Source organism: Colletotrichum graminicola, assembly GCF_000149035.1.
Source record: "Colletotrichum graminicola M1.001 genomic scaffold supercont1.32, whole genome shotgun sequence".
NCBI lineage: Eukaryota > Fungi > Ascomycota > Sordariomycetes > Glomerellales > Glomerellaceae > Colletotrichum > Colletotrichum graminicola.
The window spans coordinates 47,587-180,228 of record NW_007361036.1 but is presented as its reverse complement, the minus strand read 5'-3'; the positions used below and the strand labels follow the sequence as shown (position 1 = coordinate 180,228).

The 132,642-nt window shown below is 54.6% G+C and overlaps 41 protein-coding genes and 2 non-coding genes across 43 annotated transcripts; 19 read left to right on the top strand and 24 right to left on the bottom strand.

Moving 5' to 3' along the window:
* Nucleotides 1-4,468: 4,468 nt before the first annotated feature.
* GLRG_07715 (SET domain-containing protein) lies at nt 4,469-6,220 on the top strand (the record flags this gene model as incomplete). The annotated part of the gene is made up of 1 exon (XM_008098274.1): nt 4,469-6,220. The coding sequence occupies one exon, from the start codon at nt 4,469-4,471 to the stop codon at nt 6,218-6,220; it is 1,752 nt and encodes a 583-aa protein (XP_008096465.1).
* A 4,748-nt stretch (nt 6,221-10,968) lies between these two features.
* GLRG_07714 (uncharacterized protein) lies at nt 10,969-11,497 on the top strand (the record flags this gene model as incomplete). Its single annotated transcript, XM_008098273.1, has 3 exons — nt 10,969-11,048; nt 11,141-11,163; nt 11,268-11,497. The coding sequence occupies 3 exons, from the start codon at nt 10,969-10,971 to the stop codon at nt 11,495-11,497; spliced, it is 333 nt and encodes a 110-aa protein (XP_008096464.1).
* A 1,452-nt stretch (nt 11,498-12,949) lies between these two features.
* Nucleotides 12,950-15,773, top strand: GLRG_07713 (PA domain-containing protein; the record flags this gene model as incomplete). The annotated part of the gene is made up of 2 exons (XM_008098272.1): nt 12,950-15,493; nt 15,570-15,773. 2 exons carry the CDS (start codon nt 12,950-12,952, stop codon nt 15,771-15,773), a joined length of 2,748 nt encoding a protein of 915 aa, XP_008096463.1.
* A 1,626-nt stretch (nt 15,774-17,399) lies between these two features.
* On the bottom strand, nt 17,400-20,295 carry GLRG_07712 (vacuolar protein sorting-associated protein 35; the record flags this gene model as incomplete). The annotated part of the gene is made up of 4 exons (XM_008098271.1): nt 17,400-17,564; nt 17,622-17,768; nt 17,828-20,045; nt 20,159-20,295. 4 exons carry the CDS (start codon nt 20,293-20,295, stop codon nt 17,400-17,402), a joined length of 2,667 nt encoding a protein of 888 aa, XP_008096462.1.
* A 1,024-nt stretch (nt 20,296-21,319) lies between these two features.
* GLRG_07711 (uncharacterized protein) lies at nt 21,320-22,120 on the bottom strand (the record flags this gene model as incomplete). The annotated part of the gene is made up of 1 exon (XM_008098270.1): nt 21,320-22,120. The coding sequence occupies one exon, from the start codon at nt 22,118-22,120 to the stop codon at nt 21,320-21,322; it is 801 nt and encodes a 266-aa protein (XP_008096461.1).
* Nucleotides 22,121-23,360: 1,240 nt separating this feature from the next.
* GLRG_13194 lies at nt 23,361-23,442 on the top strand. Its single transcript has one exon. It is a non-coding gene; the product is annotated as a tRNA-Thr (tRNA).
* A 2,359-nt stretch (nt 23,443-25,801) lies between these two features.
* GLRG_07710 (uncharacterized protein) lies at nt 25,802-26,917 on the top strand (the record flags this gene model as incomplete). Its single annotated transcript, XM_008098269.1, has 1 exon — nt 25,802-26,917. One exon carries the CDS (start codon nt 25,802-25,804, stop codon nt 26,915-26,917), a length of 1,116 nt encoding a protein of 371 aa, XP_008096460.1.
* Nucleotides 26,918-27,233: 316 nt separating this feature from the next.
* GLRG_07709 (uncharacterized protein) lies at nt 27,234-28,068 on the top strand (the record flags this gene model as incomplete). The annotated part of the gene is made up of 2 exons (XM_008098268.1): nt 27,234-27,641; nt 28,036-28,068. The coding sequence occupies 2 exons, from the start codon at nt 27,234-27,236 to the stop codon at nt 28,066-28,068; spliced, it is 441 nt and encodes a 146-aa protein (XP_008096459.1).
* Nucleotides 28,069-28,175: 107 nt separating this feature from the next.
* Nucleotides 28,176-28,868, bottom strand: GLRG_07708 (uncharacterized protein; the record flags this gene model as incomplete). The annotated part of the gene is made up of 1 exon (XM_008098267.1): nt 28,176-28,868. The coding sequence occupies one exon, from the start codon at nt 28,866-28,868 to the stop codon at nt 28,176-28,178; it is 693 nt and encodes a 230-aa protein (XP_008096458.1).
* Nucleotides 28,869-29,637: 769 nt separating this feature from the next.
* On the bottom strand, nt 29,638-30,608 carry GLRG_07707 (uncharacterized protein; the record flags this gene model as incomplete). Its single annotated transcript, XM_008098266.1, has 2 exons — nt 29,638-30,354; nt 30,411-30,608. 2 exons carry the CDS (start codon nt 30,606-30,608, stop codon nt 29,638-29,640), a joined length of 915 nt encoding a protein of 304 aa, XP_008096457.1.
* A 632-nt stretch (nt 30,609-31,240) lies between these two features.
* GLRG_07706 (glutathione-dependent formaldehyde-activating enzyme) lies at nt 31,241-31,815 on the bottom strand (the record flags this gene model as incomplete). Its single annotated transcript, XM_008098265.1, has 3 exons — nt 31,241-31,272; nt 31,341-31,575; nt 31,669-31,815. The coding sequence occupies 3 exons, from the start codon at nt 31,813-31,815 to the stop codon at nt 31,241-31,243; spliced, it is 414 nt and encodes a 137-aa protein (XP_008096456.1).
* A 1,480-nt stretch (nt 31,816-33,295) lies between these two features.
* On the bottom strand, nt 33,296-34,210 carry GLRG_07705 (metallo-beta-lactamase superfamily protein; the record flags this gene model as incomplete). The annotated part of the gene is made up of 1 exon (XM_008098264.1): nt 33,296-34,210. One exon carries the CDS (start codon nt 34,208-34,210, stop codon nt 33,296-33,298), a length of 915 nt encoding a protein of 304 aa, XP_008096455.1.
* Nucleotides 34,211-34,904: 694 nt separating this feature from the next.
* On the bottom strand, nt 34,905-35,903 carry GLRG_07704 (GDSL-like Lipase/Acylhydrolase; the record flags this gene model as incomplete). The annotated part of the gene is made up of 3 exons (XM_008098263.1): nt 34,905-35,208; nt 35,273-35,437; nt 35,497-35,903. The coding sequence occupies 3 exons, from the start codon at nt 35,901-35,903 to the stop codon at nt 34,905-34,907; spliced, it is 876 nt and encodes a 291-aa protein (XP_008096454.1).
* A 2,030-nt stretch (nt 35,904-37,933) lies between these two features.
* GLRG_07703 (uncharacterized protein) lies at nt 37,934-38,475 on the bottom strand (the record flags this gene model as incomplete). The annotated part of the gene is made up of 2 exons (XM_008098262.1): nt 37,934-38,358; nt 38,463-38,475. The coding sequence occupies 2 exons, from the start codon at nt 38,473-38,475 to the stop codon at nt 37,934-37,936; spliced, it is 438 nt and encodes a 145-aa protein (XP_008096453.1).
* Nucleotides 38,476-39,196: 721 nt separating this feature from the next.
* On the bottom strand, nt 39,197-40,405 carry GLRG_07702 (WW domain-containing oxidoreductase; the record flags this gene model as incomplete). The annotated part of the gene is made up of 4 exons (XM_008098261.1): nt 39,197-39,339; nt 39,435-39,548; nt 39,624-39,804; nt 39,866-40,405. The coding sequence occupies 4 exons, from the start codon at nt 40,403-40,405 to the stop codon at nt 39,197-39,199; spliced, it is 978 nt and encodes a 325-aa protein (XP_008096452.1).
* Nucleotides 40,406-41,160: 755 nt separating this feature from the next.
* Nucleotides 41,161-43,038, bottom strand: GLRG_07701 (copper amine oxidase; the record flags this gene model as incomplete). Its single annotated transcript, XM_008098260.1, has 6 exons — nt 41,161-41,533; nt 41,595-41,761; nt 41,880-41,988; nt 42,028-42,596; nt 42,733-42,919; nt 43,019-43,038. 6 exons carry the CDS (start codon nt 43,036-43,038, stop codon nt 41,161-41,163), a joined length of 1,425 nt encoding a protein of 474 aa, XP_008096451.1.
* Nucleotides 43,039-43,971: 933 nt separating this feature from the next.
* GLRG_07700 (monocarboxylate transporter) lies at nt 43,972-44,650 on the bottom strand (the record flags this gene model as incomplete). Its single annotated transcript, XM_008098259.1, has 3 exons — nt 43,972-44,162; nt 44,229-44,276; nt 44,329-44,650. The coding sequence occupies 3 exons, from the start codon at nt 44,648-44,650 to the stop codon at nt 43,972-43,974; spliced, it is 561 nt and encodes a 186-aa protein (XP_008096450.1).
* A 179-nt stretch (nt 44,651-44,829) lies between these two features.
* GLRG_07699 (uncharacterized protein) lies at nt 44,830-45,435 on the bottom strand (the record flags this gene model as incomplete). Its single annotated transcript, XM_008098258.1, has 2 exons — nt 44,830-45,248; nt 45,306-45,435. 2 exons carry the CDS (start codon nt 45,433-45,435, stop codon nt 44,830-44,832), a joined length of 549 nt encoding a protein of 182 aa, XP_008096449.1.
* A 726-nt stretch (nt 45,436-46,161) lies between these two features.
* GLRG_07698 (peptidase family M28) lies at nt 46,162-47,572 on the bottom strand (the record flags this gene model as incomplete). Its single annotated transcript, XM_008098257.1, has 6 exons — nt 46,162-46,245; nt 46,304-46,368; nt 46,437-46,862; nt 46,922-47,094; nt 47,150-47,313; nt 47,369-47,572. 6 exons carry the CDS (start codon nt 47,570-47,572, stop codon nt 46,162-46,164), a joined length of 1,116 nt encoding a protein of 371 aa, XP_008096448.1.
* Nucleotides 47,573-48,763: 1,191 nt separating this feature from the next.
* Nucleotides 48,764-50,532, bottom strand: GLRG_07697 (oxalate decarboxylase family bicupin; the record flags this gene model as incomplete). The annotated part of the gene is made up of 5 exons (XM_008098256.1): nt 48,764-49,378; nt 49,451-49,663; nt 49,716-50,044; nt 50,115-50,395; nt 50,450-50,532. The coding sequence occupies 5 exons, from the start codon at nt 50,530-50,532 to the stop codon at nt 48,764-48,766; spliced, it is 1,521 nt and encodes a 506-aa protein (XP_008096447.1).
* Nucleotides 50,533-52,780: 2,248 nt separating this feature from the next.
* GLRG_07696 (heterokaryon incompatibility protein) lies at nt 52,781-55,057 on the top strand (the record flags this gene model as incomplete). Its single annotated transcript, XM_008098255.1, has 1 exon — nt 52,781-55,057. The coding sequence occupies one exon, from the start codon at nt 52,781-52,783 to the stop codon at nt 55,055-55,057; it is 2,277 nt and encodes a 758-aa protein (XP_008096446.1).
* A 70-nt stretch (nt 55,058-55,127) lies between these two features.
* Nucleotides 55,128-55,568, bottom strand: GLRG_07695 (uncharacterized protein; the record flags this gene model as incomplete). Its single annotated transcript, XM_008098254.1, has 1 exon — nt 55,128-55,568. One exon carries the CDS (start codon nt 55,566-55,568, stop codon nt 55,128-55,130), a length of 441 nt encoding a protein of 146 aa, XP_008096445.1.
* A 9,111-nt stretch (nt 55,569-64,679) lies between these two features.
* GLRG_07694 (uncharacterized protein) lies at nt 64,680-67,622 on the top strand (the record flags this gene model as incomplete). The annotated part of the gene is made up of 1 exon (XM_008098253.1): nt 64,680-67,622. One exon carries the CDS (start codon nt 64,680-64,682, stop codon nt 67,620-67,622), a length of 2,943 nt encoding a protein of 980 aa, XP_008096444.1.
* A 4,548-nt stretch (nt 67,623-72,170) lies between these two features.
* On the bottom strand, nt 72,171-73,785 carry GLRG_07693 (major facilitator superfamily transporter; the record flags this gene model as incomplete). Its single annotated transcript, XM_008098252.1, has 2 exons — nt 72,171-73,155; nt 73,226-73,785. 2 exons carry the CDS (start codon nt 73,783-73,785, stop codon nt 72,171-72,173), a joined length of 1,545 nt encoding a protein of 514 aa, XP_008096443.1.
* Nucleotides 73,786-80,758: 6,973 nt separating this feature from the next.
* GLRG_07692 (uncharacterized protein) lies at nt 80,759-80,980 on the top strand (the record flags this gene model as incomplete). The annotated part of the gene is made up of 1 exon (XM_008098251.1): nt 80,759-80,980. One exon carries the CDS (start codon nt 80,759-80,761, stop codon nt 80,978-80,980), a length of 222 nt encoding a protein of 73 aa, XP_008096442.1.
* Nucleotides 80,981-81,259: 279 nt separating this feature from the next.
* On the top strand, nt 81,260-82,444 carry GLRG_07691 (uncharacterized protein; the record flags this gene model as incomplete). The annotated part of the gene is made up of 1 exon (XM_008098250.1): nt 81,260-82,444. One exon carries the CDS (start codon nt 81,260-81,262, stop codon nt 82,442-82,444), a length of 1,185 nt encoding a protein of 394 aa, XP_008096441.1.
* Nucleotides 82,445-83,197: 753 nt separating this feature from the next.
* Nucleotides 83,198-83,279, top strand: GLRG_13193. Its single transcript has one exon. It is a non-coding gene; the product is annotated as a tRNA-Thr (tRNA).
* Nucleotides 83,280-84,798: 1,519 nt separating this feature from the next.
* On the top strand, nt 84,799-86,216 carry GLRG_07690 (cellulase; the record flags this gene model as incomplete). The annotated part of the gene is made up of 3 exons (XM_008098249.1): nt 84,799-84,978; nt 85,088-85,417; nt 85,506-86,216. The coding sequence occupies 3 exons, from the start codon at nt 84,799-84,801 to the stop codon at nt 86,214-86,216; spliced, it is 1,221 nt and encodes a 406-aa protein (XP_008096440.1).
* Nucleotides 86,217-86,405: 189 nt separating this feature from the next.
* GLRG_07689 (uncharacterized protein) lies at nt 86,406-87,894 on the bottom strand (the record flags this gene model as incomplete). Its single annotated transcript, XM_008098248.1, has 6 exons — nt 86,406-86,816; nt 86,880-87,029; nt 87,091-87,216; nt 87,287-87,539; nt 87,607-87,754; nt 87,819-87,894. 6 exons carry the CDS (start codon nt 87,892-87,894, stop codon nt 86,406-86,408), a joined length of 1,164 nt encoding a protein of 387 aa, XP_008096439.1.
* Nucleotides 87,895-88,144: 250 nt separating this feature from the next.
* On the bottom strand, nt 88,145-90,785 carry GLRG_07688 (uncharacterized protein; the record flags this gene model as incomplete). The annotated part of the gene is made up of 6 exons (XM_008098247.1): nt 88,145-88,545; nt 88,603-88,704; nt 88,953-89,697; nt 89,750-89,932; nt 90,037-90,621; nt 90,726-90,785. 6 exons carry the CDS (start codon nt 90,783-90,785, stop codon nt 88,145-88,147), a joined length of 2,076 nt encoding a protein of 691 aa, XP_008096438.1.
* Nucleotides 90,786-93,067: 2,282 nt separating this feature from the next.
* Nucleotides 93,068-94,259, top strand: GLRG_07687 (fatty acid hydroxylase superfamily protein; the record flags this gene model as incomplete). Its single annotated transcript, XM_008098246.1, has 3 exons — nt 93,068-93,644; nt 93,760-93,826; nt 93,923-94,259. 3 exons carry the CDS (start codon nt 93,068-93,070, stop codon nt 94,257-94,259), a joined length of 981 nt encoding a protein of 326 aa, XP_008096437.1.
* A 1,268-nt stretch (nt 94,260-95,527) lies between these two features.
* Nucleotides 95,528-96,577, top strand: GLRG_07686 (acetyltransferase; the record flags this gene model as incomplete). The annotated part of the gene is made up of 4 exons (XM_008098245.1): nt 95,528-95,589; nt 95,665-95,716; nt 95,888-96,127; nt 96,236-96,577. The coding sequence occupies 4 exons, from the start codon at nt 95,528-95,530 to the stop codon at nt 96,575-96,577; spliced, it is 696 nt and encodes a 231-aa protein (XP_008096436.1).
* A 2,262-nt stretch (nt 96,578-98,839) lies between these two features.
* Nucleotides 98,840-99,765, bottom strand: GLRG_07685 (uncharacterized protein; the record flags this gene model as incomplete). Its single annotated transcript, XM_008098244.1, has 3 exons — nt 98,840-99,190; nt 99,223-99,358; nt 99,614-99,765. The coding sequence occupies 3 exons, from the start codon at nt 99,763-99,765 to the stop codon at nt 98,840-98,842; spliced, it is 639 nt and encodes a 212-aa protein (XP_008096435.1).
* Nucleotides 99,766-101,539: 1,774 nt separating this feature from the next.
* On the bottom strand, nt 101,540-103,234 carry GLRG_07684 (FAD binding domain-containing protein; the record flags this gene model as incomplete). The annotated part of the gene is made up of 1 exon (XM_008098243.1): nt 101,540-103,234. One exon carries the CDS (start codon nt 103,232-103,234, stop codon nt 101,540-101,542), a length of 1,695 nt encoding a protein of 564 aa, XP_008096434.1.
* A 3,602-nt stretch (nt 103,235-106,836) lies between these two features.
* GLRG_07683 (cellulosome enzyme) lies at nt 106,837-108,538 on the bottom strand (the record flags this gene model as incomplete). The annotated part of the gene is made up of 3 exons (XM_008098242.1): nt 106,837-107,683; nt 107,788-107,934; nt 108,099-108,538. The coding sequence occupies 3 exons, from the start codon at nt 108,536-108,538 to the stop codon at nt 106,837-106,839; spliced, it is 1,434 nt and encodes a 477-aa protein (XP_008096433.1).
* A 1,907-nt stretch (nt 108,539-110,445) lies between these two features.
* GLRG_07682 (glycosyl hydrolase family 62) lies at nt 110,446-111,420 on the top strand (the record flags this gene model as incomplete). The annotated part of the gene is made up of 1 exon (XM_008098241.1): nt 110,446-111,420. One exon carries the CDS (start codon nt 110,446-110,448, stop codon nt 111,418-111,420), a length of 975 nt encoding a protein of 324 aa, XP_008096432.1.
* Nucleotides 111,421-113,183: 1,763 nt separating this feature from the next.
* Nucleotides 113,184-113,969, top strand: GLRG_07681 (scytalone dehydratase; the record flags this gene model as incomplete). The annotated part of the gene is made up of 3 exons (XM_008098240.1): nt 113,184-113,217; nt 113,298-113,395; nt 113,535-113,969. The coding sequence occupies 3 exons, from the start codon at nt 113,184-113,186 to the stop codon at nt 113,967-113,969; spliced, it is 567 nt and encodes a 188-aa protein (XP_008096431.1).
* Nucleotides 113,970-114,395: 426 nt separating this feature from the next.
* On the bottom strand, nt 114,396-114,815 carry GLRG_07680 (uncharacterized protein; the record flags this gene model as incomplete). Its single annotated transcript, XM_008098239.1, has 1 exon — nt 114,396-114,815. One exon carries the CDS (start codon nt 114,813-114,815, stop codon nt 114,396-114,398), a length of 420 nt encoding a protein of 139 aa, XP_008096430.1.
* A 1,355-nt stretch (nt 114,816-116,170) lies between these two features.
* GLRG_07679 (cytochrome b5-like Heme/Steroid binding domain-containing protein) lies at nt 116,171-116,817 on the top strand (the record flags this gene model as incomplete). Its single annotated transcript, XM_008098238.1, has 2 exons — nt 116,171-116,229; nt 116,352-116,817. The coding sequence occupies 2 exons, from the start codon at nt 116,171-116,173 to the stop codon at nt 116,815-116,817; spliced, it is 525 nt and encodes a 174-aa protein (XP_008096429.1).
* A 2,164-nt stretch (nt 116,818-118,981) lies between these two features.
* Nucleotides 118,982-120,494, top strand: GLRG_07678 (uncharacterized protein; the record flags this gene model as incomplete). The annotated part of the gene is made up of 2 exons (XM_008098237.1): nt 118,982-119,636; nt 120,079-120,494. 2 exons carry the CDS (start codon nt 118,982-118,984, stop codon nt 120,492-120,494), a joined length of 1,071 nt encoding a protein of 356 aa, XP_008096428.1.
* Nucleotides 120,495-121,002: 508 nt separating this feature from the next.
* Nucleotides 121,003-121,365, bottom strand: GLRG_07677 (uncharacterized protein; the record flags this gene model as incomplete). The annotated part of the gene is made up of 1 exon (XM_008098236.1): nt 121,003-121,365. The coding sequence occupies one exon, from the start codon at nt 121,363-121,365 to the stop codon at nt 121,003-121,005; it is 363 nt and encodes a 120-aa protein (XP_008096427.1).
* Nucleotides 121,366-122,655: 1,290 nt separating this feature from the next.
* GLRG_07676 (uncharacterized protein) lies at nt 122,656-125,240 on the bottom strand (the record flags this gene model as incomplete). The annotated part of the gene is made up of 5 exons (XM_008098235.1): nt 122,656-123,759; nt 123,815-124,044; nt 124,124-124,460; nt 124,539-124,679; nt 124,758-125,240. 5 exons carry the CDS (start codon nt 125,238-125,240, stop codon nt 122,656-122,658), a joined length of 2,295 nt encoding a protein of 764 aa, XP_008096426.1.
* Nucleotides 125,241-129,778: 4,538 nt separating this feature from the next.
* Nucleotides 129,779-130,171, top strand: GLRG_07675 (uncharacterized protein; the record flags this gene model as incomplete). Its single annotated transcript, XM_008098234.1, has 1 exon — nt 129,779-130,171. The coding sequence occupies one exon, from the start codon at nt 129,779-129,781 to the stop codon at nt 130,169-130,171; it is 393 nt and encodes a 130-aa protein (XP_008096425.1).
* Between the last annotated feature and the right edge of the window lie 2,471 nt (nt 130,172-132,642).

The following is a 132,642-nucleotide window of genomic DNA, read 5'->3' as shown; positions in this document are numbered from 1 at the left end:
GCCGTTGGGTGTCAACAAGAGTAAATTGACGCGATCTAATCAGAAGTATCCCATATGTGGAGATGTTGGCTGTTACGTCGTCAATGATGAGTGGTGTGGGTTTCACGGATGTTTGTGAAGGCTGAGCCTGGTACACGTTATCGTCGATGTGGAAGCATGACGGCGTTTTCCCCGATCGTGGCACGGAGGAAACGGCGCAGCGTTTGCCCCAATAATGGTATCCTAAACTTCATGCTCAGTCAAAGCTTGAGTGAGTGCGGACCAGTCAGTGCGCGTGTAGTTTTCAGCCCTGAGGACATGACCAGCTGAACTGTCAAATGCTGTTCAACACCATGAACTCACTTGGTCGTGGAAGAGGCATTTAGAATGAGTGAATTCTACGTCGGGCACCATGTGGTTTATACAAACCACTCCTGGTAAATTGTGTGAGACTCGAGAGATCAAAGGTCGTCGTATCTTTCGAATAGTGACTTGGCCGTCATCTACAAGCATTTCCATCTCAACTGCTGGGGCAGCTGCTTGATAAAGGGGTCATTCCCGTTACGACCATCGAGAACACATCGTACCTAGCCACAGACCCCTAGCACCACGCATTGCGCTTCTCCGTGCAGCAATCAAGGTGTCACACTGCACTGGGCTCAGTCACAATACTTGGCAACGTAGATTCCTCCCCAGTCAATTACGTTGGCCCATGTCTAGTTGAACCTACACTATCTGCCCTATAAGAAAGATGGCCTGAATTGTATGTTCGCACTACCCAGCTTTAACTTCAGGCGTTGATCTACGATCCGTTCCGAGATCTACCCGGGGCTTGCCTGTTATATCATGGGTGACAGTTACAGGTCAGAATGACTATACATAGTGAATATAGAGATAAGGGGAAATAAGGAAGTGGTCACAGATATTCCAAATCTAGTGACATGAGATAATGAAGTTGCTCATTTCGTCCCTCAGTATGGACATGGGATAAGCTTTTAACACCTTGTTTGTTTGTTTGTTTATAGGTTAATCGCCGCAACCGCTTTGCGAGACAAAAGGTTCTCACGAATGTACTTGAGTTTCGACGAATATGATTATTCACGGACTCGACTTCATGTTTTATTGCTAGAGCCGGATATTATGGCGGCCGAGATCACCAAGGATTGATAAGGCATGTCACTTAAGGAAAAGCTACCGAGCTTGGAGGACCAGCCAGTCGCTGAGGAGTATAATTATGACTCGGATGCTCTTAGCCTAACGAGTACAAGATCATCGTTAGCAGCCCACCATGAGGTATAGTCAGCCAATAGCCTGCGAGCCTGAGTCGTAATTTACGTAGCCCTCAACGCGCGTTCCGACAATCGTCACGCGACTGGGGTTTCGGCCTCACCGACAGCATCGTCTGAGTGCGGATCTGTATGCCTGACATGCGTCGCTGCAGATGGTGTCGGGTCATGAATACTCTGTCCACGAAATGCATGCCGCAAGAAGTATCTGTAGGGGGCCAACTTGGCGTATAGCGAGAATTCCCGGCGCAGGTCTGCTATCCTGTCCACCCTGAGGGTTTATGGGCTCCTGATAAACTTCTGGGGAATTGCAAATTGGAGTTGACTTGATCAGGAGGTGCTGGAGTTGGATGAGTTTGGATGACAGGGCACTCTGATTTGCAATCCTCTGCCCACTCGGCTCTTCTGTCTGAGCACTTGAGCACTGGTGCACGCTAAACTCATCTTCGGGGGCCGGGCACCCGGGTTAGGTAGTAGCTCATGCCACGCACCGCTGGTTGGCTCTGTGCGTTGGATAACTAAAGATGAATTGTCAATAAGCTGAGTTTCTAGGAACGTGCCAGATGTATCATATCGTGACACCGGGCGAAAAGGTCTCGCCCAAGCCCATTATCTCGTAACCTTTTTAGGAATCCAAGTCGACCGCTGAACGACGTTGAACTTTTCGGGCCCTGGCGCGGTCTGCTTATATACCTTATCCCATTGAGTGCCAAGTGACCTCACATAACCTCGGACCAATAAGACTTCAGCAATCCAGGCTGACTGTCCAATAGCTGTCAGTAATTGTTTACAGAGACCCCCTTTTGGGTTATGTGAGGTCATTTGGCACTCAATGGGATAGTAGTTGATACTATAATGACTTGTAATTATGCCCTTTCTAGGGCAACAAGCGATGGTTAGTGCGTAAGCTAGGCACAGGAGCTGTTTAAACAGGAAAATCAAAGTTGGTCAACCGAGCGTTGATGGGCTTGCGGGACTATCCCTGCAAGTTTTCTGTTAGCTTTGTACGACCTCGGTAACGAGCAGTGAGATTGTCGAACGACTCAGCGCCAACGATGAAGTTGACTAGTCTTGTATGGTACTATCACCTTGTAGCAACCAGACACATGGGCCTGTGAAACTTTCTTAGCGGCACATCTCGGCGCGATCCGATTAAACGTAGGTAGGGCTTTTATTGTATACGCCCAGATGTTTATTGAATAAAGGCAGCCAAAACCGTCGGTGGGGTTGCTGAAATAGGAAGACATAGTTTATATGATTACCAAGGTTGAGCCTGGTTTCTTGAGATGCTTCCGCCCCAAAAGATACACCTGAAACCACAATTGCCCGAAAAAGAACTTGAGGTGAGGCCGACTAAGCGTGAATGATGGAGAGGTCCAGTAGCTTCATTCACAGTGACCACGGTCAGGATTTCGCCGAAAACCTGAATCAGGCGACATCCTTCAAGGCCACCGGAAGAGTCCTCCGTCATCTTGGTTTATACTAACCATTAGGTCAAGAAAAAGGTTCCCGGGCAGAATGCCGTGATGAATTCGTTGGAAGCCAGCACTTGATAAAGAAAGAGATTTGTGGCTGGGCTAGAACCTGGTTAATACAGGTATCGTTCTTGGGCAGAGAATGACGTCGGCTAGCAGAAGCCGCGCAAACTCTATTTGTATGACGTCGTATGTTTTTTTCCCCTTTCCAATTCATTGTTCCGAGTCTTGAGCCGAGTCTTGTGCCCTGAATGATATGTACGTCCAGCAATGAATTGGTGTTGCCGTCACTGACAAAAGGCTGGCATGAGGAACGAGTGTAATGGATTCGTTGGAGCACGATGACTCTGGCTTGCGGCAACACCGGAGTTGCAAACCTCGAACCTTTTTTTTTTTTTTTTCTCTTCTAAACTGACTTTCGACCAAGAAGACGGGAGGAGCCACCACTTCGCCCTTCTATCGAGCCCGTTCGCAAATGTGGCTGTGATCACGTTGCAGCTAACAAGGGAACCATTAAACTGTATGATGCCGAGACGCACCGTCTGCCCAGTCCCAGCCCCTGCCGGCTTGGAAATTCTGCCCACGCAGCAAATGGCCGTGTCTGCCCATCGACTATCCCTGCTGGACCAAGTTAGGCCGGCGTTTGAAGGGCTAGACTCTGGCGTCTTGCCCTCCTCCTCGCTCTGCGTCCTGCCGCTACTCGCTCGCTCGGATGATGCCCCTCGCACCACACCCACCGAGCCACGGTGCACACCACCCAGATACCTACAGGTACTCGGCCATAATACACACGGTAAACACCCATAGACCAAGACATGTCTGGCTGATCCATTTGGCACAAGTCGACCCCACCCCCGAAGCAAGACGGGGAGGTAGGTGGACCCTGAATATCTATCTCTTACATACTATTATCCTGTTCTCTTCTCCGCCATTAAAACGGTGCCGGCCTCCCACACTAGACCGTTGAAAGCCAGTGCCTGGTGCTGCCACGAAAAGCAGGCCCAAGTCATGATACCCAGTGTTTGACGGGTTGACCACGAACGAGACGAGCTCTGGCCCGTCTCTTCTTAGACAGTTTCTTTTACACGTTTCCCTCCGCTGTCGGCATCGTTTTCAGCCCTTTGGTTTTCCGCGGACAACCGCCCTGATTGTCAGAATTCGGCAAGTTAGGCTCTATAGTGCGAAAGGGACCTGCTTTTATCCTTCATCTTTATTCTACTTTTTACCCGTCAACTATCTTCCCTCGGCCAGCTCCAACCGCCAGCACCGGACCATGGCATCACCTGAGGAGCAAATGGACTCTCTGCGTGAAAGCTTTGCTACCTGCAAAATACCATCCGTGCCCGCTCGCTACGGGATTATTCCTCGGGTAACCTGGTGAACCCAGTGCTCCGGTTTGAAGCATTCATCCAGGATGGCGAGCCCGGGAACCAGGGGAACTCACCCCGCTCTCCCGTTGTTTCGGTAAGCCTTCGTCTTCTTTCTGTTTGTTATTGAGGGCCGAACCGCGCTGGCGCCAAGGTGCGGTGTCCGCCCCCCCCTCCTCAAACTGATGGACTCCGTTGCACGGTAGCATAACACAAAGTCATCGGCCAATACCTACACAAAAAAGCGATTACCATGCAACTAATTATTGTTCATGGGCTTTTTGTTTTCCTATTGTCAAGCGCGGATAGTGATTGCTCGAAACGGGTTTCGGCTAATAATATGTAACCAAACCCTCAGAAAATGGTAGATCTGTCTGGCATTATATCACAAAATGCAGCAAACAGCCCGAATACGAGCAACCTCGGAAGAGAGACTATCGAGAACAAGACTCCTCCTACCTTTAGCACACAGACGACGATAGCAGAAGGCCCGTCAAGCAGCAGCCAGTATAACACACTTGTACTAGCACAGAGGGCGCCGTCACAAGGGCCGGAACTACAACCGCAGCCCGAAAGACCCGATCCGGCCTCGCAACGAAGAGGAACGGGAGCCCTACGGCCTCTCCAGGGAACCGGCCGGGTGATGGAGGATGAACCAGAGAGCCAGCGGCGGATGCAGGTCGCGAGCAACTTCCCCAAGCGCACAAAGACCGTGGCGTCGGACCCCGTCTTCATCCCGCAGCAGTCCTCCATTGAGAAGTTCGTCATCAGCATCTGGGAGCAGATCCACGGCGGCATCAGCCTGGACCCCCAGAGCCTGCTCGAACAGTGGCAGCTGACGGCCACGGCCGCGACGGCGACCATCAACAACGCCGGCAAGATCCACGTGCCCGAACAGCTCGAGCTCGGGCTGCTCCAGGCGCCGGCGGCGAATGGGACGATGGCCGACATCGACATGGAGGGGACCTTCAACCGCAGCAACATCTTCTGCCGGAAGGTCACGCAGGCCAGCCGCGCATGCCGCTCGATCGAGGTCATTGTCCAAGCGCGGTGGATCGAGCACTTTGACTCGTACGTCGAGCTGCTCGCCATCACGAACCCGGGCATGTCCCCGACCAAACGGCGCAAGGCGGCGCTCATCGAGGCGTGCAACGACTTTGGGTGGTCGGAGAAGGAGCTGCGGAACAAGATGGCCATCTGGCGCGGCTACAAAGAGATCAAGGACGCCGGCGGGTGGGCGGCGTTGGTCTTCGCCGGCATGGGTCTCTACCGCTTCTGCAAGTACCGCGTCGGCTTCAACTCGGACAGCATGCAGCGGCTCCGGTGTCTGCGGCCGCGGATCGAGGTCGCCGCGGACACCCTGCACCCCACATGGCGGCAGCTGCTCATGATCGTCGGGGAGCCGGCCCAGCGGCGCTTCAGCGGACACCCTCACGACTGGGTGGTCCGGCAGGACGGATCGGATCCCGTGCCGCTCCGGTCGACATATCTAGAATACGATCCCTACTTCAGCTTCGAGCAGCTGGAACACTCCGTCATGGACATGAGCGCGTGGGGGACCGAAGACCCGCGATGGGTGCCGCCCATGAACGCGGTGGCGTGCGTCCAGGGGAAGCACACATGTCACCTGTGCGGACAGGAGCAGTCCGAAGACCCCAAGATCAACTCCTGCTACTGTTTCCCGACGCTCTTCGGGTCCGGCGGCCGCAGCCCGTGTCCCGTGCAGGTGTTCCGCACGCTAAACGGGTGCAACAATGGGCTGATGGCGCTTTGCCCCTTCGACCGCGGGGCGGCGATAGGAGAGTTCGTCGGCCTCATCACCAAGGGTCTTCAGAACATGGACGTCATGGACAGCTCGGCCGGCATGCGGGCTTATCAGATCTGGCAGGGCCGGCAGGGCAACTTCACCAGGTTCGTCAATCACAGCTGCAAGTCCAACGCGCAGTTCCAGCGGTTTGTTTGGATGAGCACGCAGCGCATCGTCCTGGTGAGCAAGGGTATCGAGGCCGGGCACGAGATCACGGTGGACTACTCTGGGAGCTACTGGCGCGGCCTAGACAAAAACTGCCTCTGCGGGGAGTCGTGCTGCCGGTACAGAACTGCGCCACGGTGACGATGCTACCCCAGGCGCGAGGACGAAAAGGATCATGACTAAAATGGCCAACGTTCTGCGGTGCGGGCTTGGGATTAGTCTTTGGGGCGATTAGGAAGTGGACTAACGCCACGAGATACCTCATTTCCGGTAGTTGATCGATCCGAAGCCTTTACCGCTTCCCAAACCAGTTCGTGGTACACCAGAATCATCTGAAGTAAACCATCTACCTGGGCACCGTCCTCCCCCGTCTGCCCACATCCCGAAGGACCCCAGTTGTGTTTTGCTTTGGGGGGGGGGGGGGGGGGGGGGGGGTGGGGTTGTAAACAGTGTCAGGATTTGAATCTCGCCTGTCCGGCAGCCTCTTCTGCATAAGGAAAACTTTGCTGGCCTTACAATGTCCACCAGTCGTTGTCCGGATCGGTCAATTTGCTGGTGTTTGTGTCAGGCTAGCGGGTTCCAGATCTTGTTAACGCTAAAGTAAAGTGGTCAGGACATTTTACATCCCTCCACACCTCTTGAATCGCGCTGCTCCAACTAAAATTGCTCGGGTCGCTCATTTTACGACCTCTTCCTTATCCTCTGAGGCTTTTCTATCGCTTTATAGTTATGTGTACGGAGTAGAATGAGCCTTAAAGCAAACATACCCGGTGGGCTGGCCCTTCACCTCCCTAGCTCCTCGGCCTGTGCCGACTTATGGGATCGATTCATGGCGGTCCTGGTGTCGTGCGGTTTCTGCTCTGGTGTCGCCGTGGAGTCGTCCGGGGTCTGAAAGCCCTACCTAAAAGTCCGCGAACGACCTTGGCAGAGACGGAGATGAGGTGTGGCATGGGTCTCCATCTCATTCCCGTCGTACCATCGATAAGCTTCAGTGTGCGATTGCGAAAAACGGTAAATACCGACGAAATGAAGCGTTCAACCGCTTTGAGGCGAACGTACCGAGTATCTCAGCTGTCAAGGAATCCTGCAGGGCAATTCCCCCTTTTGGTCTCCAATCAGAACCGAGCCCGGGGCTTTTACCGAGAGAGCCTTGGTCTCAAGCGAGAGCTTAGGCGTGGGATGGAGGTGGGACATAGCACACTTGATCGACTAGTCCATCATGATCCGGTCTTCTGTTCGTGCTTGTTGCTGCTGCTGCTGCTGCTGCTGCTGCCGCCGCCCTTGGCTGCATGTCATCTTCCTCTCGGGGCTTGGTAATTCGCCGGAACGATCAAGATAGAATATGGCTTCGTATATGGCCATGACCGCCGCCAACTGACGATGCCTCTTCTCCATTTGCGTGTTGTGATTGAACAAATATTCCCATCATCCCAAAAGCTCGGGGGTGTGCCGATCAGGGGAGCCAACTGAGTAGGCCCCCCATGGACGACCAAGAGGAGCAGCGGGACAGTCGCGCAGCCGTGGATATCGATGACCCGTGCTTGCATACATACCTCCTCAGAGTATCAAGGTCTGTCGTCCGAAGGCCAAGGAAAGGATGTGAGCATCTTGGGCATTTCTTCGAGGCTGTGCACCACCCCACACCCCCCCTCCCCTCCCTCCCTAGACCGTAACGGTTCGTCTGGCGCTGCGTCAGCGCTCTGATCCATCCCGCACTTGACACATGGCAAATCATCATAGCAAATCCCGCTGTGTATATGCACAGTTGTCCCCACATCCTCGATGCTACCTGGCTTCGAACCAGTCAACGAGATTCACAAGGTCTTGTGGCAGTCTCGTCTCATGCTACTGCAGGGCGAACTGGGTAGAAGCTTTCGGCACCCTCTTGGGCAGCTCTAACCGGACTAGGTCTGCTCCGCTGACTTGTGTTGACCGTGTTGCAGCTACACCGTCCTAGCCAGCTTCGTCCCATCGTTGAGCTATTCAAGCTTGTCACTTCTCTCATGCGCCCCTCGATTCGCAGAAGACGGTACTACACGGTCTGAATCCACTTTCAGCCTTGGCTGGGGGGGCCCCTGAAGGGAGTCGTCAAGACTAGTTTCTCTTTGATGTTTTGGATGATTTCCAAGGAAGTTTCTGTGACCCCGGGGACTGAGAAAAGTCGTCGAGCTGCGAGTGCGTCTGGTAGGTAAGCCTACGTGACTCCTGTAATAGCTGATGTGATGCCGAGGATGCCGCCTGCGAAGGTAGTTATGCGGAGACACCGTCAGGCACCGAAGCAACAGGAAGCTTCTTTAGTGCGAAATAAACTCCTTTAACTACTGGCGATGCTTACGTCGGTCTGACTCTCGTACTTTCGTGGCTTGGCACCACATTGTCCAAGCATACTCTGTTATTTATCAACATGTAGCACGGCTCCGTATTCATTCCCCTCTGGAAAGATCCTTTTTCATCGGGAGCTTGTAATGGGGCGTTGTTGGGGCGCATGAGCCATCTACTTTGTCAACCCTGTTTGTTCGTCGAGCCATTGCCTGAATTGCAGCTGACCTCCGTCCTTCCAGAGTGCCATGCCCTTGCCATCACCCACGCGCAACGAGCACTAGCCGAACCAATCTTCTGTAATCATCCATCGAACGGCCTACTCGCGTGTAACCTTTTTTCACAGTCGTTACCGTGCCGTAGCCGTATACATGACAGCCAAGGTCGTGGTCCGTGTCGAGGCAAAATCTGCAAGCCGACATCCTGGGTCTGGACATGCAGAAACGACCCGGTGGCAACGAAGAACGAGAGGTCAGAAGACAGACCGAATGGCATGCTCTTCTTTTCGGTGTTTGACTGTTCGTTACTGCTGGCGTTGGCGTAACGTAGACTGAAAATAGGTGCGTCAGTAAACTCTTCTCAGCAACACACAACGGCGTGTCCATGCTAACATTCAGGCAGTGCTACAGAGAGTATAGTAACGGAAACCGAAGAATATGATTCCTATCCATCGGTATTTGCACATACAGCGTACGCGAAACGCATGATTGCACGGCAGCTCACTAGAAGGAGCAGTGCCGCTGCTAGTGGGAGTTCCGCTATTGCCATTACTGCCTGCCTTGTGGTTCCAGGGATATCAAGATAGGTAATACTGGTTTGGGAGTTTCTAGAGACGCTGTCTCATTGGGAGGGATTTTGTAGCCCAACTCAACGGCAGACGTGTTGGACGAAGTCGAGTTCTTTCCTTCTGATGACAGAAAGGACAGCAAGAAGAGCGAATCGGCAATGAATCAAGTTACTGCAACATACAATGCATTCAGACACATGCAGCTAAGAGTGTCGGATAAAACTACCGCCTGGAAAGACGAATACATTGATGGAGGTCGTGCGATCAGCTGCAAGGGAGTGATTAAGGAACCGGCAAGTTAATCTCGGGAGCCATTTGCGAAGAAGTTCCCAATCAAATCTAAGATGGTTGCTAACATGATGTGCTAGCAGGTTTGTTCTCGGTGTAAACGCCGACAAACAACGGCTCTCGGGTCACCGGCGCAGTAATGCCGACTCTGGCGTCGAAGAAACAAAAACTGCCAGAGGCCACACTGCGATCTACCAGATTCTCCACGCCGTTCAATAAGGGGTCTGGCGACGACCAAATGTCGATGGGCAAGCTTGCTTCTGTTCCGCAAGTCCACCTGTGTTGCGTACGCAAGTGTAGGGACAAAAAGGCAGAATGCAACGAGCACGCAGCTAACGACCTGATAGTCTGTAGGCATTGCGTCAGGGCCAAGAGACAATCACATGGCGCCTTTGGACTACGAGAATATAAACAGTTGGATCACTTTGAACGCCGACATTCGAGCCCCCGAATCCGATTCTATGCGCGATCGCTAACAGAAACACGTCTCGGTGGACGCGAATTGCCCTTGACGACGGTGCGGGCTTATGGGGATGACATCCATCACGACAGCCTTACAAGGCTCTGGAACAACTATATATTCGGCTCAATCGGTTACGGGAAAGGAAAAACGCTGCAAAAACGGGCCAATAACGATCTCGGAAGACTATATAAACGAATCAGGAGCCGTCCCGGGAGCCCGGATCCTAGCTGCTTGGGCCTCCTTTCCCCGCTGGCATGGGGACTTGATCGGACGGCTGACAAGCCCTTCCAGTCCGGTAAAGTTGTACTGAGTAGTGCGATTCGTCACACGCGGAGAAGTGTCTATAGAAACCCCCCCCCCCCCCCCCTTTTGCCGATGAATGTCTCGGAAGGGAGAGGAGAAAAACGAAGCACATATCCTCGCCGAGCCCGTGGAGGGTTTCCTCAACGACTCTGAGCGACACTGTATTCGAAGGGCCGTTTCCCCTTTCCGTACTGCGTACTAAGCTGATGCAACATCCGCCCAGTGGGCTAGCTATGGCGGTTTCGTCCCACAACGAGCCGCGGGTAAGAAACAATGCAGCTCAACAATGCTATCTCGCGAAACAACGGATCGACCATGATACTACCGGAAGTTTACAATGATCTGTCGATGTTGCATGCGGGCTGAGCAAGTAAACGGGGTCGAGCAGTTAAGAGGGCTGAGTCTGATAATAGGGAAAACAATGTGCTCTTTTTCCCGATTAGGAAATTACCTGCTCAAACGCGCGCACGCCCAACGCTCGGTACTGCGCGACAGTGTAACAGGGCAGTACAAAACCACAACGAGTACTTCTTGATGATAGTTCCTCGGGGGTTTTCTTTCTGTGATTAAGAAATCTTCTGCAAGCCGGAAAATTGTGTCTGCCATCTCAAAAACGTGGTCCTCCCAAGTACAAATCACCAAAACGAGCCAAAGAAAGAGAGAGGAAAGAACGATAAAGAAAGAAGAAGATCAAAAGAAGAGAAGAAAAATACGAGGTGAAACGACAAGATGCGAGGCAGAGGACAGAGCAACTGCAGCGGCTCGAGCCGATCAAGCGCCTCGGTCGCGGCGACGGGCGGTGAACAAGCGTGAGCGAACCCAGGGGGCCGCATTCCCGTTGAGATGGAATAGAGAGCGAGCATATGCTGACGTCTAGCCCTTTTTTTTTACGCTTTTACAGGAGACACTTCATCTTTGACAGAGGTTCGTGGAATCCAGGACGCAGCATAAGGGCGCAGCTGGGCCATCTTGGCTGGTGCGCGCGCGCGCGCATTACATACCGGACTAACACATCTGCCCATGTCCAGACTGGTACCCGGACCTCCCGCTGGTGATCCAGGCGAACCAGCTCATCATCGGACGCCTGTCGCTGGGCCACCCGATGGCGGAGCTCGTCGAGGAGTCGGCCAGGAACGAAGCGGGCTGCATCCCGGGCACGATGGCGGCATACTTCCATCACGCAATCACGCTGGAGCTGGCATGCCTGATGAGCAACGACACGGTCCAGATGGCGATCGTCAAGGGTGTGAGGGTATGAACCGTCGTCGGTCTGGGCTTCTTTGGGGGTTTGGCGTCTGTCTCGCCGTCGTGTGGGAAATGGGTTGGCTTATGCCGGGGCGCATGGGATGGGACCCGTGCCGTGCTTGCTGGACGAGTACGGGGTGTACAACATGGGCAATGACGGACTATCACGGGAGTTTCTTTAGGTCCAAGGGAATCACATTGGAGGGATGGCGACTTGGGCGCTTGTGATTCTGATGACTTGGTTAATGAATTGGACATGATGACCATATGTCGTACACTCTCGCTCATCAGTTGATCAACAAGCCGGAATGGTTGGGATAATATGTAGGATGCTAACTGAGTGCACTGGTATTAGTCGTAGCGCGTAGTTTCCGAGAACACTCGAAGTGACGAGCCACCACACATGCAGATTGACCATATATAACCAGTCTTGAGACCCTGCAGACCTCTGCGACCCTCGCCCAATATTGGACGGCATGTCGCCCGAATGACATACATTGCCTTACAACTCTGGCATGGAATCGCCGGGCGAGCAACGGACGAGTGCAGCGGCCCGGAGCGTGGAGCGACTGTTAGTGTACCTAAATGTGTCGGCGGGCCAAGCGTGGCGGTGCCGATGACATAATCAGCCACAATGTCCCTTTTAGGATACACTTAGGTAATCACACAGCCACCTTCCCCTGTCAGCATGTACAAATATGGCAATGCACACACTGTACGGATACGCGGCTCGGAGACGATACATGGCGTCTCTAATTGGCCCGTCTTGTCAAAGGAAAAAGGGACCTACTTAGTAACTGCACTCAATACCGCAAGGTAGATGGGTACCTTGGTAGATACCTAGATAGGTAGATGGGTACTTACCTTGGGTACTTGCGGATGCCTGGGGAGGTAGGTACCTACATCTCTACCTACCTGTATCTGTATCTGTAGGTGAGGAACTCACTGACGCTGCCTGCTGCACGGAGGCCGGCGGCACGGCTGTACACACTGCGCGGCACCACCTCCTCCAGGTTTAGTGCCCATCCATGACAGATGATGAACTTTCATGTTTCGACATCATCACCACCACCACTATTTTTTCCTACCTCATCCTGACTATCCAGCCTGCTCGTCGCTTGCGGTTATGACATCGTCGACACGCACCCTTCTTTAGCTGTCCATAGTCTCGCCCACCTCGTCAATGTCTGCTTGCTCAAAAGCGGCATCCATGGGCACCCCTTCTCTTCCGTCATAGTACATTTCGACTGCGTTGCTTTGCTTTGCATTGCGTTGCGGCAGCTTTCCACCATTCATTCCTTTCCAGCATCTCCGCCTGCGTCTGGCCGACTCCGATATCACTCGTTACTCCTTCCCACACTGCGACGGGTGTCCATAGACGCCTCTCCCCCTCGAGTACCTGTTCAACCCACCCTGCATTCCGCCGCTGCCCGTAACCGCACCGGCGGCGACGACAACTGCGACGATGCCTTCCGATCGCGACCAACGGTACGAATCCGTACCGCCCATCCCCAGTTACGATGAAGCCCTTGCGACCGGCGGCCCTGCCGACCCAAACGAATGGCAGATACCACGCTCGCCGATGGACGGTCGCTCCCAGAACGAGACCGAGTCGCAGTCTCTACTCAACAGAAATGGCGTCGCGACATCCTCGCGCCGCCCCAACGGTTACCGCCCGCCAACAGTCGAGTCCGAAGACGAAGAAAGCTCATGGAGCAGCGACGGCGAGGGCGACGAGACCGCCTACGTGCGCAGAGAGATGCAGGAGCTGGAAATGGGCCATCCCGACGACAGATCGCGCCCCTCACTATGGGGCAAGAGGATACCCTTCTCCCTCTCCCTGCCACAATGGCCGTCTTGGCGATGGCGACTGCCAAGGCTGCGCCCGACTATCCGACTACCATCCGGCCCGAACGAGAGCTCCAACGATACCAACGATGCAAACGCGAGGACGACGACGACGACGACGACGACAACGACGAGACTGCGCATCACATTGCCGCAGTGGGACAAGGATAAGACGCGGACAGCCATCATCATCTTCGCCCGCGTCTTCGCCGTCGTCTTTGTCATGGGCATTCTCTACGCACTTTTCATGAGCGATCTTTTTACCACCATGGCCAGGCGCATGAACGGCGGATTGCGCTTCAACCCCGAGGACGTGCGCATGTATATTCAGAACAACGTCGAGGACCGCAGGATGAAGGCCTCGGTGGCCCATTATACCAAGTACGCCCACATGGCAGGAACCGAGGGCGACTACGCTTTGGCCATGGACGTCGAGTCCATGTTCACTAGGGCCGGGCTGGATTACGTCAACATCGACGAGTACTACGTATACCTGAACTACCCCAAGGCCGGAGGACGGGCGGTGGAGATACTGGGCGACGACGGCAAGGCCAAGTGGGCCGCGAAGCTCGAAGAGGAGGAGGTTGGGGGCGAGGCCGCCGGCCATCAGACCTTTGTGTTCCACGGCCACTCCAAGTCGGCCGACGTCAACGGGCCCCTCATTTACGTCAACTACGGCTCGAGGTCCGACTTCAAGAAGCTAGCCGACAGCGGCATCGACACCAAGGGCGCCATCGCCCTCGTCCGCTACTACGGCTCGCAGGAGAGCCCTGCGCTCAAGGTCAAGGCGGCCGAGGAGGCGGGATTTGCCGGGTGCATCGTCTACAGCGACCCGGCAGATGACGGCTTCCGCCTCGGCGACGTCGCGCCCAACGGCCGCTTCATGCCCGCCGACGGCGTCCAGAGAGGCTCCGTCGCGCTGTCGAACTGGGTCCTCGGCGACCCCTTGACCCCGGGATGGGAGAGCAAGAAGAACCTGCCGCGCATGAAGCCCGAGGAGACCAAGGGCCTTGTCAAGATCCCGAGCCTGCCCCTGTCCTGGCGCGACGCGCAGGTCCTGCTGCAGCACCTCAAGGGCCACGGCGAGCAGGTGCCCAAGGAGTGGGCGGGAGGTGTTCCCGACGTCGGCGAATGGTGGACGGGCAACCTGTCGTCGCCAATCGTGCGTCTGAAGAACGACAACGACGTCGTCCAGGAGAAGGGCATCTGGAATGTCTACGGCAAGATCGAGGGCATCGAGCAGGACCAAAAGTCCATCATCATCGGCAACCACCGCGACGCCTGGTCCTTCGGCGCCACCGAACCCCACTCGGGCACGGCCATCATGATCGAGATGGCGCGCATCTTTGGCTCCCTCGTGGCCAAGGGCTGGCGCCCGCTCCGGAGCATCGAGTTCATGTCGTGGGACGCCGCCGAGTACAACATGATTGGCTCGACCGAGTTCGTGGAGCGCAACGAGGACCTCCTGAGGCAGAACGCCTTTGCCTACATCAACCTGGACTCGGCCGTCGCCGGCACCGAGTTCCACGCCGCCGGGTCGCCCGTCTTCAGGCAGACCGTCTACCGCGTCATCGACCGCGTCTTTGATGCGAACCTCAACGCCACGCTGCGCGGCCTCTGGGACCAGCACGGGTCGGACCTGGAGGACCTCGGCATGGGCGGCGACTACGTGCCGTTCCAGAACATTGTCGGCACCAGCGCCCTCGACGTCGGTTTCCGGGGCGCGCGCTTCCCGGCCCAGTCCAGCTACGACAACTACGAGTGGGTCAACCGCATCGGCGACCCGGATTTCGCGTACCACGTCATGATGGGCCAGGTCGTCGGCCTCCTCATCCTCGAGCTCGCCGACAGGCCCATCCTGCCGTTCGACATGTTGGCGTACGGCAACCGCATCGAGCGCTACGTCAACGACCTGTCCAACTTTTGCGAGCACAGGGGCGCGAGCGCGCAGAGCAAGTTCTCGCTGGAGCCTCTCAAGAATATTGTCAACAATGCCAAGGACAACCTCAAGGCCTTCGCCCTGTGGGAGATGGCGTGGGAGAGCACCGTCATGGGCGGCGGCGGCTACGAGACGGGCGAGATGGGCGACAAGCGTCTCCAGTTCAACAACCACATGGCCGACTTTGAGACAGCCTTGCTCGACCTGGAACAAGGCGGCGGCGTAAGTTGGCTGCAGCCGGCCCCCTCCCCTCTTCCCCCGATATCGACACACCATGCTGACTCTTTTTCGCATCTAGATGCCCGACCGCCCGCAGTTCAAGCACGTCATATTCGGGCCCCAGGCTTGGTCCGGCAACAAGCCCGTCACCTTTGCCGGCATCCGCGATGCCGTCGAGGCTGGCGACTGGGAGCTTGCTAACAAGATGGTTGAGAAGACGGCGCGCATCATCAGGAACGCGACGAACATGCTGCAGGAGTGGAAGAAGAGCGTCGAGAGCTGAACACAGCCAGCATCCATGTTTTGAGCCTCTTTTCTTTTTGCTATTTTGCTTTCTTTCTTCTTCTTTTTTATGCGGGGAGGGGGGAGCTTTTCTTCTCTTTTTCGCACTTCCGCATTTGTATTTCTATATCGAGACCCCGCGGGGGATTCGTTTCCTCCCTCGTTCTCCCTCTCCGACCAACTGCATCGGAGCACCAATCGTTCCCTCCCTCGTTCCCCCCCTTGGCCACAACCACATGAGCTGGGGGGGATGCGGTTTGGGGGGACAATAAGACAAACGGCCGCGGCATCCCGCCGTCGTCTCACGACGTACCCAAAAGATTTCCTCTCTGTGTATCCCGCCTTTTTTTTTCGTCCAAGGACACACACACCACCTACTCGGGGGGGGTGCAGCACCCGCCGGCCTCCTCCCTGTCAATTCCCATGTTATTTCTGTTGCACGGCATTGCAAGGAGTTTAAGGTTCTCTTTTTTTTTTCTTTTTTTTCGACTTCCGTTGTCAAACTGCAAGTTTCTTGTTCCAAATCTTATCCAATTCCTCACACACACACTCTCTGTCTCTCTCTCTCTCTCTCTCTCTCTCTCTCCCCGGTTCGTTGATAGATGTCGGCGCGGTGGCAGGTCAAGGAACGTGGGCTCGCGTTGATGTCACTTAACCAGATGACTAGGAAAATAAAATAAAATATGAAAAAAATAAAGTAGAAGAACATTGCAACGTCGATCGCTCCCCTTTCGCTTGGCCCCTTCCCCCTCCCTTCGAGAGCTATGGAAGCAGAGGAGACGGAAAATGAAAACGGGAAAAAGAAAGACTTGAAACCCCCTGAAAAATGTACTTGATATGCGGGGTACCTGGCGCGGTTCTGAAGTCGCCGTATGAATCCTGACTGGTCTCGATGACACGAGAGGGAGTGAGACACACACACACACACACACACACACACACACACGCACGCACAGAGAGAGAGAGAGAGAGAGAGAGAGGAAACGTATACATACTCATTGAGGGGGGGACTGATAGACCATATGACCATATGCACATGTAAGAGCGGACGTTACACGGTCAAACGCAGCGGAAATGCCAACCGCCTAAAAGCGTATTTCATCGGATCGATCCACAGCGAGCGACGTGTTTTGGACGTAGAATAAAAAAAAACCCCCATCGCTTTCAAATGGGTGACGTGAAGAAAAAGACGTGTACAGCATATGTACAATTAAGAAAAGGCTACTACACAGCCTTTCACCATGCAAAATGAAGATAAAATAAAAGGTTCTTTTCTCCCCCTTTGCTCTCTCTCTCTCTCTCTCTCTCTCTCTCTCCGTCGTCAACATTGCTCTCATCCCCGGACACCAGCGTCTCTCTCCTCCTCCTGGTTCGTTGCATGCATGCGCCTATCGTATGAACACTTCTTTCCCTTCCCTGTCCTGCGTCTTCCGGCATCGACGGGCCCTTTGCCTACTCCCCCTCCCCCTTGGCCCTCCGCCGCTAATTAAGAAAAACAACAACAACAACAACAACAACGGCTTCTAGTCATGGCTTTCGTTTGCATTCTCCCCTGCTCACTATCTTGTAGCATGTCATAAACTGATCAAAATGAGTGGACCCTCGATCAATGACCCCTTTGCCTCCCTCATTTCGGGTCGAGGACGATGCCCTCGTACTGCCGGCCCTTGATGCTTTCGAGAATATGGTAAAAGTGGCGCTTGCTGTTCTCGACCGAGGCCGAGTCCTGCTGGTTGCCTGCGAGGTTGGAGTGGATGAGCTCGATGAGACCGTTGAGGTACTTGGTCGTGACCTGGCGTTGGGGTTAGAAAACTGCGACATGGTCAAACGGGGGCATAGCGAGGCTTACCGCTGCGTTTTGCTGCTCAAAGTAGTAGACGTATCGGTCCAGGATCTCGACAAAGAGCTCAATCGACGTCGCCGTCTCCATGCACGAGTCGGCGACGCGCAGCGCTCTCTGGAGACATTCGAGCACCCTCTTGCCGTCGCGGTACAGCTGCGACGAGTCAGTATTGAGCATGGCATCCCGAAATGTGCTGTGCACCCAGGACTTACCCCGGTCTCGTCCGTCTCTCCGTTGAAAGCCATCGGCGTGGCCCACCAGAGGTGGCTCGCGAGGTAGACGGCGCGGCACTGGTCCGGCTTCCGCAGGAGTTTGCTGCCGTGCTGGGCGCACTTGGTGATGAGAGTGTCGTAGTTCTCCTTGCCAAAGTTCCTCGTCTGGTGCAGCGCCGACGCGATGACGCAGACGGCCTGAAACTGTGCCTTGGAGTCCGAAATCGCTTCTTCGTAGACGGTGAATGCTTGAGCGAAGAACTCGTAGGCCACCTCCTCGAAGCCCGTCATGTCGGCCGTCTGCCCGGACGCGCAGAAGAGGCGCAACGCCAGCTCGGCCGCGCCCGCACCGTTAACGCGGGTGTACAACGTGCTCAGGGCCGAGTGCATGAACTTGAACAGCGCGTTGCTCTGGGTTTCCCAGTTGTCGTCGTAGTGCTCGCGCGCCTTGAAGCGTCTGGCCAGCTTCATGCAGGCCGTGATGAGCGGCGGCGTCGTCGTGCGGATTCTCTCGTTGCCTTCCGAGTAGGCCTTGCGAGTCATCTGCAACAGGCGGAACTGCGTGTCATTATCTTCGCCGTTGATGAGGTGGACGATTCTGGCCAGCCAGCCCTGCTCCTCCATCGTCTCGTCCGTCTCGACGGCGCGGCGCTGTGCGACGCCGGGGTAGTTGGAGGGCGCCTGGGAGCCCTCCTTAATGAGCACCTTGAGCACCTCCAGAACATTCTCCAGCTGGTTAGGGGTCGAGATCCGCGTCTGGTCACGGAGGAGGGTGCGGGCCACCTCGCCGGCGACGGCGCGGCGTGTCGGGTACGACTGGGACTGGAAGAGGGGGACGTAGGTGGGGAGAGAAAGGGCGGTGAAGATGGAGAGATATCGGTCGAGGGGCGCTTGGAGCAGAGCCAAAAGACTCTGCTGAGCAGGGGGCGAGTGCAGATCGGCATTGTTTGCGTTTTCTCTGACTTTGACGGTCGCGTATTCCAGGATCTGGTTGACAAAGTCGAGCCGTTCGGGGTAGATGTTGAGGGCCAGGTTTGTCAACGAGCACAGCAATGCTATCGTGTCCTGGATGGGCAGGTGCTGCGCCTCGACGAGGTTCTTGACTTGGCTGAAGAAGATCTCGTACAGCTGGACGTTCTCGGGGATGGCCTTCTCTGACGCGCCCCCTTCGCCATTTACGGCAGTGGCCTCGGTGTCTGCAATGGACGGCGTCGGCTCCTCTGGGGGCGGGAGGTCCTCTGCTGCGCGTGCTTCGTTCTCGCTGGGCTGGTTGGCGCCGTTGGTACCGAATTCGACGGGTTTGCTGGGGTCGTGCATGTCCGCGTGGCCGCCGGCCGAGTCTTGGCCGTCCTTCTTCAGGCTGGTCTTTTCCAGCAAGGCTGCCAGCGCCTCCTCCTCCAACTTGGCTCGGTCACCCGCCGCGTCGTCCTTGGACTCGCGCTCTGCGTAGTCCGAGAGGCGATCCATCAAGCCAATGACAATAGCCTTGACGTTGACGTGTGGGTTCAGTCGAGAGACTGCGCCGAGGAACTGGTCCAAGGTGTGGAGGTGGAAGTCGTCCGGGAACACCTGGGTAATGACCTCCAAGAGATACTCCTGAGCCAGAACGTCGCGACATTGTACGACCTGCTCCAGCAGAGGGGCGAGGATGCCCGACTTGTATGTCTCCAGGTCCACCAGCTGGCTGAGCCGCACAATGTTGCTTCCGACCAGAAGCTGCAGCTCCTTTCTTTCTCTCGTTCTCTGTTCGCGCTCGCGGGAGTGGCCCTGGTGCTGCAGACGGACCCAGAGCTTGTTCATTTCGACAAAGTTGGTGAGGATGAAGTTGATCGAGTCGGACAGGTTACCCTCGGGGCCGTCGCCGTCGCCCGTGGGCAGGTAGTCTCTGGCCTGGCCCGATAGGTAGTATCGGAGGAACAGCCCGCGGATGGGATGCTGTACACCTCTGCTCATGTCCATCATGTCCTTCATGAGTTCCTTGACGGGCGCGTCGGGAATCGACATGTAGGCAGTGCCGACGGTGATCATAAGGTATAGGCGCGGGACGATGTTGCCGGCATATTGGACGAGCTCGTAGAGATCGGCGAGGTGGTTCACGGGATGATTTTCTCGAAGGTGGACGGACAGGTAGCGCAAAGCGTCGAAGACGGCCATGTAGAGCTCGTAGTACTGCTTCGGGCCGAGACTGCTCGTGCGCAATTCGGAAACCAGGGTAGAGCTACGCGCAAAGGGACAAAAGGGTTAGTATGGGCCATTGAGGCTTATCACGACGATGGGCGAGGTCTCTCTCTCGAAGAGGCTCTGCGGATCCGGCGGCAGAGGATGACGTACCAACACTTGAGGGCATCCATGAGCTTACTCGGCGTATCGAGGCATTTCCGCATGAGTGCAGTTTGTTGGCGCACAGCGACTAGGGCATCCTCCAAGAGGCGCGCCTGGTCTTCAGGCGGCACCGGAGTCGCAGACATGTCGAGGTAGAACCGGCGGGGTAGCTATCGATCGAGGCGATGTAGAGGGGGGGGGGGGGGGGGGAGGGACGGGCTTTTTTAGTAGAAGCTCATGGAGGGAAGAAGAAACGACTGCTAGGCGCGGTAGAGGGGTGTGTGTAATGGAGCAATTGCGCAATGAAGCAGGGACACACAGTTTCGACTTGTGTCGTCGGCGCGGGCGAGGAGAAACAGAAGTCGGGAGGAGTGAGGTCGAGTTGGATGTGTTGACAGAGTCAGGCTGGCTGGCTGGCTGGCTGGCTGGCTGGCTGGCTGTGGCTCCAGGCAGGTTGCTGCTTGGTGAGGTAAGGTCGGGACGGCGGAGCTCGGTGCACTGGCTATCAGTGGCTGGAGAAGGCCACCCTGTAACGGTGTGGCTGGAGCTTGCGACAGTTGTCGCCAGTGGCAGGCTGGAGAATCGGGCTGCCTGGATGAGAGATTACCTAATACACTTGGGACCGCTAACCGAGCCGCTTACGTCAGAAAGCTCTCAGAAGTTGGAGTAGATTATCACGTGATACACACACGGACAGGGCGGGCAGGGGCCACCGTCCGGAAGCGGTTCCGGTTCCCGGCGCAGCTGCAGCAAGCAACTCAGACTGGGAGCAGAGCGGTGTTGCATGGGCTGTCTTGTCTTGTTTGTCTCGCGTCGCAGTCCAACAAAGTCAAGGCTCATGAAATAAGATCAAATCTGAAAAAGACGGCAGTTGTACCGTGCGCCGACGGAGATCTGTGCAGCTCGAAGCAAAGCCCGCAGTACCTAGGTGCCTAGGTAGTTTACCTACATTTGGAATACCAACAAACTCCTGTCGTTCTCGCTCATGTTCGTCTGGAACCGACTCCTAACAATGCCAACCAAATCCGTTCTTTTCTCCGTCTTACCTGCATACCTCCAGTTCGTCCTCTCTCCCCACCTATGCTGAACCCCCCCATGCAACAAACAGTGTGTTCAACTATGCCACACCCCCCCTTGCGAGGCGTTCCCAGGCGCCCCTCCCCCAATTATTCAGGCCGATGAAGCAACCGCCGCCGGGAGTCCGCAGTCTGTCCGTAGAAACTCGACCAGCGCCGTGCCAATGGAAGCCGAGAAGGCCGCGAACAAGATGGTCGAAGTCGTGCCCGGCGGGCGGAGACGGCGCATGTGGGGTATAATCTCGAGCTGCTGGATGCCCTCGACCCGCTGCAGCTCGGCGATCCATTCCATGCTGTCGTGCTTGATGAGGGCTAGGAGGCGGAGGTCCGACACCCCCAGCTGCTGGGGCCCCTCCCACGCCGCCGCCGGCTCGCCCCCCTCGACGACGATCCTTACCTTGGGCACCATCTTGTCGAGCCCCCGCAGGTACTTGCACATATTGGCCCAGTCCTGCCGGTCGCTCTCGCAGTTGTACAGCGGCCCTTCCTTGCGGACCGTTATCTCTCGGATCATGGCCCGCGACTGGGGCGTCAGATCCTGGAGGAAAGGGACGACGGCCTCGACGTCGCTGCCGAAGTCGAAGCCGTGGAGGCCGTACAGCATGTGGCTCGTCTCGCGGTGCATCTGGCGGTTGACGGCCATGACGGCGGGGTGCATCCTCGTCTTGGACGCCAGGTGGTACGTCGTCTCGAAGCACTGGCGGTGGAAGGACCTCTCGACGATCCGATACCGCGAGCGGCGATACGTCTTGAGGATGCTGCCAGTGGGCAGCTGGTGCATCGCCTTGTTGCGGACTGCGAGTCTGCCTTCTCCCCCGTCGTCGAGGAGGTGCTCATAAATCATCATACGGATTTCGGCGGGGATCCGCATCAGAGGCGACTTGTCTTTGTCCATTTCGTGGGGTAGAGAGAGGGGGGGCGGGGGTCGAAAACCTGGAGCGGCAGAGCAGGGACAGGAAAACGTTTCTTCGAATCACTTGTGATGTTGATATCTGATCACAGCACAGCTGCGATGACAGGAAGGAAATACCAGACGCGCGGCGAGATAAGCAAATGTAACGAGAACGCCCTCCGGAACTACAGAGGTGCGCCGTCGACTGGTCTTTATGAGCACCCTTTTTCCCTACGCCAACCCCATACCGAATTGGTACAAATACGCGCAGGTGGTCCGAATAGGATCGGATCCATCAAGGTGCTGACATGGACGTCGTCTCCGACTCCCTGCAATCACCTTCCGCCTCTTACTGCTTACTTCTTGCATGGGTGGTGTAGAGTACACTAACCAGCCCAGCTGCTAGCATCAAGTGTGGACACTGCACTCAGTCAGCTTCAATGTACAAATGCAGAGGTCCAGTCACCTCGACCCCCACTTCTGTCCGACTCCCACGATCCGGCCAGGCTCGGCCGGCCATCAGCCTCCAAATGGCTGGGTGCTATTCTCCCATGCAGGCGACAGTTGATCAGTCACCACATCCTGCTCGGTCTAGCTTGAACTATTCCGAGAGCCGAAGATCTACATCACATCTGACGCCTCCCGCTTATCGGTTTTCATAACGTACTGGGCCCTTGGGTCGCATGCAGGGCCACTTTGCCAATAACCGGCACACGGTCTAAGTGGTCAGCCTCAGCTGACTGTCTCGTCACAACTTGGCTTTCGGTAGCTTCTGCTGACGAGAGATCCGAAGAGGTGGGGGGGGGCGAGGGTGTTGTTGGCTCTTCATCATGAGCATCTTGGGATTGACGGCCAGACATACATTATACGAAAGCCCTTCTGATCCATCACGGCCAATATCTAAGCTTTGAGCCTTAGCTAATGGACCTGAACTAAACAGTTTGCAACACTTTCCGAGGTCCAAATCATCGGCTCGACGAGCCAGCCATACAGGACAAAAGCCGCCTCGTCCCGGGCCGTGCTGACATGGAGAGAGAGCGTGCTGGCTTCGCATTGCTACCATCACGAGGTAGGTGCGGGTATTCAGACAAAATGAAAAAGGAAAAACCTCTCGGCATGTAGCTCTTGAACGCTAGCACTCTGCAGCATTCGAGGAAGATGCGGTGGAAACGAGATTGTCGCGGTGGAGCAAGACAGCTCCGAGTTGCCATCTTGAGCTGCAAAACAGCGCTCGGTTATCAGCGCCTTGTTGGCTAAGTGGTATAGCGTCTCACTAGTACTCTGGTGTCATGAGAAGATCGGCGGTTCGATTCCGCCACGAGGCATCATTTTTGCACCCCCCCACCCACCCCAACCAAGGGGGGATTATCATGCACATACTCCGTATGTATTATATCCTCCTGTATATTTGTTTGATGGCTTTGTCTTCCCTCGTTCGTCGGAATGTTTTTATGCTTTTACCATCATCCTGGTAACGTTGGCCATTGTTTTCAATCCAACAACCCTATATATACTGCAGATAGCGTCTGCTTTCTGACCCTCCTTCGATAGGCAGGGCTCAGAGGACGACTCTTGGGGGGTTTTCTTCTTCTTTTTGCCATCGTGGTGTCGCCATGTGCATCGCCGACCAATACCTAAGACTCCATCCCAACACGCGGCGGCGCAACAGTTACCGACGATGCTATCTATCCCAACGACACGGACATGTAGAGACAACAACATACCTATGAATACTTACGGGTACAGGCGACCCAAACAGGGGATCCGGTCTGTTCACCTGAAAAGGGCTGCCGACATACCGTTGAGGGCACCCCACCGAGATCCAGTCTCGAGGGTTGGTCCTGGTCGAGTCGGAACAGACGCATGGCGGGCTGTGCAGAAGGTTTCCAGGGTGTCTCGAAAATCCTAGCCAAGATTCAGGGATCGCCGCTGCGCCCCAGCAAAGTGTGGGTGACGACCGACCCCTTTGGGACCTGCGCGGGCATTTCTTCCATCGAGTCTGCAGACCGAATGTGCTGCACATTTGACGATCCACGCTCGTTCCCTTTTACTCCGTATACGCCTTGCATCGCCGGGACGGGACGAGTGCGGAATGGGAGCATCTTCCCTCTGCTAGAACGCAATGTCACCAAGCCTGGAAAAAGACACTAGACACTGGACCCATTCGTTACGTTGTCTTGGCCCTACCTACCTACTTATGGCCAAGCAAAACGATGCACGTCTCATTACCTATGCCCATAGGTGACTTGTTTAGTTAAGGCCGTTACAGATTCATCAAACAGCCCGGGGCGGGGCGGGGGCCATTCTACGTGCTGGCAGGAATGAATGACGGAGATGCTGGGTGTCGTGAGTGTTCTCTCACCTCTTTGCATTCATTTAACATCCCATTAGGTCTCGCGTGTTGGCTAGTGTACGGATACACTGTCGGCAAATCCGCCCGATGACAGTTGCTCACAACTCTTTGCGGTGAAGCCGGCTTGCCGATCTTGATCCTTGATCGGATCAGTCGGTCGTTTTGCTCCAACATGCTCATTCGCCACTGGGCGTACACGTAGTGCGCGCTAGGTATCGGTATACCTAGGTAGAGCATTCGTCGCTGCCCTCCAGCAACAACACTTCCCAGTCGGGGAGAGTCCGTCCGTCGTATCTGTCGATCAGGACCATTCTTGAGAGCACATCAAGTAAACAAGCGCGGGGCCGCACACCGGTTAGCGGCGCTTCGACTCCTCGACTCGGGCTAGCGGCGGCGACCGTACCATGGTAAAAAGACCTCGGGCGAAGAAGACCAGGGATCCAGAGCATGATTGCGACATGTACTATGTATGACGGCTGTGGATCATCTTCCCCTGGCCGCGCCTCGTTACGACTCGTGGGTACACTGCGGAGACTCAGTCTGATAGGTATGTACACATGCGCCGGAGAAAGAGAGAACAGAACGGCTCGACGGCCTCCCAAGACCAGGTCGATTATCGTACCCATTGCTCGAGTTGTCGTGTCCCGTCTGTACCCCGGGCCCCCTCCCCTAGTTCGAGATCCTCGGCGTTCCCTGCCATCGGATTGACAGTTGGGAAACCCTTCCATACCATATCCTCAGAGCCTGGATTGGACCTGGCCTCCTTCATCTTTTTTTGACACTTGGACTGTGCTTTCGTCTTGTCTGACTTGGACTGCCCGCTATCTGCCAAATCCGGCCTCTTCTGTATCCTGTCCGTCGTCGATCAAAATCTGCCCGACATTGATGTCCTGGAAGGCCTACAGCTTTTGTCCATGACCTTTTCCCCGGACCGCCATTCCCACCAATTGGCCCACTCAGCGTATCACGGCTAGCTCGGGAAGACCCCGTAACGATCCCAAGGGACTCTTTCGGAAGAAAGGAAAATCACGAAGCCAGGAGAACCGACGAGGCAACAGTCATATCTTGCTCTGCTACCCGTACGGTGGAAGAATAGAGGGGGGTCACGCTACCCGGCGGACCACGACGCTCTAAACACACTCGCTCCCAGTGAAAAGGGAAGGGAAACCATACTTACATACCATCGACCGATTCTTGTATCACTTCGACAACGAACCACTTCGCACCACTTTGAAGATATTCGCCGCCCGCCGGAAGGGGGAGCAAGCACACATAGGTAGCAGTCGAACATTAGCAAGGCCTTCACATCAGGCACCCGGGCGACCGCGGCGATGACGGCGACGTCGGACCCCAACCCGATGACGACGAAGCGAGGGGCGGCGCCCCTGACGACCGTCTTCACGACGCCCGACTTCTGCAACTCAAAGTACTGGACCGACACCATCACGCCGCCGCTGTCGAGCGTCGTGTGCATGCCGCCGTCGTGGCACCAGCTCTTCGACTACAGCTGGGGCTTCTACTCCCCCGGCATCTGCCCGACCGGCTACACCGAGGGCTGCGCGTTCCCGACCTCGCTGGCCTTCACCAGCTCCAACGGCGACATGGGCCTCGGCGGGCCCGTCATCGCCGGCGAGACGCCGAGGTTATGCTGCCCGACCGGCTACACCTGCTACACGGGCGAGTCGGCCTACAGCAAGTGCATATCGACCAAACCCACGACGACATTCTACGACATCAACAACCAGCTGACGTCCCAGCTCGCCCTCGTTTACGCCATCCAGGTCCGGTGGCAGGAGTCGGACCTGCCCTTCCTCCAGACGAACCCCACGGTCCCGGGGGCGACGTATACGGCGCCCGCGTCGGCGGGCAGCGGTGCGTCGGCGACGGCAAGAGCAGCGGCAACGGCAACGGGAAGCGCATCAACAGCGACCGGATCGACGACGGCGGCGGTATCGGCCATCGGTTCGTCCTCGGGGGACGACGGCAGCAGCCGCGGCGGCGACGACGGCGGGATCTCGGTGGGAACGACGGTCGGGATCGCGGTCGGCTCAGTCTTGGGGACGCTGGCGCTGGCCCTCCTCGGCTTCATGTTCTGGTGGCGGAGGCGGCGGAGGCAGGAGGCCGGCGCGCGAGAGGACGACCATCACGGCGGCGACGTCAAGTCGCACACCCTGACGCTCCCGCACGAGGGGCCGTCCGGCAGGACGTCGTTGCTGTACGCCATGTCGCCGACGACGACGGGGCGGCCGGGGACGGGGACGACGGTCGGGGACGCTCCGCCGCCGCACTCGCCCGCGCCGACGCAGCTCGACTCGACCAACGTGATGGAGATGGGGACCACGGAGCGGCCGCAGGAGCTGCCCGAAGACAACGAGGTCTATGAGATGGAGGGCGACATGCCGGGCCCGCCGCTGTACCGCGAGAAGGAGGGGTGGCCTCTCCGTTGAACAAGGCCGGCCGCAGACGAACGCCCCCCCCCTCTTTCTTTTCCCCCCTCTGGCCATGGACAGGGACGGACTCTCGCTGCTGTCGCATCGTCCGAGAATTTACACATCATGTCTTATATAATTCAGCGCCGGAAGCTCTGCGAGGAATGGTTGAGATTGCAAGCAGCTCGGGGGAACCCCTCGGGTCCTGGTACCTTGGGAGGGGCATATGCTCCGAATAGCAGCAAGAATAGCGATTTTTAGGGATAATTCTAATCAAATACCACCCTCAGCCGTGTTGCACACATTCGGGTTATAACGTGTAGTCGCCGCCTTCATGCCGAGCCTGGGATCCGAGTGGTCTCGTCGAAGCCTCACGACCAGAGAGGTTTTCTTGGCCGCCGACAAGGCGTCCATCGACTCGTACCTGGAGCCGGTACAAGGCACCACCGAGCCGGTCATCCCTCGTGGCGACCTGGGCAGTTTCGTCCTAGCCGTCCAGCCGGCCGGTGAGAGGGAGACGGACGACGGGCGACGTGACCAGAGGAGACGGGGAGCCGGGGCGCCGGCCGACGAGTTCGACGGAACCCTCAGAGTGCTCGGGTCGATCCTGTTTGACGACCTGTGGGCCGGCATGTCCGATGGTGCGTACAACTTGGAGGACCTTGCCAAGATGGCGGAGGTTCACCCGCGTCACGTCTACGCCGGCCCCAGCGTGCCCGTGGAAAGGCAAGGATGGCGGGAGGTACGCTGTTGGAGTTTGACAGCGTTCAAGTCATTCCAGAAGTGGCGGGCTTTCTGACGAGTAAAGCCTTGTCAGTTTCCAAGGGGATGGCGACGGAACGATACCGTTAATATAATGCTGCAACGACAGGGGAAGAGACACACATTTCCCCAAATCGAATTGTAGATGGGGTCTGTAAATGTTCAACCAAGCACTAACAACGTACCACTCACTGCATGGACACGTCAGGGGCCTGCCATGTAAGCAGCAGCAGCAGCAATAGCGACGGCGAAGTGTATTAGACATGGCCGCATTGGCAGAACATGTCACGGCTCGCGGCATCAATATGGAAACCAATGTATCCTATCGCCTGGATAACATGGACTCGATGGCCTTGTTCACACTCGCAGGATAGGCGGACACTGCCGTTATCGTGGACGAGGAATAGACGTAGAAAAAAAGCGGATGGACGTCAAATTCCGACGCAAGTTAAATCCATGTCCAACTTCCAAAACCAATGCTCATGATGCTAGTATTACAACAACACCGCGCGAATCATGACTCCGTGTCCGAGACGGCCGTGACATCCCTCCTGTGCTTATCCCAAGGGCTCCCCCCCTTCTTCGTCGGCGTGTCGCCGTGGTTGCTCGCAATCTTGGTGTCCACGGGCGCCTGGCGCACCTTCTCGCCACCCTGACCACCTCCCGTGCCGAAGAAGCCCTGCAGCTTCGACCCGATGCCGGAGCTGTTGGAGCTGCTGGCCGTGTCGCCGCCGCCGCCACTGCTCTTGCCTCCGCCGACGGCCCCCGTCACCGTGGACGACCCCGGGGTCATCGACGGGCCGTGCGTCTCGATCGCCCGCGTATTTGAGTTACCACCACCGTAGCCGCCGCCGACCTGGCCGGCGTCGTTGGGGAACTTGTCCTTGGGGCCCTTTGGCGCGCTGCGGCCGTTCGCGCTCGTGCCGCTCTGGTTGCCGGAGCTGAGCTCGGCGCCGCCGGTGTTATTGTTGAGGCCCACGCCGGCGCCGCCGAGGCCGTTGTCGCGCTTCGCGTCGGCCGCGCGTTTCCTGCTCTCTGTCGCCTTGTCCGACGTGGTCTCGTCCGAGTTCGGGCGCGGCTTGTCGGTGTTGGCGATCTGCTGCGCGGCGTCGCCTGAGGTGTTGGAGGGCTGGCGCATGTAGTAGACGCCGCCGCCGACCAGGGCTGCGGCACCCATGAGCGGTACGGCCAAGTTTTGGCGGGACATGATTGAGTATGTGGTGGTGTCAATGATGATTTATGAGATGGGATTTGAAGATGAGATGGTGGTGAGAAGCCGTAGGTTGAGTATGTTTATTCACCTTCTCGCAATGTATAAGGCACGATGAGCGGGAACTGGGTTATGAGGCATGGTGGAAAAGGGATGAACCCTTGCCCCGCGCTCCAGCTTCGTTTTAATCCAACATCTGCTCTGACGGGGGCATGCCATCATCAGTCATTTTGGCAGAATGCGCTTGTCCAATGCGCTCACGCCTCATCTGATGCGAGGCGCAAATCGATGACAGCTGCTCGGGTGGCCGATGACATCAGTATGCGGTGAGACCGTCTGCGTTTCTGTGGGTGATGGACAGGGACCGCCATCGATGATGAGTCGATGATTCGTCAATGGGATCATTTCAGCCCTTTCTTCTGTGCTCCGACCAAGCGTTTGCTTAGTAGTGAGACACATTGGCTAGGTACGGTACCAACCTAGGCTTCACAAAGCTGGGACTGCGTTGGAGACTCGGGCTGGATAGAATGGAGCTAGAGCAGTTGTTGGATGGTTTGGTTCCAGTCTACACTACCTACAATCCCGCCATTCGACCTCGGATCAGATCTTCCATCTAGTTAGTGGCCGGCCTCATGTTCATGTTCACGTATCTCGGTTTGTTCCGGGTCTGGGCCTGGAAGGCCCTCCAGAGGGGTGCATTCGGTCTGGGGTTTAACATACTCATCCATCTAGCACACTCTCGCTCTCTATACACTTATGTATACTGTTAGTACTTCATCGTCACCCCCTGCTGCTCCATCCAACTCGTCCCCTGACCGACACGTTTCCTCACATAGACGCAAAGCGCCGCTGCGAACGACGCGCCGAAACATATCCCCTGTAGCACCGCGAACCCCGTCCCGAATCGCACGTCCATATCCCCCGCGCCGTGTCGGGCCAGAAAGCTCTTGATGAGCAGCCCGTTGAGCGTCAGCACAAAGGGCGGCAGGAAGGCGGCGCACGGCAGCAAGCACCACGTCCACAGGCGGTACCTGTCCCAGAAGACGGCGGGGAGGGCCTCGATCTTGGCGCGCGAGCCGCGCGGGCACGGGCACACGCGCTTGAAGAAGGAGAAGTAGCACTGGCAGCGCAGCCAGCTGGGGCGCACGGCGACGAGGACCTCGGCTACCAGGACGAAGGCGAGGACAACGAGGGCGTAGGCGAGGGAGATGTGGGACAGCGTCGCGGGCATTATGAAGAAGCTGTAGCGGAAGTCCTGGAAGTAGGGCGAGGCGCAGGATCCCTGGCCCCGGAGGCAGCCCCAGTCGTCGGCGGGCACCGAAAGGTCCTGGCCGATGGCGGCGAGGTCGGAGGGAAGACGGGGCGCGGAGCCGAGAACCCCCGCCTTCGAGGCGCCGGGGTACTCGTAACCGAAGGAGGCGGCGAAGTAGCTCATCGTTACGAGGTAGGCGTCGGACTCGGGGGAGGGCATGATGCCGTCAAACTGTGCATGTCAGCCACGGGTGAGATGATTGTATTAAAACATAGTTGGCGACTGACCCGGACGACAGCCAGGCTGGAGAGGGCAAGACGTTCGGAGCCATCGCCGTCGTGGACGACCCATTTGCCAGCGGCGAGGGTGAGGACCTGGATGATGGTGACCAAGACCCCCAGGCCGTAGGCGAGGCCGAGAAAGATTGTGCGCATGCGCTGCCGCCGCGGGTTGAACGGCAGTGATTCCTTAGCCTGACTCTCCATCCTTACGAATTGTTGGTTTTTCTTAGTACGCTTTTTGAAGTATCCCAGGACGACGCTCCGAGGGCCGTCGATCGCCAACCTGGCTGGCGGGAACGTCTTTTATCAACACCCGGCTCATATGGACCCTTGTCCTTCTCTGCCGTACGCAATACCCTGTCTTTGGTATGGGAAGAGGACCACAAGCCTCGAATCGGGGCTGAGTGTCTAGCGCGCGTGCCAGAGCGGAATTCGTGTTCCAAAATTGGTTCCTGGTCGTAAGCACTAAGGATTCATCAACCCATCAACCTGGTCAAATCTCTCTCCCTGCGGCTCGTGTTGCACATGCTGTCAACGCAGGTCAGTTCAAAACGGCGACTGGGTCGATTTGATGTTGCAATATGTTTTGCATCTTCTCAGCTTCTTCAGTATATTTCCCGAAAGCCCTGGAAACCCAACGACTGTGCTATTCCTTGGTCACGTTGTGCGATATGCTATCTACCGCCTCTACATTCATTCGTCGCTGGTTTTGGCCATTAGTAGCGTTGTCTTATCGCCTCGGAGTTCCGCACGTATGCCCATGCCCCCCCTTTACACCGTGGCGACGGAATTCCGCCGCATCAGAAACGAGGCCTTTCCGAACTCGCCTCCCTGAGTCACTCCTTGATCTGCTGCTTATGGAACACGCCTGCGGCGATTCCCATTGTCAGTTGCGCATGTCCTCGCCATGACAACAACATCTGGACCATTGCTCACCCTCGATCTGCGGCATCCACCCCTCCCGCTGCGAGCAAAAGAATTCGCCCTTGGGCGGCACCTTGTCCGGCTCGTCAAACGTCCCCCACATTATATACCGGAACTTGTCGGCGGCCTGCTCGCCGTATTCACACAGGAAGGCGCCGCAGTTGTCGCAGAATTCCCGCATCACGCCGTTCTCCTGCCGGAACTTCTTGGGCGCCCCTTGGGTGTAAGAGAAGCCTGCCAGAGGCACCTGTCGAAGCATCAGCCGTACTTGCTCTTCAAAGGTCTCAATGAATGTGACGAGCGAGCGGGGGGGGGGGGGGGGGGTGGGTTGGTCACACACCTTGGTCGTTAGACCGTAGTTGGTCCCGAACGCCCTCTTGCAGCTTGAACAGTGGCATAGCGACGTCCTCGCGTCTTCCGCGGAATCGAGCTTCGCGGCATATCGTACTTTGCTGCAGACACAGCGGCCGTTCAGTGTAGTAGGCATCCTTGTTCTTGGTAGGTATATGTGAGTTAGAGAACTTGGGTCTTTGCGAACGAAACGGAGAACCCTGATGCCCTCAAGAATATCAAATGCCGATGGTAGTTATTGGGATTCGAGTGTCTGGAAGAAATCTCCAATAACCATTAGGCGATCAGTTGATTGCTTGCATGCGCAAGGTCATGTCCATGTCCGCTCGCAATATGTGGAATGACTCTCTTCTGACGTCACGATCCCCGGTGACACATTTGCCTTTGACTGATCTTCCAACCAAAGAGAAGATATTGTCATGTTTTGTAACCGACATATATTATGCAATATCGTCGCCAGAGCTGTATGGCTCTTGGCTCTCCGTACGAAGTCGCACATCTTCGCGCCGCTCAAGGATGGCACAGTGATCTCGTGCTCTCCGGCACTCAACGCCGGAACATCACCGCCTCAAGGGAACTCTACGTTTTGGCCAAAGTCCTTCCCCAAAGAAGGACCAGGGAGTGGTAATATCACAGGCAGTAGATCCATTCGCGCTGGTCTGGCCGGTGTCTATACACAACACGGATAGCCGCAGCGGTGGACCCCCGGCTTGATTTCGGGGTGCCGGAGCCATTCCGTTCCCTATGAAGGCTCCTGTTCCTAGTTCAATGACAAGAAATTACCCCGAAAGGACCGTCGTGAACTCGAAATAGTTGCAGGCCACTGCGGAAAATAGTCCGAGGGCGTCAATACTTCTCGGGAGGAACAGAAAACGCCTCTACCAGCCTCTGCTGCCATGGTGCTAGAGTAGACTGCTTTACGTGAGGGCCAGACTTTTGCAATGGTTGTGAGCCGCCATAACGAATGGGAAGTTTCTACAAAGCCAAGTCTAGTGCACATGAAACAGGGCATACACACAAGATCACAGTATATACGCAATTCTTAAATCAACCAAGGCATCAAACATGGGAACTTGTGATCGTGTATTGTACAAAAACATGCCGAACTTGCCCCCAAGCCCCTCACGAAGATCATTTCCAACACTAGATAGCCCGCATCCCTTACTTGCCGATCGATCACTATGTACGTATGAATCTCAGCCATGGCAAAGAGCATGTTCGCGTGAGGATACCCGCGCCGCAATCCGCCTCGAGCCGCATGTGCGTCATTCCTTGCCTCTGTTTCGTTCCTCCAAGCCGCGAGTATCATGACGAGTTACGAGCGCGCGGTGCAGTTGTGATGGGTGTCTTCTCCCTCACTCCATCGGATCCTCGCGTGCTTCAGCCTTACTGCTTCGTATCCGGTATGGATACTGCAATAGCCGTCCATATGCGCCCTGACCTCCGGTCAGAGGGGTATCGTGTCAAGCATTTCGGCTGTACGGATATCCTCACCACCGAGTGGACGCGGGGTGCGTCTCACAAGGCTCACACCAGGCTTCGCAGCCCTCGAAGCCAAAAGACTGTCGGATTCTCATTCCCCAAAAACGTCTGCTGCATCGTCCCGCCCCGCCGGCCTAGTCCTTCGGTCGATAGACCACCTTGTCTCTCAGTAACCGCGGCGTATCCGGGTCGTGGCTCGGCAGGACAACAACGTCGTGGCGCCTCGCGTACTCCTTGATCCTCCTGAGGCTCTCGAACGCCGCCTCCGGATCGGTGTTGGCGCCGTCCGGCTCCTCCTTCTCCAGCACGCTGATCGCGTACGTCGCGTCCCCCGTCAGCAGATACCTCGTCTTCGTCCCGTCCTTGTTGTCGCCCACAACGATCAGCGAGACGTGTCCCGGCACGTGGCCCGGTGTGTCTACCGCGACCACCGTCCCGTTCGCCGCCAGCGCGCAGGACCGCCCCCACGGCCCGACCGCGCGCCCCTCTTCGAAATCGAGCATCAGGGGCTCAAAGTTCTTGGGCCAGCGGTCCGGCGTGCACCCCTGCATAGCCGCATAGAGCGGGTGCTTCCCGAAGGCGTCCCAGTGCTCGGAACCGACGTAAATCGGCACCTCTGGCGCCGCGACGGCCAGCTCCTCCAGCCCGCCCGCGTGGTCGTGGTGCAGGTGGCTGATGACGATGAACTGCAGGTCCGTCGGCTTGATGCCCCGCTGGCTCAGCTGCTCGACGATGCCGTCCTCCTTGGTGACCTCGAGCTTGTTGAGGAAGCCCGGGACCGGGTTCCAGCAGGGGAAGTAGCCCGGCTCGGTGCAGTGCGTCGAGACGCCCGTGTCGAAGAGGATCGGCCCGTTGGGGTGGCGGATGAGGAACGCGCCGAGCGGCATGGGGCCGATCCATTCGCCCGTGAAGGAGCGGAGCAGACGCATGGTGATGCTACGGTTGGTGACGGGCTGGCCCTGCATCGGGTTGCGCATCCACACGTTGCCTGTGGTGATGAACTCGAGCGAGATTCTGTCGTCGGATGCCATGTTGGCGACTGGGGACATGGTGGCCTTGGGGTTCGTCGCGATCCTTAGTTGTTCTTGGGGGGACCTTTGACCTTGGTGGAAAGTCCAGTTGCGAGATTGGAGAGAAGATGGATCCTCGAGTTTGCAAATTCTGTCCTTAAAGATATGTGGCGTAGCTTTACTTCCTCATGGGTAGTCAACCCCTTTGTATGCCGACATTCCGGTCCTCGGGATAGATATCTTAGGAATTTGTTGCCGTAACCTAGCCAATAATGGGAATTCGGCTCAGCCGTGAGCTCCGCCATCCTCACTTCGCTTACTGCAGCCGTCGATGCAAAGAGCCCATTCTGATGGAAGCGAATTCCTTCAACTAGGCTGACGGCTGACATATGACAGGGCTACCTGATGGACAAGAATAAATCATGCGTGAGACAGAACCCACGACATGCCGGATCGGGATCCCCCTTGCCTTACTAGGCGTCATCCAAAGGGCTGAACCCCCTTGATTTTCGGTCAGCCCACCGCAGCCGATTAGAGATAAGGGATGCCTTTAACAAAGACGCAGGGACACGGCGACCATCTGAACAAACAAATAAAAATATGTGTATTGGTGGTGTATTTACTTGGGGGTAGAAAAGCTAACGTCAACTCCCCGCTGCCCCAACTCCTCAAGTATGTGCATGAATCCAACCTCGGGTGTTTTTGCACCAAGATATGTGCAGTCGAAGACGATTCACCGCAGCAGAGCGTGCACGGTCGAGTTGTAGTTGTCGACGCAGGGGCCGAGGTAAGTCGACGTCAGTGACGCCGTCGTGTTCTTTGCCAGCGAGGCGAGCGCGCTGGTGCCGCAGCGGAGGCCGAGGACGAAGGCCTTGTGCATGGCGTCGGCGAGGAAGGGCGCCGTGTGGGTGTGGCCATTGGGGTAGTTGGCGTTGACGATCGAGGCGCCGAGGTTCTTCATCGCCTGTGCAGCGTACTCGCCGTGCGGGACGAAGTAGTAGCCCTTGGACGGGCCGCCGAGCTGTTCGACGGCGAGCCTGGGGGTCGGTCATGTCAGCATCGTCGTCGGCGGGATCTGAGCCGAGGAGGCAGGTAGCTTACCAGGCATAGTGGAAGAAGCGGTCGTATCCCCATCCGTAGGTGCCGCTTTCCCAGACGTTGTTGGGGGTCGCAGACGAAATGATCACCTTGGCCCCCGCTGCATTAAACTTCTGTGCGGCATTCTTGAGGTAGGCCGGATAGGTCAAGACGGTCTCGGCGACACCGCTAGAACCTGTCAGTATACTTCTCACCACATGTCAAAACCAAACCATGGGGCAGCTCACTTGTAAGTAGTTTGACAGGTCTGGGCACCATCTCCGAAGCAGTCAGTGCGGCCGTTGTCGGTGGGCGTAAGAGAACCGCCGTCATTGTGTCCAAACTCCATAACAACCCAGTCGCCGGCCTTGACGAGACCGGCGACGTCGTCGAAACGACCCTCGCGGGTGTAAGAGCGCGCGCTGCGCCCCCCGATGGCGCGGTTGTCAACCTTGGCTCTGCTGGAATCGAAAGAGTACTGCAGGTACGGCCCCCAGCCCTCGGTGCCGCTGCCGCCGCCGCCCTTCGCCATGGTGCTGTCGCCGCATAGGTAGATGGTGGGGACGGACTGACGCTTGTCGATTATGTCGCCGTCGGCGGGAAGAGCGGAGGCCAGGCCCAGGAGGCTGGTCACGACAGCGAGGCTTGTACGCATCTTGTCGGTGGCAGCAGAGGGAGTTCGGACGACCAAGTGTGTAGTTCGGGGTAGGCGAAGAGGAGTCGTAAGAAATGCCAAAATGCTTCAACAAAGGGTATTCTCTCATATAAATAGATAGAGGCGGACCCCGGCTGTTCCTAGTAGTAAACAAGCTTCCGCGCCATGTAGGATGCGCGGGGAAACAAACACACCCCATCTTCAACCAAGTTTGCCGGCACGACCTTGTCACAGCGACTTCTATTGTTGGCCGATGCCTCCTTCTCAGTATACCCAATATCGACCACACCTACCCCCAATAGGAACCTCACTATATTATCTTTCTGTCCTAAAGAGGAAATCTCTGACTTTTGGACCAGTGCGTCATGTAGGTTGCCGTACCTGCCCCCTCCCCAGGTCCCTCTTGGGCGAGACTGACTCGTCAGATATGAAGGCGGGGTACATGTGCTTCTAATATCGGTCCTACCGTATAGTAAGTTGCGGTGCCGGGTCTTCGCCGGGATTCCCCAACTGTGGTTTTGCCTATTTTGGTAGGTATTGATGCAACTCAACTGCCGCAAGCCGGGTAATAAACAAGGGGATGGTGGCCTCTCTTACCGTCTAAGTTGAACGCTATTATTACTCGGAACCATGCACAACGATGGTCTGATATAGACGAACCTCATTTACCCTCATTTACTGTTCAGCCGACTGCCGAGCTGGCGTTGCGATGGACGGAGAGACCAACGCCGCTATAACACTTCCTATCAGTTCTAGGCGACGCTCCCAGGCGGACAGGGGGCCCGGAATGCGATACCCGGAAACTCAAGTTGTTGGCGAACCTCACCGCGACAGCTGGGCGCATACAGTAAGCCTGCCTACCTCCAGAGTTGCATCAAATGAACTCGCTGTCTGCTATGTAGTCTCAGTAGTCTGTACGCCAAGGCCACAATAGGGGACCGAGGAAGGTGGAGCTTGAGTCAGATTGCAGGCCGGTCAGATAGTCTTGAATTTATTACAGTGGGGTGCCACAAGTCTCCTGACACCTCATAGTGCGCCACCTTAACTACGCTATAAATAATACACTATATCTTAATATATTAGGTATAAAAGTAGACTATAGAAATTATATATAGTCACTTAGGTATATATACTATATTATACTACTTGTCTAAAGTATTTAACTTATATAATAGTAGATATATAAAGTCTAGAAATAAATTGTAAGGGGTTGGCCTGGTTGCCCTTTATAAGGCCATGTGTGGTGCATTTCAGGCACTTGGTGCCTGAACTGATTGATCTTTTGGCAATGCCAGAATGGTCTATTGACAGGCGTGGCACACCACCCATACCTTTACATAAATAAGTTTACGTTTTTTACTTTTACCTTAAGATAATATAGTGTTCATACTATATTTATCCCCTATAAGCTTACTATCTCTAGAAAGTAAAAAACACTATACTTTTTTTTCTTTTTACCTACCCTAATAAGTAAGTAAAATAAGTATATAAATATTATATATATAGAGATTTAGTAAGGCTACTTAGTAAGTATTTTTTATTAATTTTAAGATATCTAGTTAGCTTAATATTACTTATTATAAAGTAGTGGTTTTGGTGTATACTGTGTATATGTCAGGAGAGTTGTAGCACCCCACTGTAATATTGTTGCAGGGTCAGCCGATTGGTCCACAACCCCCGCGGCTCGTTCAGTGCACGGAATTGAGGCCAGTCATTTACTGACATCTCATCGCGAAAAGAAAAAGTTGCAAGCCATTTGCCTTCTGTGTTCAAAGAAAAACAGCCATCTGACCTGGTTATCTATGTTTCAGCAGGCCATGTTAGCTGGGGACGATTTTGGTGTAGTACGGCGGCGTGAAGTCGCAGCTCTTCTTGCGGAAGGGTGATACATTGTTCCAATCAGTCACAGGCCTTAACCTTCTCTGCCCAGAGATAGTGAGCGCCGGGAGCGAATCTAGAGCACCTGCCGTATTCAAAAGTAGAGCTATATGAAGACTGGCTCAGATGGTGATGGTCCCTTGGATCGAATCTCAGAAAGAAGAGGTGATAACCCACGCGCCGCCAAAGGTAACACCCTGGACATGGTCGATTTTTCTCCCGCTATAACCGTAGAATGGCGAAAGTGGGCTCAATAATATGCAAGTGAAACAATAATGCCAGCCAGAAGGGAAGTCATCTGCAGCGATAGGCTCCGTGTTGATGTGGATGGCAGCCAAGGAGTCCATGGTTCCCACGTTGGTCGGGTTCACACCTTCAAAGTTGTAACCGGGGACCTGAGTCCTGTTGTTGGTGATGATCTCGTAGAAAGTGCCTTGATGAGGGAAATGGTGTAGCTCGCTGGATCTAAAGCCAGGCAGGCGAGCAGCCCGAGTGTTTCCAGCGGTGCCGCCACCCACGACGGCGCAGTCGTACTTGAAAAGAGCAGCGTATGAGCGACCGACAAGTTTTGGAACAACTGCAGAGAACGAATATGTTTGCCACCTCTTTGAATTCATGCAGCCCATGCAGATAAAACTGCGTCTTATCTCCGCGGCGATGCCGTTGGCCTGGTTTTTGTACCGTCTTCGGCCATGTTGCCCGAAACCCGGACAACGAGCCCAGTGGCCGGCCCGTAGAACTCAGTAGCGGTCCACTTCTCGCAGAACTATTGTTTTTACATCTTGGTGTTTAATGAGACTGTTACTCCCTCCTCTGGCAAGGCGGCCTGGCAGCGCCTGTTTACTGATCTGCTAGGCCAATGAATTGATGCTTCTGCTCCCTGAACGGCAATTCCTATATGTTGGTGCACAGCTTTGAGTCACTGGTCAGGCAGAAACCAAGCCCCGGTGGAGCTTGCGGTGACACCTAGACGTTTATCAGGGTTGAGATAAACACCCGTCGCCTCTCTTCAGTATCTCACAGAGCTCATATACGTCACTTAGTCGCAGAAGAAGCGACGTATTCGATGAGGTGCATTTATTCCAACAATATGCCATTATTAAGCCAGATATTTACATGAGAAACACTGCTTCAATGCCACGTGAAATGCTTATATACGCTGGAAGGCTCACATTGGGTCTTTGTAGTATTGATGAGAGGTTGAAGGGGTAAGCATGAAAGATACAACTTGTCTCTCGCTCGTTATCGATCTATTGAATCCGACACCAGTTTTGGTCTCCCCAATATGTGAGATTTGGTCTTAATGACTGTGGCTGAAACAACCAGACGTTGTTTTGCATACATGCGGCTACCTACGTAACCGCGACCACAAGGATTCTAACGTACTACGCGTCCCATGTGACAAGGTCCGCAACTTAGTACTGGAACTCCTGCCCGACGAGCTTCTCACTCAACTTCCACAACCTTTCAGCCTCAACAGGACTGGTGCCCCACGGCTTCACAGTTTCAACCCAGGGATCGGCGATGTGCGAATTCTCCAGGTAGGCACCGTTATTATCTGCGAAAGAGAGTTAGCCAAACGCCATCCTGGACAGGGAATATTAACAGGAAATAACCGTCACTGTGCAATGACTGGCACCAATGTCAACATACCCTTCAAAGACGGCTCGAAAGAGGCGTACACGTGAGTAGCAGAACCCTCGTCCGGGGTCTTCCACTTGAACTCAGCCCAGCCCTCCTTGTTTCCGAGAGAACGGTCCATAGTCGCTGCAATGTCACTCAAAGTCAGACACACGCTCTTCGGATGGCACGGGTTGAGATTTTGAGCTCCCAGTCACTTACTGAGACCGGCAAAGTCGCTACCCCACTCAATGTGATTGGCAAGGTTCGTGCCAATGACGCCTGGATGCAGACTGAAGGAGAGAAGGCCGCGCTTTCCAAGCTTCTCGGCGAGGGAGAGGGAAAACAACATGTCAGCGGTCTTAGACTGGCCGTACGCGACCCATCTGTTGTACGTCTCCGCCTAGAATTATCGTTAGAACAGGAATTATTCAGAAGGGGGAAAGACGCGATCCTCATCCCACCCTAAAGTTGTAATCGTCCCAGCGGATATGGCTCATACGATGGCCGTCACTGCTAATGTTGACAATGCGAGGCGTGCCTGCGGCGAGGACCTTGTCGATTATGAGGTTGGTGAAGAGGAAGTGAGCAAGATGGTTGGTGGCGAAATGGCTCTCGTGGCCGTCGGGCGTCAGCTTATAGTCGACGGCCATGATACCGGCGTTGTTGACAAGCACGTCGATGAAGGGCACGTCATCCCACGACAAGACAGTCTCGGCAGCCTGTCTAACGGCGGCCAGGGATCCAAGGTCCAATTCGAGAACCTTGGTCTTAACATCGGGATTAGCGGCCTTGATTTTATCTGCAGTCTTCTCCGCCTTGGCTGGGCTGCGAGCAGCCAGGATCAGAAGAGAGGGTGAAGCTTTGGCAATGGCCTCGACGAAATTGGCGCCTAGGCCGCCGGGTGAGACACCAGTTGTCAGGATGACCTTGACCTTAATCTCAGAGGCCAAGTCGTTGACGAGGCCGCTAGCGGTGGCCGTTGCGTCGTACTTTGAAGGCATCTTGGTCTGGTCTTTGTTCTGATGGATAACAACAAGCGTTTATCTGATGGCTCCTTGAACGGCACACGCATGTGATGGCATTATAAGGCCGGGATGGTCAATTGGCATGGAGAATGTCATTGATTTATCAAGCACGCGAACTGGTAGGAATTATGAATGCGCTGAACATATCCCCGAATCCAAATCGGATATAAGAGGGACTGGCTGATCGGCGTTATTCCAGCGGTTTGTAAGCGGCTCATCTGTAGCCTCCGGAATTAGTATAATGGGCGAGTGGATAGGGCCATAAGACTCTGCAGATGCAGACGCCTGTGGCATGGAGCTCGCTCATTGGAACGATAAGCTTGTTTTATAGCTGAACGACCTGCAAAACTATCCCTAGCGCATTCCTGCAGTTCGGTCTGTCCCTGAGTGCTGCCTCGTCTAGTGTTCATGCAGAGCAGGCTCGTCAGTAGGCCCCGGGACCGTTCGTTTAGTCATTCTATAACGTTAGCCACAATTACCAACGACTGTCTCATCTCCACTGCCAAGCCCTGCTCGTCCACCTTGATGCGGAAGAGATGCAAAGTGTCTATACACATCTGTGTAGTACTGCTGTCCGGCAGCTCCTTCGCCGTCACAGCAAGGAACTCGAGGATATTGCTGAGTTTATTTCCGCGATCAGTGTGATTCATATCCTGCACTTATGACAGAACAAATGTGCCCAGTCGTGCTGGTCTAGCATGTTACGGTATTTTTCTCATTTCTAAAATATCCTATTCGTTTTGACATCCGCTGGATACAAGAACGCTCCGTTTCTGTTCCTGCGACGAGATCGGTACATCTGAAGCAGGATTTCCCTTGAAGAAGTTGACTGGCTTCAAGCCTACTACTATCTTTTCACACGGAACGACCGGCCAGTCCTCGCTGCGCGGGTTATGAGTTGAGCCGAAAGTATGCCAAACCACGATATCTTCATTCTGTACCACAGACTCCCCATCCCTCTCGCGCTGCTGGATCCAGGATGCAATACCGTCCCCGCCGGTTGACTGCATAGTGAACTTTCCTGCTGGGAAAAGCTCGTCATCCCGGTAACGTGTCACCCAGACCGCATGCGCGGCGTACTCTGCACGCTTTCCATGCCAGGAGCTGGGATGCGCGATAAGAAGCTGGCTATAATGCGGCAAAAGCTTGAACCCCACCGGAGTACCAGTCGTTGAGTTGATCACGCTTTCGTTGACAATTTTTAAAGGTTCGGTTGGTGTTGAAGTCCAAATCAACACCAACTTCTTTTTCAATGGGGTCTGACTTGGTGACGAATCCCACGCCGAATGGATTAGAGTTGTCCGATTCTCCAGTGAAAGGCATTGGGTGAGTCTTTTCGACCATTAAAGAATTTCGATGTCCATCAATAGCAGGGGTCGATCCTCAAGCAGAATATGTGCTGATGATAAGGTGTCAAAACACCGGGAGCCACAACAGTACCCCACGGAACCTTTGTGTCGAGATCGATAGGTGCTGTGGACATTATCCCCGTGGCACGAACTTCGTAGAATATGGATCCATCCTGCTGGAAGTAGAAGAGGAAGATGTAATCATAATTGCTGACGGTGATGATTGTCTGAAGCACAAGAACTCTTTACCTGGCCACAACAGCATTGCCAGTTCGAAAGTTTGTATGCTTCCACAAGATACCATCGTCGACCTCGTGACAGCAGATGACGTTGGGCATCTTCAACGGTTCACCAGCAGATGTACTTAGCCATCCGTCAAAGTACTTGATGTGGCCCAGGCAGTCACAACCTAACTTGAGGTTATTGGCATTGATTCCCGCACCGTCGTTCCCTAGATCGAAAGCCGCTTTTCGCGGATAAGGGAATCGAGGGTCGCCGTATGGCACAAACATCTCGGCAAGAGATAGGCGGTAAAACAGACTGCGGCCTACGAAATGCACATCGTGCAGCGTCATGCCTTCCCTGTAGTTGAAACCAACTCGCAAAGCCCACTTTTCCCAGGTGACATGGTTTCCGTCGATATTGAACGATGGGCTTTCCGGCTGGGTAATATTGTAGGGTCTCGTCGTTGTCCTACGTTCTTCGACCAGATCCGGATGATACTCGCTGCCTGAATGAGCCTTTGCCCGATCAAACTCTTTCGACACATTGCTGATCTTCTCATGCTCTCCAGAAGGCAAACGGTAAATTCTCACTACCTCGAGGGAGTTGGAGACTTCGGCACAGATGTCTAACGGGTAGGCATAGTAGTTTGCATCCGGGCTGTCAGAGAAATGCATCATGCCTAGATCAGTGAGATCAATGATTTCAAGCGAAGACGGGTGTATGACTTACCATGGTCCATCGGTCTTTCATGTCTATCATGACGTCCGTGGCATATTTCCACGGTTCGACAACTACTGTCGCACCCTCAGGCAGCCCCAAAGTCTCGATCTCATTTTGCACCATTTGATCTGCCAGACACGCCGCTGCAACCTGGGCCATAAACTCAGTATCGATATACGAATGTTTCCCATGGAGACTAGTGTCTGAAGTAACAGTTGAAGAGTCCAAATTCACAATGATATCATGCAAACAATTGTTGATGTACGCCTGAATCCTGGCGCCGTGCTGGGCATACTAACATCGTTCCACTGGCATGTTTACCCTCAAGGAAATCTATCAGTTCCTTCTTGGGTGGCTCTGCCAGAGAGATAGCCCTAAAGAAAAACCGCGCATTGTCATTTGATTTCCGAACGACTGCAGCTGCCTATGCCCGGTCAGATGAAAAGAAATATCAGCTAGGATTATTTTTTATTTTCCATGAATAACACTTGGCCGGGTCGATAATTCTCTCCTAACCTGGCTAATCTCATCTGGGCCTAGTGGATCGAGAGGATGGGCCTTTCGTGGAACGTCGGTGCCTCCCATGATATTGAGGCTGGTAAGCTACTGGAAGAAAGTTGGTTGGTAGTGGACATGGGGGGAACCAGACGCCAAATGATGAGATGTTCCTCTGGGATTAGCTGGGTTTTAACTTCAACGGGGCGCCTCAAGCGCCGAGGGTGGCACATGTGGCCATCATCTCTGACGATGAGATGTGATTTGGAGAGATAGCTGTTCCCCGCACTGAGCGCCGCTTGAATAGTCCCCGAAAGGTAGTTAAAGCCTTGAAAGTGGAGAAATTCGGCTGATTGCCGTTCCACAAAGGTAAGGAATCGTCGAGGGCGTTGCCGATCCTCCGATCGTCGGTCTGGTCATGGTCAAGGACCAGCCCGAGTCACATCCCACCATCAGTGCTATCATTTCTACTCCTTATCATCATCTTCCAAGTATGTGACTGGAAAGTGTTCAGCGCACACACCGGAGAAGGCCGGAAAAGTTGCAACAGAAAATAAAGAGTGGGCAGCAGGATGAGCAACGTTACTGAAAGACAACGAATATAGAGACTAGGAATACTCATATTATTATTGCATCAAGCTTGTGCCATGATATGACACGACCAAAACAGTGACTCAACTAACCCTAACCCCGTGCTTTACCAGCCAACCCAGTCCCAGAATCGTTCAAAAGATTCCGCATAATGTTTCAAGATCAGATAATAGCTCTGAAGATGGTTCGTCCATCCAGTAGCAAGGTACGGGCGGCGAAGAAGCAGCCGCCGCCAAGAAATATAACCGCCAAGTAAAAGCCTGAGAGCGCCATGCCACCCATACTGTCAAGCATTTGTCCACCGACAGGAACGGTCACCAACAGCGAGAAGCTGACGAAGAAGTTCATCGTACCTTGAGCGATTCAAGTCAGTCCATGATACAAACAAGCCTGTGGGGTCGAGAAGGAAGCAAACTTACCAACATATCTGCCATAGTCTTTTGGCTCGCATGTCTTCCCCACGCAAACTACTGGCACATTAGATACTAATCATGTCCAAACCTGTGCAAAAGCACTCACCTGGACTGCAGGACAAGAACGATCCAGATCCATAGCCCCACAGAGCAGCAAAAGTATACAAAGCCCCGATGTGTTTCGTTCCAAAAGGCACAAAAATAACGCCCGTGATGATGATCACGATAGAGATCATAGTAATTAGGAAATTCAGGTGTCCCAGTCTGTCGCCTACCATACCAGTCGTGATGCGTCCAAGGCACGATGCGCCATTGAGGATTGCAATGAGACTGAATCCGACCTCGGAACCAAAGCCAACGGCAATCGCAAACGTGGGTAGGAGACCAGTAACACCGAAGAGAACGAATTCGATAAGAAAGGCGCCCATGGCGATGAAACCAAACGGAGGTGATCGGAAAGCCGAGAAATTGATCATCGCCCCCTTCCTACCCCTTGTCGCTCCGGAAACAGATGCAGATAGGCGAGGATATGGCAGGTAGCATATCATGCCCAGGGTCATTGTGCCCATTGCGAGGAAACCCGTGACTCTCATCGACCATTGCCAACCTAGCCGGGGCAGAATCGACCGCAGCAGCAAGGATATAGTGACACCTCCAAACGAAGACCCGGATAGAGCACACCCATGGCAAGTCCTTTGCGGCGGTTGAACAATTTCCCGACGGCAGCAATCGCAACGGTTGCGGTGAGAGCGACAGCGGTGCCTCCCAACACTCCAAGACAGAGGATGAAATGCCAGTACTCCGTGCATTCCCCCATAGCGAAGAACACTGGGACGTATAGTGCCACGGAAACAGGTCCCAGGAACTTCGTGCCGTAAGCGTCCATGAGAGGCCCTGTTTGTATGCCGAGAAACAAGCATAGTGACATGAAGATTCCGATGATCCATCCTAGGTCGCTAGAAGAGTATGCGCTGAGCTGGTTTTGTTGGAGATGGGACTGGACAGTGCCGACAGTTTGCATAAAACCTACAGTTTTCATCAGACCGGTGATCGTACAGATGGGGAAGAGGAAGTGAGCTTTACCATAGGATGGGTACAGAAACAAAAATGAACCGAAGACGCAAAGCCACGCCAACGGGCTTGACTCGGGATCCCGATGGCTAGAACCGGGTGTATAACTCTCGATAGCATCTAGTTCAACGTCTTCAGGCATGGCAGACCTAGCAGCTGCTGTTGCGGCGTTTCGTTCGAGATGGCTCATCATGTCTTCCTGATTTTCCGAGTCTGCCGTGAAGATAGAATATGACCAGACTTTTTCCGGATAGAGATTCACTTGCTTCTGAACTCGTTCATGATTCTCCTCAAAGATAGGATGTGCGCATCCTATAAACTATGTGGGGCACACTTACGGAGATGCATGGCCAACGCAGCCCTTCCATAGTGGCATGATATATGATAACTTAAATCGCCCAGCCAACCAACCTACATTGATGACGGGTCTCTGCCAATAGTTTTAGGAGATAACTCCTCGAGCTTAAATGGACAGTAATTGCCTTACTATTCATTAATTGGCCCAGTTAATCAAGATGCCGTACGGAGCGATGTTTAACTATAACACCAATCCAAACAATTTTACCGCCTACAACCTTCTCGTGTGTCTTGAGTCTGGAAAACTTTTAAATGACCCTAAAGAAGTCTTCATATATTAATGAGGGAAACAACGAGGGAGATACTTGGCTGCATGTTCTCGGGGAAACTTTTACATTTGAGGCTGTTGGCCACCAGGGCTAATTAGTCATGACGCATTCACGAAACAGCGGAAGTCGACCAATAGTTCACTGTGAGTAATATATATCAGGAGGGTTCCTGAATATATTGTGTGATTGGTCATTTCTTGATTAAATACATATTATCATTGCCTATTTAGGCACTAAAATATCTACAAGTATGAGGCCTCGACCAAAAACCCAACGGTGAACTTGGAGTGGCGAAGTACAGCAGGCCATTGAATGGTGTCGTAGCTCTGTTAATATCAGTTAGAATAACTTCAAATCAATGGGGTTGCTTGAAAGACTACTCACGTCGCGGGAGCTGTGGATGTAAGGAGTGGAAGTGTCAATAGGCTCATCGCAAACGTAGGCAGCGGCTACAGGTACAGGTTAGTAACCGTTTGAGAAACACAGATATACGCGCTTCATGGCATTGGAAACTTACGGAAGCCGTTGGCGCGAGCACTGGCGTGGTCGGAGCATCCGTATCCGCAGGTGTCGCTGGTAGGCGTGCTGCCAGTGTACTGAGTGGCGATGAGACGGACGTATCTGGTCAAGCCGGCGTCAACGTAGTCGTTGTACACGGAGACCTTGCCAGAGGGCGAGTAACCAGCCATGTCTTGGTTCATGACGGCGAGCACCTTCTTGCCAGCGGACTTGTAGTTGGAGAAGACGGCTTGCGAGCCGAGAAGGCCGCCCTCCTCGCCAGCGTAGAAGTGGAACTCGAGGGTGTTCTTGGGCTTGTATCCGGCATTGGCGAGGACGCGCAGAGCCTCAAGAATCACGACAACACCAGATCCGTTGTCGTCAGCTCCCGGGCCGCGGGCAGTGGACGAACCGCCGGTGGAGTCAAAATGGGCACTGACAATCACTGGGTAGTGTTAGTTACCACGGACGGGCAGTGAAGATAGCAGGAGGTCCTAAGCTCACCCAGGTTGGAGCTGGTGCCAGGAATCTTGGCGATGATGGAAGGCTGGTTCCACGAGTGAGTGAACTGCGAGACGGTGATGGCAGAGTTGGCCGCTGCAACAGACTTGACCTGGTTGAACAACCAGGTGGCAGACTGAGTACCGTAGGTGGAACGGTAGTAGCGGTTGTAGAAGCTAGAGCATGGTCAATACATAAGCCAAGGAATCATGGAGGAAAATAATAACGTACTCGGTCAATGTCTTGAGCCACGACTGAGGCTGGGTAGTGGAGACCTTGGCAATCAACGAGTTGGCCTCGTCGACGTGGGACAACGTTGTAGGGTACGTGACGGACTGCCTGGCCTCGAGGACGGATTCAGGCGGGGTCGAGAGCACAGAGAGAACATCGATATCCTGTAGTTTGTGAGTAAATGACAACATTGACCTCGCAGTAGTTCATGAGACCTACGGTGATGTCGGTGATGTCAATGAAGCCAATGTTCTTGTTGACGTAATTTTCGATCTTCTGCTCCTCCGTGACCCAAGTACCAGGATCGGCCTCAGAAGTCTTGATCAAGCGGAGCCCAGGGTTGACCTGAACCTCATCCGTGGCAGGGGCAGCCAGGACGACCTGGGAGGCCGCAAGAATGGCCAAAGCAGCGTTGAGATGCATCCTTCAGGTTACTCTGGATCTGGAACGTCTGACAGTGAGATGTGCAGATGCGACGACGCGGCCAAGGATTTCTTCAGGCCAAGAAAGGGAGACGGGATTCCTTTAAATGCACACAAGGTGGCCTCCGGACCCAAATAAATCATCGGAATGCCTCTCTTCTTCTCTTTTGGGCCTGAGGGATCGCCCAGTACGACGGCAGGACCCGTAGGCCCAAACAGGCATCTCATTAGCCGACGGCATTCGCCATCGCCACAGAGAATATTGAAAGTGAACAGAAACAGGAAGCCCGTTAGCAGAGAGCCCACAACTGGCATTGTGTCTCTCGGGGCAATGATGAGCTTGTGGCAGGAGCATTTAAGCTTATCATAACCGCCAAGGCCGCGCGAGCTTAAGGAGCTGCCAAACTGAGCTAGGCTCGGCTGTTGACCGGGTCATCGATGCTACCCCAGCCGGTATTCCCGCCCACAGTGACCAAGCCTTTTAGGCATGTCATTGGAAGCCGCCAAGAATTCAATGTCCCTCTACACAGTTATTGCTCTTGGCAAAGTCAACAATGAGAAACCGAGCTATTTTCCATGCAAAAAGGGGTTGAGAGAATGGTCGGCACTCCATCAAAGAAGCGAGGAATGTAGGATCTAGGGGGGCTAGCGTATCTGTTACCAAATTATGCAACGTTATTTAATGGTGGAAATTTAGAGAATGACATAGGCTCTCAGCCTTTTTGAGTCCGGAAGTTGTTTTGGTGAAGGGAAGAAAGGCGCAAAACGCTCATAACGCTAGCAAGCCACCCTTACCGCCATCAAAAAATCGGGGTTTACTCGACCAACGTCACTGATGACCACGTTCGTTCTCACTTCGGGTCATGACCCAGCATATTGAGTAGCTGAAAGATGCAGGGGGATCGTTATGTCAATTGCAACGGAGTTATGAATCGCTTCATATCCAGCGAGGACATCCACTGCTAGACAGCAAACTCACGCCGATACCGACAATATTGCTATTTCTGGAAATGTCCAATAATCCTTCACATGACTCGATACGCTGCAGATGAGGTGGAGCTAACAACGCTTGCTACTCAATACTCGAAGACAGGCGTCTTACTGATATCTTTCTAACCTAAAATCAAAATCACACAAGAGTATTTCCAAGAAATGTATTTAGAATGGTATCTTCGAGGGACGTTGATCAGTCTCAAGCCTGGAAGCGTCTCTTGAAATTTTTCCCGCCGGATGCCAGCGCTGTCATGTTAGGGTTCCCAACCTTGATAAACTCCTTCTCGCGAGGCAGAGCATCAATCACATCATCCGGGAGGTTGAGAGTATCTTTGACGACCTGTTTGGGAGTGAGAGCCAACCACTGAGCAACGCTAATGTCTGAGAATCTCGGAGCCTGGAGGACCTCGAGAAAGATGACGTCCTCGGTGCCGGTGTTTTCGATGTAATGACTGTCGCCGACCCTGATGTAGCCTATGTCGCCAGCCGTGAAGTCAAAGGTGCGAGAGGCTTCGGGAGCTTCAAAGATTGTTATGCGCCCGGAACCCTGGAGGAAGTAGTTCCACTCGTCGCTGGTGGTGTGCCAGTGGATCTCACGCATGGCTCCCGGTTGGACGACCACAAGGGCGGAGGAGAAGTTACTGGCGATGGGGAATGTCTGAGGGTCAAGGATTTTGACGGAGCCTCCAGGGACCTGATACGGCTTTTGTTGTGACCAGTGATAGGTGTAGGAGTCTGCGCCGACCAGAGACCCAGCCGAAGAGGTTTGGTTCTGTTCTTGGATATCCTTGGGTGGGGGTGTGCCGTTGAAGATCTATTACTGTGTTAGTCCCGTAATTCTTCGAGGGGGGGGGATACGTTATATCCACCACATTGATGAACTTACATAGAGCTGGTCTTTTGGTATTTTATCAAATGCAGATATATCTGCTTTGAAATTCTTCGAAAGCACCGACAGAGGATTTCGGAGGAAAAGCTCAGAGGCAAGGAAGGTATCCTCCTCGCTGAATCCTCCATCATCAAAAACAAGAAGAAATTCGGCGCCCTGGTCAAATGCCTGGATGCTGTGAGGAACACCCTTGGGGAAGAACCAAACGTCCTGGTCCAGTCAGCATAGTACGGCTTGGCTTTAGGCAGAAGCAGGGACTTACACCAGCGGTTATATCGTCTACAAAGCTTTTACCGTCCTCATTCATCGCGGCAATACGACAAGTACCCTTGAGCATGAGTGCCCACTCGGCTGACCTATGCCAGTGCAATTCGCGGTAGGCGTTGGGCTGCAACCTCATATCGACTCCGGCCATGCGCGAGGCAATGGGAAGCACGTCGGTGTTCTGTTGGCGGGCCCAGCCGGCCCCTGGTTGGCTCCCAAGACGATTGTGTGAAAGTCCTAGGGGCCACATCGCGTTCTCTACATCGCCTTTATCGGTGCCTGGCGGGGCGAAGATATCGGGGTTTAGCTTCTCGTACGCATAGGTTCCTGCGAGACTCATGTGTTAACATTTCGGGCTACCAGGATCCCCTCCACTGTCGCCGGGACTTATACACACTTGGACCTGGATCCGGTGAGCCCAGCTCTCCGCGGATGGGCTGGGGAACATCAACGCCGTCAAAGTTGAGGTAAAGTCCGAGTTTACCATCAGCTTTCTGGCCAGGGACAAGCTGAACGTCGTTGACAACGGCGGAATCGGACTTGTCGGGGTCGGGAAGCGGAGCGTTACCCCCAAGAAGCGAAGCATCTCCTCTAAGGCTGCCGGTGGGAGCGGTCACGGATGAAATGGGTGGGCTGACACCTCCAACGGGCCCCTTATTCTCGCCATAGTCTCCCATTCTGAGATCCTTATAAGTTGATACATCTAGCCTGATTCTTACTACGGGTACTTACTGCGGAGCAGGAATAGCACTTCCCTTGGGCAAAGCTCCAAGCAGGCCGACGAGGAAGATGCCGTGCTTTGGTATAAAGATCATGTTGGCGATACGGAGTGGTTGAAGGATTGGGGACAATGGAAGATTAGTGACAAGGTATGACGTTCCAAAATGAGTTGTTAGATGATGCAAAAAGATTCATAGAAGCTTGGGGGCCCTGGTGCTATTATAGCAATTAGAGTTTCCTGGGCGAGACGAAATAGCTAGCTGTTCGAGCAGCTCTGACGGAGATACCCGCTGCCATCCACCAACGCCATGCTCTGGTCATTTTAGTTGGAGTAAGCACACTTCCCAACCTCATGTAGGCCGGGCTTGACACTTGAGGCTCTGGGCGCATGTGGCTTTGATGACGCGAATTCGCTTTTGTAGCTCCGTAGCGAACGTTACGGCGGCTCAGACTTGTAAGCGGTAGACCCACGCACGGCTATCACGGCACTGTCATCAACCACACACATGTCGACTTCGTTGAGTCTCGATAGCCTATGAAAAAATGCAGCACTTACAGCTCGCCAGATCAAGTAAGGGTCTAATATGACGCAGTTCGCTGCCTTTCGCAGAAAATTCGGCAAGCCCGGCTTTCCTTGAACAGCTAATGTGACTATACCAAACTATTCATTGACACTTTCACTTAGCGACAGGCTAAAACAAGGCAGGGAGGTTTGGGATGCCGATCTCTTTGGGCGCCATAAGTCGGCATTGCTCTGATCTTTCAACCCGCCTCACTCTCCAAACGCGGCGGTTGGCTATTCTTTCGTCAGGTATAGTCACAGAGCCATTGAGTCGCACACCGCATAATATCACTGTGCTCGCGATTTGTCCAGATTGATGCAGCCCTACAGTGTGCACTGTACATGGCTGGAATCGTCGGCTTATTCATGCGCCAGATGTATTAGTCATGGCGGATGATTTCAAGCAGGTGATATATGATCTTTGGGAAACATCGGTGTTTCGCGGAAATCTCGGGATATAATATAGCCTCGTGTCGTCGGTGCCGCCGGCTCCTAACTCCGAGCAGAGAGGCTTGACTCAATAGCTGCACAACACACGGCTTCCCTGCACAGATGATACTTACTGAGACCAGTTCGCCTGATGTAATTCTTGACGGAAAATGGCGCGATATGCTCTCATGCTCTCATGCTCTCATGCCTCAACAGCGTCCGTGTATAAGCTTCGGTTCAAACATTTGTTTATCCCAGGAATAAAGATATCTATTTTAGCTTTCTTCGAGGTAATGACTTAGCCTAATCTTTTAGAAGGGGGGGGGGAGGCAATTTGAGCCCGTAGCAATATTCCTCTTGTATTACTGATCTACCTCGGCATTGACGTATGCTTCTCTAATCGAAAGTCTGAAGCTCAAACGGGCGGTATCAGGAAGCTGCGAGCTCAACGATTACCAAGAACTCCATGATATCTCAAGAATTATACATGTTTCGAACCACGCATATGCCTCCCTTTTGATGTGCGCATTCGGAACCAAGGGGACTTCCGTTCTGTCAATCTTTCAATGTGCCTGCCGTAATGAACAGATGAAATAAGCACAACTATGAATCTCGTATGCTGCACACGTCAGATAGAAGGGTGTTGTTGGCAATGTCATGATGTGGTCGCGGGCCTTGTCATACATCTGGTTAGGGAGGATCGCAATCTCATTCAACATACAAAGCGGTCTCTGTCAAGGTCGCACAGGTAGATAGCAATGGTCTAACAGAGTAAGAAAAAAGAATGGCACAAGTATCATGTCCGACACTCAACACAATGGTTTGAGTATCACGACCTTACTCAGACTACTGAGGCAATACTCACAACTGGGGCGCTCAGAATAGTGCCGAGCCGGCAACTTACAATGGGCGACCTCCAAATCCGGGCATGGGGCGTGTCATTTGTATTTACTTTTATTTGGTATTCATATTGTATCGCGATCCTGGCTACGTGAGTTGTTTATGCTTTCTGGGCCTAGAGTGATGCGCCAGCGAAGGGTTTCTCGACTTTCACGCTGCGCGGGTCTCTTTCGACTTCGTCTGCGACGATCAATCAGCTGCAGCCAAAAGGGGCGCTACGCCTCTGCAGGCAACTTTAGCGAAGGCAGCCTGCTCAAATTCTTGCTTATCTGAGTGGCTATGCCATGGTTTCTTAGGCAGCAGCATCACGGCTTCACCAACTTGGTTTGGAGCATGCAACATATGTAAAGTAACAGCTACCAGCAGACCAGAGACCTAGCCGCCGTCGTAGCATTCTTGCGTAAACCTAGAATTCTTACAGCACCGGATTTCCTTTCCCATAAGCAGAGGCAATGCGCCAAGACGACTTTATCGACAAAACGGTCGTTCCGTTGGCCACGAAGTGGTTGGAAGAGTGCGGCGCAAACCACCCGTCATGTGGTAAACCAGCACGCCATAGCACCGTGTTCTGTACCGACAATTCGCTGCTGATAAGCGACCTGGAGGGGAAGGGACTGGTTGCGACACGTCTCCTTTTCTTCTCTCTCCGTCCGGCGTCGGATGAAACTGATATTGCTCGTCTCCAACTTTCCGAGTCCCTGAGCCCAGACACGCGATATGTTGCTCTCAGCCATCGATGGGGCGCCCACGAAACGTGTTGCACTACCTTGGGGAACCTGAAGGACATGATCGAGACAGGTATCCGGGTATCGAAGCTGCCGGCTACGTTCCGCGATGCAGTCTACGTCGGACGGGGGCTGGGGTTGTCCTACATCTGGATTGACTCCCTTTGCATCGTCCAGGACGACAAGGAGGACTGGAAAAACGAGGCGCAACGCATGGCGATTATCTACGACAACGCAACCTGCACGATTGCTGCGAACGATGGCCTTGATAGCGATTCAGGACTCGCCGTGCACGGCTCCGGCCTCAAGAGCACCAACATACTTGACTCGCGGGCCTGGGTGTGCCAGGAACGTATGGTATCGCCACGTTCGCTCATCTTCACGGGGGGTTCCGTCCTTTGGGAATGTCGCGAATGCGATGCTTCCGTCACGAGCCCCGGCCTCGAGTTCCGAAGGACGAGAGGTGCGGAAGAGACTCTGACCCACCCGAAGGACATATTCGTCTACTTCAGAGACTGGCGTTTGCCTCTGAAAAAAGAGGAACCGGAGAGAGTGACTGAAGTTGAGGATGACGATGACAAGGGCTCTCAAGAGGGTTCAGAGAGCGAGCAGTCCGATATCGAAGAAACAGAAGAGATACCGAAGGCTGACGCGGGAGCTCTGGCGGACACCCGGCCGAGGCGTGGCAGCAGTGAGCAACAGACCGCCTCCGAGAAGGGAGAAACCCAAGAAAACGGCGGAGACGGTACAGGAAAATATGAAAATGATGATGCTGCTTTTCAGAAGACATTATATTCGCGCCATACGACCGATGGAATCGTGTATCACAACGGTACACCGGAGCCGGATCCCAACGCCGCCCCAGCCGCCGCTTCTGACCTCCGTCTGGGCTCGGAGGACGCAACGAGACGCGCAGAAGCCATCGTCTTCAATCATTCCGAGGAAGGGCGAGAATCACCGGAGCAACCCGACAGCGAGTACGACTCGGATGGATACCCCGCCTACGCAGGCGGCTTGCCAGGCCACGCGGCAAACTTGTCCGTCTTTCTCCAAGGCGGTAGGACGTCGAAGCCCTACAGGCTTTATCCAGAGGACCTCCGAGAGGGTGACCCGGACCCCTTTGGCGATTTTTTGGTCGTCGTGACCGACCTTGACGACTCCTTACGACTGCACTACTGGCCCTTCCTCAAAACGTGGTGGTCGTTCTTGTCCAACTACTCCCCGCTCTCCCTCACGTACGGGTCAGACAAGTTCCTGGCGATCAACGGTATCACGTCGGTCGCACAGAGGTGGACGCATTTGCGGTCTTCGTTCGGCCTCTTTTACCACTTCTTGGAGGCGGAGCTCATGTGGTACGTCGACCCCGACGGACCACCGGGGGCGAGACAGGAGAGCTGGCTCGTCCCGACGTGGTCGTGGGCGTCGACGAGAAACGCGAGGGTGAAGAATGACGTGTATGAGCGATACCCGCTTCTCGGAAACATCATGATCAAGCCGGTGATCACGCCCGCCATGGGCACAGCCTTTGACCAGCCGCTCCCCTTCGCCGCCTGGATGGCCCGGAGGTACCACTGCATCGAGGTCAAGGGAGACCTGAGGAAGGGCGTGGTCACGGCCGTGCAGGGGGCGGACGGCAAGACCAGATACCCGATAGTCCTCGACAGCGTGGGCAGGTTCTCGGACGAGGAGGTGTACGATTTCCGGCCCGACTGCGCAGAGGACTTCCCCGTCGGCCAGCCTGTGAATGTGCTCTACATGGTGTGGTACCACTACGATGCAAAGTACTTTGGGCTCGCAGAGTACATCGACACCGGCTTGGTTCTGAGGCAGATGAAGGGCGAGGCCGAGATCGGCATGTATGAAGAGGATGTGCCCAAGTCGTTCTTGAGCGACCAGCGCCTCTTCAACAGGCTTGGGTATCTGGAAACGAGGTATCCGGTTGGAAGCTTGCGGGATTCTGATTCCATGTCGGAATTAAATTGGTATTTCGCGAGGCTAGCTTGACAGTCTTTGCCGAAACCTATAGCAACACCCTCAATGACTGCCTCCTAGTCCGAATCCTTTTCGAGGTACCTCAACACCCTGTGGTAATGACTCCATGTTCCTCCTCATCGACTACGTGGTGGCATGCCACCCCCGTCCCCCGAGTTCCATGCCCAGTCTGTGTCTCGGAGCTCGACATCTCGTCTCCCCAGAAAGGGTAGTTGTAGCAGTAATCGCGCGTAATCCACTCACCCCGCAAAACCTCCATGTATTGATTCGCCCTCGTTTCATAACACCGGTTCAGCCAGGTTTTGTTGCGCAATCTTTGGTTCTGGAGATACTTGATCCGGCGTTGGAGCTTCTTCGTGGACCTCTTGAATTTGAGGATGTTGCCGTTGGATCCGGCACCTTTGCGGAGGCTTTGGAGATTACTGTAGTGCTGGTCCAAGACCTCCTTCACTTTCGAATCGAACTCGGCCTCGAGGGCGAGGCTATCTTGCGCTTGCTCTTCCAGAAGCTGCATTCGGTTCATGCGCAGCTGATTTTGCTGTCTGATCGCCAGGCAGCGTGCGCGCCCGAATCGGAAGGGCGGGTGCCTTTTGCTTCGACCTAATCTCTCGATGGCGTCAAGCCCAACGTAGCAGCCAAAAGAATTACAGACAATGGGTGCAGGGCAAGGGAGGGGGCCCAGGCGGTTGATGATGTGGTTGAATATTATGTGCATTGCGTGATTAATAGAAGACGAGATGAATTGTGGTTGCTGGCTTAGGGGACCGGGACGGCTTATCCAGAATGCTCTGTTTGTGATGGCGTTTGACGCAGTGATGTGATCTGGGATGAAGTATGAGGAATAGGTTTATTTGCAAGAAGAAATGCCTCGACCTGACTAGTTATGAGCAGGATGAAAGGTTTCGGAGAAAGAGTATGGTGGGTGGGTTATGGCCGGCGGCTTTGTGGTGTACCATGAGGCTATCGCCGTTAAAACCTTACTTCATGATGTTCCGTGGTCCAGTCACGATCAGCCTCAAGTCCATCCAATACCCTCTAAGCTTTGAATTAGACTTAGGGTTTACCTTTTTGAATTATATGGTCACTTCAAACTGTCGCCATCTGCGTCGAGAAGTAAGCAGGAAGTGCCAGAGACACATACAACTTCTTCGGCATCCTATGTTTCTCCAGTGGATGGGTTCGTCGTGCCTCTGGTTCACCGAACTAATGAGATGACGGGTATCCAACCCTGACCATAGAAACCACCCAGGCCACGTGAGAACTGTGGATTGAACCGAAGAGAGAACAGCGAATACCGCTCCTCTCGCTTTGCGGAGTACAATAGTGTCAAAGTGAGAGGATAGTTTAGTAATAACCAGGGATACTCGCGCGAACACTTGTTCTCACGCGTCACAACTCAATTGACAACTTATTTTGCCATGTGTGTTTGCCATCACCACGTTTGGCGGCAGTCAATAATTTATGCGTCTCGCTCGAGTAGCCATCAGTCTGTATAGAGCACCCGTTTGTGTAAACGATCGAAGAACACGATGGCCTTGTAATAGGCCATGCAATTACAAAATCCCCAGGATATTCAATCAACCCCATAGGAACTACAAGATAAACGAATGCCGTCCGGCTCATCAAAATCGGACCGCCCAGTGAGTGTCCTCAACCACGGGCAAAGTTTATGCATGAGCCTCATCATTAAATTGCTCGACTCCTTGTTTCAACACAGAATGGCAACTCCATAGGCTGGCGTTGGCGCACGGTGAAGTCGTCAGCCAGACAAGGGCCGGAACCAGGGAAGCATTTGAGTTATACCAGCGGACAGCAACTCACGGTCCGGTCGTTGCTGTGACACCATCCTCGCCTCGCCTCCTGTCCATGACAGTTTCTATAAAGCCGGCGATTCCAAGGGAGATGTTCGATACATGACCCCTCCCCCCCCTGGGATTAGAAATTCCCCGATTAGGTCCGCCGCCTTCTAACCGACTCATGCTATCCTATTCGAGCAGGCCTTTCGAACAAGCCACGAGACAAGGGGACCATGTCCCGTTGGGCTGCGACGGGAAATTGGACAGACTCGAACCCAACGTGATGGGGCGGGCCTTGTCCACAGGGCATGATGACCCGTCATTTCCTCAAGAGGCCCGTCCCGCTACACACCGTCTCATCGCCGCCGACACTTCGCGATAGCTTCACTCGGGTTCGGCTTCCATAGTACCGTAGGCGCGGTCTGGCCACGTCAACCAATCACACGCATTATCGATATCGACACCATCGACCAGGCAATTAATGAAATGGGAGGGAGCCGCTTATCTTGTTTCTAGAAGCAGCTCCGGCGCCCTCCCCGAGTTTTTCGATTTTTCTTCTTCTTTTTTTCCTCGCATGCAAAAATAGAATAAAAAAAATAGTTAAAACGCATCTGATATCAGGTGGGGGCCCGGGAGTGTGGTAGGTTGCCGCGAGTCCGCGAGCGTGGGGGGGCTCAGAGAACAATGACAAAAATGACAGTACCTATCGTATCCTGGTTGATCGCCGCACGGCCTGGCAACCCATCACGTAGAGAGGAGGGTTACGAAAAGTTAGAGGGAAAAAAACAAAACTGAGCTATCCGTGTTGTATGCGTGAGCGGTCAATAGTTTCCCACCTCTTGCCGGCCGGTCGATGTAGACTTGTTCCTCGCCTGAACTTTGTTTTGCATGCGTCGTCCGCGTGTCCCCAGGTCAGGTTTCCAAATATTCGGGCCTTTGAGGGATGTCTGTGAAACGATGAGTTTGTCGGTACGGGCATCAGAGCGACGGGGCCGTCCACCGTCCGGGTCGCGGACGGGGGAAAACAAAACGGTCAGATGTTGAAGACGCGCGTCAACCGTATGACGCTCGTGGGAGGGCCGTCACATGGGAAAGCGGGATTTTCACATGCGTCGCTGAATCACGACATATACCATACTCAGGTTGCTCGAGTCAACCTCGCATTACCTCGCATCGGTAACGAGACCTAGACGGTTCTTGTTTTTTGCCCCCGTCGTCGCAGTAGCGCGGCGGGTAAACATGAATCCCCCCCTCCTTACATGTTCGCACAGGATGACGCTCGTCTCATCCCGAAGTCTGGCCCGGATGAGATCGTCCAATGCCGGAATGACACTTGACCATGTGCCGCGCCGGAAAAGCTTAGCGGTCTTGTCCGCCGTTGATCAAACCTGCACCCCCTCCCTGGTAAGCGTACCATGGTAGTTGGCATTCGTACGGACACATCGCCGGTTGAACCGTCTGTAAAACAGAGTTTCTGCTGGCGTACGGCCTGCTGCAACTCCCGTCGTCTTTTGGTGGGCACGAAACACACACACCGCGAGATGGCCCCGATACCGCCCATGTTTCGACCGTCTCGACGAGTGAAGGAGACAAAGTCTCATCTAAATTTGGTACACCAGCCCGCATTTCTCTCTCTGCATCTCTCACTGCCTTTCTCACTGTTCTGGACTTTGGGTGGAGTCGTGATACACAGCATCTGCTTTCATCAGAACCTATCGTGGGCGAACATGAAAATCAACTTTAGGAAAAAGACTCCACAGTTCGGAGCTCTTCCCGACCCAGGGCATGCTGCCCACCCCTTTGCGCACATCATGGGTCAAAGATTACCAGAACGCGAACAACACAAGGAAATGCACACCATCTTTGCAAACGCCATACGTGTGGACGGAAGGGAGAGAAGGGGGCGGCCTACTTTGGCTCGAACGTCGTTGAGATGGACCTCACGATCACGGGGCAAGAGAGCGATATGCGCGGGCAAATCGCGCGTTTTTTTTGATACACTATGCCACACCCACCCTGCGAGGACTGGACATCCTTTTTCTTCTTCTGGATCCGCCGCGACGCGTGAAGGCGGTGCGTGCCCTTGGCGATGGATCTGGCTTAACGGAACCTCCGTTTCCTCCCCTCGGGTCCTCGTACCAAATCCCGCTTAGGAAACAGGGGGGGTTCCGGAGGAGAGGAGAGGAGAGATACCTGAAAGGACGGAGAGAACAGACAACAGAGTGGCAACTGGGGTCTCGGGGGCGACTTTCATGTGGCATGGGGCTTCCGGGAAGAGGTAGGCGAAAAGAAGCGAGCTGTGTTGGGAACCATCTGGATCGTGAAGCATCGGTGGCGGTGACTGGGAGGAAAATGATAAGGAAAAAAAAAAACAAGTAAAAACAAAAAAAGGGGGATATTTGAGAGGAAGAAAACGGAGCAAGGCTCGGGATGTCCGGATTAGGCAAGCCGAGAGGGAGAGACGTGGGAAGAGAGACACACGCTAGAGGAAGCCCACGAAGGTGCGGCAGGGGAGTCCCCTCTCCCCTTTTGTCATCACTGGCACGCACAGGCGAGACACCAGCTGGAACGGCCGATATACCCACTCCCCAGTGGAGAGGCTGAGGATTTGGCGGCACGCGGGCTGAGATATCGGTGGAGGATCTCTCAGTAGCACAAAGCCGGCACCACTTAGACTGCATACGTGGTGCACATAATCCCAGCAGCTTGTCTTGTCCTGCAGCCGCGGAGCTTTGATTGTATCTTACTTACCATGAGGGGCATGAGGGGAGGGGGGGTTGGTTAGAGGGGGAAAATCCCCATCTTCCTCCGCGTCGCGGGTGAGCGGTCTAGAACGGTGGTCGAAACTCCTCGCGGGAGGGGAGGGGGAGGGGGGGGAATGAGATGCTGGTCGTCTGGTTCGCGATGGTTGGCGGTTGTTTGTCGTCGAGGGGAGTCGATGGTCTCTCCGGCTCCGGTGTCCCGGGCGGCACGGAAGGGCGGACACACACACACACACACACACACACGCACACCGCATACTCGGCACAAAGTTTAGCACTGGAGCAGGTTTTTGGGTGACGGATAGCGCGGCGCGGTCCATGGGCGTTGCATTGTGGTAGGGAATAGGGGGGACATGGGGGATATAGGGGGAGCACCGTGAAAAGGGTCTTCACAGCCTCACTCAGGATAGAAACGTCGAATGTCTGACGAGCAGATTACCTCAAGGATATGAAGACGGTCGCGCGCGTTGCTGGCCACAAAGGCCGTTGATTTGGTCATGGAGAGATGAGGAGCATCCGGAGGGGGGCCGTCTCGGAACAAATCAGGATCGCCAACTCAAAGACAGATGGCAATCCAGTGGGCGTGGCTCTTCGTGTTCATGTGGGTACCGCTTTGCATCATCAGCCAAGGGTCGGTCGTTCGACGGCGGAAGATCAACGAGCCAGTTGGAAACGAACCGGTGAGCCTCTAGAACGTACCATCGAGTTCGTGATGGGCGGTGGCACACGTACGATGTAGGGTACGTAACGAATGGCGGGAAGTTAGGTGTCATGCTTTGGGTCCGCAGGAGCACCTATCCTCCTCTAACTGGTAGTCTCTCAACCTTGGGAAACGGTCGAGACCGAGGAAGAGAACCACCAACAAAAAGACTAGGTAGGCAGGCTGTCCAGACCGTTCATGGCACACTGTCCGAAGGGGTGGGATGACTTTGTGCGACGTGTAACTGTCGGGACTACGTCATGCTTGTACGGTCGTGGCTGCGCCAACGGCTGCCACCGTCATCGCACCGATGGTTCGGGAATCAAGGGACGGGCGCAGGGAATGAGTGAAAAAAACCAGGAGGGCTGCAACTGCAACGCACATGTTTGCGTTCGGCCAGGCTTATTGTGCTCAAGTCCTGTGGTTCGAATGTTTGTCCCGGTGACATGGGAGGGGGGGGGGGGGCACCACATTCTATGCCACGGCGAATCCAGGCACGCCTGATAAGTGCCAGATCGGGGAGGGGTCTGCGTCACCCGGAGCTGCCATGAGCCTGCTGCCAGGGGACTGCCCTGCTTATTTCGCTGCTAGTCTCTAGGTTGTCTTGAGGCTCGGCCAGGGGGGGGGGGGGGGGGGGGGGGTGGAAAGAGAGAGGAGGGGATGTAGTGTGGTGTAGGGAGGAGGAGGGTTTTGAGAGTCATTGGGCGAAAGAGGTCCATTTTGGAGACAGTCTGGACTTTTCGATGAACCTGTGTGTGTGTGTGTTTATGTGCGTGAGAGATACGACCATGTGTGAGATTTACGAGATGAAACGAGTTCCGGCTTTACTCCGATAAGTTGACGGTTGATTGGCGACGTGTGACACATGTCACTTTTATTAATAGAAAGAGAAGATGGCGTTCGCTGGTGTCAAACCTTTTTTCTTTCTTTTTTTCTGCAAGGCGTTTGTGAGTGAGAGCGCCTCAAACATGAGATAAATGAGTCAAAACGGGGACGAGCTTCCGAGAGAGAGAAACTCAAAATCATGCGGCGAGGATCATGGTTGGGCGCGCAGACGGATGACGGCATTCTGGCCCATTCTCTTATCTCAACCGGCCCTACGGAAGCGGTTTCGCATGCAAGATTTGGCCATCGATCACATCTGCAACAGCGCTACGGTAGTGGCGTGTGTGTGTTTGCTGTGCTTGTTCTTGGCCGCCGGCCGGCCACACATCTTCAGGGGACATGCTCGAACGGGTTGGACGGGACTGCCGTGTGGTGAGCGTGCGAACGTTCTGTTGGGAACAAGGGCCATGGAACCAGCGAGGGAAAGCCGGGATGCCAATGCCCCTTGGCTCGACGGATAACCTGTAATCATTTCCCGACAGGGCTCAGGGTTGGATGGGCTCTCTCACTCTCCCACTCACACCACACACCACACAACCACACAACCACACACACACACACACATACACGAATAATAGTATTCCGAGTTCCTGTCGCGTTTGTAATCTCACCGGTGCTCTATAATGAGTTTCATACCCACTCGCAAATCGCATCTCATCTCACTCAACTCGCCTTGCAGGCTGAGGAGAGCATAGAGGCTCAAGCTGATCACACATAGACACATGGGCGCGGGGGTCGATCAACCGATGATTAGTCCACTAGTGTACGTCGTCCTGGTGCAGGACACGGCACGGGTGGCCGGGCGCGACAGCGATAGGCGGTCGGCCTGCAACGCAACTAGGTAGGGCGGGAAGAAGCAATCATGGGCCCAGCGCAGCAGAGCTTCACTTGGTTCGGTTTGGCTCGGCAAGAGTTCGCCGCAGGATGGATATACACTAATACATACGGAGTACCTACCTAGTACAGGTACCGTAGTAAAGCAAGTAAATACGGATACACTCGGGGTGTGAGCTGATGACGGCATGGGGGTCAACGCGGGATGGCACATGGGGGTTAGATACTGAGACCCCCAATACGGCCAAGGGAATCAAGAGCTCTCAGGACGCAGAGAATGGACAGCTAAGGGTTCCTGGCAGGGATGAGGGCAATCTTGGACGGCTGGAGATGATCAGGCAAGGGCTTCACTGTTTACCCACGGATACTCACATCACAGCTGCGACCAAGTATCGTATGTACGGATGTACACCGCACGTTTCCGTACAGGGAGGTAGGTACTTGTATATTTCACATACTCAGTACGCTGCTATGTAGGTACTCTTGCTGACATTCTCTCTTACCTGCTCAGTTGACCGGTTGCTCGACTCGACTCCTTCAACCAAGGTCTGCTTGAACTCTCTTTCTCTTTTAGTGAAATGAAAAAATGAAAGAACAAAAACTGGTGAAGCATATGCCACTCGAGTATTTTCCTTTGCATGCCAATTTGTCCAACGGAAGGAAGGATTCAACAGGAGCTTCGGCGGCCGGACCCACTCTGTCTGGTACAATGCCATTTCCATCCAGCACAAGGAAGGGGATAGAAGAAACCCACCCCCTTCGACGGCGGCTGCGACTGCACCTTTTTTGTTTTCTTTTTTTTTAAGCTACTGCAGAAGGGGCAAGAGTGCGTTGCGTGCCGTGCAAGAGTGCGAAAGAGGAAAGAGGTACGTACCCAGGTCTTACCCCCTCTGGTTCCCTCTTCCCTCTTCCGTCTTGCCGGCGGCGGCAGGCACAAACAACCATGGCAACTGCAGGCGCAGATCAGACACACATACGGATACCTTGTATGTGTCGTACCTACCTCTACCTGCCTTACCTTTGCAAATTCATTCTATCTGTATCCGTATATTTCGATTATCTTTTTTTCTTCTCTTCTTTTTCTGATTATTCAGTGTTTTTCCATCCCTTCCTTATTTGAACCACACACACGTGTATCTGTACATCACACCCTCAATTATGCATCTATGCACGCCATACATACACTCACACACACACACACACACGCCTCTCGACGACCCTCTGCTTATCGCCGCTTCCACCGCACCACCGTCCGCTTCTCTCCACTTCTCTCTGACGACTGTTGTGGACCACACACACCCCCCCTTTCGTGATTTTCTTTTTTCTTCCTCCCTCTGGCCCCGCCAGCCAGTCGGGTCCGTCCAGTCCGTCTTGCTTGGCCTACCTACCTATCCAAGTTGGAAATCCACTCTCTTCCCTACTACCTACGTAGGCGCAAAAGATGGCGGTGCTCTACCTACTCTACCAAGACTAAGACTGGCTTAGGCACGACAGGGCAGGGCAGGGCAACCGGGCAAATCGCATGGCACAACAGGGCATGGCGGACGGGATTGCCTCCCTGATCCATGTTCCGAGACCACCACCATGAATGACCTCGACCCATCCTGAACTACCCTTCCTTCCTACCTACCTACCCGTGGGCGTGGATGAACTGACTGACTGCACTCTGCATGCGGACGGACGTCGAACATGGTTCAAGGTCAACGGTTCCACGCACATGCCCGACCAAACCATGACCAGTGGTGTATACCAAACATGCCTCTCCCTCTCCACCCGCACCAGATAGACATACGAGCCGCTCTATGATGGAGAGATTCACACGAGGCGGCAAAGGTGGGTGCAAGTCTTGGGCGATAACGCAAAAAAAGCACTCCAGACCCGGTACCGTCTGCATAGCACGCACCGGCCCAGCGTCAAGGGCCGAGAAACACCAAGCCCACCCCCATCGTGCATCTCACCTCACCTCCCGGCTTGCCTGGCTCACTCGTCGCCGCCGCCGCCGCTATCGTTGCTTGTGCCTGTCCATCAGTCTCCAGTTCTTTCCGTTCTTCTCCCCCTTCTCCATCCGTCCATCCCTACCTCGTCTACTTCACTTTTCGCCTCTCATTACCTCCCGTCTCTCCGCTACTTCCGCCTGCTGCTTGCTGTACTCCGTACACTGCGGATACTTGAACTTTCAAGCTCCAGCTCCCATACCTAGATCATCCCCCCCTCCCTCGTCCTTCTCCCGTCCCTCCTTCATCCGAACCCTTCAACTTCCGTCTTCCATTTCCATCTTCTTACACGATGGCGCCTTCTTTTCACGAGTGCTACCGCCGTAAGGTCCACTGACGACTCTTACCGTTGCAATCACTCGCCTTGCCGACGGTAGATACCTGGCTGGACACACGATTCGTCCATCTCACAAGCATCACAATTAGCAGCTCTAACCATCACCCCATATCGTGCCGTCACTAGTTGGCCGCACCTACTACTAGTACTACCGGAACACACCAGAATATACTGTTTCCAATAGAGAGAGGGAGAGAGAGAGAGAGAGGGAGAGAGAGGGCTCGCAAGGACAGGCAGGCCGACCGCGCACCCAGACAGACACGACGCCAAAGGCAACCCCGACGCCGACCAACCGTAGACGACGATCATTTCCTAACACCGGCACGATGTCGGGTTCCCCTCAGGGTCTGGGGACGAGCTCCAACTCGAGCTCCAATGAGTCCCCGCAACCTTCTTCTTCTCTGAATCCTTTCAACAGCCCGCCTCAAGCTCAGCAAGGACAGTCGGGAAAGCTTCTCACTCCGCCATTGCTCCATCCTGCCTCCGCGACCCCACTGGCCAAGAAAGAGAAGAAGAGGGTCGGTTTTCACGGTGACGACCAGCCTCAGCTATCTCAACCAGTGACCCGGCCACCCAGCATCGTCATAGAAGACGACTACTTCGCTCAGAATATGTCTCCCGAAGCTAACCCCTTCGACACACCGCGCCACGATGCTGATTCTACCCCAGCCGGCGCACCCGATGCCGGTGAGCTGCGCCGTGCCCTTACCCAGGTTCTCATATTGGAAAACCAAGACAGCAGTCGTCCCGAGATACCTGCCCGGCCCCGCCCCGTGCTGCGCCGAAACACCAGCTATGACGATCCCCAGGAGAGGGAAAAGGCAGACCTAGCTGAGCGGACCGCCGGCGAGCGCCAGCAGCGTTCCGGCCTCGAGGCTCGCCAGCGAGCCAACCTGCTGGCCGTCAGCGTCGAGAACTACGCCTCGCCGGACCGTCGCAGCTCAGTCGATAGCGGCGTCACCAACCCCTTTAGCGATGATGAGGAAGCCGACAGGGTTACCGGCTTGAGTACGGGAGTGGATGGTGCAGACGACCGCCGCAACGTTCGGTCTCGTCCCAAGAGGAACTCCCAAACGGATGCCGAGGACCTCGTCCGATCGCACACAAAGCGTGCGAAGAAGAACGTGCGCGGGCCGAACGATTACTTCAAATATCAGCCACCACCCGGCGTCCGCTCTGGGACAGTAACCCCCACCTTGGAGCAGTCTTACGCCCATGACTACGTCCCCCCACCCAAACAATACCAAGGCGGTATCCTTTCCTCCCTTCTCAAGCTGTACAATGAGAATGGCAGCGGGAGCAACAGTGGACGGAACACGCCGGGATCCAACACCCCGGCCACCGCAACCCCTAGCCACTCTCCGCCCGGCTCCCAGCCGGCCTCTGCACCCCCTTCGGCCCCTGGCTCGCCTCGGCCCTCGCGCCCCAACAGTGGTTTGTTCAACTACCACAAGAAGCAGGGTTCTCGTTCCTCCATGGCCCTGGCCGAGCTTATGAAGTCGTCGTCGGCCATGGCCGGTCCCGCCTCGAGCGTCTTCAGCCAGGGATTCACGGAGAAGCTCAAGCAGGAGCCCCCGTCCAGGCCAAAGAAGAAGAAGTCCAGCGTGTGGGGTGGCTCGTCGCCCAGGTCATCCAAGTCTGCCAAGACTGAAGATAAGATCCGAATCACCAAGCACATTGCACAGATCTTGTCGCGGCATAAGTATCTTGTCAAGCTTTGCAGGGCGCTGATGATGTATGGTGCTCCGACGCATAGACTCGAGGAGTACATGAAGATGTCGGCGCGCGTACTCGAGATTGAGGGCCAGTTTCTTTACATCCCTGGCTGCATGATCATTAGCTTCGACGACAGCGCAACGCACACAACCGAGGTCAAGATTGTTCGTTCGGCGCACGGCGTCGACCTGGGCAAGCTGCGCGACGTACACGACATCTATAAGCAGGTTGTTCACGATCTCATCAGCGTCGACGAGGCCACCGTCATGCTCGAAAACATCACGAGCCGCAAGCTGAAGTTTGGCAACTGGACGCGTGTCCCAATCTACGGACTCGCCAGTGCCTGCGTTGCCCCTTTCGCCTTCCAGGGTCGCTTCATCGATCTGCCCATTGCCTTCATCCTGGGCTGCCTCCTCGGCTGGATGCAGCTCATTCTCGCACCGAGCAACGAGTTGTATGCCAACGTCTTTGAGATTACAGCTGCCATCGTCACTTCCTTCTTGGCACGCGCTTTCGGTTCAATCCACGGTGGCCAACTGTTTTGCTTTTCTGCCCTGGCGCAAAGCTCTATTGCTCTCATTCTACCCGGTTACATGGTCCTCTGCAGCAGTTTGGAGTTGCAGAGCCATAACCTGGTGGCTGGGAGTGTCCGTATGGTCTACGCCATGATTTACACCCTCTTCCTCGGATACGGCACGACGATCGGCACCGCTCTCTACGGCGTCTTGGACAAGCACGCGGAATCACGAACCAGCTGTGAAAACCCGCTCGATCGGAAGTGGTACCTGCTGTTCGTGCCGGCTTTCACCCTCTGCCTTTGCATCATTAACCAGGCAAAGTGGAAGCAGACGCCGGTCATGGTCACCATCTCACTTGCCGGGTTTCTCGTTAACAGCTACTCGTCCGACTTCTTCGTGGGAAACGCCCAGATCTCAAACATGCTTGGCGCACTCACGGTCGGGCTGCTAGCTAACCTCTACTCCCGACTGGGTCGCCACGCCCACAACTACTTCCTTGACTTCCTTGACTGGTGGGATCTCAAGATGGCCCCACGCTTCGTCAGCGCGAGCCGACGTCGTAATGAGCGCCCTCGCCCGGACATGTATCAAATGTCCGGCCAGACCGGCGCTCGTGCCGGTCCCGAGGGCGTTCACACCCCGGGTGGAAACACACCCGAAACGGCACCCACCTCACCAGTCGTCGAAAGGTTCTCCGAGAAGGACAAGGCGCAAGGGGTCGTCCCCGAGCGACAGCGGACTGTGGGCTACGGGCTTGCTGCGGCGGCCATGCTGCCTGCGATATTCGTGCAGGTACCTAGTGGTCTTGCGGCTGGCGGGTCGCTCCTGGCTGGTGTGACGTCGGCGGACCAGATCACAAACAACAACGGCACTGCGACGCCGCCGCCCAGTACCTCTTCGGAATTCAACAACTCGGCTTTCGCCGTTCTCCTCAGCGTCATTCAGGTCGCCATCGGCATCACTGTCGGATTGTTCCTGAGTGCCCTGATAGTATACCCGCTGGGCAAGCGTAGGAGTGGCTTGCTCAGCTTCTAGTTTGTGCGCAGCAAACCCTTATTAGCTCGGCGCAATTTTGATTTCTTTTGTTATTGGATACGGGGTGTAGAGGCAACCCGGGATTTGGAATTGGGTTTCGGTACAAGACGGTTTGTGGATACAAGGAGCTTTAAAAGAGCAAGCATATAAACGGGCGGCATGGCGTTCGTGTACGGGTTCAGCGTTGCTTTGAGTACAACGGGTTCGACTCTCCTACACCCAGACATGGCATATCATATAGCAGAACAGCTAGAAGAATGAGACAGACACACCAGAGGTGGTCAAACCTCCAGAACATCACTACCAGCTATCTCCTGCCTCCTGTGTTCTGCATCTAGTGTGCCCCCCGTCCAATAGGTATCATGGGCTGGTGATGATCGTGTCTTGTAGCAATACTTGGTTGTCGGGGCAAGAAGACCTCGGACCTGTTCCGTTACCCGGCACATATCGTCTTGGTGTGTCTAACTATATCCTTCCAGACGGGACGACGCAGTCGCGAAAAGGGGGTGCGAGGCAGATCTTGTCTTCCCCACCCCCAATCGAAGGATGGCGATCCACGATGGACGGGCACAGCAACATTAGACAAGAGGTAAAGAATTATAAGCACCGGTTTTCAACGTCTTCTGGGGGCTTGGTTCACTCGGAACGGATGGAGGTTCCGGGTGTGGGAAGAGAGAGACGCGGGCTGTGTGTGTGGTGTTGATCCGTCATCAGGTCCGGGCTGCGGGGCTGGCTGTAGACATCCGGCCTTGGGTAGAGGAGGGGGGTGTTTCTACTGCCCTTTGCGAGTGTGTGCCCGGCGTTCGGATGAGTGAAGATGGTGAAAGTATGCGGGAGATCAGTGAGTAAGGTAGTAGGATAGCTAGCACACACACATACAACCAAATCACACTACAATACCCAATGCCGTTGTTGCTGAGCGGGATCTGGGCTTGTGTGCCAAGATTAAGATTGTGTGGTTGTCTGTTATAAGGGGAATGCTCCTCGATCAGACCAGCAAGGTCTGATCAGGGCTAAGGAGTCCAGGCAGTGGGTAGAACGATTGTAGTCACTATGATGATAGAGTCGTGCTCAAAGGTAGGGGGCTACTTGAGGGGGTTCTTTTCCATGATCTTTCTATCTACGGTTCCTCCTCGGGATTCATGACCCCTGATCAGGCTGGGACAGCCTGAAGATGGTAGGCGGCATGTGAGGAAAGCTCTCCCTCAGAAAACCCAAAAGTCCTGCGCCGTCCCCATGGGCAAAGGGCAGCGATGAGGTGCAATGGGCTCACGGGTGCGAGGGTACGACGACGGAGGTCATAAGCCGCAATGGCTCATGGTTTGGGCTTGGAGAGATTATTGGGATTGATGCCTTCCAGCAGCAGATACCGCTGTGTGTTGCGTCTTCTGGCTGGAAGGGGGAGGGGGCTTGTCTCCGGGCTCCCCGTTTTGGATGTCGGTCCCGAGCATAAACGAGCCCCCTCATCTGGAAGGGGCTTTTGTACGGAGGATGCTTGATACCCGGAGACAAGTTCGAGCGGGCACATGATCGGTAGTCCGTGATTCCTCGGACTCACACTTCCTGCCAGAGCGCGCGATACTCGAAGACCAAGGCCAGTGTTGAAGGAAGCCCGCGGGATGTCTCGGCCCCCATTGAGGTGGGATCGTCAACCTCCAGGAAGCTCTCTCCGAGGTCCCGGGTGGCGGAGTCCTACAATGATTCCCACGAGAACTGTATGATGATGAACGATGGGCCACACCAGAGATATCATGCTCCCCTCGAAGCCCGCCCTCTCCTCGCGGCCCCGGAGCTCCATCGCAACTCGTCGTCGCCATCTCGCCCCCCGGCGCCTCGCGCCGGCTATCTGTCATGAGTTAGAGCACACACAGCAGGACATGTAAGAACAGGATCGAGAAAGGCTTAATCCTATGCAAGTAGAGATGTATAGGGAAGGGTCCTATACATAGGTAAGTCATGAGAATAACGAGTGAAACGCCACGTGATATAGCACATGATAATCAACCTAATAGGTGCTGTAGGAAGCTATAGTGACACTATCGAACCAGATACGACCGGAAGCTCAAAGATCAAAGGGGGGCGCCGCGTGTTATCCCGCACGAGAAACAGACGGCGAGCCGCACATGTCGTCACCCAGATGCAGCACGTCCGCCTTCATAGCAAACTATGCACCTCACCGCCCAACGCTCTTCGAATCCAACCCCCCCGGGTGCCCTGTTTCTCGCATCGGGCTCCCGCAGGCGTGCGGCGTGCAAATGGTCCGATCCCTTCAGCCCCAGCTCACGCGCCTCGAAAGAATACGAACAGTAGAGGAAACACACGCTCATGTCTGGTCCTCTAGAGCGGCAGTGGCGGTCACACACACGCCGCTCGTCCGGATGCCGAGGGAATCAAGGGGGCGGGGGGGGGGGCATCGAAGCGCCAGAACGAGCGGCGTTCCATCGGAGCCTGTCAGCCAAGAAAATAAAAGGGAAAAAGGCCACGGAACTCGGGCAAGCGGGAAGGATGCGAACCTGGCCGTAGCGGTGTTTAGCAAAGCAACGGACAACATCCGACGGAGGCCAAGACGCCAAGCGGACTAGGCCTCCCCCTTCCCCCTTGCTGTTTTCTTGCCATGTCAAAGTCCGCTCCACGTCGGCGTCTCGCGCGCGCGCGCGTGTGAGAGCAAAAATCAAGTCTTCGACGGCCGGGAAACCGGGAAGCGTGAGTAAAGGTGGATTGGGGGGGGGAGGGGTGCTTGAGTTCAGAAGTGGAGGAGAGGTGATGCGCCGCCGCCTTGGGCTCGTTGGATATCGTCTCAGTGGACTGGAGAAGGGGAGGGAGGGAGGGGGACCCATGTCCCCCGTTCACGAGCCTCGAGGCCCCGTCACGAGAGCGACATTTTCGATGAAAGAAAGAAAGAAAAAACCGGAGCTCTGCCAAGCCGTCGGGTTCGCGATGGAGCCAGAAGCGCGCCGGTCTTCTCTCCGCGTGTGTGGGCTGTCATTTAGGCTTCTAGGTACTCCGCATCGCTCCCCCAGACCTCCACCCGACGTTCCCCAAACTATGGGGGGAATGACTGGTCTGGAACCAGGACACGGAGTTGGAGCCCGACTACAAACTAGATCAAGTTGGAAGACCGGGGTGTGAAAAGAATGGAGAGGGAAAGGGAAGAAGATGCTGTTGGATGGTTCAAGATGGGCCGCCCCATTGAAAAAACATTTTAGAGATTTGTGCCTCTCCGTCCCGCTCAGCATCGTACGACTATCATCTCGGCGTGGGCCCGCGTGCCCACGCAAAATACTCTCTCTCTCTCTCTCTCTCTCTCTCTCTCTCCCTCTCTCTCTCCCTCTCTTTGTTCCCCGCATAAATTACGTCTCGCCGGAGAGCAAGGAGCAGCCAGCAACGCGAGATTTTGACAGCTAGATCCGGGGGTGTGGGAGGAGGTCGTTCTGGTACGGGGGAAATGAACAAGGTGGAGGGGGGTGCTATGCGGAGTCATCTACAGGTTGGACGGTTCCCAACGAGAGAGCCGCGCCGTCTTCTATGACCTTGACGGCTGATCTCGCAGGCTTTTTTTCTGGCTTGCCCGGGATACGGGTGGCACAGCCCAATGTAGCCCAGAGAGAGAGAGGGGGGGGGGGGGGGGGGATCAAGCCAAGGAAAAGTGAGAGGGGAATTCGCATACCACCAGAAAACAGAAGAAGAAAACAGAGATTTGCGTCCCCTTTCTACAGTATATTCCGTAGGTACAGCGATTACCCCCCCGCATCTGCAACGACACTGTCACCAACGCCGGCATCTGAGCCAACTCGCCGCCGCCTCCAGGAAATATATTCACATCGTACCTACACTGTAATAAGTTTACCTACCGATGCTTGCTCTTGGACCGCCCCTCCCCTTCCATCACTCCACCGGGGAGAGAGGCGGCGGCGGCCCACCAGAATTTACGTAAAGTACTATGTAGGAGTGTAGACGTCAAAGCTCAGCCCCCGCAGGTTCGGGGGGCGGGCTGTGTACTCGCTCGCCAAGGGGGGGACGACATATCACACGCTGGTGTAGAAGAGAGGGCGATGACTAAGGTCTTGTGTTTTTTTTACAAGCTTTCACGCCAAGCCGCTGCATCAGTGTTGGCATCGCTGGGCAGGGAAGCTTGTCTCAAGACGAGCTGTCGTGATGTGAGACATTGCATCGCTGTGGTCATACTGAAGATCTTGAGGGTCGCGTGAGCGGGGGGCGAGGAGAAGGGTTGGAATGGGCTAGGTGCGTCAGAAAGAGACAGAGGAGACCGTGAGTGTGAGCGAGTGAGGCATATGGTTTAAAAGTTTCTACTGTGTTCAATTCAATCATGCTTCATATGCGCCTGTGGCGCTGCTAGGGTATTGTAACCGGCTCCCCGGCTTCCAGGAAAGAGGATTCTTTTCCTTCTTTTAGCCTCCTCGCGTGTGTTCTTCGTGTGTGCACATCGCCCACACCCCTCCCCCAATGATAACCGGCATACAGCATATCGATAATAATAAAAAGACACCACGATAGACTTTCTTGTCGCCCAGCCCAGCAGCGACTGGCTTACTCCTTGTGCGGGGCTGCGTTCTCAACGGTGGCGGCCCTGATGCTGCCCTTCTCCTCGTCGTGGTCGTCCATCTCCTTGGTCTCGGCTACCTCGCCCTGGACGCCGGCGACGGCGTGCTCAAAGCTGCGGCCGCGGCGCTCGGGTCCGAACATGGTCGTGATCACAATGCCCATAGCGATGATGGCCGTCGCAATACCCATGACCGGGCCGTACGCCTCGACGCTGTGGCCCGAAGGCGCCCTGACGAATGTCTTCTCCGCAATGGCGTTGACGATCTGGGCCGAAGGCGACGAGATCATGTTGCCCAGCTGGTACGTGATGCCGGGGAACGAGGAACGGAAGGCCGGGGGCGACAGCTCGTTGAGGTGGATGGGAATGACGCCCCACGCACCCTGGACGAAGAATTGCATGAAGAAGCCGCTGGCGCTGAGGGCGCGCTCACCCTGGGGCAGGATCCAGGCCGGGATCAGGCAGGCAGACATGAGCGCCGAGGCGATGATGGCGCGGCGACGGCCAAAGAACTGGGACAGGTAGCCGATGATGGTGCCGCCGACGCAGGCGCCGGCCTTCATCAGGATGGAAGCGCGGGACGCGCCGCTGTTGTCCATCTCCTTCTGGGCGATCATGAAGGTGGTGTACGAGTCTTGCGACGTGTGCGAGTAGTAGTTGAACCACGTCATGAGAATGATGCAGTAGACGCACATCTTCCACTCCTGCGCAAGCATCTTCTTGGTCTCCCTCCAGAAGGCGCCGGGCGAAGCCGTCTTCTTGCCGCGCGCCTTGGCCTCGAGGAACTGCTGGGACTCGGGGAACACGATGCGGACGAGACCGACGGCGATGGAAATGCCGGCGGCGATCCAGAAGACCGTCTTCCACGTCTCGACGCCACCGCCGACGCCGAGGTTGGCGCAAGCGGCGAGCACGTAGCCGAAAGAGTACCCCTGTTGGAGTATACCAGACATGAGACCGCGGGCGTTGGAGCTGAAGACCATGTTAGTAGGCGGTTTCTTGACGCGACAAAAAAAGACCAAGAGTGATGAGGGCAACGTACGGGCAGTGCTCAAGAGCCATGGCAATGGCGTTTCCGTAGACTCCTCCCATGAAGAGACCGAATAAGCTGCGCACAGCCAGGAACTGCTGGAATGTGGTGCTGTAGATGGTGGCAATCTGGAGGAGACCGAGGATGATCATGTTGGCAACCATGGGCCACTTGCGACCATACTTGTCACCGGCCAGACCGAAGGCGGCGGCACCGATGGAACGGAGCAGAAGGGTTAGGGTGATGGCCGTGGTGATGTCCGTCTTTGAGCGGTCGTAGTACTTGGCCAGCTTGGTGGTCTGGATAGAGAGGGCGTGGAAGTCAAAGGCATCGGCTGTCCAGGCGCAGAAACCACAGATGAAGAAGAGCCAGTCGCGAGGGCTCAGCTGGGCCATCAGGCTGATGGGGTTCTTGATGGGGTCGGGATCCTGCCATTCCGTGAGCGTCTCGCCGTCCGGGGTGACGACGACAGTACGCTGCTTCCAGATGAAGAGGTCTTTCAAGGACTGCTTCGCCGTGGCCAAGACGCCCTTGGCGATAGGGTCGGCGGGCTGAGCGGTTGGCGTCGACATGGTGGACGTCGGTGTTGTGCGGCTCCCGACTCTATGTCAGGTTTCCTCAAAGGCCGTCAGAGTGTGGTGAAAGAGGAGGGCGGGCAGTTGGGGGGAGAGAAAGTGTATAGTTGAGATGAGGGAGGACGGATGAGGCACGACTACTGATTCCAATAAAGCAAGAAGAGATGAAGGCGGCGCAAAGCTCCTCATATAGTCGAGAGCAGCCTCGATAGCCCTTCCCGTGGACGAATCACCAGCCAGTTCAGCGTGTCGATGCCAAGAGCTCACCAAGCAAGGGGGTTGTGGATAGGATGGTTTCGAAAGAGAGCGTACGGAAACAAAGAGCTACGGTGTCGAGGGTCAGAGCATGGCAACTCGCCCGCGGTCTCGAAAACGGATCATCTTCCACGATGGAACACTGCAGTGAAGCGTGATGAGTAGTACAGGCAGGTCAACCAATGGCGGCAGGGAGTGGGCATCTGTGATGGATGCGTGGGGAGGAAGTAGCTGACGATGCGGGGTCGGGTTCGGGGGAAAGGGGCAAGGTGTGTCTAGCACGGAGTAGGATGAGAGGAGAGTCATGGAGCTAGGTAGAGCTTTCTAGCGGCTGAGTGACTACCTAGTCGAGGGACAGCATCAGGCAAGTGGAAACGAGGGAGGGGAGGGAGGAGGCGGCGGCAGACAGGGGAGAGGGAGGCAAGGCCGGGGGGTCGGTCTCTGGTTCATGGTTGTTGGGAGTTTGGACCTTTCAGAACAACAGTTACAAACAGTCGGTTTCTGAGTAAGACAGTCGAATTCCGAACGGCTCAAGTCCATCCCGTTCTAGCACAACCTTCAGGCGAGGTGCTCCAAGGCTACTTGACAGAGTTCGACTATCTGAGCGTCTTAGGCCCACTCAAGAGTCGACAAACTTGTAAAGAAATGTCGGTGGGTTTCTAGCAGTGCTCTTCAGCGTACTTAGTGCTGTCATCCATACTTGAAGGAATCACTCATTGCGTTGGCAGTAGGTAGTCGGAGCGAACCCCGCTCCGTCTTACGATGTAATCCCAAGGATTCATACTGTACCACTAGCTTGGACGCTTTGGTAGTCGGACATCTTCAGGCGCTGCGGCATCTTGAAAAGATAAATAGGTCCATATTCGTCAGGGCTGTACATATCAAACTCAATGCTACCGCAGTCTATAAACATAGATAGCCGTGTGCTATCGTTGGTGTAAACGCCCCTTCGTCATCGCGTGTATTGGCGGGGTATGCAAATGTTCCGGTGGGACACTTTTTCTAGGCCACATAGATCATACACGCACTACAGTAGAGTGTTGGGATACCGGTAGGTACTGGCGTTGGTGTATTGCATACGATGGCGTCCGCGGCCAGGCAGGTAGACAGATAGAAGCAGCACGCTATGTGATGTGGGAGACGGACGGCCTTCACTCCGGCACATGATGCATCAACCCATGGAGGACGAATGGGGTCGAGGAGCATGGGACACGGCATGGCAGCCACCGGCGGCAGGGACATGCGGGTCGAGCACCGGACTGGACGCACGTCGGACGAGGCGAGTTGGTTTGCGTTTGTAATGACGGGCCATACAGAGGGATGAGGCCCCGGTTATGCCATGTTCACGCACCTACGTACGGCAAGGTAGGATGAGATACAGCGGAATCCCGCGCGCATATGGGTGAGTCCACTTGGAGTCGCCGGCCAGACACCCTTTTGACTGCACGGAAGAAGGAAGATCGGGCTGCTTCTGGCGGGAGAGAAGAAGACGGCGACCACGCACTAAGACAGACCACGACGTAGTTGTGGGCGCACAGCATATCCCCACGTGTCCGGTCTATTCCATCATTGCTGCTGGGTGTTGGGCATCTGTCTGCCAAAGACCAAAATAGGAAGCGGCGAAACAGATGATGAGTTTCGTTTCCCTCGGCGAAGGAGACTGTGACTGATTCGTTGCGGGCTCGTATACCATCGAAAGGGCCGGCCTTGCAGACCATTGGCGGCATGTGTTACCCTGTTGGATCTAGCCATGTTGGCCCATGTAAGAGACGAAGGCAGATAGACGGATGCCAAGAGTATCTGGTAAGCAGGGCGGAACGCTAGGAATAGCAACGGGGGGTTTGAAAAGTTGGTGAGCGGCGCCAAGAATGGTCGTGGCAGGCAGAACCAACAGACGAGTAATCAGACTGAGAGGAGGAGTAGAAGAAGAGAGAAGAAGAAAAATCAGAGGGTCGACACCAGAGAAAAGTTTGCGCCTCACACGTCCAGGAGGTCTTGGCTGTCCGTGTTGGGTACAGCGTGTGTGTGGTCTGGGGGGGGGAGGGGGGGCTGGTGGTGTTGCATCACCAAATCCTTCAAATGGAGAGCAGAATCATGCCAAGTTTATGAAATGTGCCGAGGGGAAAGGTGTGTGAGAGAGAAGGAGGAGGAGGGGAAACAATAAAAGCGACGGCGAGGAAGAAGGTGAGTCATCTTGCCTCAGGTACGTGGGATGGTATCTAGGCAGGCACCTTAGGTAGGTACCTGCTTGTTGGTTCGGGTCGTTGGGTCAAGGTTTATGGGAAGGAACGACAAAGGGGGAACCAACCCCCAAGGAAGGTGTTACGGGTGGCCATGACCACCACGCTTGCCTTTTTGCTGGTGCTTTCTGGTGCGGTGCGGGGCGAGCAGAAACGGGCAAGGAGGGAACGAAACAGAACGGACTCATTCACTGAACCGACAGAAGGCGCGATAAAGAAACACCGTCGTGCCTCGCTCGCAATTACCTCGTGTCCCGTGACCAAGCACCCCGTCTTTCTTCCATAGCCAAGCATCAGTAATAAAAAGAAAGTGCGAGGTCGGACAGGGAGGGGGAGGAAGAGGGGGGACATAAGCAACATGCCAACGAAGCGCACCAACACTCGATTCTCCCCCAAGACTCGTGGGCAATGCAGCTCAGCAGGTGTGGGCAGGGATGTGGTTCTCTGTCTCTGGCGGCAACATGTAAGCCAAGACACAACGGTTGATGACTGTGCCAAGAAAGTGCTTGTGTCCGTCTCGGCAAGCCCTCCCGTTGCGCCAAGTTGCTCGGCGCTGCGAAGAAAAAGTCGCCGCATTCTTGAACGAACTGACGACGTTCACGACCATCGCTGATGAGGTGAAGTCAAAAAAGAAGCCGAGAAAGAGGGACGTGGGGAAAGAAAACAGGTGACGTTGTTTCGCGCATTCCAGCCCGCCGGTACGGATACCATGGATGGATCAAACGAGCTGTTTGTTGACCCGCGACAGGTAGGTGCAAATACCCCCGCACAGATTGGGCCGCCAATCACCAATACGGGGTAAAATGTCAGCTCATGGTCGACAGACCACCGAAAAGAGCGCTTGGGTCCGGTTCCACCGTAACAGGATAAAGGGAAGGGCATGCGTACGGTAGTATACGGAGCAGAGGAGACGCTTACTACTAGTGCTGAGGAATTAAGCTTAAGGGACGCGATAGTTGGTCTGGCGCTAACCACCAGCTATCCCTGACTGGCCGACTCGGTGAAGCATACTAGGCATTTACAGGGCTCTACAGAGTATGATGGCGTGCACAATGTCTCTCATGCGCAGCATCTCTTGGCCAATGGCACGGTTCATCATGGAGGGACTCGGAGTGGGAAATTCGCGCACGGATCTGCTCGTGCCGTAGGCGGACGAACTGTCAGTGGTCCATGATGGGGACGGGTGACGTCTCCGTTTTTTTCACTCCAGATCTTCGAAGCTCTCTCCATCCTCCCCATCCTCTCCATACTCTTCATCTAGATGACCCAGGGTACCTATGTATCTCTCCCCCCCCCAGAAGTTCGCAGCTCTTAGGCACTTTCCTCCGTGCCCACGTGACGTTCATTGGCTACTTCCCTGCCGGAAAGGAAACCAAGACCCGTACGGAGTACTTTGGCAGGCACGACCGGGGACGACCCCACTTTCCTCTCGACATTTTTGACCATATCGCAGGCGCCTTCGTCCCCGTCCCCTTACCACCCTCCCGCCCGGCCAGTGACCGTCAACAGTCACCCATTGACTCATATTCTTTCTGTCACGTGGATGCCCACATTCTTCTTCCCCGGGCTGGGGTCCAACCCTTGGTTTTCCGTCTCCAGTATGGCCGGGGATTGACTTGCTTTCGGTCTAGTGTACCTCATCGCTGGGCTGGGCATTGTAACCAGGCCAGATATCAAACGATGCGCCCGCAACATCGCGACCTTTGCCAAGACATACATGGTTTACCCAAAACATGGCTTTCTTTCGTCGCTAACTTGCTGCCCGCCAGTGGCAATGTCAGCCCTCACCCGAGCGATTCGTATCTTGGTCCCTCCCTTGTCGCGTACAAGCTAATGTAGAGCACAGAGTAATGCCCGACCAGCTTCGACATACAGATACGACCAGACCGACCCGGCACTTGACCTCTCCGAGCGCCGTCGTTCGCTCGCCTCATCCAGCCGCCCGCCGTGCAGCCGTGTCTCGCCTAAACGGGCTTTCCCTAGTCTAGGGCTCAACCTAGACGTTTGCCGTACTTTGAAAGACACCAACTGTACATGATAACGGGTTGATGGCCGCATCCTGTATTCCACCGTCCCCGGCACTCCCCGCTTCCCCAGCAACATCTCTTCGACCCAAGACCCCGAATCTGTCTCTGCGGAGACGACGGGTCCATCATCCTCGCCCACCGGGCACTTTTCGACATGCGTCTGTCTGCACCGTCGCCCCGCTCCACTCCCATCACCACCCACCACCACCTGCTCGGCTTACCATGCACCACCGCGTAGCCTGATCCTTACCGCAACGAGGCAAAAACATCTGCAAGCCCATCTCCCCGGTGTTTTGGGATACCTTTCCAGCCAGCCATCCAGCCTCCCCCCTCCCCCTTCCATGCCGGCATAATGGCTGTCAAGTGCTACCCTGGGAACCGTTCTCGCAGCAAGTTATCCACCAGCCGCACGACACCTAGGAAACATGCAGCGAATATGTCCACATCTTCGCCGCCCGGTTCGTTGGATTTGTCTTGTTTCGCTGCCCCTAAACGGCGGTGAGCCGCGAGACCGGTTGCGATGCTGTCCACGTGCCACCGAACGCGAATCGCTGACCCATCCGTCGCTTTTGACCCTCGCAATTGGCGGCGAGAGGTGTTGCATGTCCCCGGCCAATCGCGCATATCGCACCAGGCCACCAACCCTCGGTCCTCGGGCCTCCGCTTGCCCCAGCCGCTGTCTCATTTCCCATACCAACTCAAGTCTAGCCTGAACAGAACTTCTAGAAGCCTAGGGTTTACGAGGGCTATGGGCACGTATTTCGGGAATTGTGTCTTCCACTACCTAGTTTTACTAGTATAGGAATGTCGTCCGCGACCTCGTCGCGAGATATGCCTAATGGAGTCATCGCTAGTCCGTTCAAGTCACCTCTACGTCGGAGAACACCTGGCCTGTGACACGCCGCCCGTGCTGCCTGCAATGCTGGGAATAGCATGCGACAATAAACGTTCCCACACTGCGCGTTTCCGTGTATTTCAGGGTCCATCACCCAAGCACCGCATCCTGTCACTGAGACGGCATGGCAATAGCACGTGAAAATAGCGCACAGCCATTCGTCCCAAACCAGTCGTCTATGGTACTGTTACCTCCAGCCGGATCCCTTTCCAACGCCGTTGACGCGTCCGAAGCTCGAATATAAGAAACGCCAAGGCCCCTAGCCTGTTTTTCTGCTTTCTTGGCCTCGCCTTCGCTCAATGTCGCCAACGTGGCCGCTGCCTCCTACTTGGCATCGTACATGTCAAGCCGGTTACCATGATAGGGCATACACTACTAGGCGCCCGACCATGAATCGCGACTCCGCTGGAGAAGGAGAGGCTAGGTATCGGCTGACTTGGCTCACGCACCATCGACGTGACCAGTGAGCTTGTCATCTAGCGTCGGTCGGCTCGTCCCCGACTGCACCCACCCAAACCACACACTCACAAACACACGCATACACCACACCTCGAACGATCTGCCGAGCGCCCTTCGGCTGGGCGGGCGGACTTGTCTCCGGAGCTTGTCATCGTTCCGGAATATCCTCGCGATCCCCAACCGAAGCAAGGTCGCCATCCCTTCGGTGGCGGCTTCGCATAGGCCATGCCTACATGCCGTCAAACATTGGCTCGCCGTGATGGCCCATATCCCACCGGGCATCATCATGACGAACTGAATCCTATAATGAAAGGTACTCGAATTTTGGATATCTTGTGGATCCGGAAAAGTTCCCGCACTTCTACTACCAATCACTTGGAAGCCACCCAGGCCGCCGTCTTTTGCGGTATGGCAATCGCGGGTAGGAAAGAGTCGGAACGGAAAGAACTCTGATCGAAGCTTGGCTCTTGTAAATATTGCCTTGGCATCTTACGATGTCGATCAGCCAGGATTGCTCCGTGTCAAGCGGGAACAATCGCCATTCAGGAGTCCCGATTTCACCCAGAACACGTATCTTGTATCGACTTCCCTCTCCCTGCAGTTAACTGATATTTCGAGATGCCTCCATCCAATGCCCGGTTGCTAACCCACAAGTGCCTTATGTGTGCGCAATGGCGACTGACCTCATTCAACATCGGAAAAGACGGTGGCGAGCGAGCCTAGGGCCTTCTGTTGCGGGTATACGGATGATTTCCGGACAACCGAGTATCTGACAGAGCTTCCCCAAGTACACGCCTCCCGTTGAGGGGTGCAGAACGCATATACCTACAGATTTTGATGATATGGTAAAGTGGGGAGAGTAGTCATTTGTTGGGTGCTCATCAGGGTGGCAGCACTTCGACGCGTGCTGGTTGTAATGATTAGAGGTTCAGTCATGCTACTACGTGATTATATAGCAGACACGGTCCAGTGCCGAACGCATGAGCTAAGCATTGCTGTAAGCTGCGGGTTGACCGTTTGAACAACCCTGTCTGAGAGGGCGGAAGGGGCCTTGTAATCATGGAGTCTCGGCTTTGGGCCTCGTCTCTTTCCAGATGATGTTCCTCTCCGATGTGGCTACTGCCTACCGATGGTCGACTAGACTTGGCGTTGACTGCATAGCGCCCCTGGACTGGAACTCATCGGCGCTGCCGGTAGGAAATGTGGAGATTTCCGGGCCGATACGGCTTCTGGGTACGGCCGGCTGGAAAGTGGGAAAGTCGAACCTTCCCGTCAACGTTCGGACGTACCATGACCCTGTATCGTGGCTTCTCTGAAATGACAATGAACGCTCTCGGTTCGTCTGTCCTTATCTCGCCGCCTTATTCAACAGCATCATCCATCGACACGTCGCGAGTGGCGCTCTTTTGAGCGTTTCAACTTGGCTAACTCTTCTTCCTGGGCAACTATCGCCGCAGAGGGCAAAATCAAACAGGGTATATTCATACACCCTTCGAATTGTCACGAACCCTGCTATGTAAAATGCCTTTTCGTCGTCAGGATTCTAATCTGCGCTCTTGCAGACGCCAGGGCCAGACCCCCCCACACGTTCAGCGATGAAGGACGGCCACGGCCGCGATCGAGGACGTTCGCACCGACGGATCCCCATGGAGTTCAACATCTTCAACTCCGGAATCGCCGAGACCGCCGACAAGCCGCTGTTCTGCCTGAGCAACGACGAAGAGCCCTCGGACAACCACCTGGGCATCAACCTGCACGCGGGCCCCTTTGACGTGCACCCCAAGATCGCCAACCTCACGCACCGCACCGTGGTGCGGACCGGCTGGGAGACGATGAAGATGATGGACGTCGTCCTCTTCGAGACGGCGGCGACGACGACCACGACGACCACGACAGACAAAGGGGAGCCCGCCAAGGTCGTCCTCGAGCAACAGATGCCCTGGGGTCCGCTCGGCCGGTTGCTCCGGTGGAGAAACGCCGCCGCCGCCGTCCGATGGGTGTTCACCATGCGGATCCCGCGCCGGGAGGGGCTGGCCGACGTCGACTTCGAGTGGCGACACAGCCGGGGGCTCACGATCCGGCGGCTCCGGGGCGCGGACGGGTGGATGCTGTGGCGGAAGCGGACGGCGGACGAGGTGCGGAAAACGGGCGACGGGGGCGACGAGCTGGTGGCGCTGGTGTCGTGCAGCGGCTCGCGGCTGCACCTGGGCACGCGGTTCGCGTTCGCCAACGCGGCGGCGCGCGGCGAGCTCGGCGACGGCTTCTCGGTGGTGGCGCTCATGTCGGGCATTGGCGTGATGCTGGCGCAGAGGAGGTCGCTGGGGGGACACCGGTCGACGCGCTGGAAGGTCACGAAGGCGGCCGGCGGTCGATGCTTCCGAGGGCGGCGATGGCGGAGAGACGGGCGCGCGAGGCGAGGGGACTGGCTCGACGCGATTGCGCTGATGGACGAGGAGGTCTGGGAGGCGGAAGAGCCGGGTCGGCCCGGGCCCGGCCGCTCTGATCGCGTCAGGGCGTGGAGGGAAGAGCAGCGGCGGGCGTCTGAGGGGTCCGGGGGCGTCGGCGGGACGTCACGGCTCGACCCGGTCGCCTCGAGGCCACGGAGGGCGCCGCAGCTGCTGCCCGGGACGCCGAGGTCCGCCAAGACGACGCGGCCCCTGTCGACGTCGACGCGGAACGGTGCACTGACGCCGGGCCGGCGCACTGCCTCGAACCGCAGCCGCTTATACGAGCACGAGAGCGAGCGTTTCGTGGAAAACCCGGGCGGTATCCACATCTGAAAGCACAGGCGAGGGGGCCAATGAAGACAGACGGTGGTCGAGTACATAGGCTAGAGTGTATCAACAAGAGTCATTGTTACGAAACGATGCTTTACGAGTGCCGTCTTTGCTTTCACAGGCCGATATGTCGCACAAGGAAGAGCCTGCGAGTTGTTTGTTGTTTCATTTCGCGACTGGGCACCCTGATACGCCGAATAATTTTGTATGTCTACAACGAGCGAGGATGAATCAATGGTATGGATCTAATCTTTTTTCTTTGACCTATCAATATGTGTGTGTAGCTTTGCGACCTAGGCCATCCCGTCCGGAACACACCCGTAGACTTGGCCTTTTCTTCTTCTTTTTTTCTAAAAGAAAAGGAGAGAGAGAGAGAGAGAGAGAGAGAGAGAGGAATTCGGAAAGGGGGGAAATATAATCAGTTTCGATTTCCCTGCTTTACACAAAAGCAGATCAAAAGCACAATTTGGCTTTCTGACGCGGTCACGATATGATCAAACGGTTTCTCGCTTGCGCTTGCATGCAAGCATCCAATCCAATCCAAACGCCGTGAATGCTTCATCTGCAAAAATCCGTTCTTTTGGCCGGCAGGCCAGTTCCCCTGATGGAGCTTCCGGCACAGAAAAGGCCGTGTCGTTGGTATTCAGTTCCGGCCTTCGGTCTGCCGCTCCTCCTCACCCCACCCACCCCCGGGACCCCACTCGCGTAAGGGCTAGGGAATGAATGATAATGTCTAATTTCGATTTGAGGAAACAAGCCTTGTTGGCTAAGTGGTATAGCGTCTCACTAGTACCCTAGTGATATGAGAAGATCGGCGGTTCGATTCCGCCACGAGGCATGATTACATCTGGGCTGATCGGATCGTATTTTTGCACATGGTGGTTTTTTGCCATCTTTTTTTGCACACATCTGAGCCGGGGTTGTGTGGGTGGCTGGGTTGGTTAGTACCACGATAACTTTGATGCCCTGCTAAGGTGGCTTACTGTGTGTGTAGCCGTGCACCTCGATTCTCCTTGAGCCACATTAATTATGGCTCAAATTACATACAATTGACACCATTCCGCCCGTTCCACTCTATACACAATACCATACATACATACATAGATCATCTAAGGGCTCGTGATGATGCAAACTTCCTATCTATCCCCCTCTCATCCCCACCGAACCCCAAAGAGTTGCAGTCAAGCTACAAACAAAAACCACCATGGTCTTGGGTCACAGGCGGGGCCATTCATTGGTCTGAAAGCTACCCCGCACCATCAACACACTCAGTGAGCCCGCGCGCGCGTGGGGGGTTTATCTCGCTCGACAGATCAGGCTGGTCGACAACGTGCCTCGGCCAAGACAATAGCGGCCGTTGGAAAGGTATCCCCCCCTGGTCCTCAGTTACACACACACCCAGAGAGAACCCGCAGTTCTACGCATCATGTGCATGTGATGATAGCCCCCGCCGTGATAGCACGACGATGTCATTGCTTCTGCTGCTAACCCCCCGCGGCACAGTAACAGCGGCCATTGGAGGCGCGGGAGGAGAGGTGTGATCAGGGTGCGGTGCTATGTGATGCGGGTTGCGGGTTGCGGGAATCGTGATTGATGTTGGGTCGATTCCGCGCGAGGAGGGACAGCCATTCCCGTCGGCTAGATGACTATAGTATGCTTGCTGTCCGCGGGCCTCCTTTGTCAATCACTGTATCCAGTCATTGATCCGGACCGTATTGAGTCGAGAAGCCAGATGAGAGAGCTAAGAACACACACACATCCAAGACTGGGTTCTAGTCCGTTGTCTCTCTTATCACTACCGCCGTCACCAGTAGGGCAGCATCAATGACGACGTATCCAAGATGTTTTTCAAGTTGATGTTGAAATCTCGCCAGGTTCCATCGCCTCCCCACTGGTCTGCAAAAACTTCCCCCAAATCCAGTCTTGCGTGTTACGGCATTGGACGAACCCCAACTGTCAGACCACCCACCCTCCCTCCGCGTCGTCCAGAACGGCATTGTGCGCCGTTCCCCTCACCTTGGCATCTCCAACTACCTACATGCAAGGTCGTGTCCATTGGCACGCGGGCCAGCGGTCTCCGTTGACCGATCAGGAAGCTGGGAGTGCCTTTTTGTTTTCTTTCTTTCTGTTTCTGTTCGGAAAGTAACCTGGTTCCTCAGATAGATATCGCGAAAGCCAGGATTGAAATATTAAATATAGACATGCCTTACCCCCCAGCGCACGTCGTTCATTGAGGGGAGGGGGGAAAGGGAGAGGGAATCGGATTGTTGCGCGCCTGTGTAAATCAAGAGACAACGGAAGAACTCAGAAGAGTTGCGAGACAGAAAGGTCCCGTTCGACGAACAATATCGCGCGCAATGATGCTGCTGCTGCCCAGGCTTTCCGGCCTGCTTTCGATCGGCCTCCTGGCCAGCGGAGCCGCCTCCGCGGCCGGCGACAGGGAGGGCTTCGTGACGGTCAACGGCACAAAGTTCCAGCTCGACGGCGAGGACTTTCACTTTGCGGGCAGCAACGCCTATTACTTGCCCTTCACCAAGGTAAGCGAGTCTTTGGACAGTTGGGAAGTCGGCCGAAGACAGAGCGCGGGAGGTCGAGATACGGTCCTTGGAGAAAGAAGAGAACTGACGAAACGGTCTTCCCTTACAGAACCAGTCAGACGTCGAGGCCGGCCTGGCGGCCGCGAGGGACGCCGGCCTCAAGGTCATCCGCACCTGGGGCTTCAACGACAAGAACGCCAGCTACAACCCGAACGGGCTCCCCCGGTACGGCGACGAGGGCGCCGGCGACACCGACGTCGTCTTCCAGCGGTGGAACCCCGACGGCACGTCGTCCATCAACGTCGGGGCCCTCGACGGCGTCGTCGCCGCCGCAGAAAAGGTCGGCGTCAAGCTCGTCGTCGCCCTGACCAACAACTGGGCCGACTACGGCGGCATGGACGTGTACACCGTCAACCTCGGCGGCAAGTACCACGACGACGTGAGTGTTTTCCAGCCCCCCCCCCCCCCCCCCCCCCCCCCCTTCCTATCCTCCGATGCTAACTAAACACTCTCGGCCTCTCCCCTAGTTCTACCACGTCCCCGCCATCAAGGACGCCTACAAGCGCTACGTCACGGCCCTCGTCGCGCGGCACAAGGACTCCCCCGCCATCATGGCCTGGGAGCTCGCCAACGAGCCCCGTTGCGGCGCCGACGCCGTCCGCAACCTCCCCCGCAGCTCCAACTGCACGCCCGCGCGCCTCGGCGCGTGGATCGCCGAGATGAGCGCCCACGTCAAGTCCGTCGACCCGGACCACCTCGTCACCTGGGGCGGCGAGGGCGGCTTCGACCGCGCCTGGAACCTCGACTGGGCCTACAACGGCGCCGACGGCGGCGACTTCGACGCCGAGCTCGCCCTCCCCGACGTCGACTTCGGCGTCTTCCACTCCTACCCGGACTGGTGGTACAAGACCGTCTCCTGGACCGACGCCTGGATCCGCGAGCACGCCGCCGCCGGCCGCCGCGCCGCCAAGCCCGTCGTCCACGAGGAGTACGGCTGGCTGACCCCCGCCAAGCGCTTCCAGTTCACCGGCCTCATCATCCTCACCCCGCGCACCGAAGTCCTCGCCCGCTGGCAGGCCATCGCCCTCGAGGAGGGCATGCCCGATATGTACTGGCAGCTCGGCTACTCGGCCTACTCGTACGGCCGCAACCACGACGACGGCTTCACCATCTACCTGGACGACGCCGAGGCCCAGCCGCTCGTCTACGAGCACGCTGCAAAGGTCAATGCTCTGTGAGAGGAATGAGGAGGGGAGGGGTGGAGGGGTCGGCGCCTGGCTTGTAGGCATGGCTATTCGAATAGATGTAGTCGCAAAGTCAATTTCGGGATATATCGCTCGCTAAAAACGTCCAAAGACAATCGTGACCGGCTTCCCGAGCTCATCCACTGCGTGCATCTCTCTCTCTCTCTCTCTCTCTCTCTCTCTCTAATACCTTTCGCCCATCTCGTGATCCCCTTCCACCTGTCGGTATTGTGCACTTTGCCACCCCTTCTGGGCGCGCTGCTGCCTCCGCTCTTCCGCCTTCATCCGCAGCCCGAACACAATGGCCTCAACGATCTCCATCGGGTTCCACATCTCGACTAGCGCCCACAGCCCGCCCGGGCCACCGGAGTATGTCTGGGGCGCGTACGCCTCGTGGTCGCCGGCGAGGGGCCGGCTGGTGCGGTCGCTCCCGATGACGTAGGGGCTGTACGTGTACGCGTGGTGGAAGAAGGCCGCGATGGGCAGCATCTCGAGGCAAATCAGCATAGATGGGATGCCAATGCGGAGGTCCGCATCCGTCAGCGTCGCGGTCGGTTTCATGGCACCGGTGTCGCGCAGAATCCAGAAGATGATCTACGAGGAGGGGAGGTTAGGGCTCGCGTTGGTTTGAGATGGGTACCGGGGAGGCCGGCTTACATTCTCAAGGAAGGTCAGAGTCACCACTAATTTGAAAGACGCAAACTTGGCAATTGGTCGATGCTCTTTTAGCTGAGACTTGAGCTGCATGAAGAACCGGAGCACTGTGATGAGCGCGAGCGTGAGCGAGGCGTTGCTTATGATGGACAACTTCGGGTTGTTAGCACCGCTCCAGGGTCCCGAGTACCGATCTATGGGAACGTATGCTTACCCATAGCTTGGCAAAGTGTGTTTGACTTGCGAACTCGCAGTATACACCCGCCGCCTGCGTGATGGCGGTCACAATGGCCACCAGCAGAGAGACGACGGGATACTGAAAGACAGCAAACCACATTTTCTGCGCGAGCGTCAGGAAACCAGATTACACGACGTCTGGGCACGGAAAAGAAGGGGGAACAAAAACCCACCCTGAACCATTCGAGGCCGTTCTCCTCCCCGCTGGCCGCCTTCTTGTTCTTCACCGTGAGCGCGGCGAAGAAAACATCCCGGTGCTGCTCACTGGGCGAGACGAACTCGCACAGCAGGAGGAAGAAGGTGCCCAGGCAGATGGCCTGGACAAACTCGAGCCACGGGTGGAGGTAGACCTCAGCCGTCGGGAAGCAGAGGGAGAGGAAGGAGAAGATGGACCAGAACGGGATAAGGAGCGAGATGCGCAGGATCCTGACACTGTTAGAGAAGGGCCCTCCTGTTGCGCGCCATACGTCGGGAGGGGCATGGGGGTTCATACTTGATCTGCTCGTTGCTTTTGCTCAGGTGGGTCGCATGGAGGAACATCAGGGAGAAGATGATGAGGCAGGACGCGACGGCGAAGCTGCCAGATAGGATCATGTTGAACGTGTGGAAGGACATGCTGCCGAATAAGGGTTGAGATGCATCTAGAGGTTGGGTACGACGTTAGTCTTTGATGCCATCGGTATGGGATCCATCAGCTGCACCGACTTTCCGTGAGGGAGATTTCTGGGCAAGCGTCTTTGGCCGAGTCGCCTTTGGCTCTAGCCTGGAGTAACGCAAACATCGCTGCCGGGTGTCGATTGTTGTTGACTTGGGACGTTGAATCAGACTGATGAAGCCGGAAGCAACATGTTTGGAGAGTCCAGCTTGTGCTTTTATTCTTCTTCGTCTTCGCCCCGTCAACAGGCAGAAGCGTAGTGTAGAGCCATTTCGGGTCTTTCACAGCGTCGATCACACGAGTAGCTGAATCCTTTGTCGCTTGGATGCATTCACAGCCCACCAACAAGCATCAACTCCTACAAGCCACAACCCAGCTATCCAAGGTGGGCGCGCCAATGATGCTCGACGGTTCGGATCCATGTCCTCATAAGCTCGCAAAGGCGCGCCTGGAAAAGATCTTTTGTATTGCGCCCCCTGTCCATCTTGTTGGTGGCTGACCCCAACGACCCAGCATAGGGCAAACCATGACCGTCGAATCGGTTTCCCCAATCGTGAAGGTGGACCCCAAAATCGAATTCCTCAACCGCAGCGCTGGACCCTCGAATGCATTTCCCCATGCGGTATCGCTTGTCCATCTGGTTGGTGAATGAGCCCCAATCCACCCAGTATTCGAGGACCTCGAATGCATTTTCCCCATGCGGTATAGAGGGTGGCTTGTCCCGGCACGCAAATGCCGTATTGATCGACGCGAACCCACCAGTGAGCGGGCCTTCGCCTTGGAAGGCAGGTCAGCACTAACGTACGTCGAAACAAGCTTCGCTGTCCCCCGAACCCACCGATGCCAGGCTTTCGATTTGATTGCGGGAGCCTAACAGGACGATAGTCTTGCGGCCGTTTAGCCGTTTTGTGACGATGGAGGCTGACGCTTGCGGCCCTAGTGGGGATATCGTAGAGCAGCCAATACGACTGTGGATGAACTGGTGAACCGAAGCGCAGCAGAACCTGAGGCTGTGCGTTATCATCCGCCGATTAGTCGGCCACCAGTGGAACAACGAACAGCACAACGGAGGCAACCGTCGACTGCCTGTTCTTGGGTCATTGCGTGTGACATCTCGGATACGGTTTGTTGTCATGGCATGCGACCGTTCGGCCCGGCTTTGATCACGATACACGGCAAGTAACCTTGGCTGTTATCCATGTCATCAACCGGAATGCCCTTCAACGCCTCAAGGGGGAAAAATTCAGCCAATCCTGGCCGCGGCTCGAGAGCCGCCATTATCCCCTGCTCCGTCCCTATCCGCAGCAGCGCCTCCCTCGCCGCCACCCGCAAATGGGTCGGCGTCGTCGGGATGATGTACATATGGGTAAGCGGCCATATCAGCCGGACGGCATCATTGTAGGCAGTCAGCGAGTTCGAGTCCGCCCTGGGCGCCTTGCCGCCCAGAAACGTCGGAATGGTGTCGAAGATGTCCCGGCTCGCCGCCGCGATAGCTTGTAGGCAAAGCTCTCTACGTAACTGCAGTGCTTCAGGGCTGAAAGGGCAGTTGGGCGCGTGTTCGACGAGGTTGGTCAGCAGGATCATCATGTGATGGACCTTGATCTGCGCGCTGCGCCATGAGTTCCAGAAGTACTCGAACGTGGGCGCGGGTCCTTTTTGATCTTCGGGGGCTGCTCGCATCCATTCCGACATGGCGAGCTCTGCGTGGTTGAACTCGGACAGGAGTGGCTCATACGCAGCGACGGCCCGCTGCGTGTCCCCGCTGCGGACGACGGGTACCAGCTCGGATAGCAGAGAACACGTCGAGGAGATGGAGCGCCCAATTTGCAGCAGAGGAGCCTCGAGGGGGCGCATAGTCTGTTCTATGATGTTGAGCCAGTGATCGAATTCCGGGGGGGAATGCATGTTTGTAAGGGTGTACTGTATTTGCTGGTGTGGTGTGAGTGAAAAGAATGCTAACAGACTCGATGGACTGGCTTACAAGAATGTTGTGCATGACCCAGAAAATGTGCCGACCCGTTGGTGTGTACAGCTGGCGGTCACCTCTTGCGCGAAGGAGGCTCAATATTCCTTGGCCGTGGATATGCCAGGGAGACTCGGGAGCGAACCCTCGTTCCTTGGTTGTTATGAAGGACCGCCGCCGCCCCACGTCGCCCATCAACAGCTACCAAAAGAAAAACTGTCAGTGCTTGTCCGGAAAAAAAAAGAAGAGAAAAAAAAAAGGAAAACTCGTTTGGCCTTGGCAGGTCAATATGATGATGAGTCCACAGGACTTGCCTCGTAGTTCCCGAGCATCCAGACTGCCGCAATTGTGAGATCGGATTTGTGCGCCTTGGTACTCATGATGGCCTCCTGTACCGATGCCAAGGCGCTACCCAGAAGTTTGGAAAGCTCACGGTAGTCCGTTTTCGATCTAAAGCGGTTGATCATGTATGCCCTGGCGCAGACTTGGCCAGCAAGAGCGAGACAGTGGTCGGGCTGGACACGGCTGAACATTTCCGGAAGGAAGTTCAAACCTGGATAGAAGCTGATTACAAGCGGTATAGCCTCAGCCGTCCAGTGTTGATGGACGGGTCGCAGAAGAGGCAGGGGAGGCGTACCGGTAGAGCGGTATCCCGAGGCGTCTGATTGCTGGGACGACGCGGGCGACGCGGGCGAACCGGGCGCAGAATCAACCGCCTCAAAAGCCGGCGGCGAAGACACCGGGTGGGTCTGTTGCTGCTTCTTCCGTCTCCGGTCCCTGAACGTCGCGGAATCGGTGTGCCGGAAGCGCAGCTCGTCGTCGTCGCGGTACCCGGGACACTGGACCCCGTACTTGACGCACCTCTGACATTGAGGCCTGGCTAGATCGCACTGTTTGCGGTTAGTTGCACCGGAGACAAAATAAGAAGAAAAAGAAAAAGAAAAAATCCAGCTCTCGTTGTCAACGAAGGGGGGTCCTGCAGGTGTTTCCTCACCTTGACCCTCCTTTGGCGACAAAGGTGGCAGTTGGGGCTAGGTTTCCCGATGTTGGGCATGTCGTGCTGGGCTTGTTGTTCACGCGGCCAGTTTGGAACAGGGCTCTTGTCAATAGCCTTTGGGACTTGGCCAGATGGGGAACGAGTTCGGGCATGCAACTATGATGTTCTTGGCGCCGTCCCAAAAAGATACCATCGGCCGACGACAAGCACGAAGTCAAGTGTGGGGCCGGAGGCCGCTCGCTGTAAAATGATTTGTCATCGGTACTGAGCCTCCCAGATGGGTTAGGCAGCAAGCAGCCTCACCGATAAGATAACAAGACTGGGTGAGAGTGCTGCTTGAGGTGCTCACGGGTCCGATTTACGCCGTGGCTTGAGCGACTGAGCCATGGGGTTATTGAAGCTATGGCTTGCCATAGTAGCGGCGCTGTCAGGATGGGATTCACTGTCCCGCGACATGGAGTTTGTTGGATGCCATGTTCCGACCTTGGGTTTAGAGAGGAAGGACATGGCAAGCCTTCAAAGAGCGATACGAATACGGGGAGAGGCTCCATGCCAAGGCGTATGATTGGGCCGTGGTTTCAGTGCAATAACGCCCGTGGCGCATGAGCAAGCCGAAGAGCATATGGAGTTGAGACATGGCCGAATCCCGTCGACGGCGACAAAGCCGATGGCCGAGAGCGCATTTGGTTTGCAGACGGGAGACGTCATGTAGCTGGAACAGACAGACAAGCGCGACGATCCCAAGAAAATCCAGATGGCAGAAAAGGATAACGCACGCATGGACCGAAGCTGGGATGTGCCGTGGTCGGGTGGAAGTGGGAAATGCCTTCGGAAGGGGTGGCTCGCGAGCATGGGAAAAATGACACCATGGATATGACGGATGGTTCGACTGGAATCTCAAGATCCCGAGTAACCCGCCCCTGCCCTTTCCGTGCGCACGCACCACATTTACCTTTGGGGCTCCGTCTTCGGAAAGCACGACACACCGATTTGCCGACATCTCGGAGGGGAAGGAGCTCTGTTGACATTACGGATACACACCTTGGTATCCGTGCTACACTACCTAGGTACCTCGGTAGGTAAGGTAAGTGAGAAGGAGGAAGGAGGGGGAGGGGGATAGATACGTACCTACCTACCTGGTATCAGTGAGTGGAAGGAAGGAGGGAAGGAATTGGAAGCAACCCACTGCAGGCAGCTCAACAAGTTTTTTTGGAGAGAGGGGTAGAGATGAGACTGCGGGCCAATCAGCGCAGCGAATTCATAGCAAACCAATGGAGATCAACGGGCAGCACTGACCGAGATTGGCAAATTGGATCGAGGCAAGAGCGCCGCCGCCGCCCTGCCTGCCTTGTGTGTGTGTGCCTGCCACACGCGACAGATAAGCTACCTGATAGTAGTGTAGTCACCTACGGTAGTGTACCTGGTGTCACTCGTGTCGCCCATGCCATGCTGCCATGTCACTAATGTTACTCTGTCTTATTTGACAGCTTTTGGCACCGGTAGATCACGCCACATCACCGCCTCTCAAAAGACATCGGTACCTAGGCGCGCGTACCAAGGTACGATTCTTCGTACCGAACGAATGAACACAAGGTTCGCTACAGCGGTAGGCAGTACGGACACTATCTCACGATTTCTACCCAGGCAGGGAACGAGTGTTTGTGACTGGCTGGATGATTCACCCGGCCCCGGTCCAGATGTACAGATGAAGTCTAGCGGCGTGTGCAATGAATCGCTTCGCCCCTGGTTTGGTGGTTCCTTTTTCTTTTTTCTTTTTTCTTTTCTTCGTCTTTCTTTGGATTTTTCTACATTGTTACCTCAGGTTACCATTCGCGTCGACACACACACACAAAAGCAGAGCGGCAAAGTACTGCGCTGCACTCCGCTGTATCCTGGCAGCTCCACCACCAACCAACCTGCCAACCAACAAACCCTCCCGCCGGACCGAATAATGCTCGGCTTGGCTCAGCACAAAAGTGACAAACAGCCTTGACTAATCTGGATGGAGCAACCGAAGCCAGGGTAGAAAAATGATCCTCGTCAGTTTTGCCCCTGACCTGACCTAAACCCGAACGCCGCGAGCGAGCGCAACTCGGATGCAACATCTCACGGATTGGAATTATCCCCCTCCCCCCTAAAGATAAGCTTTCAATCCTCTTTCAACTACATCGCTACCTCACCCGAATTGACTCGACTGCCGCCCACACCCGTTGCAAGACCGCGAAACCCAAAGAGCGAGAGCGAGCAAGAGAGAGAGAGAGAGAGAGTGTGTGTGTGTGTGCGCGCGTGTGTCTGTGTGTGAGTGAGAGTAGTAAGAGAGAACCTCCTGCTCGCCCATCATGGACGTCGCCCTCGAGATCCTTGATCCCCTCGTCTTGGACAAGGCCTACGCCTACTTCGTCCCCGCGCCCAATGCCGTCTCTTCCAATGCGACCGGCGCCGCCTTCATCTCCTCGTCAGACTGGAACTCATCCACGACCGCCTTATCACCTCTCTCGTACGGCTCCGCATGGCCGCGCGACAGTATCCTGCGCCAATGCATCTCCCTCCTCATCATCACCCAGATCGGCGCCTCGATGCTCTACTGGATCTTCAGCGCCCTCTCCTACTACTTCATCTTCGACCGTCGCCTCGAGTACCACCCGCGCTTCCTCAAGAACCAGATCCGCCAGGAAATCATCTCCTCCATGAAGGCTGTCCCCGTCATTGACGTCCTTACTCTGCCCTTCTTCCTTGCCGAGGTCCGTGGCAAGAGCTTGCTCTATTTCAGCGTCGACGAGTACGGCATTTGGTGGATGGTTGTTTCCGCCCTTCTGTTCATTGTTTGGAACGACATTACCATCTACTGGATTCACCGCCTCGAGCACCACCCTTCCATCTACAAGTACATTCACAAGCCACACCACAAGTGGATTGGTAAGTCTCATCACTAGCCCAACAACATGTTTTAACGTGCTTTTCTCTTTTTTTTTCCCTTCCCCCTTCTGCCGTCCCATTGCTTCAAGCGACTGACATACCATGTTTCCCATAGTTCCTACACCCTGGGCTGCGCTCGCCTTCCATCCCGTTGACGGATTCGTCCAGTCCCTGCCATACCAGTGAGTCAGCCCTGCCTCTAAACATGTCGACAATTGGGTGTCGATTGGGGGGGGGTCACCACACCTGATATCTCACACGTACTGACATGTCGCCAGCGTCTTTGTGTTCTTCTGCCCCGTGCAGAAGTACCTCTACCTATGCCTGTTCGTCCTCGTCCAGATCTGGACCATCCTCATCCACGACGGCGACATGATTTCCGGCCACTGGCTCGAGAAATACATCAACAGCCCCGCCCACCACACCCTGCACCACATGTACTTCACCGTCAACTACGGCCAGTACTTCACCTGGGCCGATAACTACTTCGACTCCCACCGCGCGCCCCAGCCCGATCTGGACCCCCTCCACGAAGCCCTCAAGGTCATGCGCGAAAAGGGGCTGGTGGATGACAAGGGCAACCCAATCCCGCAGGATACCAAGAAGCATCAGTGAGAAGGGACGAGATGCGTCATCATTGGATTCCCTTGTTTTTGTTTCAAGATTGGGTTGTTAGCGTTGGCTGGCTTCGGCCAACCATTGACCGATAAAAAGCATGGCGGCACGGCGAAATGTTGATGTTGAGATGAAATCTTCATTTCATTCGGTGGCTGGGCTAAGAGAGAGCCTCGGCCTTTTTCTCATCAACCGTAGGAGTTCCTGGCGGACATTTATTCCCCTCTCACAAAATTCATGGCGAAGGAGGCATATCATATTACCATAATCATAATTCATCCGAGAGCATACACGTTCTTAACCATTCATCTTATGAGGTACATCTGCATGACCGAGCAAAGTGAGATGCGTAGTCATGGCATGGCGGTCTCACGTGAGATTGCGCACGCCTAATCGCACAATAATCGCGAGGGCAACTCAAAATGCCCAAAGTATCCAACCTGCGAAACCTTCTATCCATCTTTTCGTGCCCATCTTACTCACGCTCCCAATGGGATGAGAGTGAGTGGCCTCAGCGCCTCCCTTTCACCTCATCTCACACACTCCCGCACCGACGCCCCTCCCCGGTGGCTAATTGAATTTTTTTTTTAATTTCTTTTTTGTCTTTCTCGATTGTTTGGATGTCAGCCGAAAGCCAAGGTTCGGCACACTCCAGGCTGTCGAGTCCCCTACCCTCTCCCATTGATTGACTAGCCATCGGTAGGCTTTGCTTTTTTTTCTTTTCGTTATCCCGAGACCTCACTCCCGGCGCCAGCTCGACCGGGACGCCGGGACGCCGGGACGCAGCGCACCGGGGTCGGTCCCCCTCTGGCGCTCTCTCACCCCCGCCACCGAACAGGGACGATCGCTCTCGGTTCTCTGCGAATTGCCATGCAGCAGCAGCCTAACGGGGAGGGGGGACGGTAGAATGCATCCTCCCCCCCCCCTTCCCCCGTCCCCCCTCCCCGCCATTCCTTACGTGGAAAGTGTGCATTATGCAGTATGTGATCTTATCTTCTTGCCGATAATCTACCCCGCCGGAAACCGACCACCCGAATTGAGGCAGGTGGTGGAGTCAGCCGTCGTCGTTGAACACGGATGACGCCTCCGGGGTGCTGCTGATGCTCCTCGCGAAGGCACTATTCAAAACAACAGAGGAAGCGAAGACCCCCGTCCCAGGGTATCACGAGACTCGCTCATATACATCCCGCCGATTGCTCAATCGAAACCGAGTGGCTCTTTTCATCTCATATTGCACACGCGCCTTATATTACCTCCCTCCAGAGAACATGCTGATTCGTGTGACGGACCTTACGGAGGCAGACATCCCGGGGGCCGTGAAAGCCGTACAGTACGTGGCACACTTTTATCATCGATAGCGTTACAGCCGGCTCGTATTCTTACAAAAACGAAATGCGGTCAAAAGGCAGGCTTTCAGTGGAGACCCGTACAACGCCTGGGTCTACGACCAGTCCAAGGTGAGTGTTCTTTTTTTTTTATCATCTTATTTTTGTGCCGTCGGCGGCTCTCCCGCGCGGCCGAACACACGGTCCACCATAGCCAAACGCCGAATATCTGACCGGAGTGCTCTCATGGGTCCAAGGGGAAGGGGGAAGCATCTCACTGATACACCACCGCCCGTCACCCAGTTCAGCCCTGAAAGGAACTACGCCTCGCTTGCGCTCCGCATGCGCTGGGGCATGCGCAACGGCATCTTCCACGTCGCCAAGGAGGAGGGCAGCGACGCGGTGCTGGGCGTCGCCATGTGGCTGCTACCCAAGCCCGCGGGGGCGCCGCCGACGTGGACCGACTGGCTCGAGGGCTGGCGTCTGTGGCTCGGCCAGCTCAACTACAACCTGTGGTACGGACGGGGAGGGTTGAATGTCAAGGTACGTCCCGTCCCGTCCCGTCCCGCCCCTCCCCTCGTCGATATCAACCCCTTTCAATACCCCTGACGGTAGGAGGGAGAGAGAGCTGACGAGTCCTCCCTAAATAAGAGATACTACATCTGGAAAGACGCGCAGGCGAAAGCCCAGCGGGACCTCTGGACCGACCCGCGGGGCTACTACTTCCTCAACATCATGGTCGTCCTGCCCGAGGCGCAGGGGAAGGGCGTGGGGACCGCGATGATGAGGGCCGTGACGCGCCGGGCCGATGCCGAAGGGGTAAAGTGCTACCTCGAGTCCAGCAGGGACGTGCCCAACACGGCCATCTACGGGCGGTGGGGGTTCGTCGTCCAGAGAGACATGGTCTGTGACGACGCTGGCGACGCGATCCGGCTGTTCAGCATGATCCGGGAGCCGGGAGCCGCGCCCGGGGACGGGAGGGGACGGTCGTGAAGGGGAAAATGCAAGCCTGTTGCGTAACGACCAGCCCATGATGATGTGTGAGGAGCGAGATTGAAGGAAACAATAATAGTATCTAGCCAACGGTGTGCTACATACTAGACACTGGACCCACCATGTGACTGATACGATTCCGTCCGCTCAAATCCTTACGCAACCACTTTCGGATGTGGTATTCCTAAATGCTTGTGCTAAAACGTATGTCAATTTCGAGGTTTTATTAATCAATTTAGACATAGCTGACTTGCAGTAATTACGCTGGAGGGAGCGTTCTGGACAGCATCTGTGGCGATACTTAATATCCCACCCCATTACCAAGATAACTCTCCTCACTTATTAGAAAACAGCATACTAGTTAGCTAGATTGATTCCAGCCTAGTCTGAATAGTCAGAGGCAGACATTGTACGGTTATCACAAAGGGATGGCGAGGGAGAGGGTGCCGTAAATGAATGGAGGGGTACAAAGGGTGCATACTATTGTGAGTTTATCATTTCAGGCAGACACACTACTTACATTTGAGGCCATGAGATGTGCAACATGATGGGGCACTATGTTGAACTTATCCTCTCCTTTTAGTAGTAAAAGATCATAATGTGACCGTATGAGTATGAAGTCTTCCGTGACATTCTTGATTGCTGCTACAAATTGCTTCAGTCCGTATCCTTTGCATTTGCTAGTAGTACTTGACTCGTACGGACATTGAACTTGGGTCAACCGGTTTCAACCTATGAACAAGGTTTGTAGATGCAGACGTTGCTAGTCATTGCAGCTGTTCTTGTTTCTGTACGGTCACGTGGAAGTGTTATTCCGACGCTGTCATCATAAAAGTCCCTGTCCACAGGCCTCTATGGCTCGTTTGCCTCGACAGTTGGCGAAATCCATGTCAGCCTCATTGTTGAAAAAACCGCATTCTGCAGACTTCCAGACTTACTCTAGATACCTAAACTTCTTAATAGTAAGTACTACGAGTTCTAGCGGTCGTCTATGCACGTAATACCGAAGATTTCCTAGTAAACTGGTCAGTCACATCGTTGGCCATAACACCTTCGTCGCAGCCGGTAGCGAAACGACACTGCGAAAGGTAGAGACCTGACAGGTCTAGGCTGTTCCTAACCGTCACATAGGAAGCGTATTCTTGGTTCTGGTAGATTGTACTAAGCTAGCTGTAAAGATCCCCAGAGAGGCAGACGTCCTCAGCATTCTGTGCATGATGTTGACTCTCTGAAGCGTAATACTGCGCGGCGTGTGTGGCTAACATCTTAGTGAGTGGCTGTGTTGCTTGGACGCTTGTGAAAGGCAGGGCTATAACACGTCTGTTAATACCACCAGGGGTGGACTTGGTGGTTGCCCGTCGGTTTGGCGGGTAGGGTGAGAACTCACGGGAGGAGCGTGACACTGAAGAGAAGGATCGTGGAGTGAAAGGTGTGGTAGGTGCTTGAGGCACAGCATTGGTCCGCTGATCGGGGGGATAGGATGGAGGGGCGAAGTGCTGCTTCCGTGTTACGATCCAGACCATCATGTCTCGTTGACCGGATCCCGAGTTAAGTAGTCTTACTACCATGTTCATCTTATCAATTTAGGGCTTGTGAATCTTCGCCACTCAAGCCCATATAAATGTCCATCGCTGAATAAAGATGTAACTGAGAAAAAAGCAACTCGCATCCTAATGGGCAAGTATGGAAGGCGATAAGAACTGCCCTATGTACTACTTCTGTATCGAGTACTATCGGGTTCCTGTCCTGTATCCAAGCCGAGATAACCCGATTTAATGCGTGCTATGCTTTGGAGATGCTGAACGTAGACCAGCCGTCGCCGGCTTGTCGTCCCTCTTGTTACTATCTCTCAGCCCCGTCAAAGAAAACGAGAGGGCTGACGTTCGCGGCAATATTTGAACTAGTTCACGCATTCATTTGCTGTAAGAAGTCCGAATCTAAAGCATGTCATGGTAACATTCCTCGGTTGGTTTAACGGATATAATGCCATTTTTACGATCTTCCCGAGAAGATTTATTGCCGAGTTCACTTGTAGCTGAAAAAGAAAAAGGAACATACGTATGCAGCTGCAAAACAAAAGTACAGTTCTTGATATGCCTCTAGTCCCAGTCGGGAGGCAATTTCGGCCAAACTTCCCAGTCCACTACATCCTCCCACCTCAAGCTGCGTTGGGGAAGCATTGCAGGCAGTCTGCTTCTAGTTCGATGGCGCTTCCGCTTGCTGCCCTGGCTTTTCTTCTTAAAGAAAGGCGTCCTCGCTGCGTCAGCCCAGAGTTTTAGCTTGTCTGGCTCTCGGGCACATAGCAGCGCCACCTCTCTCGTTGCAAGAGCATCTTCCAAAGCAGCGTGAACTCCACAGCCACCCTTTTTTGGAGGATTCGCGAATCCGGATTCCCAGGAGCTCATCGCAGAGCGTCTTCAGGCCCCATCTCTTTCGAATCTTCAAATTCTTTCCCAGCACAGCATCGGCAGTGACAATAGCCGAATCGATGATTCTCGAGTGAGAGACGTGTAATACCTTCAAGTCGCTGTAGACTGATTGTCCGATGAGGATTCTCTCCTTATCAGCGAATCGCCAAAGCTCAGCACGAGCAGCTTCCCAGTCATGCAGGACCTTGTTTCTGCAACAGCCTCCCGCATACTAACAGTGCTGATACCGGTGATATCCTCACGCCAGTCTATGATAGGTCTTGAGGGATTGACAAGACAGCTCTGCAATACCTTGCCTGAAAGAAAGTCGATCATTGTTATCTGAATCAGCTCATTCTCTCCCCTACAAGTACTACCCATCTCACAGTCTAGCACTATGGCTGCAGTCTTAGGCGCTGATGGGTTTGTGTTGGGACACGGGAGATCGGTTCTGGATTTCGGGGTGGAATCATTCTAGAGTTCAGTATTGGTTGGCAGGCTGTATCCTTCCTTCTGGAGGCGCTCTTCTGAATGGCATAGGTCTGAGGGTTAAAGTCTGATGCTATTTAGTTCGGCAGCGGAAAGGGTAGTGTACGCGATATCTCGGTAAGTGAGAGACGGCACTGACGCAGACGAAGGCGGCTCACTGGCTATGGTCGCTTTTTGGGTAGCCTCAGAAGCGTCTTTCATCTGAGCATGTTCATTCTTTGCAGAGTCTGTAAGAAAACCCTTCTGACAATGAGCGCGTTCGTGCTCTTTGGATAGTGTAACGGACGACATGTTGGTGCAAGGCGCTTCTAGCTAATGATCTAGCAAGGTGAGCGCAAGAGCAGGAACGTTCGGACTGTTGCGTCGAACTTGGCATGAAATGGTGCTGGTTACATGTATTTAGGCAATTTCTGTCTACTGTCGCCCTTACGATATCCAGCGCAAATCCGCGGGAAGAGAGAGTTGTTGGTATCAAGAACCTTATCAGAAGTGCTATTATCGAACTACCCATCAGGCTACTTTCACCACGCAATCATCCCAGCAGGAAGACAACAGGACATATCATAATGCTGAACTGTGGTGATGGCAAACCAGCTATCGGTCGCGTGTGATAATTTCGGTTTCAAGGAATCTTCGCCCTATTGGCTAAGGCTTCAGCTCAACAGGTCTAATCTCTGCCTGGGCATAAGGTGTTTTCATAGGCGGACAGACACTGTGGTAGCAAAAGAGCCAGGAGACTGCAATATATATTTAGGTGATGAAGGCTTAGCAGACACCTCTTTCCCGGCTTACATAGTAAGATCGGTCTACCTCATTTGTAACTTCTGAATTCTAGAGGGCCTCTAGAGTCATCATCTCGGGGTATGAAGCTACGACGAGCAGTCCCAGCTCCGCATGATCGTGGCGCGTTTAAGTAGGACTAGACCCTTTCCAGCCTTTTAATCGATCTAAACGCCGAAGTTGACCCCCTTTCTTACCGGAAGACAAGCGCACCTTTCCACCCGGGTTATTGACAACTGTAACGGAGGGGAATTCTGAGTTGTTTCTGGCGGATCCTGTTCCCACCGCACCGTGAACCTTGACTTTCTCAATAAAAGCAGTGACCTGCAGAAGCAGAGTTATTACGAGTATCAGCCCTCTGGAAGTTTCTCCGACCTAGTCCAGAATATTGACTCTCGGAAGCAATGATCGACTTGGCAAATCATCGAGACGCTCCAGGAAAGAAGGATTGCCGCAAAGACGAGCCGTTAATTACAGGCAGCAATTAACGCCTAATACATACTGCGGCACACACCCCAGTTTCGCATTACTACAGGCAAGGAGTAAGCTGCAAAACTTAGGGCCTGATCGGCACCGCCGATATCATTTGACACTTTGGATAAGGACTGATAACGCAGACTAAGCACCACCTATAACAGCTATTAAAGCCTAAAATTCACTAGATTAGGAATATAACCATGCTGTATCCTCCTGTTCTAAGCCAAGTGTACTATAATTTAAGTTTAATAGCACCTATGGCTGGTGCTTAGTCTGCGTTATTGGTCCTTATCCGAAGTGTCAAATGATATCGGCGGTGCCGATCAGGCCCTTACTCGAAGAACTACTGGGCTTATGGCTGTGGCAAAAATGACGGAGTTAATTGCGGGCAGTAAATAACACCTAATATAACCTGCAACAAGGTTAGGATTGACACACACAGGGGTGGGTAGAGATCTGGAGGGAAATATGAGAATAGTCCAAGTTCCGCATCTCCTGCCAGATACTGCGTCTTTAGAAAGCGTGACTGTTACCGACTCAGCGCCATCTTTTAAGAAGAACATAGTTCACACCGGAAGAAACGTTTGAGAAAATCTCTACTTAGATGTAGTGCAACCGTCTTCATTCTATTAGGGTACGATCTATCAATATACCTGAGCTTCAGCCCCGACAGTTACTTGCTCCTGAATTCACATGAAAGGATTGAGCTGTCGAAGTTCAAGATGCTTCGTCGAAGGAGCTACGGAAACTATGAGCTCACGCATCAAAGCAACTTTTGCATCGCCAGCAGAGAAACAGCCAACGACAACTACTTGGCTGCCGTAACAGCAAACGGGTTCGCTGTGAACGTCCCGTTGGGGTCAGCCTTGGCCCTCGCCCTCCCGATTCTCTTGTACTTCTCTTCATCCTCATAGTAATACTTCCAAACCTTCTTGTCCCCCAGGTTCCAGTCGCCGTAAGAGCCCCACAGAAGGCGCTTGTCTTGCTTGCTGAAAGGGCTGGTGGGCCCGTTCATAAGAGAGTCATTCGTAGCCTGCCAGTCTTGGGCGATCTTCCTCGACTCGTCGTCGTCCCGGTAGAAACAATCGAGTACTTGGACGACGGTACTGTCTCTCCAGCTATACGAGGTGCCGTTGTCCTTGTTGAGGTTGAACATGGAATGATCCCCCCCGAAGCACTGGATCTGCACTGCAAGCTTGCATCTCTGATAGAGCTCGAACTCCTTGTCACCTTTGTGGCCCTCGATTGCCGACTTGGGGTTGTAGATAAGGTCGATGCGATCAACTGCTGCCTGAACCCAGCTGTCTTTGACGAGAGTTCTAGAGCTAGTTGCGTACGTCCGCTTTTCGTAGGGGAGTTCGAACTCGCGCTCCTTTGGAAAGATCCATTGACCAGTCATATCGGCCATCTCCATGTCAAGCTTCTTGTATTGAAGCGCGATTCCTTTGAGGTTTTTGAACTGGCTGAACCAAGCATCAACGCTTTCATCGTATCTGTCTGTCTTGCTGGTAGGGCACCATTGAGCATAAAGTATGATAGCAGCCGGAAACTTGCCCTCGAGGAAGTTTGCGATATCTTCTCCAATCTGGGAGTTTATCAACTCCTGCATCTTGCTCCATTCTTTGCCATCCTGCAGCTCTTTGAACATTGTCGCAATGGGGAAGTCTTGGCTAAGAACACTGATACAGAGATCGAACCCACGCGGTACGGAAGGGTCGTCAGCCATCTTAGCAACAGCGTTAAGAAGTGTACTGAGCAACTCTTTGTTGTACAGCCAGAGGGCTTTGATGCCCTGTGGGTTCCTGGAGCCATTGATGCCAGGGACGTCAGTGATGTAGCTCTGGGACTTGTAGACCTCAATGATGTAGTGTGTGATGATGCCGAAGTTGCCAGGACTGCCGCCAAGGATGGCCCAGAAGAGCTCCGGGTCGCTTGCCTTGCTGATGTCTCGAATATCACCATCGTGAGAGACCATGGTAATAGTTCTGATGTGGTCGCCGAAGAGTCCAAAGCTTCGGGACAGCTGGCCATAACCCCCCGTTTGGCCATGTCCTCCAATGCCAACATAGGCGCACTGGCCGTGGGGGACGAAGAGTCTGTTGTGCTTGAGATAGGCGTTCAGCTCAAAGTTGCGAATGCTAACGCCGACGTGAACCAATGCTCGATCATCGGCAATTGGGTTTGCGGGTTTGATGACCATGAGATCCTTGTAAGTGTTGGACAAGTCGATCTGGATATTCTTGCCGGTGGTTGATGATGCGCCACTGTACTGGTGACCACCGCTCTTGACAGCAATGGAGATGTTGTTGTTTCGGGCAAAGTTGACCGCCTTGATCACATCGTCGTCATTTTTGGGCCGGACGATAAGATCCGGGTCCATGCCTCTGTCTCTCTTGTGGGTTGAGCTGGCGTACTGCTGGTTGAAGAAAGCGTAGTCTCGCTGCTCAAACTCATCGCCATCTCTAGAATATTGGAAACCCTCAAAGCCCTGAATGCGAACCATGTTTACGAATGCTTGAAGTGGATGGATTAAGATGATGATGTTGTGGGTTGATGGTTAGATGGTCATATGAGAACTTGAGGTGGGCGACCAGAGGCTTTTATGGATCGATTTTACCCTCACTTACTTCATGTAGCGCTTTCTGCCTCGTATGACTCTAACCAGCACATTCGTCACATCGTGGCTGATTGCCTATGGCTTGGCATAATGCTGCAAACCGGTCCGACGGGGGTATGATGGTTGACAGCTGCAGAGATGTTGCAGTCAGCCTTGTGTCTTACAGTAAGCTGGTAGAAGTTACTGAACGCGGCCATATCTTCAATTGCACTGTTTTCACTGGCCGCTGTATTCTTGTTCAGGCATCACATGCTTCCTTCCAGCGTTGAAATAACAAGATTCGCCTGCATTTTCAAGGTAATAGCTTGGGAACTGAAGACTGCATGAGACATGTCATCCGAGCTGAAAAGTCCGAAGGAACCTAGAGACTTCTATTCCACGGATACAGATTAGTGTGCCGTGTCTTGTAGTCCTCGAGGTATATCATTACAAACGGCTGCCTGGACAGTCTTCAACGGTCTTTACGGAGCCCACACAAGCCTTTCACGTCACACCAGCCCCTCAAATGTGACAGGAATGGACTTACCGCAAAGGTTCACTGGAACTGAATACGGATTAGGGGTTATTTGAGGACCGTAGTATTTGTGCTAATATCTGGCCCAGGGTCCGCCTCTTTGCGGCCTTTCGGCGCTGTGTGTACTCCTAGTGCTTCAGCCAAGTCGTTCCTGAGACACCAGTTACACAAAATCTAAGTACTTAGGCACTGTGTCTGAGGAAACTCCCGTAAAATCATCCGTACAACTAACGAATCTTCAGCGGTAGGTATTCGTGGACTTAGCTCATTGGCTGACTGGAACGAAACTTCGTTTAGGCGACGCGGGCACCCAGTTGAATAGATACATGTACAGAGAAACGAAGTACATTTACTGCGATAAAAAAACCCAAAATAACACAGAGGCTCGAGGAGCATTATATTCATAGGCAGTTACGAGTACAGCGCTATGATGCAAGTGACTCTCAAGGATGGTCTTTGGGAATGTACATGGGCCTCAGTCACAAGTAGTTCCTAGCTGTTATCCTCCCCAACTACTACAATCTTGTGTAGACCTGAGTGTATAGAGTATACTCCAAACTGATGTATAGATACGTCAAATCACTGGTCAGACACCCGGAACGGGAACTCGGCTTCCACCATTCGTGGCCAATGTCTTAGGTATCTCAATCCTCCACAGTAAAAAGCCCCGTGCAGTTCTGCTCAAGTGGAAATACTATAGCCAGGCGCCAATTCCACTCACGCAAGTCTATAATCACATGGAAACGGGCAGTGTGAACCTCAGGAACTGTTTTCGACGGGAATGTACCTGATCCAATCACTGGCAATGAAACGGAAGTACAGTAAGACGAAGGATCAGCCCAACCAACTTACGTTGAGCAGTGTCTCACCAAAGTAACTTTCGGTGTCAGTGACCCCTCTTAAGTATTACGGACAGAGCCGGTGTCCGTTGGAGGGCGGTGGCGAATATTCATCGCTGGATAGGTACCTAGAGTGGTTCGGCGGATTGAGCGGACCTGGAAAACGTGGCTTATGGAATGTCCAAGTCAACTCCCAGGGGCCCCTAAGAGGAATGCGCATTCGGAACAGCCCGCTTACCCTTTCAGCTGCACTTACCGAAGCATGGTAAGCTCTTTTGACATGTCAATCACCACGAGGTAGTGCTTGACGTGTTTCACGAGGCTATGTGCGTACGTACGGAACCGGATGAGTAAAATAAGACCCTCGGTTGTGCTCATAAAGGCACTAGAATTATCTGGTTAAAACACAGCCCTGATCAGCATGAGAGGTACGGATAATCATGTCTCACAGCGTAACTGCTACGACGCGCAAGCGAGGGGAACTGGCTCACATGAGGCGGGGTAAAGACCAATACGATATCCTGCAGCCTCTGTGTCCAGAGGTTGCTCGAGATGCCGTATTGCTGCCCATCATCACATAGAACCGAAAATACTGATTGCGAGCTGGGTACAAGATTTGCTTGTTAGATGCGCCTGGTTATCAGCACTACAAGCAAGAAGTAATATGCATTCCAAGGCGACTAATACGAAAGAGGCTACGTAGGAGACGGGCTGGTATGCTGACGTACGAATGAACATGCATATGAGTATACAGACGATCCCGTGTTCCCATACGTCCGGTTACGAACAGCTGAATAGATCTGCCCAGCTTCCGCATCAGTTGATGGGGCAATGGCTGCGTGGCCGTCCCGGCTATGGGTTTCTATCAGCCCCGTAGAATGCCTTCGGGCGCGTCTGGAAGGATCCTTGGCTGGGATCGGCATTCCCGCGTCGGCCGCCGATCCCACCAAGGAATGAATGCGAAAAGCAGAGAGCTTGGTCACTCCGACACTGTTCCATCCATATGGGGCCTCGCTGTGCTGGTCTTCGAATTTATCCGGAACTCGGCAACTACGGCACCAGGTAGTTCGGCAACCCGCCATTTAACCAAGACCGGATGCGCACCACTAGTGTGCCGCGAACAGACATTTTGATCCCGACGGGAGACGGCGAATCCCGTTGGCGGAGAAAGTTCATGTACGGATACAAGTCCCCCCAACTCCTCAGCCCGACCCCGGGAGTAATTATATTATGTGGAGTCATCAGCTATACCTGGATGATTGCGAACAAGCACCGCATTTTATTCTACCTATGTTCTTTTTGCTTTTTCTTTTTTAATGTGATGACCATAAATCAGATCTAACAGGCTGGGTTCTTTCTGTATTTCTTCCCAGTCTCTCTACTCAATCATACTTGGTTAGCAGTTCCTCCTTTTTCGGCAGCCGCCCTGAGGACCTCTCTCACAGACATGATCTAGTAATACAAGGAGTCCAGGGTATACGTTCACATTGTTGCGATATACTATGGGCTAGGACGATACTCGCACCCTATGATATTCTTTCGAATATAACTCCTCTTCTGAATGCTTCAACCTTCGACCCTAGCCCGTGCCGCTCTATAACAGAAACTCTCCGCACGTGACCGATAATGAAGCTGCATAGTAAACGAGTCCGTGTCCTATAGCGTTAGTGCATAAGGTGCTTGGCCAGCCATTGGCTTGTCGACACTATCAGCAGCCCACGGGTTGGTTCGTGAACATTGTAAAGCACACACTGTACAGGCAGGATCCTTGTCGGGAAAGCTGGCATCCTTACAGGCTCGTGAGTTTGCGGCTTCGGTTCAAGTGAACAGTCAGCATGCATCACGATGGATGGATCTGGCATTCTTCTGGGTTGACACGGCCAGTCCTTTTCAGGGGCTTGCACGGATTGCAAGGCAAGTAGATCACAGGGCCCCTGGAGTCTGAAACTGAACCTCATAACGCGATGTATTATTCTGCGGATGACCTCGACAAGCGTCAAGCTGTACTAGCGTAAAAACAGGTTCAGAAGAAGTAGAGGAAAAACATATATAAGAAGTGAAGAGGTTATACATGTCTGGAACCCTCAGTGTACAGGGGTGGTGGTGCGTACAGAAATATTTGTAACAAGTGAAAGTTATATATGTCTGGGACCCCTAGTGTACAGGACGGTGGAATTCGTACGTGTCGACGCACTGCCGAGCTTCACGGTGACAACGCCCTTGGCTGGGACGGAGACGGAGACGGCCGGACCGGAGACAGCGACCTGCGTGACTGCGAAGGTGCGCGTGTTGTCAGTGACGTAGGCGGCGGCCGCACCGGGGACGAACCCGCCATTGAAGGAGACCGAGGCTGACTGGGCCGCGGCGCCGTTGTTGGTGAGGACGAGGACGACGGAGCCGTCGGTGTTGCGGACGGCGGCGGTGAGGACGCCAGAGACGGTGCCAGAGGTGGCGAGGCGCATGGCGCCAGGGCGGATGTAGCGGGACCACATGGCGAAGGCCCAGAAGTTGGCCGAGGGCGTGGCGGTGGCGCCGTCGCGGGTGTCGACGAGGTGGCTGTCGGACTGCAGCTGGTTGAGTTCGAAGCCTTCCCAGTAGAGGTAAGCCGACAGGCGGGCGTTGACGATGCCGACGGCGATCTTGTTGGCCCAGGTCATGCCCTCGGTCGGCCCGCCGTTGTTGTACCAGGTCGTGTCGAAGGCCTTTGTGATGCCGGACTCGGTCACCCAGGAGGACAGGCTGGTGTTGAGGGCGCTGTCGGCGTCGCCCGAGTAGGTGTGCGAGGTGATGAGGCCGAGGTACTGCTCCATACCGGCCGGGACGAGGGCGTTGGTGTACTTGACCGTGGAGCCCCAGCCGACGGCGTCGCAGCAGGTGATCTTGGTGGTGAGGCCGGCCGACTGCAGTGTCTGGTGCAGGGTCGGGATGAAGGAGATGGCCTCCTGGGCGTTGAAGCTAATCTGCATTTGGGAGTAGCTCGGTCTATGTCTCCCCCCCCGGGGGTGCGGGTTAGCTTTCGGCACCGCGGGAAGCATGGACAGACAGGAGAACATGCAAAGCTGCGTGGGTGCAAGGGGTTGACGTACGAGTAGTCCGGCTCGTTGAGGAAGCCGACGTGGGTCACGTTGAGCCCGGTTTGGGCGTAGTACTTGATGTACTGCGCGAGGAGGTTTGCGTAGGCCTGGCGCCAGTCGCCCGAGGCGCAGGTGTGGCCGGTGGTGCCGCAGAGGTATCTTCACAAGAGGTTAGATGCTGTTAGCCTCTCTTTCTTTTTTTGAACTTGGGGAAACATGATGAGAGTTTAAACAAGGAGACCATAATGTAGATCAAACAGTGTAGGCAACTCTGCTCTCTGTCTCTCTGTGGGTTGTGTGCGGCGGCGTGCATGTATGCGTACCCAGCTGTGGCCTCATTCCCGCTTGTCTTCATGAAGCCGGGGGCGCTCCAGGCGTCGGCGTAGATCTGTTCCACGCCGTAGGACACGGCCTGCTTCGTGAACCACACCTGGCCGCCGTCGTCGCCGTCCCAGACGTAGGCGGGCTGTCCGGTGGGCGAGCCGGGGCTGACGGGGAGGATGCTGTCCCCTCTGCCGCCGGAGCCGATGCGGTTCCGGATGATGCTGAAGCCGGCGCCGGAGGTTGTGTTGAAGAGCAGGTCGAGGGCCTGCTTCTGCAGGGCCTGGGGGGCGTTCTGGAACTCCTTAGCGCGCCCAAAGGCCTGGGAGAAGCCGAAGCCGTCGATGGGCTGCAGCGTAGTGCCGGCATCCACAGTCACTTGACCAGAGGACAGAGTGACCAGGCACCCCATGGCGGCGGCAAGGGCAGCAAGGCCGACCATTTTGCCGTGTAGGGTTGGGGCCGTATGTGATTGGCTCGAAAATAGAGAGAGGGAGGAGAGAAGGGGGCGGAAGAGAGAGCGAGAAAGAAACCAGGGGCCGGGAAAAGCGTATCGCCCCAATAGCAAGAGAATAACGAACGTAGGTAGTAGGGATCTCAGCTGCTGTACGGATACTCCTGTAAATCTGAGCTGAGTTCCTGGGACCTTATGTCTTGGCGTGCAAGATATATGTCGATCTGTAGCCCTAGGAAGCTCACCCGAGTACGGCGCCCTCGGCTTGTTCCCTTTTGGAACGGCAGGGAATTCATTGGTGGACCATTAGAGTTGCGAAAGCGGTACAGCGGAAAGGCATCTGGAACCAAGCAAGCAGGCCGTGGTCATTTCCAGTAAATTGATCAGGGGCGAGTCGCCTTGGTTTGGTACAACGGCCTACAAAGCAGAGGGCGAAGGGTTCTGGTCTCCTTCTTCTCCGCTCGCCCCCTCCACTTTCTTTCTTTTCGAGGATTCGACTTACAGTGAGACCTTTTCTCTTTCTCTCTTCCCCCCCTCCTTCCACCCCTCCTCGTCTGTGATGGGCTCTGTGATGGGGGAGGTGGGGTGACAGCGAAGGATTGCCACGTTGTTAGGGTTATTGGAGGGGGGAGTGTAATACATAGTTGGTATAGGTATTACCACTCACCGTGCGATGCTAAGCTTTCCGCTCAACCTCCTGAAAGCTTGGAAGCATTGGCGCCTGTGCGGTTCGTCCCATTGACAAGACGCACATCCTGTCTCTTAACAGGGCTTAGCAGATCTTAGTAATTAACTTAATTGGTGACGGCATCTTGAAGGTTTACTCCCAAGGCCATACAGTCGCATAGTTAAGCATGTATTTGGGTCAACCCCTACTGCTTCGTCTCAGGCTTGACGCTTCTTCTTGCTTTCCTTCCTGGCCTTCTTCTTTGTCAGAAGTGTTCAGTAGACAGACAGACAGCTACGCCTTGGGCCTCAATACCCGCTCGTAGATGACGTTCGGCTCTCTCAATGCCGGCAGTGTCACTGATAGATGGGGGAAGGGCCCCTTCCCCATCTCTTGTTCTGTCACATTTCACCTCAAGTGCCGTTCGAGCCGCATGATTTGGGGAAAAAATCATGAAGGATCACCGTCGGGTTGTCGAGGATAGAGCAGCTGACTATCCCTCAACATTCCCTGCGGCCCAGCAAGACAAGACGATTGGCGCGCCTGACGTGTTCGTCGTACGGAACCCAGGGGGGCATAACCAGTGTTGGAACCAAAACTCGCCGCCGTTCCAAGAAGATGACGACGGAAAGCCCTCCCTCCCCATTCCCTGCGGCCCACGTTGCGAGAATAGTGTACCCGAATCCGGACGGACGACGGGGGTCAATTCTCCCTTCGACAAATATTTAGGCAAATGCTCCCGGATAGTTGAAGGAGTGGAGGAAGATTGTGGGTTCAGACCCAGAAAATGGGCCGCTACCAGAGATTATATCGATGCGTTTCATCTATGTTAATTCCCACGAATGCGATCCAGACCGTTTTCCCCACTCCACAGAAGCTTGGTACGATTAGTTCTTCTTGGTTCTTTATGCGAAACTCTCGTATTCCGTTCGCACTTTTGAACGGACGGGCCTGGCTACGCAGGAAACCCCATGGATCTCCAAAGCTGGGTGGAAATCTGCTTATTGCTTCCCCCTCGTGAGAGTCATATATATGTCATGGGTTATATATATAGGTATGATCTGCCGCCGACTTAAACAAGCTTTTTCTCGTTCTTCACCTTCAAGGCCTCTCTCTCTCTCTCTCTCTCTCTCTCTCTCTCTCTCTCTCACTCCCTCACCTCCATCGCCAACCCCGACACACACTCGTTCTGCATATACTTGGTACACAGTAGAGGCCATCCGACATCATGAAGACCACCGGCATCCTCTCGTCGGCGCTCCTGCTGCTCGCCTCCGCCGGCGACGTCGCGGCGCAGTGCCAGCTCCCGACCACGTACAAGTGGACGTCGTCGCAGCCCCTGGCGCAGCCCAAGAACGGCTGGGTGGCGCTCAAGGACTTCACGTCGGCGCCGTACAACGGCAAGCACGTCGTGTACGCGACGACGCACGACGCGGGCACGTCATACGGCTCCATGGCCTTCGGCGCCGTCTCCGACTTCTCGCAGCTCGGGGCCGCCAGCCAGACCAAGACGCCCTTTGCCGCCGTGGCGCCCACGCTCTTCTTCTTCCGGCCCAAGAACGTCTGGGTGCTCGCGTACCAGTGGGGCCCTACTGCCTTCTCGTACCGCACGTCGACGGACCCGACCAACATCAACGGCTGGGGCGCCGCCCAGCCCCTCTTCAGCGGCTCCATCTCGGGCTCCAGCACCGGTCCCATCGACCAGACCGTCATCGGTGACAGCCTCAAGATGCACCTCTTCTTCGCCGGCGACAACGGCAAGATCTACCGCTCCGAGATGCCCATCGGCAACTTCCCCGGCAGCTTCGGCTCCTCGTCCCAGGTCGTCATGAGCGACACCACCAACAACCTGTTTGAGGCCGTCCAGGTCTACACCCTCAAGGGCCAGCAGAAGTACCTCATGATCGTCGAGGCCCAGGGCTCCGGCGGCCGCTTCTTCCGCTCCTTCACGGCCACCAGCCTCAACGGCACCTGGACCCCCAACGCCGCCACCGAGGCCAACCCCTTCGCCGGCAAGAAGAACAGCGGCGCCACCTGGACCAACGACATCAGCCACGGCGACCTCGTCCGCTCCGACCCCGATCAGACCATGACCGTCGACCCCTGCAACCTGCAGCTGTTGTTCCAGGGTCGCAACCCCAGCGCCGGCGGCAGCTACGACCTGCTGCCCTACCGCCCCGGTCTCCTCACCCTCTCCAAGTAGAGTCCATGAGACCGAGGTCGACGGCTTGCCGGGGGCGATTCTGCAGAGCCATCTCGGGGGTGAAGGATGATTCTGGAGAGGCCGTCGTTCGGCTTTTTGCACATTTTCAACAGTGGCACATACTTTTTCTTCTTCTTGATTGCTCCTGTAAATACCTTATTATCTGGACATAACAATTTCACTCTTGAGGGCCGCACCAGTCGGTCTTCCGCTTACATATATCTCTACCCATTCTGTCGACTGTGTCTCCCACAGTCCGTCTCTTGCATGACGTATTCGCCAAGGTGAAGCTCGCCGTGAACTTTGGGTTGGAGAAAAGGAGGACGAAAAGGGACGCAACCCAAAGCGCCTAGCGCGGCAGTCGTTCTCCGCGCTAACACCAGCAGAGGTCGGGCCGTCGGAAATAGACAGGTAGATCAAGGCCCCGTCTCCTGGTTGGTTCCAATAATGCGGTTGATGAGGTGATTATGCACGTTGATTTCTTGGTACCGACCGATACTTCGCCCTCTGCGTCGTTCCGATGCACGCCACCTACGTCCAGGTGGTTTGCTCCACCGTTTGTGTGGCGTCACCGTTGATGCGACTATCGCTAGACGCCGAGAGCCACACGGCCACTCGCCTTCCGGAGACATTCAGAGAGCGATATTACGGTTTGTCCATTCTTAGAGAGAGCTGAGCCAGCCAAGTTGAGGGTCTCACGGCTTCTCAAAGTTCGACGCCTGCCGACTTCTCCATCCTCCTCTTGATATAACGTGAACAGTGAAGCGCTCAATGCGTTCGGGGAGGCTCACCTAGCCCAGCTAAAGCAAAGGCTTATCTGACCCGCGTGCTTTCTCATGAGTTGACGCGCTAGCAAATACGGAGTACGTCTGACAGCGACAAGATCGAAAACCCCTGTCTCTAAATCCTTATGGTGTTCTGCGGGGTAAAGCATCTCGAGCCCCTGGCCAAAAACAAAAACAAACAAACAAAGTGATGGGATTCTGACCAGCGCATATCGAAATTCGAGGGGGGTGAGCGAGCCCGCCATATCGATGCAGACGCAGGCCAGACGCCCCCCTCGCTCGACAGTCACCGGACGAGGTCGCGATACCGCGCCTCGGGCACAGCTGTCTCGGCTTCGCGACTTTTGGTCTCACAAAAAGGCAGAAAGCGAAGGGCGAGCGGACGCTCACCGACGCCGCGAAACAACCCCGCCCCGTGCACGCTCTACAGCGCGCTATGGCGGCATGATGATGATGCAGCCCGCCTCGGTGCGTCCCATCCGCGCCACGGGAGCTCTTTTTTTGGCCTGGAGGTGTGTGTATGCCTTCATTGGGTGGGCCTCTCGTCCGTGGCTGATCCATGGCGGTTGGCAGATCTCGCGCCGTCGGGGGACGAGAGGGATGAACCGGACGAAGATCGGTCCACCGGCATCTCCCCACCTGAGTCCGAGAGAAAGTGTGGATGAACGAGGCCGCTAACACGACCAACCGGGCCTCGGTCCCTGGGGCCCGGGCGCATGACGGCAGTCCGGTTGACCAGGAGCCAGACGCGTATACGTGCGACGCAGATGCGGAAAACCCATCTCTTGTTTCCCTTGGCACCACATCGGGCTGACGGACCCTCTCTCGTCTGTCCTGTCAGCCGAATTATAAACCCCCCTACCAGGACCCCTTCCACCCCGAGTTCATCCTGTACTTCTTTCGTATACAACTGCCAGCATCCCAGTTTGATCAAACATCGTCTCCCCCGTTCCAACTCATACCAACTCATCAGAAATCATGGCTAGCCCCGCCGGAAACATCTCCTTCGACGGTGGGTAACCCCGCGACCCCCCCATGAGAAACCGTCTGTGGAACGAGATTGCTGACTGACCGTGGCTCGGATTCTTGCAGACTTCCTCGGCCTCGAGACCGCCATCTTCGAGTGGGCTGACAGCTACGACTCCAAGGACTGGGAGCGTCTCCGGAAATGCATCGCCCCTGAGCTTCGCGTACGTGAACCCCTCATCTCGCTCTCCCACCCACCCTCACTCCACCCTCCCTTGCCTTTCATGCAAACATACTTCACATGTCACATTTCAACATTTCACACATCTACAAAGCCTATTTGAACTGACCCCCCCACGCCAGGTCGACTACCGCTCCTTCCTCGACAAGATCTGGGAGGCCATGCCCGCCGAGGAGTTCATCGCCATGATCTCGGACAACTCCGTCCTCGGCAACCCGCTCCTCAAGACGCAGCACTTCATCGGCGGCACCCGCTACGAGCGCGTCTCCGACACCGAGGTCATCGGCCACCACCAGCTCCGCGTCCCCCACCAGAAGTACACCGACGCCTCGCGCAAGCAGGTCGCCGTCAAGGGCCACGCCCACAGCTACAACAAGCACTGGTACCGCAAGGTCGACGGCGTCTGGAAGTTCGCCGGCCTCGCCCCCGAGATCCGCTGGTCCGAGTACGACTTCGACGCCGTCTTCGCCGACGGCCGCGACTCCTTCGGCGCCGACGACGCCAAGACCGACGTCAAGGTCGTCGAGAAGGAGCTCAAGACTGCCGTTTCTCACTAAGCAGCTGGTGGTATACTGATGCACACACATACACATACACTTGAACACACACACACACACGCAAATACGCTGCCACACTCACATAGGCGTATGGAAATGAGGGGAAATAAGTGAATACCCCAACCCCTCCGGTCATGGGAAAGGCGAAGTGGGAAACGTTGTTTTATCGGGTAAATACTTGGCATTATGAGAATAGACATGAGTTCGTCTGCACATGTGCATGAAGAAATGACCACTGCCATCACCTACCCATCATCGTTCGCATGTTTCCCCTCGGGGGTGAGTCTGCGAAAAGAAAGAAGCTTACTGTGAATGTGAAATTACTGGATAACAACACTCTCAGTCGAAACTCCTGGAGTCATGTTCATGCAAAATTACTCTCCTCATATCTCAACTATAGCCAAGGCAGCCTTAACCCCCCTCCCATCAGGAACGCCTCTCGCGGCGGCGGTGGGCAGCAAGAGCCGACCGGAGCCCCTCCTTGAGCACCCAGCCGCCGTGCACACGGGCGATCTGGACCTCAGGCATGCGCGGCGAGGACCTCGGGAGGGAGTCGACGTTGGCTAGGGTGGGGCTCGTGGGCCACGGCGAGGGCATCTGGAGGGAGTCGGCGTCGCGGAAGCGGTAGGGGCGGGGAGCCGGGGGAGGTGAGGCGGGGGCGGCAGCGGCAGCATTGTCTCTTCTCTGTGGAGTGTGGACGGCCGCGGCAACCGAGTGGCCCGGCGCCGGCGGGATCTGGGACGGGATATCAGCCGGTTCCGAGGGGAGGGCAGTGTTTGGGGCGCTGGGCTGAGCTGGACTGGCGTTTTGGCCGGGGTTAGTGCTGTTGTTCCGAGGGGTGGACATATTGGTAGACTCGTTTGGGGAGGGGGTTAACCTGTGAGGCGCTGAGATGGTTGCTGCGTGTGTGTGTGTGTGTGTGTGTGTTTGATAATGTTGATGGTGGTGGTGATGGTGGTGATGGTGGTGATGATGAGGGGAGTGATATGGCTAGGTCACCCATTGATTGTTATTATACTACATGATGAGTTCCGGATTTCTAGGTGTCAGTTGTTTGATTCCAAGACGTTGTTCTGAACAATGTGGGCAAAGTAATGGTGCTTTCTTCGCCGCTCCCCCCCACAAAGCATCGATGCTGTCTTTGTGACGATGACCCGTTTGTCCCATCAACATCGCCATCCGAGGCATCAGAAGGCTTTGTCGGGAACCATTGAGATGCAAATTTTGCTATTGCCAAAGCACATGTCCACCATGAAGCTAGTCTTTGTTACTCCGTCGTCTTGCGGTATGCTCTACTGTCTTTAGACAACCAGATTTGTCTACCACTGACAAGTCCAGCAACTGGCTCAATTAGAAACAGTTCAGACACTTGCGACGACTTTTGGAACTGACAGTGATTCAAAGACGGCGAAACGGTTCTCATTTGGTTAGTTAGTTTAACGGGTCCAGCCTTTTCATAAGATGAATAAATCCTTGACTTTTGCGGATGATTGCGTGAATGTTCCACCAGACGCGCCGTCTATTTGACCTGTGACCAGTGACCGCGACGACCCTACTATAACATGGAATGACATATATTTACTTGGGCATATACAGATCAATAGAAGTACTGAGCGACCCTTCTTGAACGTGCTGGAATGGTATAAAGAGTGTGAGATTGCTGCAGAGACTCGTAAGCAGCGAGGCTTCACAATGGGTTCCTTACAGTGAAATGGTCTATATTGGGGGGTAGGGGGGTGACAAAAACAAAGAAAATATAGTACGATTCATCTATTCCAGTTAAAGAGAGTTAAATATACAATCCACTAGTGGCGATGCCATATTGACTCGCTCGTCTTGCTGTTGCATGTAGACAGACAGACATGTCACTGTATATTATCCAGCGGCCGTCACGTGCCCCGCAGCGGAAGATGAAAGAGCCCGAAAGCCCGCGTCGCACTTTTGGCGGGGCAGAAAGTGGAAGAGACACGGGCTTCGACGGAGACAGCCAAAGTCCATAGCTTCGACGGGTGGACTTGGAGAGCTCCGGCGGCCGACATCGTTCACGATTGACTTTCTTTTAGGAAATCGAAACACCAGTTTTTTTTTACTTGTTCCCTCGACGGCCCCGCGGGCCACACACACACACACTGTCGACCTACCAATATCATACTCGCTCACGAAAGAAACAAAGCGGCCAGTATCCGAAGCAACCCTTCGCAATGGACTACGTGGACAAGCGACTGCAGGAGGAAGCTGTGAAGCCTCAGGACGGATACAGGTAAGACAGCTCCCTCGTCCTCCTCCCCAGTAGCCTCTCTCTCTTCCTACCCTCGAACCTTTCCATCGGCCTCTCGTCTCCCAAATGGCCAGGACCGCTAACGTCTCCCCTCCCCTCCCCAGCAACGACGCCTTCTTCACCCCCCTCAACATCCTCGTCCTCCTCATCCTCGGCTACACCATCTACGTCTTCCTCCGGCCGACGCCGCCCCCGACGCTCCCTCGGGAGCCCCCCGCGACCGTCTTCCGCGTCTTCACGCCGCGCGCCCTGCTGCCCTTCACGGGCGAGGACGGCGGCCCCGTCTACGTCGCCGTGCGCGGCCGCGTCTTCGACGTCACCGCCGGCCGCAACTTTTACGGCCCCGGCGGCCCCTACTCCAACTTCGCCGGCCGCGACGCCACCCGCGGCCTCGCTTACGGCAGCTTCGACGAGGAGATGCTGACGGCCGACCTCGACGGCCCGCTCGACACCGTCGACGACCTCGGCCCGGACGAGGAGGAGGCCCTGCGCGGCTGGGAGGAGACGTTCGAAAGCAAGTACCTCGTCGTCGGGAGGCTCGTCGCCGCCGGCGAGGAGGACGACAAGTGAGGGTGGGGGCTGGAGAACAGAACGTTCCGGGAGGGAGACATGTAGAAAAGAGAGGTTTTTTTTTCTTTTTCTTTTTCTTCTCAAGGGGCGAGGAAAACAAAAGGCCCCGTCTGTCTATTACGGGCAAGAAAAGCAGCTGTCGCTATCGCGCGGCTCAGTTCCAATGTTGACGGCCAAGGGAGGGCCACTGGCCGCTGCCTCGACCGTTGTGTGTGGCCATCGTAAACCCCGGCGGCGGGCTCATGTGCCGTGTTCTATTTTCGCTTCTTTGATTGCCTTCTCGAGAACTCGAGTATTGGGTCGAGGGCAGCAAGCAAAGGGATACGATACGGGCACTTTTTGAACGTGACGTCCGGTGTGACGCCGAGAGCAGGCAAACAATGCGAGACCGGGTTCTGCATTCATTCAATGAGCCGATTAAGAAGCGAATCCAGCTTTCTTCGCACCCAGTTGATGTGTGACTAGCAAAACAATCCCCGTGGTTCATCTTTTTGCGACCTCTCAAAGCCCACGTCCTGACGCTTGGAGTGCAATGTAAGTATGGTATCGCGCCCTCAACACACAATACGGGCATGATGCAAGGGTTGCTTTCAGGGTTTACGGGGTATTATGGGTGGTCAGTCTTTACCGCCTTGGCGGTTGAGGCGTGAGAGTGAGAGATGAACGGGGCTGACGGCGGTGGCTGGGGGCTGCCATAATCCTTCCTCTCCGCACAGGCAACGCTCGCTGGGCCAAACATGTCAGGTCAGGTCATGTTCCTCTCCTTGATGCGTCCCGAGTGGCCGGCTGGGGGAAAAGGCCGAGTCCTCGTGGGTTAGGGGCCACGAGACGGGATGGATGGAGGAAATGGAGGTGTGCAGCAAAACAAAACTTTGCTCATGTCAATGATTGATTTGCTGATTCCCTTTTGGACAACAGCAACGGGAACGGGCGGACATTGTGAGACGTTTCCGTCACGATCCGGACGCGCGAGTTGCTTCTCACTCTTACGGATACCTCTCTCTCACTTCTCACCCATCACAACGCCGGATCCGCTCTCGTGCTTTCAATCTTACGGCACAGGCTGCCTCAATGGGGTGTTGTCGTGTCATTGTTCTCACCACTCCCTCGAAGAGTCCAGTCTTGGGGCTTTGTTTCTCTCATCTCTCTACACACACACACACACACACACACATACACACACATACACACAGCACCTACAGCCAGGCCGTTCGACTTCTGCAAAAGGAATTGAATGGCTGGCGAGAACAATGTGGCTGACGCTATTTTCCCAGACGAGTTTGGGCTTGGGAACCACTAAATTTAAATTTAGTCACTCCCCCCTTGGCTCATCGAATTCGGCCATGGATGCAGATCCCACGGCGCCGCCTCGGCTCTTGTCCCGATTGTACCTCGAATTTCTTCCCGTGCCACTCGAGACGGAGAGAGATAGAGACATGGAGAGAGAAGCTCTTTCTGCCGTGACAGCTCGGAAGCACAGCCCCTGGGCAAAGATTACCATTCGTTCCTCGCTCCCTCCGCCAGTCACCTTGCACCAAACGTGTCTTACCGTCTCACACACCCCCTCGGCCAAATAACACCACATGCAGTGTGTCACTCCTGGCTTACACACACCCGCAGCTACCACACGAGATGCTCAGCCATCAGCCTTAAGAGAAAGAAGGGGAGAGGGAAGGGTGGAGGGAGGAAGCCGAGCGAGGTCGAGAAAGGAACAAGCTCATTGACGATGATCTATCTGTCTGCCTGCAAAAGCACCGCTGCATCATCACCCACCCTTCTGCCCACTCCGGCCTCAGCCTCGATCCGTCCGTTGGACGCTAGTGAAGCCGTCCATTCCTTTGCCCTGTTTGGACGCGGCCAACCGCCTCCTCTGTCATCATTGTCGCACTTTTGCTCCTTAAGAGCGTCCGGCTGCACCTCTCGCCCGTTCCCGTCGTCCTCTTGTCTTGCTGTCTTGGTGTTTTGATTCTCACCTACCAATAACAATAACAACATCAACAACAACGACAACAACTCCAATCGTCAATCTCCAACGACAATCAACCGATATTCCTGCTCCTAGACCCCGAGTCTGCTGGTACTCACTGGGGTCGGCCAGTTCAGATCAAAGACGACATCGATAACGACGAGACGTCAAACTGGTTGCCGACGAGGACCTCACATCATGGCGCCCGCACGGAGGAAGACCCCGGGGTTCCTCCCCCTCTCCGCCCCCCTCATCCTCCTCCTTGCCGCGGCGGCCCCCGGAGCCTTGGCAAAACACCAGAACAACTTCGACCTCTACCCGGCCGCCGCCCAGCCCTGCCTGTACGCCGCGTCCGACGCCAGCCTCTGCGACGGCGACACCGTCGCCTCCATGAACCAGTGCCTCTGCAGCGACGCCCGCGGCGGCTTCGTCACCTCCGCCGCCCTCTGCATCGGCCGCGACGCCAACCCCACCCTCCGCACCGTCTACCAGTCCATGACCACCGCCTGCTCCGACTCCAAGACCCCCATCGCCCTGACCCAGGACCAGTTCCTCGCCCTCGGCGCCCGCGGCGCCACCGCCTCCTCCCTGCCCGTCACCCCGTCCGCGACCACGCGGCCCGCCTCCTCCTCCTCCGCCGCCAAGCCCACCACCTTCAAGACCACCACTGGCGGCGCCACCGTCACCATCACGAGCACCCCGACGTCCTCGTCGACGAGCGAGCCCGAGCCCGAGTCGTCCGGGCTCAGCACCGCCGCCAGGATCGGCGTCGGCGTAGGAGCCGTTGTCGGCGTGGCCGCCCTCCTCGGCCTCGCCGCCTTCGTCTGGCGCCTCAAGCGGATAACCGAAATAGGTGGAACAATCCTTGCGTCGGCACGATCCCTTGCATAGGGTGTCAGTAAACCGTCATCGCGCGGCGCCGTGCCACTCTGTCGTGTTCCTATTTTCTTCGCCCTCTGCCCTTGGTAGAACTATCAATACTACTGAACACCGCAGTGTAATGCAGCTGATTTGATAAGTCTCACCGTGTCGTTTAACAGAAGTCAACGGCAGTCCGTCTTGGGGGTCATTATGTTCCTCACTAACAGTGCATTGACAGTTACTACATACGTACTCGCCGTCCGCGGGACCATTGCAGAAAATGGGATCTAATTTTCAATCGCGGTATGTACCCGGAATAAAATCGGCTCGGTCCGCAGACTGGACTTTGTATCATTATACAACTCTAGTCGGATCCATTGCTTGTTGGGTAATCTGTGTAATAGGCGCCTGTTTTACTGCTGCACATGCTTCAGAAAGGCAGCTACCGCCCCCTGCCGTCGCCGCCCAGGAGTACAAGGGCGAGTACAAGCAGCCCGGGGGGAGGCCCGTGTCCGAGATCGCGCAGGCCACCAGCCCCGTCCCCGGCAGCGGCGCGCAGACGTGGGCGACGACCTCGCCGCAGCCGCCGTACGCGCAGCCTCAGCAGCAGCAGCAGCAGCAGCATGCTTGGGGCCACCACCCGCAGGCCACCTACGTGCCTCCGCCATATCAACAGCATCAGCATCAGCAGCAGGACCCCCAGCAGGGCGGGGTGTTCGAGCTCGCCTCGATACCCGCGGCCTTGCCCCCCCAGACGTCCCAGCCTCACCCGCCGGACGCCGTGGAGATGCCGGCGGCCGAGGTGCAGCCGCGTCCGGCGAGATACATATATCCCTCGCAAAGACAATGAGGATCTTGTGTGAAAAGGGGGGGGTTGAGGGTGAGGATGATAATGGGACGTGTGACCCGAGACAAGGGCAGGGCGTGTAAAATACTTTTGATACCATGGGCGGCATTTTGCATGGACGGCGGAGGCCGGCGGCGCACTCTCCGGATTCGGGGCCGGGATTCATAGACACTGGGATACAGGATAAAAGCCACATTTTGGAATACATTGGTATCACGCTTCGGCGTGTAGGAATAATATATTCAAGCTCATTTTACGGAACCGGAAACGGAGATTCAATGGATGTGGACCCATATTCATCGACTTTTACCCATCAGCTTGAACTTGCTCACGTCAAACGAATTCGAGATCTATGAAGACGGGATGAGAGAGGGTTTTGACGTTGTAACTCCCCTACATCCAGGACGTGGCTATATATGCTTTTCTGTGCACCAATGATTTCTCCGAGATCTATCTGTCTCCATATGGCAACTTCTTCGTTCCATGTGCAACATCTGGGTGACCGACCGCTCTAGTCCAGGTCCTTGGAAACCCCCGAATCCCCCACCATATTGCCGCCTCCCGCCGACTTCGGACGCCAGTCGCAGAAGCACCAGCAGCCCGAGGTCGGCCCCTCGCAGTTCATGTTGCGCTGGCTCCAGGTGAACCGGCCGCGGCCGTCACACTTGTAGTTGTAGGGGGCGTAGTAGCAGTAGCGGCGGTCGACGGGGCAGGCGATGTCGCAGTCGCGGCGGCGGAGGGTGACGGTCTCGCCGGCCGAGACGACGGCGTTGTGCTCGTCTACGTTGTCGTGGCGGGCTCCGGCGGCCGCGGGGGCACGGTGTGCGGTGTTGTCGGGGTCCGTGGCAACGCCAGCGGTGACGAGGGCGGCCATGCCGGCGAGGAGGAGGACTTGTATGTGGTTTTGTGAGACGAGTTCCAGTCAAAAGGTCTGGGGAGTGAGCTCACAGCTGGTCTTCATCTCCAAGACCTAAAAGTGTCTCTTTTCTTCTGAAAGGCAAAGTGACGGAAGAGTATTGTTTGTGGAAGAGACAAAGCAAGGAGGCTCGAGTGAAATACGGAAAGATAGTGATGGAAAGGAAATGAAGGCTAGGGAAATATGTCGGCCTTTATCTGCAAGCTGTTGGTTGAGGTTTTGGCTATCAGATATATAGTTCTCGAAGAGAAGAGAGGACTTGCAGCAAACAAATGGGCAAGAGCCGGCTCCTTCCTTCCACCATAATCATGAGCCGGCTGCTCTTGCCTCCATCACTCTGAAGCTGAACTGTGGCCCAGGGAAAGAGCACCGGGGGGTTCTTGCCTTTTTTTCCACTGGCAATGACATCACAAACCAGATTTGATATCAATCATTCTCTGTTTGTCGTGGTTTATGGTTTATTTCCCCCATCTTTCATCTCGGGTGTGATGATGATGACGACGACGACGACAACGATGATATGGTGCTTAGGAAGGCTTTGTTACGGTGCAGGCAGCAGGATGAGCGTCGTGAGCCACTTGACCCGCCACCTTACACGGCAAACAACAAACATGGCGAGCGGCTTCTTGCATGGATTCATCGTGATTGTCCTTCTCTACAAACTCGATGCCAAGTTATGTTCCAAACATACCTACTCGACGCCCCCCCCCCCGTGTTTGCGCAGTTGTGGCTTGTGTCGGGAAACCGGCGGTCAGGGGAGAGTGTCTGTGGTTGATAGACAACAACTTCCCTACTACGTCACAAGCCTTCATCATCCGTTTGGCCAACAGGAATCCTCGGGCTTGTTTGCTGGTGGTTAATATGGATATGGGTAAGGGGAGGAAAGAAGCCTGGCACACTCCACTCACCGTCTTCTCGGTGTTACACACAATCTTGGGCCCGGCGATCTACTGACAGGACCCCCGTATCAGACTTCCGGGACACCGCATGCAGAGGAGAACCATGGGAGCTAGGAAGTCAAGAGCACAGATATAGGATGACGAAGAAGAAGAAGAAGAAGGGGAGGAAGAACAAGAACAACGCTTAATTAGCCACCCTATCTTGGACACGTTCCCTGCCAAACATTGTCGCGTAAGTGATTCCAGAGGTATAACTACAATGAATACACGTTAAGAAACATATGAAACGCTCCCTTCTAATGCTTGTTTGTCGTTAAGAAAAGATGAAAAAGGAAAAAGTCAAAAAAACTCAGACCAACGCCCCCCGTTTCCGGCTTTTACCCCCCGCCGCCGTCTTGCCGAGCCAGGCCGCCTCCTCGTCCAGGCGGCCGTAGTGCGTGTCGACGATCTCCTGGTCGAGGTAGTTGAGCCGGTGCCCGCACCGCGTCCACTTGACGTCGTGCGCCGTGGCCGAGTCGTCGCAGCACCCGCCCCAGCAGTCGCCGATGCGCTCGATCACCGACTGGTACCTCGCCGCGCCGCTGCGCCGGCTGCGGTCGATGATGTTGATCATGGACGGGATCGCCACCTCGTGGAACACGTCCGCGCACCCGAACACGTGCGACAGGAAGATGAAGTCGGCGAAGAACCGCCGCGGCACGTAGAAGATGTCGGACCACCCCACGCAGAACTCCTTCTCCTCGACCGCGTAGCCGCGGTTCATCCGGAGCACCTCGCCGTTGGCCGCCACCACCATCTCGTTCAGCTTCAGCGACCACCGCCACCAGTCCGGGTACGTCTGCGGGTCCGTCATGCACATGTACCGCGGCCCGTAGCCCGCCCCGCTCGACTGCCGCGTGTTGTGCGTCGTCGGGAACCAGATGGACTCGCGGTTCGTGTCCACCCACGCCATCGGGTCGATCCACGAGTCGAAGTGGAAGTACAGGAGGCCCTCGATCTCGGGCTGCGTGTCGAGCACGAGCTTCATCGTCCGCGCCACCTGCATGTACACCGTCTCGTGGTGCGGGTACTGCGAGTGCGTGAGGTTGTGGTAGTCCGCCGGCTTGTCCTCCATCATCTCCGGCATCGAAACGTGCACCGTGTGGAAGAAGGGCTCGTACTTCATCAGCAACGGCACCCTCTCCGTGCGCTTCGAGTTCCACCGGATCATCGCGAGCGTGTTGCTGAACGGCGACGCCGAGAGGTTGCCCGCCCCGTTCGTGATCTTGTACGGCTCCGTCTTCTCCGTGAACGGCGGAATAATCTCCGCCGGGGGTATGAGGCAGTGGCCCTCCGTCTCGTCTCGCATGTAGAGCCTGTATTCGGGCGTGTGCGGGGGCTCGGCCACCGTTGCGAAGGGTACGATTCCTGCGCCGATGACGCCGGCAACGGCCAACAGGCCGAGCTTCAGCTTCTGCCGCCGCGTTAGTCTCGTCTCACACCCCTCGAAGCGTCTGAGCGGGACCTACCTTGAAAGACCCGGACGGCGGGGGGGAGCCGGGCGCCCTGTACTCGATTGGAGGTGCGAAGTGGTCCTTGGCGGGTGCGAACTTCATGTATGCCAGGGTGGCGATGAGAATGAGGGCCGTGCCGGGGATGACGAAGCTGCTATATTGTGTCGAATAGGTAAAGGCAAACGTCAAGAGAAGAACCACGGCCGTCACATCGTTGGTGAACCATCGGGTCCACGCATCGACCCCTACCACAAATCAGCCACCGGCATCTGGTATCGCGGGTTGGAAAGGGGGAAAGGAAAAAGAAAATAAACAAAGGCTTACTCTTGTACGCAACGGTGCTCGCCATAGACACAATGGTACCCAGAAGCACTACCGAGACGGCTTTGCCGTCGTAGCCGTACAAGAACCCGGGCTCGTAGACATTGTGATACCGGACAAGAATATACACAAAGAGGTTGAGGACCGCCCCCATCGCGCCCAGCACGACGCTCGCGCCGTTCGCGCCGACGTCGATGCCCTTCAACAGCCTCTCGCCGTAGATGTCGGACAGGGCGCTGAAGCTCGCCTGGGCCACGAGGCTCGTATACAGCCGGAGTTGGTACGTCGACGCCCTCGTGGGGTGCTGCGGGAGGTACTGGGACAGCACGAGGCCGGACGTCTGGAAACCTGGTCAGCCGAGGAGTCCCCGAAAGCGGCCGTGAGCCACCCCCTGTTTGCGTGTGCGCGTGGGATTTACCTGGACTAGAAACGCCATCCACCAGGTCTTGGGGCCCTTCAAACCGAAGACCGGTGCCGTGACGAGGGCAGCGCCGACGGCGATTCCGCTCTTGGTCAGATGGACGGTGCCGGGGTCGACCAAGAGCAAGTTGACAAACATCTATACGTCAAGAGTCAGTCGCCGAGAGCACTATTCACCCGAATGCTTTCCCCCTCCCCCTCCTCCAAGGATCCATACCAGGTTGTTGCTGAGCATCTGCAGCAGAGCCACCCTCATGAAGGCAAACCTGACGTCCGTCTCTCCCCACACGTAGCGCCAGAGCGTCTTGACGCCGTCGATCCGCGCACCCAGCGAGTGCTTCTCGTTAATGGCGGCGAACCTGCCGGACGACGGGCCGTCCTCTGCGTCGACATCCGCCTCGGCCGAGGTGATGCTGCTGCTGTCGAGCCACGAGTACTCTGCGTCGGCACCGGCGCGCTTGCGGATCTCGCGCTTCAGCAGCAACGCGGCGCCGGCGAAGCGGAGCATCTCGGATATGACCAGGCTCGACGACGGCGAGAAGTTGAACTGTCCTCGCTCGCGGGCGTTCCAGAGGTTGACGGCGGCGCCTGCCTGGAGCAGCACTAGTCCGAGCGCCGCGAGACACGGGATGAGGCCGACGACGCCGGAACCCCCCGCCGCCGCCTGGGCGCGGCGGACAAGGGACCGGGTTAGCGGCATGGCCGGTCGGTATTGGGGTTGGATGGGTCGTAGAGGGAAAAGAAAGAAGAAAAAAAGAAAAGAGAAAAGAGGGAAAACGTGGGCGACGCGCAGATGCCTGTTGATTCGTAGGCGCTCTCTCTCTCTCTCTCTCTCTCTCTCTCTCGTTCCCTTTTCTTTGTTCTTTCGTGGTCTTGGCTGTCAAGGGCGAAAGAACCACGACTCTACCCGCGCGACAAGACCGCTTGTTTGTTTTTCTTCTTTCTTTCGCCCTTCTTTTCGGTTGACGTCAGCCTCGGTGAAAAAGAGAGACCAGACGGTCGGCCCTCTCGGCTTGGGAGATACGAGCCGCGGCGGGGCGATGATCGGCGTTGTGAGGGAAAGTATCCGACTTATCCCAGTCTCGGAGAGCCGTTAGCACGTAATGGATAGGTAAGCTTTGCTGACTGAGTGGACCTTTCAAGCCTAACAAAGACCAGAGAAACCCGTCCAGGGGGATCGCCGGGAGGAAGTGGTGGTGGGAATCCCTCTTGACTATATACTATGCATGTGTAACCAGCTCTCTCCTTTGTCCCAAGGGGATGACCGTAGGTATTCCGATCCCAACGCTTGGATTAAACTAGATTCGCAGATGTCAAATCTAGAATTGTCTTAAACCATGTATGACCTTCTTACTTGGGTACTTGTACTTGTAACCGGGGGGGGCTTGAACTTTGCCCCGATACTGTGTGTGGTGTTTGTAGGCACCTCTGCTTTTGCTGATCCCCCCTTTTGACGACAGATTGATTGATTGATCGCGCTGCTCGTCGCTCGCAACGTTCAGTCCACCAATGTTTTTGCACGGTCCCCCGTCAACTCTTGCGCGAGAACGAGAACGAGTGGGCCGACGAGATGACCCTTACAAGCCTGCCTGGTCAAGATGCACCGTTGCCTTGGCGTATGTGTATCCGTACCTCGGATTCCACATCCATACCCTGTATACCAATAATCATGATATGCAAAGGTGTCCGTCCATCCAGTGAGAGAACCATGGGATGGCGTCCTGCATGTGCTTGTCTGCAGCAGCTTTGCCTGATTACTTGGGGCGACGGCTGGTCTGATGATAGGTAAGGCCCACAAGCCAAACAAAACTGCGCCTCGCCCGGACTCCCACCAAACTCTCGGGTCAAAGGGGGGATGAGAGTTTGTGATGGGCGAATCCGCGCGCCTTGCCACAAAGCTTCCGCCCTCGTCGTCTGCTTACCTTGGGCGCTACAAGGCCTTTGTGGCCTTGTCCTTACAAAGGAATGCTTAGTAGCACACGCACGGGGGGTTCGAAAGAGGACACGTCTTCGGTCCATAAATCAAGCTTTCATAGCGAGTCGCAGAGGCTGTCACGGAATGGCGCACCTGAAAGGACGGAGCCTGCATCCAGGAAAGCCAGGCCTCATTGTCAGCTTACGCCAGGGCGCGACCCGCGTCTCCCTATTGGACCATGCCATTGTCTTATCATTCAGCGCCAGGGGCGGAGGGGCCGACTTGACCAATCTCGCCAGGGGCCCGCGCCCCCGGCTCGTACTCCAACTTGTAGCCGTCACGGCACGTAACGCTATGTAGCTACAGGGCTGGGGTAGGATTCGAGGTATGAAGAAATGCGACAGGGTGAAATGGTGAGGTGGGGGCTTGGAGAAAAAGAACATTTCGAGACCCTCGTATGAGATGAGACGAAACAATGTCTAGGTGTCTCGGTAGAAACACAGGAGCCGAGACGGTCACCTTGGGTTCCCTCGCCTCCCCGCAACGACGACTGCCGGTGCTGACGTGGCGGAATAGGAACGTCAAACGAAAACAAAATACTTTGATAACGTCGACCCCGACGGCCGAAGGGCGGATGGGGTGTGTTCCGCCTGCTTCTGACGGGACTCCCGCAGCTTGTCACCATGTTCCCAAACTACATGGGGAGGAGTATGAAACACATAAAGCCAGTCAATCCAACCCAAGATCTGTTGCCACACGAGACAACCTCAATCAATACCTACAGAGAGCATGGCATAAGACACATGTGCGCGCGCGCGCGCATGCATACCGCTAACCAAAGAACGGCGGCGTCCGGCATGGCGAACCGGGGAAGCCCCGTCAGGTTCGCCTGGCTGACCGACGACAGATGCTTATTAGATTGTTTTTGAGCATCCTTCTCAGTTACCTGCTTCTATTCTAATCCGTACCATGTCGGTATATCCTGCGCGTGCTAGTGGAGCGAACAGGCTAACTGACGTGCGCGAAGGGTATCTCTCAACTCCACCGCATCAGGGGAGGGAAACCCGATGGGGGAAGAGTTTCCGCGTGGCCTTTTTGCCCACGCCACACATCGTATCCCTTTTGAGAAGGTCTTTTTTCTAATCCGACATCCTCGCCGACACCCATCGTGGTCCTCGCAGGAACCCCCATTGCCAGTCATCCGACCCGACGGGCTACGTTCCCATGTGTACTATGTAAGGGCGTCTCCCTTCGTACCAAGGTACTAGGTAATCCAAGTCGGTCCCCTTAGGGTTGCACAGGTACATACAATACACAAGGTTAACCATACACGGTCGTAAAGAAACACAGTGAAAGTATCATGCCCGCGTCTCCCCTATGCTAGTACCAATAGTCCACGGTTGGAACACGGCCCTCTGCAGATCGAATTGAGGCCACGGCTCCAGCCATGTGACGTGCGTATCTTCATCGCAGTGCGTCCAGGCACGACCACTAGCATCTTCTCCTCACCGCAACCCCCCTGACCCGTGGGGGCCATCCATCCATCCAGCCGGCGTTTACGTCTGCCTCGCTTTAGCGCTCGTCGGGTCAGGCCAACATAGACTTTACTCTGTCGCTGTAATCTCATGTTTATGCGCTTGCTACGCATCGTTCATACCTCACATCTCGTTGGGATTCTGTGGCAGCACAGTATCATGGCGATACATGGCGTTCCATGTGCAGTGGTGATTCTCTTACATAGTAGGAGAAACTCCGCTACCAAACGAGAGAAATATCCCATCGCTGTTTGAAGCAGATCTTGAGCTACCAGGTAGAGGCCTGGATCGATCGGCGGCACCGAACCCCTCGCCCGAGTCACCGACTCACACAGGCGGCCAGGTCATGCGGATCATCAACGTCTCATCATCGGCAATTGGCGATGCTCATGGCGCGGATCGCAGGTCTATCAGCCGGCTTTCTCATCGCTTAATATATGGGATACCTGGCTCGATCTTGACGAATCGACCACAATCCCGGTAAGTTGGGCGGATGAACCTATCAAAAGAGGTATCTCGCCCGTCTTGGCCATCTGATGTCGGGAGCCATCCGGATATACAGGTAGCACGGTCTCAACGGTCTGAGGGTCCTTTACGAACCTCAAAATATCCTCCCAAGTCCATTGCGAGTGCGGCTATTCAGACCGTATAGTTTCATTATGCAGACCATAGCCCACTAAATCCACCACTGCCGCCGCTACCATAAATAACTACATCTAAATTACTACTACTAGTTACCTTCGTAGGTGCCCACCTAAACTAATCAATTCCAATACCAGTAATCGTCTAGCAGTGCTCTACAAAGCTGTAATGATGGATACGCTGTTGCCACCTATGATTATCAATATGCAATCGTTGATCTGGGCGTATTATTGCCTCCGGTGCTCCAAAGTGGACTACGTTCTGCATAACGAAACTATACGATCTAGATAACCGCACTCACTGTCCATTACAGTACTATTACAAACTCGGCGAAAAGGTGGCCGCAGGGCTGCCTCCCCCCCCCCCTTTCCCAACCACCAACGGCTACTATAATGACGGTTGGTTATCAACCTCACGGCCGGCCATCTTTTGAATCCCAATAATCTTTTTTTGGAATCGGGAATCGTGTTTTGGCTGACCCAGTTCAGCAGTGTCACCCGAAAGTAGTCTGATGTTTCCCTCCCACATCGACATGGCCCGACAGCGGTCTCCCAGTTCGATCCAGTGAGCCACCGCAGAAAGACAGGAACGATTGTGATACCTGTATTGGCCGAGGACAGATGAAGGCACACCGGCCGCCGTTCACCATCAGTAGAGTTTTCCACGGGAGGCCGGCTTACCACGAGCCCAAGATGTGCCGTCGGCAGTAGTTCGTGACTTCTGGGAAGGTTGAGGAATATTCAAGCCGTAGGACAGTGAAAAATATTACGTGGTCGGTTTTCTCTGTCGTTGGCGAAGAGGCTGTTCTTCAGAATTCGCTCTACAGCCGCCTGCCAGGTATTCAGCCCTAGTTGAGTGTTGAGACGCAACTGATCCCGCCCAATGGTCTCGATATGGCTCCAGTTCAAACCCATGGGCCCTTGATAGGTGCCGTCACCTGGTTCCTTTGCTTCCTCAGCGGCGCTTTCTTAGCTCTGCATCTGTACGCAAAGCTGAGCAGAGGCCAGAAGCTGTGGTGGGACGACTATATCATGATATTCTCCCTGGGCAAGTCTATCCCGTCTTTAGCGGAGCAAAACGGCGGACAACTTCAGAAACTGACTCCCTCGCCAGATCTGCCTCTTCATCGAGTCCGTAATCACACAGATGAGCATCAACCTCGGGTTCGGGCGGCACTACTACGACACCAAACCGCAATCAAACCTCTTGACGATCGCACTGTACACCTCAGTCGGGGCGTCCATATGCTGCTTCGCCTCGACGGGCAGCAAGGTGGGGTTCGGCGTGACGCTTCTGCGGCTCCCGTCAGGCTGGTACAAGGCGTTCGTATGGTTTGCTGTCGTGACCCTGACCGCCGTCATGCTTCCCAGTGCCACCATGACGTGGTTGGAGTGCCACCCGATGCAGAAGGACTTCAACAGTCAGATGGAAGGAACCTGCTGGGATAAGTCTGTGACGCTTAACTACGGCATCTTCAACGTTGCCTGGTGCGCCTTCACGAACTTCATCTTGGCCTTGATTCCGTGGAATCTGATATAGGGGATGCGCCTGAAACGGTATGATAAGATTGGTATCTGTTTCGCCATGAGTCTCGGATGGCTGTAAGCATATCCATTATATTCGTTGCGTTGCTAGCAGCTGCGGATGGATATTGACTCGGGTGTTATAGGACAGGCGTATGTACCATCATCAAAGGCGTCTAACTCGTACAGTTGGAGAAGGACGACTTCTTTTGTGGGTGATTGTTTGTTTCGAGGGCTAGCTGGACTTCGGAACTGACGGTCCCCCATAGTCAACGGAAAAGATGTCACTATCTGGACTGCCGTCGAAACAGCCGTTGCAATAATAGTGTTGGTTTCACCAGGGGGGGTGATACGGTTAACCGTACGTATCAATAAGTAAGTAATAAATAATAGGGGTAAATACTAGTTCTAAATTATACGTTAAGAAGGAAAACTATTATAGGATTACGTGGCGAATTCACTACGTAATATCCCTGTGGATCCAGTGGATCCACAGCAAATTAGCTGTAGTTATTCTAACTAATTAGCGTTAATCTATATTACTAATATCTAGGTAATAGTTAATATTATAACACTAGTAACCTTCTAAAGTGCTATAAATTATCCTTATTTTCTAGTTATCTATAAAAGGCCTAAAAACATAATAAAAATAAAAGGCTAAAAAGTATTTAATACTTTTTATATATATAATTTATTATGTATATAAAACCTATCTATTTATCTATATCTCTAATTAACTACTATTAATTAACTACTTTAGCGCTTTATTAAGTAATATCTTTATAAATCTATCTACTAGGTTATCCTCCCTTTATATTTATTAGATCTTATAAATCTTATGTTACTTATATAACTAGTAAAGCGTTATAATATTAATTATAAGTTACTTCTTCTTAGTAGTACTAAGCTTTATAAGGCACTTATAGAGGGAGTATAAGTTAGTATAAAGAATTATTAGGATTTATAGTAACTTAAGGTAGTTAGTAATTATTATAAGTATAATACTAATTATATAGGTAATATTAGCGCTAGTAACTATACTATAGACTTTAGAGGCTAATATACTATATATAACTCTTTTATACTTTATTAAGCTAAAGTAGATAATATTACTAGTAAGTATAAATTTCTTATTATTAGTAATAAGTTATATAACGTTACTTTTATTAGTAAGTATAATAATAAAGCTAAGTTATAATATAAAATTATAGTTATTTATAAATAAGCTGTTAATAAAGATAAAAAGCTTTATAGTTATAAGGTTAATTAGCTAAAAAAGTAGGCTATAGTTAAGGTAACTTATTTACTACTTAATTTAGTAGTTAAGAGCCTTAATCTCCTCCTCTATAGGCTCTTAGTGTTATATAGTAACTAAATAGTTAAAGTAAGCCTTAGGTTAGTATATTAATATAATATACGCCCTATAGGCCCTTTACTAGATAAAATCTTACTTAGTAGTAAGTAAATTTATATTAACAGGCTAAAGCTTCTTGCTTTAATCTTTTTAGTAAAAATTTATTTTACTATTATAGCTAAAAAAAAGTATATTACTATTAAAGGTAATAAAATTATTAATAGTTAATAGTTACTTAGGCTTTATAGTAAAAGTTACTTTCTTAAGCTTTTTCTTTTTATAAGTAGAGAATTTATTATCTATAAGGCTAATTATATTATTTATCTATATACTAATAAGGCTAAAATCTTTATTATTAAGTAATAAAATAAGTAGGTAGGGGTTAAAGGTTAATAAATTTATCTAGAGATTCTCTTTATAATAGTAGTTATATATAGCCTACTAGTAGGTGTCTGCCTTAGTAATACTATAAAGCGGCTTTATTACCTTTATAATAAAGTCGCTAGGGTAAAGGTAGTAAATTTATATAAGAAGTCTTATAAGAATAATATAGTTAAGCGGTGTAGCTAATTAGGTATATACCTAAGTAATATTATATAACTAGAGGTAAAATCCTTATTATAAAAGTAAAAAAGTAAAAGTAAGAATTAGTTACTAGGCTATTTATTAGATTATAAGTAACTATATAAGAATTATTTTTTTACTATTATTAGTATAACCTTAGATAACTAACTATAATTTCTTATATAGTTACTTATTTTTCTTTTTAACCTTATATATTATATATAACTTAAAGATCTATATATTACTATATATTTTCTTATTATAAGTAATAATATAAAATATACTATAGTTAATAAAGGCTTTTACTTTTACTTTATTAGATTCTTTAAAAGGCTTACTAGGCGTAGTAATAATACCTTTTTTATATAATTTAATAGTAAGTGCGTAGTTAGCTTCCTCTTTTATAGTAAGGTATATATTAAAGACGTTAATAGTAAGGTGTATCTTATAAAAAAAAGTAGTAATTAGGTTCTTTTATAAGTAGCTATAGCCTTATTATAGGGGGGGCCTATTATTAATAATAATAGTATTATATACTTCCTCTATAGATTTATTAGTTATTATAGGTT